General features: G+C 44.8%; 1 protein-coding gene across 1 annotated transcript; it reads left to right on the top strand.

Moving 5' to 3' along the window:
- The first annotated feature begins 12,777 nt into the window (after window positions 1-12,777).
- LOC137551760 (vomeronasal type-2 receptor 26-like) lies at window positions 12,778-61,275 on the top strand. Its single transcript, XM_068271364.1, has 7 exons — window positions 12,778-12,927; window positions 22,991-23,136; window positions 24,514-24,805; window positions 31,601-31,876; window positions 37,037-37,267; window positions 47,936-48,059; window positions 60,383-61,275. Exons 1-7 carry the CDS (start codon window positions 12,778-12,780, stop codon window positions 61,273-61,275), a joined length of 2,112 nt encoding a protein of 703 aa, XP_068127465.1.
- The last annotated feature ends 72,964 nt before the right edge of the window (window positions 61,276-134,239 follow it).

The following is a 134,239-nucleotide window of genomic DNA, read 5'->3' as shown; positions in this document are numbered from 1 at the left end:
CCCAGTGTCCGAGGGACCACCAGGGCAGGCTGCAGCCACCCTAGTCTGCACCAAGCACACTGATTTCCCCCCCCCCCTGCCCCAGATCGCCCACAGCACCCATCAGACCCCCCCCTACCCACCCCCCAGACCCCTGTTTGCACCCAATCACCCCCCTAATCACCCATCAATCACTCCCTGTCACTATCTGTCAACGCTATTTTTTTTTTATCCCCCACCCTGCTCCTGCCCCCTCCTGATCACCCCCCCACCCCTCAGATTCTCCCCAGACCCCCCCCCAGACCACCCCCCCTGTTTACTGTATGCATCTATCCCCCTGATCACCTGTCAATCACCTGTCAATCACCTGTCAATCACCCATCAATCACCCGTCAATCACCCCCTGTCACTGCCACCCATCAGCCAGCCCCTAACCTGCCCCTTGCGGGCAATCTGATCACCCCCCCACACCAATAGATCGCCCGCAGATCCGACATCAGATCACCTCCCAAATCCATTGTTTACATCTATTCTCTCCTCTAAACACCCACTAATTACCCATCAATCACCCATCAATCATCCCCTATCACCACCTGTCACTTTTACCTATCAGATCAGACCCTAATCTGCCCCTTGCGGGCACCCAATCACCCGCCCACACGCTCAGATTGCCCTCTGACCCCCCCTTATCAATTCACCAGTGCATTAATTACATCTGTTCTTCCCTGTAATAACCCACTGATCACCTGTCAATCACCTGCCAATCACCTATCACCCATCAATCACCCCCTGTCACCCCCTGTCACTGCCACCCATCAATCAGCCCCTAACCTGCCCCTTGCGGGCAATCTGATCACCCACCCACACCATTAGATCGCCCGCAAACCCGCCGTCAGATTACCTCCCAAATGTATTGTTTACATCTGTTATCTTCTCTAAACACCCACTAATTACCCATCAATCACCCCCTATCACCACCTGTCACTGTTACCTATCAGATCAGACCCTAATCTGCCCCTTGCGGGCACCCAATCACCCGCCCACACGCTCAGATTGCCCTCAGACCCCCCCCCCCTTATCAATTCGCCAGTGCATTAATTACATCTGTCCTTCCCTGTAATAACCCACTGATCACCTGTCAATCACCTGCCAATCACCTATCACCCATCAATCACCCCCTGTCACTGCCACCCAACAATCAGCCCCTAACCTGCCCCTTGCGGGCAATCTGATCACCCACCCACACCAATAGATCGCCCGCAGATCCGACATCAGATCACCACCCAAGCGCAGCGTTTACATCTATTCTCTCCTCTAAACACCCACTAATTACCCATCAATCACCCCCTATCACCACCTATCACCACCTGTCACTGTTACCCATCAGATCAGACCCTAATCTGCCCCTTGCGAGCACCCAATCGCCCGCCTACACGCTCAGATTGCCCTCAGACCCCCCCTTATCAATTCGCCAGTGCAATATTTACATCTGTTCTCCCCTGTAATAACCCACTGATTACCTGTCAATCACCTATCAATCACCCCCTGTCACTGCCACCCATCAATCACCCCCTGTCACTGCCACCCATCAATCACCCGCTGTCACTGCCACCCATCAATCAGCCCCTAACCTGCCCCTTGCGGGCAAACTGATCAACCACCCACACCAATAGATCGCCCGCAGATCCGACATCAGATCACCACCCAAGCGCAGTGTTTCCATCTATTCTCTACCCTAAACACCCACTAATTACCCATCAATCACCCCCTGTCACTGCTACCTATCAGATTAGACCCCTATCTGCCCCTAGGGCACTCAATCACCCGCCCACACCCTCAGAATGCCCTCAGACCCCAGCCCTGATCACCTCGCCAGTGCATTGCTTGCATCTATTCCCCCCTCTAATCACACCTTGAGACACCCATCAATCACCTCCTGTCACCCCCTAGCACACCTACCCATCAGATCAGGCCCCAATTTGCCCCGTGTGGGCTCCTGATCACTCGGCCAATCCCTCAGATCCCCCTCAGACCCCCTTCCGATCACCTCCCCAGTGCATTGATTGCATCTATTTTCCCCTCTAACCACCCCCTGAGACACCCATCAATCACCTCCTGTCACCCCCCTAGCACTCCTATCCATCAGATCAGGCCCAATACAACCTGTCATCTAAAAGGCCACCCTGCTTATGACCGGTTCCACAAAATTCGCCCCCTCATAGACCACCTGTCATCAAAATTTGCAGATGCTTATACCCCTGAACAGTCATTTTGAGACATTTGGTTTCCAGACTACTCACGGTTTTGGGCCTGTAAAATGCCAGGGCGGTATAGGAACCCCACAAGTGACCCCATTTTAGAAAAAAAGACACCCCAAGGTATTCTGTTAGGTGTATGACGAGTTCATAGAAGATTTTATTTTTTGTCAAAAGTTAGCGGAAATTAATTTTTATTGGTTTTTTTTCACAAAGTGTCATTTTTCACTAACTTGTGACAAAAAATAAAATCTTCTATGAACTCGCCATACACCTAACGGAATACCTTGGGGTGTCTTCTTTCTAAAATGGGGTCACTTGTGGGGTTCCTATACTGCCCTGGCATTTTAGGGGCCCTAAACCGCGAGGAGTAGTCTAGAAAACAAATGCTTCAAAATGACCTGTGAATAGGACGTTGGGCCCCTTAGCGCACCTAGGCTGCAAAAAATTGTCACACATGTGGTACCGCCGTACTCAGGAAAAGTAGTATAATGTGTTTTGGGGTGTATTTTTACACATACCCATGCTGGATGGGAGAAATTTCTATGTAAATGAACAATTGTGTGTAAAAAAATCAAACAATTGTCATTTACAGAGATATTTCTCCCACTTAGCATGGGTATGTGTAAAAATACACCCCAAAACGCATTATACTACTTCTCCTGAGTACGGCGGTACCACATGTGTGGCACTTTTTTACACCCTAAGTACGCTAAGGGGCCCAAAGTCCAATGAGTACCTTTAGGATTTCACAGGTCATTTTGCGACATTTAGTTTCAAGACTACTCCTCACGGTTTAGGGCCCCTAAAATGCCAGGGCAGTATAGGAACCCCACAAATGACCCCATTCTAGAAAGAAGACACCCAAAGGTATTCCGTACGGAGTATGGTGAGTTCATAGAAGATTTTATTTTTTGTCACAAGTTAGCGGAAAATGACACTTTGTGAAAAAAAAACTATTAAAATCAATTTCCGCTAACTTGTGACAAAAAAATAAAAACTTCTATGAACTCACCATACTCCTAACGGAATACCTTGGGGTGTCTTCTTTCTAAAATGGGGTCATTAGTGGGGTTCCTATACTGCCCTGGCATTTTAGGGGCCCTAAACTGTGAGGAGTAGTCTTGAAACAAAAATGACCTGTGAAATCCTAAAGGTACTCATTGGACTTTGGGCCCCTTAGTGCAGTTAGGGTGCAAAAAATGCCACACACGTGGTATCGCCGTACTCGGGAGAAGTAGTATAATGTGTTTTGGGGTGTATTTTTACACATACCCATGCTGGGTGGGAGAAATACCTCTGTAAATGACAATCTTTTGATTTTTTTACACACAATTGTCCATTTACAGAGGTATTTCTCCCACCCAGCATGGGTATGTGTAAAAATACACCCCAAAACACATTGTACTACTTCTCCCGAGTATGGCGATACCACATGTGTGGCACTTTTTTGCACCCTAACTGCGCTAAAGGGCCCAAAGTCCAATGAGTACCTTTAGAATTTTACAGGTCATTTTGAGAAATTTCGTTTCAAGACTACTCCTCACGGTTTAGGGCCCCTAAAATGCCAGGGCAGTATAGGAACCCCACAAATGACCCCATTTTAGAAAGAAGACACCCAAAGGTATTCCGTTAGGAGTATGGTGAGTTCATAGAAGATTTTATTTTTTTGTCAAAAGTTAGCGGAAATTGATTTTAATTGTGTTTTTTCACAAAGTGTCATTTTCCGCTAACTTTTGACAAAAAATAAAATCTTCTATGAACTCACCATACTCCTAACGGAATACCTTGGGGTGTCTTCTTTCTAAAATGGGGTCATTTGTGGGGTTCCTATACTGCCCTGGCATTTTAGGGGCCCTAAACCGTGAGGAGTAGTCTTGAAACGAAATTTCTCAAAATGACCTGTGAAATTCTAAAGGTACTCATTGGACTTTGGGCCCTTTAGCGCAGTTAGGGTGCAAAAAAGTGCCACACATGTGGTATCGCCGTACTCAGGAGAAGTAGTATAATGTGTTTTGTGGTGTATTTTTACACATACCCATGCTGAGTGGGAGAAAGATCTCTGTAAATGGACAATTGTGTGTAAAAAAAATTAACAAATTGTCATTTACAGAGATATTTCTCCCACCCAGCATGGGTATGTGTAAAAATACACCCCAAAACACATTATACTACTTCTCCTGAGTACGGCAATACCACATGTGTGGCACTTTTTTGCAGCCTAACTGCACTAAGGGGTCCAAAGTCCAATGAGCACCTTTAGGCTTTACAGGGGTGCTTACAATTTAGCACCCCCCAAAATGTCAGGACAGTAAACACACCCCACAAATGACCCCATTTTGGAAAGTAGACACTTCAAGGTATTCAGAGAGGGGCATGGTGAGTCCGTGGCAGATTTCATTTTTTTTTGTCGCAAGTTAGAAGAAATGGAAACTTTTTTTTTTTTTTTTTCACAAAGTGTCATTTTCCGCTTACTTGTGACAAAAAATAATATCTTCTATGAACTCACTATGCCTCTCAGTGAATACTTTGGGATGTCTTCTTTCCAAAATGGGGTCATTTGGGGGGTATTTATACTATCCTGGAATTCTAGCCCCTCATGAAACATGACAGAGGGTCAGAAAAGTCAGAGATGCTTGAAAATGGGAAAATTCACTTTTTGCACCATAGTTTGTAAACGCTATAACTTTTACCCAAACCAATAAATATACACTGAATGGGTTTTTTTAATCAAAAACATGTTTGTCCACATTTTTCGCGCTGCATGTATACAGAAATTTTACTTTATTTGAAAACTGTCAGCACAGAAAATTAAAAAAATCATTTTTTTGCCAAAATTCATGTCTTTTTTGCTGAATATAATAAAAAGTAAAAATCGCAGGAGCAATCAAATAGCACTAAAAGAAAGCTTTATTAGTGACAAGAAAAGGAGCCAAAATTCATTTAGGTGGTAGGTTGTATGAGCGATCAATAAACCGTGAAAGCTGCAGTGGTCTGAATGGAAAAAAAGTGGCCGGTCCTTAAAGGGAAGGTCCAAGCAAAAAAAAAAAATGAGTTTCACTTACCTGGGGCTTCTACCAGCCCCATGCAGCCATCCTGTGCCCTCGTAGTCACTCACTGCTGCTCCAGTCCCCCGCTGGGAGCTTTCTGACCTCGGAGGTCAGGGCCGAATTGCGTATATTTTTACACATTCCCGCTAGTGCAGGAACATTAACGCATACATTTTTACGTGTTAGTGGTGCAACACGTAAATTTTTGTTCCTGCACTAGCTGGAATGCGTAAAAATGTATGCAATGTGGCCCTGACCTCCGAGGTCAGAAAGCTGCCAGCAGGGGACTGGAGCAGCAGTGAGTGACTACAAGGGCACAGGATGGCTACATGAGGCTGGTAGAAGCCCCAGGTAAGTAAAACTCACTTTTTTTTTTTGCTTGAACCTTCCCTTTAAGGGGTAGAAAGCCCTAGGTCCTCAAGTGGTTAAAGAGAAGATGTAAATTATCTCCTATGAGAAAACTTAAAGGGAACCTTAACTGAGAGGGATATGGCTATTTCCTTATAAACAATATCAGTTGCCTGGCAGTCCTGCTGATCTCTTTGGGGCAATAGCGCTGAATCACACACCTGAAACAAGCATGCAGCTAATCCAGTCTGACTTCAGTCAGAGGCAGAGCACCTGATGTGCGTGCTTGTTGAGGGGCTGTGACTAAAAGTATTAGAGACACAGGATCAGCAGGAGAGTCAGGCAACCGGTACTATTTTAATTAAAAAGAAAAATCCATATCCTTCTCAGTTTAGGTTCCCTTTAAGGGGAAAAGTTAATTGAAAAAAGGCCAATGTGACTACTGACATCTACGTCTATTTAAAGAGGAGCTGCCAGCTATAAGAAACTCCTTCCATTTCTTAATGATCGCTTGAGCAGTGCTCCATGGGATGTTCAAGGCTTTGGAAATCTTTTTGTAGCCTAAGTCTGCTTTAAATTTCTCAATAACGTTATCCCTGATCTGTCTTGTGTGTTCTTTGGACTTCATGGTGTTGTTGCTCCCAATATTCTCTTAGACAACCTCTGAGGCCCTCACAGAGCATCTGTATTTGTACTGACATTAGATTACACACAGGTACACTCTATTTAGTCATTAGCACTCATCAGGCAATGTCTATGGGCAACTGACTGCACTCAGACCAAAGGGGGCTGATTAATTATGCACACACCACTTTGCAGTTATTGATTTGTAAAAAATGTTTGGAATCATGTATGATTTTGGTTCCACTTCTCACGTGTACACCACTTTGTATTGGTCTTTCATGTGAAATTCCAATAAAATTGATTCATGTTTGTGGAAGTGATATGACAAAATGTGGAAAACTTCAAGGGGGCTGAATACTTTTGCAAGCCACTGTAGATGTGTCTGCAACCGAGTTTATTTTCTTTTCTTCTTGTCAAATGTACCACATTTACAATGGTATTGTTGTTTTTAAGGACAGAAGCAGAACGTGAATAATATTTTTTTATGCCTAGGAGAGTTTAAATGCAGTTTATATACAACTGGCCCTGGTGGCCGTAGCATTTTTAAGCTTTGTTTTGGATGAACTGTTAAAAGGCAGTTACATCTATACAATCATGACAGCTTTTGATGAGATTGTACTATTGCATATTTTTGTTTACACATATTTTTGCATGTTTTTGCATATTTTTGCATTTTATTGCATATTTTTGCATATTTTTGTTTGTTTTTATTACAGTTACTCCTGTTGTATTTTTGCCTGAGGAAGCGGGCTTGAGACCTGTGAAATGTGTTGCATATTTTTGGAGTAAGAATTAAAACTTTTGATCATATAGAATCGTTGTGTTTGTCCTGGGGAAGTAAGTCCACCCTTACCCCCCATCTTATTTTGTTTTGAATTTATGATATTTTATCCTGTTGGCACCTCTGTTTCTTCTGTACAAAGCAGTGTATGCAGGATAGACAAGTAAATGCCAGTCTAGGTAGGGATGATGAGGAACCCAGGAGAGGAGAGACACTTTCAGACAGGGAGAGACAGTTCTCCCTGCTAACAGCACATGGGGTCACTCAGAGATTCAAGAAGGTGCTGGGGAAGGTGCATATAAACAAACACAAAACAAAGCAGCTACTACATATAAGGGGGCAGAGTTCTCTCCCGTTACTGAGGAGATTAATGAGCACAAACCTCTCTGTGCTGGGGTGTGTTGCTCACGTATGTCTCTTGCTGTGGCACTACCGTTTTTTCTTCAATGCTGTCTAACTTCGAAGTCCATGTTATACTGGGGGTGGAGAAAGGAAAGGCTGAGAGGGACAAAAGCTGGGCTGCTGTTGGATGGCTGAGCTCAGCTGAAGGGCAGAAATGGAGCCTCTCTACCTCTCGGTTAGCTCTGTTTCTCTGTCAGCTGTGTGGCTGGCGCCCCCCGCCGGGATATGTTTTTATGGTTGCCGCCCTGACCCTTACGGATTTCACAGCCAGGCAAAATTACTTTAATATATACAGCAACCTGTAAATTAATGAACGGTTGGCAACACTGCTAGCATTATGTATTGCATGCAGCTCTGTGTACTTTTTCTTCACACCCTCTGTCCACACCCCCCTGTCTCCTTCATATCCAATGAGGGTCATTGGTTGTCTCTGGCTTACAAGATATTTTGGTGGCTCCTGCCTTGAACATCCTTGCAGTAAATCCATCTTTTGTAATGTAGAACTGCTGTGTTCTCCCCATGTGAGGGTGGGTGCTGTAGTTTCCTACCACTATCCAAGTACATATTCATAAGTTAAATGGTTCTGCAGAAATGACCCCGAGCTGTAATGTTATTTGTGAAGCCCTATGAAAAATGTCTCAGTCATTGCTGTATAAAGGCAATATACTATTATTAATACTGATCTTGCTCTTTTTAAAATACATCTCTGGTTGACAGCCTAAATAATATTTGAAATTCATTTTTAAATGGCTGTTTAGTACCAGTCAATAAAGGTAACATGTAAAATTATTTTTACAGTGCTTCTATAGTCCTCTGTGAGTTGTGCTTTTCATGTCTTTCTGATTTTTCACAGCAAATGTATCTCCTTTGTCCTAATGCTATGAATGTCCCATTCTACATTATAAAATCCCCTCTGCAGACAGTCTCACCCGCACACATTGCTCATCCTCTGTGCAGTGAGGCATTGGGACAAAGATACAGATATGATTCCAGAACTTCAGGACTTCCCCAGCAATTTACCTTCCATATTATTCTGGCTGCTGATCCCGGGTCTCTCTCCATCCACCTCTAAGCTGCAGAGCTCTGCTGAGCAGTGTCATCTCACCATGAAGGATTACACATTTGAGTACAAATATTCCAAGGATGGTGATATCATTATAGGAGGAATTTTAACTGTAAACACTAATATCTTGCCATGGCTCAGCCCAGAATCTCTGTTCCCGAATCGCATGTGTGTTGAGTAAGTCATACTTGTTACAGAATGTTGTTTTTTATATTTCTAGGAAGTAGGGGAAAAATATTGTCAAAATCATTCTGAGTATTTTATTGCTTGCTGGTATCTTAAAGCGGACCTGAACTCAGAACTTCTTCACTGCTCTAAAAGATACACAACCTTTTTAATAACCTTTAAAGGGACCATGAGCAGTACAAATAAACAAAATTGGTACTTTCCTGGGGCTTTCTCCAGCCCACCGTAGGTTGGGAGGTCCCCCGGCATCCTCCTGGCTCCTCTCCCGGTCCCTCCGCCACATACCACACCGGCAACACCTGGGCCGGGTGTCGGGCTACCACTTCCTTATCGGTGACGCTCTTCGTCATCATGTTGGCCACTGCGCATCGTCACGGTGGCCGGCGTGACAGTACTGCGGATGTGCGGTTTAATTGTGCATGCGCAGTACTGTCGTGATGACGCACAGTGGCCGGCGTGATAACGAAGAGCTTCACCAATAAGGAAGTAGGAGCCCAACTCTCGGTTGCCGGTGCGGTATGCGGCGGAGGGACCGGGAGAGGAGCCAGGAGGATGCCGGGGGACCTCCCGACCTCCGGTGGGTTGGAGAAAGCCCCAGGTAAGTACCAATTTTGTATATTTTTACTGCTCGGGTCCCTTTAAAGAAAAACATTTCTTTGTTACAGCTGATACAAGTCCTGCATTAAATCTGCAGTGTGTCTACTTTCTGCTTTCTTGGAGGCAGACATATTGTTAACATCCTGTGCTTTCTAATTAGCCTCTCTGCCTGCTGAAACAGCTAAGGGGTCAAATTACAACTTGTGATTAGACACAAATAATGGGGAATTAGTAGAGTTGAGCCAAAATTTTCGTAATTTCGCATTACTATAATTACGCATGCGAAATTTGCGATTACGATGCGAAATTACGGTAGCGTAATTGCCATTAAAATCGTAATTGAAAATACTGTAAGCATAATTTTCAACGCGTAATTTCGCGTTTCGTTTATGCCTTAATTTCGCATTAAACGCTACCGTAATTTCGCGTTAAACCGGAACGCTCCGTATAATATAAAAAAGCCGCCGACTAAGGACCAATGGGGCTCCTTGGAGCCCAAATACAAAGATGCTAAGAGAGCTCTGAGCTATATAGCTCAGAGCTCTGTCGGGTCCGTGCGGCGGCTGAGCGGCGAGTGACGTCGGGTGCGGCGTAGTTACAATGTAACAAAGTTGTTACATTGTAATAACTTTGTTACATTGTAACTGATAGAACATTTCCGAGGCTATTGCGAGGGATCATTTATTTAAAGGGACAGGTAAGTATTATTGGTTAATTAAGAATATTAAAGGACTTTTTTCGTGGTTATGTTTTTTGCTCAATTAAAATACTTTTTCTAAGTGTTTGTGTGTTTATTTACTTTTAACTCTTAAAGGAAATGGGTAAGGGGTACAAGTACCTCTATACTCATTTCTCCTGGGAGGGGGGGTGGGCATCTGGGGGACTCCCAGATTCCACCATGAACCCCCCCCCCCAGGAAATCGCGGCCTCCACCTCCACCGCCCATCGGAGGTGGAGAAGAGCCCCTTGTCCTTGGATTGGACAAGGGCTTGGAGGGGGAGGGGAAAGCTTGGCTGCCCCTCCCCTTCCGAGACTCCCCAATCCATGGACCATGCGGGCTGGTATAGTCAGGGTGCGGAGCCCCACGCGGCCGGTGCTCCGCATTCTGGCTATCCCAGCCTGCATGGGGGACAAGGGGTTAAAGAGGTCTGGGAGGGGGGACCCCACGTCGTTTTTTTTTATATTTCCCACACTCAGAACGAAGTAAGTAAAACTCTTCCCACTTGGGGGAATCTATGAAAATAATACACTATTGTTACCTGTGCAAAAAAAACTGACATTTTCCGCATTTAAAAGACATTTTTGCCCTTGAAACTTAAAAATCGATTTTCTCAAAAACTATAAGGTCTTTTTGAAAAAAAAAATTTCCTCTTATTCCCACTGATCCCCTTAATATACCCTAGGAATTTGGTGTTCCTAAACTTTAAGCAGGCTTTGCTATTAACCATTAAAGTTGGCGGGTTTTTAAATGTATACATTTTTACTTTGAAACTTTAACATCGATTTTCTCAAAAACTATAAGTTCTTTTTGAAAAAAAAAAATTTCCTCTTATTCCTCCTGATCTCCTTAATATATTCTCCAAATTTGAGGCTCTTAGCATTTAAGGGGGCTTTGCTATTAACCCTTAAAGTCGGCGGCTACCTAACATTGATCTATGCGTCAACTTTTCCGCTTGGGAGCATGGCCATACGCATTAATTTCGTAATACCCACTGTAATGCGAAAATTACGCTTACGCGAAATTTCGCGAAATCCTTCTTCATTACGATTATGTACTTACGGCCATAATCGTAATTACACTAATTACGCGAAATTTCGCGAAATCTTAATTACGTCATTACGCTCATCTCTAGGAATTAGACGTGCTAAACTCTCCGAATACACACAGGGTTCATTTCTTTATGTTTTCCTTCTCTCCTGTGCAAGAGTTCAGGTCCACTTTAAGAGGTAAATTATTGATAAGATCGAAAAATATCACCTAGGAGAAAACTAAAGAGAAAATGTGTATTGGAGAGAGAGGGCCAATAGTGGTCAATTCACAAACCATGTAAGCAATTCTAACAGCTCTTCCTATTATGTCTGCCCTTTCTTACTCTGCACCACAAGAGTAGCATGAGAAAAGCTAGAAAAAAAGAAAAATATCTGGCATAAAATAAAAAGTCTTTGCCAGCAGAACTACTTGTACCCTAAAGCCTAGGTTCTCAATGTGGGGTATGCGTACCCCAGGGGGTACGTCTGATGGGTCCAGGGGTACTCGGGCTTGATATACTCAAAGGACACCCGAAGCGAAAATAAACTAATGAAATAAACTATTGTCTCTATCTTCCTTCCCTTAAAAATGACTTTTTGAAGATATTTCACAGTTTTATGTTATGTTTGAATCTACTTTTTAAAGTTTTAACTGTTTTATTGTTTTTGTGCAATAACACATTCATTGAAGTATGCCAGAGCTAAAATCTATGAACTATTAAACCTTTTATCTCTTTCCTGCTCTCAGAAGCCGTTTTCTGCTAGGAAAGTATTTTATAGTTGGAATTTCTTATCAGTGAGGGTCGCACTGTAGTCACTTCCTGTCTGAGTCAGGACTGAGTCAGCCACTTACATACCTGATATTTAACTCTTTTAGGCAAAGAAAGAAAAAAAGGAACACAGCATAGTTATTAGTGTGCTTGGCACTGCACATATCTATCTCATTATGTCACATGTCACCTCGGGTATCCTTTAACCAAGAATAACAAATGTAGACTTTTAGAAAAAGAATCTTATTTAAACAACAGCAAACTTCACGCAAAAATGGCTGAACGGATTTGAATGAAATTTGGCACACACATAGTACATTACCTGGAATAAAGTATAGGATACTTTTTATTCCCATAACCAAAAAGGGGGCGGAGACAAATACAAATTTCACTGGAAAATGTAAACTGCAGCCATTCTTACACTGTTAATGTTAGGGTTCTCAAACTTTGCACAGTTGGTCGCTGGGTGACTGGGATTATTATTCAGAAAAGTGGGTGGGGCCTATAAAAGCCAATCTAAATTCACCTATTTATTTTCAAAGGGAATATTTACATCACTGCCATTCTTGCCCTGTTAATGGCACAAGCCTCAAACCTGGTACAGTTGATCAATGGGTGATTGGGGTTCAATTTCAGAAAAGGGGTGGAGCCACAAACAGCCAATCAGATTTAATTCATTCTAATGCAAATTATTGATGCCAAACACCACAAAGCTCACAAACTTGGTAATTGAGTAATTGATTAATTGTGTGTTAGGGTTAGGAAAGTGGGCACAGCCAACACCAACAAAAAAAACCATTCAACATTACTTGCAACAAAAGACCATTCAAGTTCTCAATATGCATAACAACAATTTATTGGTATCAAAAATACACGCATACCCATTGACTCACCACTTTTTCTGTTCATGTGCAACACTGCATTTGAGGAAAGTTCCCTTTAAACTTTGTAATGCTGCACAGCAGCACTCACCATGTTGGAAGATTTTGAGATTCAGGAGGATGATTATCTTGTGGGCATAGATATCGAGTCCCTATACACCTCCATTCCCCACGAAGTGGGGATGGAGGCAGTGGAGTACTTTTTGAAACAGGATATGAGTACCTCCAATGGAAGAAACCAAGTAATTATGGACCTATTGGAGTTATCTCAGGAGTTATCGCAGATGGGCGTGGCAATGGGTTCGCGATTCGCACCACAGTATGCAAATCTCTTCATGGCCAAAATCGAAGAGGAATACCTCAATGCTTGTGGCATAAAACCCATGGCCTACTTCCGCTTCATTGATGATATTTTAATCATCTGGTCCGCAAGTGAGGATGATCTTCTCCAGTTCCACAGGAACTTCAATGCCTTCCATCCTACAATCAAATTGAAACTTACCTACTCTCACTCAGAGATTAACTTTCTGGACACCACCATATACATCAGGGGTAACAACATACAAACCTCTGTGTATCGCAAACCTACAGACCGTCCCACATACCTAAGATATGACAGTTTTCATCCTAAGCACATTAGGAACTCTATAATTTACAGCCAAGCTATAAGGTACAACCGGATTTGTTCTGACAGGATGGACAGAGACAAGCACCTGGATCGCCTTAAGAACACTTTCATTAAACAAGGTTACAGTCCTCCTATGGCTGAGGCCCAAATCAGGAAAGCTAGCAACATCCCCAGGACTGAACTTCTGAAATATAAGCAAAACCAGAAAGAGGAATGTGTCTCTTTGGTTGTCACCTACAACCCACACCTGGAAATCTTAAGGAGGATTGCTAAGGAACTACATCCCATATTACACAAGGATCACAGACTGAGAACGATATTCCCTAAACCTCCACTCTTGTCATATCGGCAACCACACAATCTAAAACAGATGATTGTCAGGAGTACTTTGAATAGGCCTCAACAAAACGGAACATCACCCTGCCGACAAAAAATATGTGGGACCTGCAGACACATTTACTCTACAGGTAACGATACCAGGTTCACAACAGGAGTACAGAGTACAAGGTACATTTTCCTGTGGTTCCACCAATCTGGTATATCTGATCATGCGTGCTAAATGCCCCAATGTTATGTATGTGGGAGAAACTGGACAAACTCTGTGCAAACGTATGAATGGACACAGGCACACTATTAATGATACCAAATCTGGACTCCCAGTTGCTACACACTTTCGGTCCAACGGACACAGCATGGATGATCTTCGTGTCACTGCCCTGTAGGGTGGCTTCAAAATGTCAAATGATCGATTAATAGAAGAAACAAAAATTATAAATTGGTTCAAAGCTGTGCAGAATGGTTTGAATAAGGGCAACAACTTTCTATATTGGTATGAGATTGATGATATTTGAACTTTCAACAGCCATTATAGCTGAACTTGTGAACTAAGAATTTACGATAACTCTGTGTCAGTCCAACTCCCAGGTCTGTGAGCAGGTGTTAAACAAGGATCCTTATCTTAGCTTACAACCTCTAACCCCAGGTCCATGGTCTGTGTGAATTTAGGCATCTTAATGACATGTATTTATATTTGAAAAAATATCTGTTTTCCCTTTTGATGTTGCATGTATATAAGCTGTCTGTACCATCAGTTTGCAAACTAACAGGATATAAGCCAGACGAAGGCTGCAAGGCCGAAAGCTTGCTTATTTTTATTCATTTTTAGTTAGTCAATAAATGGTATCATCCTGGTTTAAAACTTCTTGCTATTGGAGATAGTGTTGACGCACAATTGTTTTTTGGCAGATGGAGTGCTGTACAGACAGGCCAGGGGGACGTCAATGGGGGCCGTGTGCGCACCGGCGTATGCATGTCTACACCTAGGTGTCTGGGAGGGACAGGATGTGTACGTGAGGGCCGATTTTTGTGCGCACGCGGCCCTCTGGCTGAGATATGTGGATGACGTCCTCCTGGTGTGGAGAGGTACAGAATCTGCCTTGTTAGCCTTCCTGACAGATCTTAACCAGAATGCTCGAAATCTGAGAATAACTCACACTATAGACAAACAAAGTATAACCTTCTTGGATCTGCAGATCAAGAAAGGGGAGAAGGGAATTGAGACATGTGTATATAGGAAAAAGACAGCGGGAAACACCTACCTGCATGGGGACAGTTTTCATCCGACTGCCCAAAAATGGGGGATCCCATATGGGCAAATGGTCAGGGTAAGGCAAAATTGTTCGATAGAGGAAGAATTTCAGGTGGAAGTGAAAAAAACATGCAATAGATTTTAAAAGCGAGGCTATCCAGATGAGGTACTAGAAAAAGCAAAAAATAGAGCTATGATGCTTGATCGGGATGCCTCGTTAAAAAGGAAGAAAAAAGAAATCAAAGATGATAAAGTAAGATTAATAATGAGATATGGATCACATTGGTCCCAACTCAAAGGAATACTTAACAAACATTGGCAAAAATCAAAAAGACAGGAATGTCAGGCACTATAGTTTAATTGTGCGCATGTTGAAAAAGACATATACTTGACAATGCATAAGCAAAATGTTGCAAGTTGCAAAATAAGGTCCAAAGCTGTACACAGCTGGTGTGTGGGTGGGAGGCAGCGGTGGTGGGCGCCAGTGAGGTGCACGGCCTAACGACCGTTTCGCATAGGCTAACGCCAAGCCTCTTCCGAGGTTAGTGCACTAACCTCGGAAGAGGCTTGGCGTTAGCCTATGCGAAACGGTCGTTAGGCCGTGCACCTCACTGGCGCCCACCACCGCTGCCTCCCACCCACACCCAGGTACAGCTTTGGACCTTATTTTGCAACTTGCAACATTTTGCTTATGCATTGTCAAGTATATGTCTTTTTCAACATGCTCACCATTAAACTATAGTGCCTGACATTCCTGTCTTTTTGATTTTTGCCAAATATCTACCATTGTCATGAGCACATAGTTCTATGGGTGTGGTTTTTGCCTGATCTTCACAGCGTTTAACCGAGTGCCTGGCCTGCCAGCTCTCTCATTTCCATTAACAAACATTGGCATGTTTTGGGAAGGGACCCAGTACTGACTAAAATTGTGGGACCTTATCCAGCAATGATAGCAAGAAGGGCCCCAAACTTAAAGGATGCGTTGGTAAGAACTGAAGTATATTCTAGACCCAAAAATATAGGCGAGGGAGGTAGGGTTTTTTTAGGCCCGATCCCCGCTGGAATGTACCCGTGCGGGAGGTGTACCTACTGTAAAATGGTGGATAAAACCAAAACGTTTAAGGATGCAAAAGGAGACAAAAATTATGATATAAGGACATTTATGAATTGCAACACAGTAGGAGTAATTTATATGATCACATGTCCATGTGGCTTGAAATATGTTGGCATGACTGGCAGAATGTTGAAAAAGCGAATAGGTGAACATGTAGCAAACATTAAAGAAGGATAGTGCTCTAGGCACTCATTTTGCAGTGTTTCATAATAGTAACCCTAATCTGTTGAGGTTTAAGGGCATTATTAAGCCTAGACAAAGTTTAAGGGGAGAAGACTATGAGAAAGTCTTATATCTGGTTGAGAGTTGGTGGATATATACCCTAGGAACACTGTATCCGGGATTTCAACCTGGCAGTGTTTTTACCAGATTGAATAAAAACAAAATATTTGGATACTGATGTTTGTGCCAACATGTATTCAGGCCACAGGAGCATAGTAAAGAAAAAGATTGATAAACGATTAAATAGGACATCTTAGGTTGTAATGTGTAGGGTGGTGTCAGCCTGTCATTAATGGAGTGGGTGTGGGTAATGGATGAGGGGAGATTAGGTAACCGGTTCATATGCTTATACACCTACATATATATGTATGCACATGCGACTTTGGGAGAGATAAGTTAAATCGTATGTGTGGACCAAACCAATCAGATTGACTGTGGATGTGATTGGTGCAATATAACTGATATGTACCATAAATGTGTGGAGGAGAGGAGAGTTGATTGAAGTCACAGAGATGGTAAAAACAAATAAAATTTCTATGGAAAGGAGAAGAAAAGAGTTGAGAGACAATATGACAGTATCCAACTTGAAAATAAAAGATATTGGGCCTGATTCACAAAGCGGTGCTAACTCTTAGCATGGCCGTTTTCGCGTGAATTTTCGCATTGCGTGCGATCGCGAATTTTCACGCAAAACGATAACGTTTTCGCGCGCAAACGCATTTTTTTGCACAACAACTATATCGATTTCGTGTGAAAATTCGCGTTTGTGCGCGAAAATGTTATCGTTTCGCGCAAAAATTCGCGATCGCGCGCAATGCGAAAATTCACGCGAAGACGGCCGTGCTAAGAGTTAGCACCGCTTTGTGAATCAGGCCCATTGTGGCAGCGTAACATACTGTGTAGCTTAGAAGCAGCCCCATAGGCGGAGATTGTCAGGAGGATGGAGATAAAATGGACTAGATGAACGCCCCCTCGACATGACTAACAGCACTATGCACTGACGAAGCCCACGTGACCAAGTGGGCGTAACGCGTATGCAGTCGTGGTCACTCACCAAGCCGACAGAGAGAGAGCGCGGAGCCTCGCGTCACCTACCATGCCGACTGGAGTTTAGTCAGGCCGGCCAGAATAGACCATCTCCTAAGAACCCCGGGAGCCGCAGTGTAAAGGCAGCGTTAGCAGCGGGACGCCGCAGCCACAAGCCTGTGGAACTACTGACAACACAAAGGGGATAGAAGAGGTGGTGAGTGCTGCTGTGCAGCGTTACAAAGTTTAAAGGGAACTTTCCTCAAATGCAGTGTTGCACATGAACAGAAAAAGAAGAGTCTAACTGGTATGGGTAATCGTTGCTAGCACACCTACTGATGGGGTAGCGCCCCGGGAGGCTTTGGATGAGGCAACTTATCTATGGGACTGTTTAACTGAAGTCAGTGGAAGATTGCGAGTTTGTTGCAGCACACCAACTACATGTAGTTTACAGGAAGGCAAATCAGATTGAAGACGGAACTGTTCTATGTTTACAATTAAATGAGGATTTCCTCTACGCTAAACTAAAAAGCACTTTATCTGGCCAGATGCTGTGTGTATGCATGGAGTGTGTATGCGAGGAGTGCTCCAATCTCTAGGCAGGTTTTTTTATGGGGGGGAGTGGGGAGTCAATGGGTATACGTGTATTTTTGATACCAATAAATTGTTGTTATGCAGGTTGAGACTTGAATGGTCTTTATGTTGCAAGTAATCGTTAATTATTCAAAGTTCTCCTCCGCAAGGAGTTGGTGCAACTTTCTTAAACTAGTTCACCAGGAATGTAATTGTTTGTTTGCACAGCCAACACCAGCCAAATATGTAAGCGGGCAACGCCGGGTCATAAGTGGGCGGAGACAAATACAAATTTTACTGGGAAAATGTATACTGCAGCCATTCTTACACTGTTAATGGTAGGGTTCTCAAACTTTGCACAGTTGGTCGTTGGGTGACTAGGATTATTATACATAAAAGTAGATGGGGCCTATAAAAGCCAATCAAAATCACCAATTTATTTTCAAGGGGAATATTTACATTGCTGCCATTCTTGCACTGTTAATGGCACAAGCCTCAAACCTGGTACAGTTGATCATCGGGTGACTAGGGTTCAATTTCAGAAAGGGGGTGGGGCCACAAACAGCCAATCAAATTTGTTTCATTTCAATGCAAATTATTGATGCCAAACACTGCAAAGCTCACAAACTTGGTAATTGAATGGTTGATTAATTGTCTGTTGGGGTTAGGAAAAGTGGGCACAGCCAACACCAGCCAAATACATAATCAAGCAATGCAGGGTCATAAGTGGGCGGAGACAAATACACATTTTACTGGGAAAATGTAAACAATAGCCATTCTTACACTGTTAATGGTAGGGTTCTCAAACTTTGCACAGTTGGTTACTGGGTGACTGGGATTAATATTCAGAAAAGTGGGTGGAGCTTACAAAAGCCAATCAAAAATTACCTATTGATTTTTCAGGGGAATATTTCATTGCTGCCATTCTTGCACTGTTAATGGCACAAGCCTCAAACCTGGTACAGTTGATCATTGGGTGACTGGGGTTTACATTTATAAAAGTGGGTGGGGCCAAAAACAGCCAATCTTATTTGTTTCATTTTAACGCAGGTTATTGATGCCAAAGAACGCAAAGCTCACAAACTTGGTCATTGAGTAGTTGATTAATTGTGTGTTAGGGTTAGAAAAGTGGGCGCAGCCAGCACCTGCAAAATACATAATCGGGCAATGCCGGGTCATCAGTAGGTGGAGACAAATGCAAATTTCACTGAGAAAATGTAAACTGCAGCAATTCTTACACTGTTACTAGCAGGGTTCTCAAACTTTGCACAATTGGTCACTGGGTGACTGGGATTAATATTCAGAAAAGTGGGTGGAGCCTACAAAAGCCAATCAAAATTCACCTATTGATTTTCAAGGGGAATATTTACATTGCTGCCATTCTTGCACTGTTAATGGCGCAAGCTACTTGCACTGTTAATCACCTGTACCTGGTACAGTTGGCCATTGGGTGATTGGGGTTCAAATTCAGAAAAGGGGTGGAGCCACATCCAATCAGATTAATTTTATTTCAATACAAATTATTGATATTTCCAAAAACCGCAAAGCTCACAAACTTGGTCATTAAGTAATTGAGTAATTGTGTGTTAGAGTTAGGAAAAGTGGGCGGAGCCAACACTGGCTAAATACATACCCGGGCAATGCCGGGCATCCAGCTAGTCCTACTAATATAATAAATGGGAAAGTTTGGATGTTTGTTACTCGATCACGCAAAAATGGCTGAACGGATTTGAATGAAATTTGGCAAACACATAGTACATTACCTGGAATAAAGTATAGGATACTTTTTATTCCCATAATGAAAAACGGGGCGGAGACAAAAAGTGGGTTAGAAAGTGGGCGCAGCCAACATCTGCCACATACATAATCGGGCAATAATAATATAATAATAATACCTTTTTTTGTATAGCGCTTTTCTCCTGTCGGACTCAAAGCACTTGCGAGGCAGTCACTAGAGCGCACTCAGTAGGTAGTAGCAGTGTCGGGTCATCAGTAGGAGACAAATACAAATTTCATTGGAAAGATGTAAACTGCAGCCATTCTTACACTGTTAATGGTAGGGTTCTCAAACTTTACACAGTTGGTCATTGGGTGACTGGGATTAATATTCAGAAAGGTAGGTGGAGTGTACAAAAGCAAATCAAAATACACCTATTTATTTTCAAGGGGAATATTTAATTGCTGCCATTCTTGCACTGTTAATGGCACAAGCCTCAAACCTGGTACAGTTGGTCTTTGGGTGACTGGGGTTCAAATTCAGAAAAGGGGGTGGGGCCACAAATAGCCAATCAGATTTTTTTTTCATTTCAATGAAAATTATTGATGATAAAGACAGCAAAGCTTACAAATTTGATCTTTAAGTAATTGTGTGTTAGGGTTAGAAAAAGGGGCCGTAGCGAACACCAGCCAAATACATAACTGGGCAACGCTGGGTCATCAGTGGGCGGAGACAAACACAATTTTCACTGGGAAAATGTAAACTGCATCCATCTTACACTATTAATTGTAGGGTTCTAAAACTTTGCACAGTTGGTCACTGGGTGACTGGGATTAATATACAGAAAAGTGGGTGGAGCCTACAAAAACCAATCACAATTCACCTATTGATTTTCAAGGCAAATATTTAATTGCTGCCATTTTTGCCCTGTTAATGGCACAAGCCTCAAACCTGGTTCAGTTGGTCATTGGGTGACTGGGGCTAAAAATTTAGAAAAGGGGTGGAGCCACAAACAGCCAATCAGATTTGTTTCATTTCAATGCAAATTATTCATGCCAAAGACCACAAATCTCACAAACTTGGTCATTGAGTAATTGTGTGTGTGAAAAATGTAAACTGCAGCCATTCTTACACTGTTAATGGTAGGGTTCTCAAACTTTGCACAGTTTGTCACTGGGTGACTGGGATTAATATTCAGAAAAGAGGGTGGAGCCTCCAAAAGTCAAACAAAATTCACCTTTTGATTTTCAGGCCTCTTTCACAATAGGATATTGCATTTTGATGCGACGTTAAAGTTGCAACGTAAAATTACAACACAATGCCCCAAAAAAGTCGCAACGCAATATAATGCCCCGTTATCGTCGCATACAGTAGAGCATACAGGCAATAAAAAGTATGCTTCTAAGTCATTACTGAGCATGTGCAAACAGTCTAACACAGCTAATAACGTGTATAACGCACTACATGCAGTACATTCACTTCACGTGCAGCGTTAGACACCAACGCAACGTGTGCACTGTGAACAGGTCATTGATTTTTTTATTGCAGTGAGTTATTCTGCATTAAATGTTGTTTTAACGTGCAACTTTAATGTCGCACTGTGAAAGAGGCCTCAAGGGGAATATTTCATTGCTGCCATTCTTACACTGTTAATGGCACAAGCCTCAAATCTGGTACAGTTGGTCAGTGGGTGACTGAGGTTCAAATTCAGAAAAGGGGGTGGAGCCACAAACAGCCAATCAGATTTGTTTTATTTCAATCCAAATTATTCATGCCAAAGACCACAAAGCTCACAAACTTGGTCATTGAGTAATTGTGTGTTAGGGTTAGAAAAAGTGTATGCAGCCAACACCAGCAAAATACATACCCAGGAAACATCAGGACATCAGTGGGCAGAGAAAAATACAAATTTCACTGCCAGAATGTAAATTACAGCCATTCTTACACTGTCAATGGTAGAGTTCTCAATCTTTGCATAGTTGGTCACTGGGTGACTGGGATTAATATTCAGAAAAGTAGGTGGAGCCTACAAAAAATAATCAAAATTCACCTATTGATTTTCAAGGGGAAATATTTAATTGCTGCCATTCTTGCACTGTTAATGGCACAAGCCTCTTGCACTGTTAATCACCTGTACCTGGTACACTTGGCCATTGGGTGATTTGAGTTCAAATTCAGAAAAGGAAGTGGAGCCACAGCCAATTATATTTATTTCATTTCAATGCAAGTCATGCCAAAGATCACAGAACACACAACTTAGGTCATTGAATAATTGTGTGTTAGGTTTAGAAAAAGTGGGCAGAGACAACACTAGCCAAATACATACCCGGGCAACGCCGGGAGACCAGCTAGTATATAATAAATATCAAGTCATAGGCCTCTTGCACAATACATGTGTATTCCGATTTTTATACGATCCAATTTTTTTGGATCATATAAAAATCGGTGAGGGAGCCCACACCTCTCATGGTGCTGCAAGAAGCTCCAGGTAAGTAAAAATATACACTGGAAACCCATCTCAGGTTTCCTTTAAAGAAAAGCTGTAATGAGAAAAACCTCCCTGGGGGGTACTCACCTCGGGTGGGGGAAGCCTCCGGATCCTATTGAAGCTTCCCCCATCCTCCTGTGTCCCTCCGAACTGCGGGGATGTAAATATTTACCTCCCTGACTCCAGCACAGGCGCTGTATCGGCTCCTCGCTCAGAGATAGGCAGACATAGACGATCGCTGTTGGGCGCTTTCTGCACAGGCGCAAGTCTCCATGGCGCCTGCGCAGTTGAGCAGACCCGACAGAAATTGGCTATTTTTCCATGCTGAGAGCCACAACAGCGCCCCCGCTAGAGCCAGGGAAGGTAAATATATCACGCCTTGTCAGCTTGTTGAGTACTGGATTGTGGGACACTTCGGGGGAGCCAACACTGGATTGCCTGCAGCTACAAGCCTCATTGGGACCCTGAGGCTTCCCCCTACCGAGTAGAAGCACCCCCCTGGGGACTTTTTTTTGTTACAGGTTCTCTTTTTATACTGCATTATGTAAAAATCTCCATAAACTGTAATTACCCATTGTATTGTTTGTATTGCATTGTTATGCCTTGTCTTCTTCTGTAAAGCTCCATGGAAGATTGCTGGAACTATATCAATCAATCATCATTATGATCATAATAATAATTTTGCTCTTGGACGTGAGACACTGCCAATGATAAGAGACAATAAAACATTACATTTACTTTGTTGATGTATTTACATAAAACAAAACCATAACATATCTAAAAAAAATGTAAAAAAAGAAAAAAAAACATTTTTTAGGAATTGAAAGACAGAAGCCATTTGTTTATCTCATCGGTTTATTTTCAACTCGGGTTTTTCAGTAAAATCTGTCATTTCATCATATTCAGCTTTTCGGAGCATTTTTCTTTGTAATTTCAATACATTTTTCAGTTGTATAACATCGGGTATACATTTGAAATCGGAGATGAAGATTATAAGGAAAACAGGTATAGAAATGTCAGTAACAACATTTGTGACATTGAGGTGTATCACATAGAACAGAGAGATAATAACATAGTAATATATGTAGCCTGCAAGTAAGTAACAGTACATGGATATTAATCAAGCAAAGATCTATTACTTCTAGGTTGTTTATGTCTATCATAGTAATCTGGTTTGGTACTGCCCAACAGGATTGAATTGGGAGAAAGAAATAGCAGTACAATGGTATAATGCCTATTATAATGACAAGTATGATATTAGATCAAGTCTAATACAATGATTCTTTAGATTCATCTCTAAGAGGTGGAGCTTTCCTCTTAAAGTCCGAACTCCGAAGGACCTACATTTTTGTCTCTATTCATATCTACAGATGTAACCACTCTTTTGACAGATCCATCTGAAAATGGCTCCTGCGAATAATGGCGCAAATCAGTTTGTTGCTTTTCGCTATTTAACGTTAAAGCCTTATCATTATTTAGCGTTAAAGCCTTATAGTTATTTAGCGTTAACACACAGAACTCTCTCTGTACCTATCCCTAACCCCTAACCCCCCCCTGGTGGTGCCTAACCCTAAGACCCCCCTGGTTGTGCCTAACCCTAAGACCCCCCTGGTGGTGCCTAACCCTAACCACCCCCCTGGTGGTGCCTAACCCTAAGACCCCCCTGGTGGTGCCTAACCCTAAGACCCCCTGGTGGTGCCTTACCCTAACCACCCCCTTGGTGGTGCCTAACCCTAAGACCCCCCAGGTGGTGCCTAACTCTAAGACTCCCCTGGTGGTGCCTAACCCTAAGACCCCCTGGTGGTGCCTAACCCTAACTCCCCCCTGGAGGTGTCTAACGCTAAGCACCCCCCTGGTTGTGCCCAACCCTAAGACCCCCCTGGTGGTACCTAACCCTAACCACCCCCCTGGAAGTGCCTAACCCTAACCACCCCCTGGTGTTGCCTAACCCTAACCAACCCCCTAATAGTGCCTAACCCTAAGACCCCCTGGTGGTGCCTAACCCTAAAACCTCCCTGGTGGTGCCTAACCCTAAATCTCCCCTGGTGGTGCCTAACCCTAACCTTGACAGTGTTACATTAAATCCATTCACCATTTTGCAGTTAAATAATGTCTGCAGTTTGGCTTATGTAGGGCGCTATTGATAAATAACGTTACTGTGCGCAATAACATCTGCTGTTTGGCATATGAACGGTGCTATTGATAAATAACGTTACTGTGTGCCGTTTTTCTTCTTTTTTCCCTGTGCTCCATTATTATGCAGTACTAACGATAAATAGCGATAAGCATATATTTTTAATGTGGCGCCATTTTTATGCATAGGCGATTATTCACTGATCTGCCTTTGACAGGTGTTTACCCTTTATGGCACAACTTCTAGTTTTATTCATAAAATACACTCTTGTTCCTTTTTTCCTTTACACAGTATACTTTAAAATGATGCAACTAGTATGATAGTGTAATATTTTTCAGTGTTGACAACAAGCACTACAGACATCTTCTTACGTTTAAATTTGCCATTGATGAGATAAACAGAGACCCGGATATTCTGCCTAATATTACTCTGGGATATCATGTGTATGATTCCTGTGGAAGTGTGAACAAAGCTACAAAAGATGTTCTGCAGATCCTGTCTGGACACAAGATGTCGGCTCCTAATTACTCCTGCATGGAACATGGAATAGTGGCTGGATTTATTGGTGATCTCCAATCTGTTACAACTCTACAGATGGCACGGTTATTGAATATATATAGGTATGCACTGGTAAGTGTCACGCAGTGCACAACGAGAGAGATAGGCCTTGATTCATAAAGCATTACCTCATGCGGTAATGCGGAAAACAGCAGACTGTACCGACCACTTAGCAAAATGTCAATTCATAAAGGCTGTTAACGCATGAAAAGCTGACATTACCGACCAGGGAGATAAATTACCGACTTGGCTGCAGTTACCGACAACACATGTCAGTAAATTGTCAGCAAATGTCAATTCATAAAGCCTTCAACAAGCGGTAAGCCTGGCGGTAGTTACCAACACCTCTAGTGAGGCGTTAACAAGTTACCGACAGCTCTGACAGCTCTGATGAATGCAAAAGTGCAGAGAGCCGAAGTCTGTTTGAGTCATCAGTGGAGAGAGCCAGAGAGCCCTCTGTGTGAATCATTTGAGCAGGCAGGGAAAGACTGTGTGACTCACCTGTCTGAGTCATCAGTGGAAAGAGCCGTCTGTGTGAGTCATTTCTGCAGGCAGGGAAAGACTGTGTGACTCATCTGTCTGAGTCATCAGTGGGAGAGCCAGAGAGAGCCATCTGTGTGATTCATTTCTGCAGGGCAAAGAGAAAATCGAGACACTGCTCTACTCTACCGCTCAATGGGCTGCGGTAATTTACGACCTCCAAGGGCAGCTGGGGAAATCTTTATGAATTAGCACACAGACCGGGAAAATACTGAGTGCGGTATTTTCCCGACAAGATTTTTTTATCACACTGCTGTTTATGAATCGAGGCCATAGAAGTTTAATATTAGTGTAAATACTTCCACTAATTGGCCAGCACAGGCCTGGCTCACTTATCCTTGCACACCATCAGGATCTGCAGTTTTGATATTCGTGAGTGCCTGTCACACCTCATGTATGTAAAGAACTAATGGCTGTGATTGTGTCTTTGTCAAATCTAGCAAAGAAGTTGTAGTAACTAGTGTTGGGCGAACAGTGTTCGCCACTGTTCGGGTTCTGCAGAACATCACCCTGTTCGGGTGATGTTCGGGTTCGGCCAAACACCTGATGGTGTTCGGCCAAACTGTTCGGCCAAATGGCCGAACTAAGAGCGCATGGCCGAACGTTACCCGAACGTTCGGCTAGCGCTGTGATTGGCCGAACGGGTCACGTGTAGTGTTGGGCGAACATCTAGATGTTCGGGTTCGGGCCGAACATGGCCGCGATGTTCGGGTGTTCAAACCGAACTCCGAACATAATGGAAGTCAATGGGGGCCCGAACTTTCGTGCTTTGTAAAGCCTCCTTATATGCTACATACCCCAAATTTACAGGGTATATGCACCTTGGGAGTGGGTACAAGAGGAAAAAAAATTAGCAAAAAGAGCTTATAGTTTTTGAGAAAATAGATTTTAAAGTTTCAAAGGGAAAACTGTCTTTTAAATGCGGAAAATGTCTGTTTTCTTTGCACAGGTAACATGCTTTTTGTCGGCATGCAGTCATAAATGTAATACATATAAGAGGTTCCAGGAAAAGGGACCGGTAACGCTAACCCAGCAGCAGCACACGTGATGGAACAGGAGGAGGGTGACGCAGGAGGAGAAGGCCACGCTTTGAGACACAACAACCCAGGCCTTGCATGAGGACAAGAAGCGTGCGGATAGCAATTTGCGTTTTGTCGCCATGCAGTCATAAATGTAATACAGATGAGAGGTTCAATAAACAGGGACCGGAAACGCTAACCCATCACAGATGTTCATTGTTCATGTTACTTGGTTGGGGTCCGGGAGTGTTGCGTAGTCGTTTCCAATCCAGGATTGATTTATTTTAATTTGAGTCAGACTGTCTGCATTTTCTGTGGAGAGGCGGATACGCCGATCTGTGACAATGCCTCCGGCAGCACTGAAACAGCGTTCCGACATAACGCTGGCTGCCGGGCAAGCCAGCACCTCTATTGCGTACATTGCCAGTTTGTGCCAGGTGTCTAGCTTCGATACCCAATAGTTGAAGGGTGCAGATGGATTGTTCAACACAGCTATGCCATCTGACATGTAGTCCTTGACCATCTTCTCCAGGCGATCGGTGTTGGAGGTGGATCTGCACGCTTGCTGTTCTGTGTGCTGCTGCATGGGTGTCAGAAAATTTTCCCACTCCAAGGACACTGCCGATACCATTCCCTTTTGGGCACTAGCTGCGGCTTGTGTTGTTTGCTGCCCTCCTGGTCGTCCTGGGTTTGCGGAAGTCAGTCTGTCGGCGAACAACTGGCTAGAGGAGGGGGAGGATGTCAATCTCCTCTTTAAAGTCTCCACAAGGGCCTGCTGGTATTCTTCCATTTTGACCTGTCGGACTCTTTCTTCAAGCAGTTTTGGAACATTGTGTTTGTACCGTGGATCCAGAAGGGTATAAACCCAGTAATTGGTGTTGTCCAGAATGCGCACAATGCGTGGGTCGCGTTCAATGCAGTCCTAGGCCGAAGAGGTCATAGCCTAGGGTCACAAAAACCTGTTTATTTGGGCTATTTCAATGGTAGTGATGGTGACGTACATAAATCTCAGCCATGGCCATTAGCAACGTCTGAATTTCACGAAATGTCTCATGCAGGTAGAAGACATATTGTTAGACTTGGATTCCAAAGATGGGGTCCCTACATCTATGCAAACCAGAGTTACAGGGGTCCAAAATTGGTAAAATCCCCCTCAGACTTTCATTGCCTCCCTATTTCACTTTCCAAAATCTCACATCTTTTCAAAGGGCAATGGCTCAGCAGTACCAAATTTTCTAGCATTGTAGGGACCCTTAGGGGGAACATGACTGGTGAGTTTCGGGCCCCTAGGCCAAAGAGGTCATAGCCTAGGGTCACAAAAACCTGTTTATTTGGGCTATTTCAATGGTAGTGATGGTGACGTACATAAATCTCAGCTATGGCCGTTAGCAACGTCTGAATTTCACGAAATGTCTCATGCAGGTAGAAGACATATTGTTAGACTTGGATTCCAAAGATGGGGTCCCTACATCTCTGCAAACCAAAGTTACAGGGGTCCAAAATTGGTAAAACCCCCCATAGACTTTCATTGCCTCCCTATTTCACTTTCCAAAATCTCACATCTTTTCAAAGGGCAATGGCTCAGCAGTACCAAATTTTCTAGCATTGTAGGGACCCTTAGGGGGAACATGACTGGTGAGTTTCGGGCCCCTAGGCCAAAGAGGTCATAGCCTAGGGTCACAAAAACCTGTTTATTTGGGCTATTTCAATGGTAGTGATGGTGACGTACATAAATCTCAGCTATGGCCGTTAGCAACGTCTGAATTTCACGAAATGTCTCATGCAGGTAGAAGACATATTGTTAGACTTGGATTCCAAAGATGGGGTCCCTACATCTCTGCAAACCAGAGTTACAGGGGTCCAAAATTGGTAAAATCCCCCATAGACTTTCATTGCCTCCCTATTTCACTTTCCAAAATCTCACATCTTTTCAAAGGGCAATGGCTCAGCAGTACCAAATTTTCCAGCATTGTAGGGACCCTTAGGGGGAACATGACTGGTGAGTTTCGGGCCCCTAGGCCAAAGAGGTCATAGCCTAGGGTCACAAAAACCTGTTTATTTGGGCTATTTCAATGGTAGTGATGGTGACGTACATAAATCTCAGCTATGGCCGTTAGCAACGTCTGAATTTCACGAAATGTCTCATGCAGGTAGAAGACATATTGTTAGACTTGGATTCCAAAGATGGGGTCCCTACATCTCTGCAAACCAGAGTTACAGGGGTCCAAAATTGGTAAAATCCCCCATAGGCTTTCATTGGGCCTACTATTTAGCGTTCCAAAATCTCACACCATTTCAAAGGGCAATGGCTCAGCAGTGGCAAAACTCACCAGTCATGTTCCCCCTAAGGGTCCCTACAATGCTAGAAAATTTGGTACTGCTGAGCCATTGCCCTTTGAAAAGATGTGAGATTTTGGAAAGTGAAATAGGGAGGCAATGAAATCCTATGGGGGATTTTACCAATTTTGGACCCCTGTAACTCTGGTTTGCAGAGATGTAGGGACCCCATCTTTGGAATCCAAGTCTAACAATATGTCTTCTACCTGCATGAGACATTTCGTGAAATTCAGACGTTGCTAACGGCCATAGCTGAGATTTATGTACGTCACCATCACTACCATTGAAATAGCCCAAATAAACAGGTTTTTGTGACCCTAGGCTATGACCTCTTTGGCCTAGGGGCCCGAAACTCACCAGTCATGTTCCCCCTAAGGGTCCCTACAATGCTAGAAAATTTGGTACTGCTGAGCCATTGCCCTTTGAAAAGATGTGAGATTTTGGAAAGTGAAATAGGGAGGCAATGAAAGTCTATGGGGGATTTTACCAATTTTGGACCCCTGTAACTCTGGTTTGCAGAGATGTAGGGACCCCATCTTTGGAATCCAAGTCTAACAATATGTCTTCTACCTGCATGAGACATTTCGTGAAATTCAGACGTTGCTAATGGCCATAGCTGAGATTTATGTACGTCACCATCACTACCATTGAAATAGCCCAAATAAACAGGTTTTTGTGACCCTAGGCTATGACCTCTTCGGCCTAGGACTGCATTGAACGCGACCCAGGCATTGTGCGCATTCTGGACAACACCAATTACTGGGTTTATACCCTTCTGGATCCACGGTACAAACACAATGTTCCAAAACTGCTTGAAGAAAGAGTCCGACAGGTCAAAATGGAAGAATACCAGCAGGCCCTTGTGGAGACTTTAAAGAGGAGATTGACATCCTCCCCCTCCTCTAGCCAGTTGTACGCCGACAGACTGACTTCCGCAAACCCAGGACGACCAGGAGGGCAGCAAACAACACAAGCCGCAGCTAGTGCCCAAAAGGGAATGGTATCGGCAGTGTCCTTGGAGTGGGAACATTTTCTGACACCCATGCAGCAGCACACAGAACAGCAAGCGTGCAGATCCACCTCCAACACCGATCGCCTGGAGAAGATGGTCAAGGACTACATGTCAGATGGCATAGCTGTGTTGAACAATCCATCTGCACCCTTCAACTATTGGGTATCGAAGCTAGACACCTGGCACAAACTAGCAATGTACGCAATAGAGGTGCTGGCTTGCCCGGCAGCCAGCGTTATGTCGGAACGCTGTTTTAGTGCTGCCGGAGGCATCGTCACAGATCGGCGGCGTATCCGCCTCTCCACAGAAAATGCAGACCGTCTGACTCAAATTAAAATGCATCAATCCTGGATTGAAAACGACTGCGCAACACTCCCGGACCCCAACCAAGTAACATGAACAATGAACATCTGTGATGGGTTAGCGTTTCCGGTCCCTGTTTATTGAACCTCTCATCTGTATTAAATTTATGACTGCATGGCGACAAAACGCAAATTGCTATCCGCACGCTTCTTGTCCTCATGCAAGGCCTGGGTTGTTGTGTCTCAAAGCGTGGCCTTCTCCTCCTGCGCCACCCTCCTCCTGTTCCATCACGTGTGCTGCTGCTGGGTTAGCGTTACCGGTCCCTTTTCCTGGAACCTCTTATATGTATTACATTTATGACTGCATGCCGACAAAAAGCATGTTACCTGTGCAAAGAAAACAAACATTTCCCGCATTTAAAAGACAGTTTTCCCTTTGAAACTTTAAAATCGATTTTCTCAAAAACTATAAGCTCTTTTTGCTAAATTTTTTTTCCTCTTGTACCCACTCCCAAGGTGCACATACCCTGTAAATTTGGGGTATGTAGCATGTAAGGAGGCTCTACAAAGCACAAAAGTTCGGGTCCCCATTGACTTCCATTATGTTCGGAGTTCGGTTCGAACACCCGAACATCGCGGCCATGTTCGGCCTGTTCGGCCCGAACCCGAACATCTAGGTGTTCGCCCAACACTAGTAGTAACCAAAACTTGAACTCCATCCTAATCACTAGCTGATAACCCCTTTTACATGAGAAATCTATTCCTTTTTCACAAATCGATCATCAGGGGGCTCTGTATCGCTGGTATTGTGGGGAAACCCCTCCCACAGGGAAATGTAGGTTCCATGGTCCTGGCAGGTTCCTGTCTGCGAACCTTGTTGCATTGTGGGAAATAGCTGTTTACAGCTGTTTCCAACTGCCAAAAAAGCTAGCAGCAGCAAGCAGCAGCAAGCTATGGCTGAATGGTGTAATGGTTAAGGGCTCTGACACAGGAGACCAGGGTTCAAATCTTGGCTCTGCCTGTTCAGTAAGCCAGCACCTATTCAGTAGGAGACCTTAGGCAAGTCTCCCTAACACTGCTACTGCCTATAGAACGTGTCCTAGGGGCTGCAGCTCTGGCGCTTTGAGTCCGCCAGGAGAAAAGCGCAATATAAGTGTTATTTGTCTCACGTCACCTATCAGCAGTAAAAATGTCGCCATGGGACAAACCTAAGAATGTACAAACAAACAAACAAACACAGAACATTTATATCGCGCTTTTCTCCTGACGGACTCAAAGCGCCAGAGCTGCAGCCACTAGGACGCGCTCTATAGGCAGTAGCATTGTTAGGGAGTCTTGCACAAGGCCTCCTACTGAATAGGTTCTGGCTTACTGAACAGGCAGAGCCGAGATTCGAACCCAGGTCTCCTGTGTCAGAGGCAGAGCCCTTAACACTATCCAGGGAAATCAGGGAGAGGAAAGATTTTACAATGGGCAAACACTAACTAAATAATTTATACGTAATTATTGTAAAAATGAAGCACTTTGTTTATTACATTATTTTCACTGGAGTTCCTCTTTAACCAGTACACTATTTAGCTGCCCCTAGAAGTCGCATATAGCATTAAATTTTTAAAAAAGTTGATTGTTTATACTCTAAATAATGTTACCATTCCAGGTTAGTTATGGAGCCCGGGATACCTTGCTAAGTGACAGAAGACTTTATCCAAACTTTTTCCGAACAGTACTGGATAACCAGATTCAGTATGAGGCAATTGTGAAGCTGCTGAAAGTATTTAAGTGGAATTGGGTCGGGATTGTGACATCAGATGATGATTATGGACAGAGGGAACTCCAGGAACTGAGCAAGCATCTGGCCAATCACAGAATTTGTATAGAATTTAAGGTTCTTGTGTCCTATAAAAATTATAAAACAATACCTCCAGAATTTCAGGTTTCAACCACTGACATCATAATTATTTGTGGCAGCTTTAGTAAAACATTTTATAGATTTCTATTTAATTCTATCAGCTATCATAAAAGAAAAACATTGATTTTTGCTAATTCTCGGTCAGCAACCGAAGACCTTTATTTTTCCAGTAACTGCAGTTTGGCATTTTCACCTCCAAAATTATCTATAGTTGGCATGGAAGAGTTTTTCAGCAGCTATCTGTCAACAATCCAGAAGGATGACCCATTACAGGAAGATATCTTACTAACGTATCATTATTGTCCATCTGGAAATAGACTGAAGAACTTCCTGTACACAAGGCTAATGAACCGACCATTTCAAAACTGCAGCATAAGGAAGGGTGATTCAATAAGTATACACTTCCCTTCTGACCAAACCTCATCTAAAGTGTACATTGCAGTTCATATGATGGCCAAAGCCTTGCATTACATATATATTTCTCTACATGCCAACAGAGCAATTGGAGGCTTAAACATGTGTAAACTTAAATACAAGGTGAACGTCAAAGAGTAAATATACAATTTTGGTGGTAGAGTAAAAAATATTAGATCTTGTATTAGGTCTGTATCACTGACTCTGTTAGGTGACACCCAGAGTATTGTTTTGAAGTTACATTAGAAAATGTATTTCCATCCTTACATAACTACAACAGTGAACATTTACCTGCCTAGGATAGCTGCTGGCCTGGTTGTTTATTAAAATTAGCTTTCCAGGTTTCAGCTCTGTAAGAAAAAACTCAGATGTGTTTTGTATTTAACTGGTTGACATTACTGGTTATGATGCTTTCCTCGCTGATAACTGTCGCATTATAAAACCTTTAAGTTTATTTTTCTTGCCATTTTATAAGCAATATCTGTCTGAGATGGTTATCATTTGACCAAAGTCAAACAATATCCATGACGAAAACTCAAGTTGCGTCAGTTGGACACCATTTTCTGTACTAAGGAGTACAAAGATCTGTACATTGGGAGATTGAGCAAACTTGACTAACTACATGACCCGACTTAGGAAAGCTAATGCCATGGGTTTATAGGCTACATATTTCTTAAAGAGAAAGGCATGCCCTCTTGAGTATTGACAGGTGCTCATTTTAGCAGAAAAGAAAAGTAGTCATCCATGTAAGAAGTGTACACACAATTTTGATTGGCCAAATTTACCAATGAGGAAAAATCGTTTTAATTCAATGAACAGACTGTTTAGGTAAGCTTTCATACTACATGGATACTCAGAGAGCTCACGGTTATGCAAAAACATATGGAAGGTATTAAGGACATAATCCATTATCAGCCAGTTTATTTAGAGGTTTGCAAGTGTTCCAGGCCAATTTATTTTAGCATTTTTTTTCTTAATTATTACATTTCGTAGCTACTAATTAGCACTGTTGTAATGTGTATTTATGGCTACTTATAACGAGGGGGCGGTGTAAGACAATAACAGAGGACTACTGCTTTCAGTTTTCCTATCCTCTGCTAGCAGAGAGACATCAAAACATTCCATGAATTTACAGCACACCAAGTTCTTCTAGCTGAGGTCCACAGCATTTCCTGAACAGTATTAAAACTGCCAAAATAGTAAGATATCAGCCAGTCTCCCTACTCACTTGCACACTATTTTGTCAGTTAGACTGCAACTGCTGTTCAGGAAATGCTATTGAAAACAAAGAAAACCCTGAGAATCCCCATGAGGATATGGACTGGCCCAAAACCTGTCGGTTCTGTCAGATTTTAACTGCCTACTTTTTTCGCGATAGTGGTTCTTTAAAGCAGCTATGGGTTAATTTCGCAGTTATGGCCATACAGAATGATTATTTAGAAATTCAATTGGTTTTGTGTAATCCATTCACAGTTTTGCCTGATTTTTTCATAACTTTGTGCCAACTTTAGCGGGTTAATAGCAAATCCTTCATACATTCCAAAATTGCTATGTATGTTAAGGGGATAAATGGAAGCAAGACATTTTTTTCTTCAAAAAGACCTTGTAGTTTTTGAGAAAATTGATTTCAATAATGTGAAGGTAAAATGTTTTTTAAACTGTAATTTTTCTGAGTTTAAAAAAACATTTTTCCACTTTTGAATTTTTTTTAAATTATTTACACTATTCCCCATAACATATGTAGCAATTTTGATGATAGCATATAAGGCGGCTTTGCTATTTCACTGGAAAAATGTTAACTGCAGCCATTTTTACATTGTTAATGGTAGGGTTCTCAAACTTTGCTCAGCTGGTCACTGAGTGGCTGGGATTAATATTCAGAAAAGTGGGTGGTGCCTACAAAAGCCAATCAAAATTCACCTATTGATTTTCAGGGGGAATATGTAATTGCTGCCAATCTTGCACTGTTAATGGCACAAGTCTCACACCTGGTACAGTTGGTCATTAGGTGACTGTGGTTCAAATTCAAAAAGAGGGTGGAGCCACAGACAATCAGATTTGTTTCAATGCAATTTATTGATGCCAAAGACCACAAAGCTCACAAACTAGGTAATTAAGCAATTGAGTAATTGTGTGTTAGGGTTAGAAAAAATGAGTGGAGCCAACACCAGCCAAATACATACTACTATCTTATTAATATTATAAATGTGAACGTTTGGATGTTTTGATGCAACAATAGCTAAACAGATTCGAATTAAATTTTGCACACACATAATACATTACCTGGAATAACATATACATACTTTTTATCACAATAACCAAAAAGTGTTAGGAGACAAATATAAATTTCACTGGGAAAATGTAAACTGCAGCCATTCTTACACTGTTAATGGTAGGGTTCTCAAAATTTGCACAGTTTGTCACTGGGTGACTGGGATTGATATTAGGGAAAGTGGGTGGAGCCTACAAAAACCAATCAAAATTCACCTATTGATTTTCAAAGGGAATATTTCATTACTGCCATTCTTGCACTGTTAATGGCACAAGCCTCAAACCTGGTACAGTTGGTCTTTGGGTGACTGGGGTTTAAATTCAGAAAAGGGGGTGGAGCCACAAATAGCCAATCAGATTTTTTTTTTCATTTCAATGAAAATGATTGATGATAAAGACAGCAAAGCTTACAAATTTGATCTTTAAGTAATTGTGTGTTAGGGTTAGAAAAAGGGGCCGTAGCGAACACCAGCCAAATACATAACTGGGCAACGCCGGGTCATCAGTGGGCAGAGACAAACACAATTTTCACTGGGAAAATGTAAACTGCATTCATCTTACACTATTAATTGTAGGGTTCTAAAACTTTGCACAGTTGGTCACTGGGTGACTGGGATTAATATACAGAAAAGTGGGTGGAGTCTACAAAAAACAATCACAATTCACCTATTGATTTTCAAGGCAAATATTTAATTGCTGCCATTTTTGCACTGTAAATGGCACAAGCCTCAAACCTGGTTCAGTTGGTCATTGGGTGACTGGGGCTAAAAATTTAGAAAAGGGGTGGAGCCACAAACAGCCAATCAGATTTGTTTAATTTCAATGCAAATTATTGATGCCAAACACCGCAAAGCACACAAATTTGATCATTGTGTAATTGTGTGTTAGGGTTATAAAAAGTGGGCGCAGCCAACACGAGCCAAATACATACCCAGGCAAAACCGGGCCATCAGCTAGTATTATATATATATATATATTTTTTTTTTATTAAGAAGTCAGTGCAGATCAAATAGGAATAAATACAGTCAATAAAAGAGTAAGAGGGGCTTACCAGCTGCCAACAACCGACGTTATAAGGTTGTATGTCTCGCATTCAGTGGTAATCTTAACGAACCTCGAGCAGATATGGATCCAAACTTCCACCACTCCCTCACTCCGATTTATGGTATGGTATCCAGGAAAGCCAATATATAAACACAACACATAGGGCCTGATTCACAAAGCCGTGCTAACAGTTAGCACGCTGGTGAAAAGCCCTTTATCATGCCTAAACTCAGCTTAGTCATGATAAGTTTAGGTGTGATAAGTTTAGGTGTGATAAGTTTAGGCATGATAAGTTTAAGCACCAACTGGGTTAGCACCGCAGTGCACAGCTGATCAAAAGTTTTGCACTAGCAAAGTCTGGTGCACTTCGCATAGAGTTTAATGGCGCTGCTTTGCGTGCGGGACTTTGCGTGTGATCTAAATGTATCTAAACTTAGCATGCCTAAACGTATCATGCCTAAACGTATCACGCCTAAACTTATCACGCCTAAACTTATCACGCCTAAACTGACTTTTCACCAGCATGGTGCAATGGTTATCATGCCTAAAGTCTCTAACTGGGTTAGCACCGCTTTGTGAATCGAGCCCATAGTATTATATATATGTGATGTTCAGTCCTTCAGAAGTAGGGTTAGCCCTGCCTAGAAGAACTCATGGAGAAGCATGTGATCAGATTGGTCAGCTGATCTGTAAGGCTCTGATTTGCTGATGATAATCATGTCTTAAACCAGGAAGTCATCAGAGCAAATCAGAATCTTACAAATTCATTAGCTAATCAAACTGATCACATGCTTCTCCATAAGGTCTAAGCATTGCCATCCCTAATCAGAAGTGAACAATACATCACCTGATATCTGGTGGGTATGCCAAAGATGATAACCGCCTGCTGTATCATTACCTGTATCCTGGTCAAAAGGAGGATAGAGCGCTCCTATCTTCTAACAGGTGCCTTGGGTGCCGCCCACTTCTCATACACACGAACATCATTGCTAACAACATATGAGATAACACAGGCAGGGGCGTAACAATAGACCCTGCAAGGGATGCAGCTGCAGGGGGGCCCAGAAGCCACAGCGGGCTCTATCCTGAGAGACTGACAACTAAGGGAATGGAGAGAGAAAGTTTTCTGCTCTCTGCACAATTGTTCTAATGACTGCATCTGCTCAGCCACTGATAAGGAATCATGCAAAGTTTTGCAGACATAGATTTGTAGACAATCCCTATTCCTTTTTTAGCAGGGTCTTGTGTTCGGCTCTTTTCTACACCCAGCTTTTCTAACCCTCCCCAAGTGCTGATTCCTGTAGTGATGCTTGGGGAGTCTGGGCACTGAGTGAAAAAGCTTTCTTTTCTCTGCAGTTTTGAGGTTTGGCGGGAGGTGGGGCCCAGTGATTTCTAGTTACGCCCCTGAGCACATGAGATAAATATGTTTGCATCCTCTTATCATTTTTCTTTTAGGTTGCTGGGTACCTGAAAAGAGTGTCCTTTACAGATTTAAATGATAAGGAAATATTCTTTAATGAGAAGGGAGAATTACCCAGCTCTCTGTACATTGTAAATTGGGTATCATATGTACAACACCAAAGGAATTTTATACATATTCATGAAGTGGGTGAATATAATGGAACAGCGCCTGATGACCAGAAGCTGAATATTTCTCTGCAGCTAATTTCATGGAAAAACAACAAGGTGAGTTACCTTTCTGAAAGCTGGGGAGGTTTGCTGCAGGTTTTAGCTGAGATTATAGATGTGAGAATTGCACCTGGGATACAATCACATTTCCAAATCCTAATTCCATGAAATGGTGCCTAAGTGAAAATTATTGCAATCATCACTAGTTATTCATTTTAGTGTCTTATTGGTATGATACCGTAATGGGGCCATACAATGTAAAGGTAAAATCATAAAATCATAGGAGGAGAGGAGAGCGCTAATGAATTCTAGCATCCTATATTCACTTATCTGACTGTGTCTGTTGTTAACACATTTTAATACATATATTTAGTGATGGCTGAACATCCCGATTTCTCGTCCATGAACGTTACTGTGAATGCTTGCAAACCATTGGTTCGCAGCGAGCCCCATTGACATTTATGGAAGGATGAACTTCTGAAACCTTTAGGGCCTCTCAGCAGTCACAATTTCTTTACAAAAGGTATAAAAAACATTTACCCAAACCCGAACAGTGGCATGGTGGAGGGGATCAAGCTGAAGTGTTCAGCAAGAATTACAATTTTTATGAATGCCAAAAATTTGTAACACGAAATGGCATGCTGTGATATTGACTGCTTTGTGCTAGATGACTTTGCTTGTCTGTTATGTCCCTCTAGCTGCACTGTATGTCTGATAATAAACTAGACTCATAACCCATAGTTATGCGACCATTCAGCCACATGAAATCGGGCAATAACAGGTCAGTGATGCCCTTTATATATTTATTTTATTTATTGCATTTATTAAGAACCAATATATTGTGCAGCGCTGGACATTAATTTAGGTTACAGACAATATTTAGGGGTGACATACAGCAATAAGACAATACGGGAATACATGAAAACCAGATCATGCAGCACAGTATGAGTACAAGGTAATGCTTAGTCAGTCACTGGATGGAGCATGGAGATTGGGCAAGTTGAGTTCACTCAGATGCACAGCATGGGTGCACAGTAATGGAGGTGCATGATCGAGGAGGACACCAAAGGACAAGGACCCTGCCCGAAGGCTTACAATCTAGAGGGAGAGGTAGAGACCCGAAAGGTAGGGGACCAGAGTTCAGCTGCGGGTATAGAGCACTAGTGATGGGGGTAGGCCAGAGAGAAAAGGTGTGTTTTGAGGGCCTTCTTGAATATGATGAAAGAAGGGGGAATCACTAATAGATGTCCGGGCTGTAAGTGCGCCACACTGAATAGTCAGCGGAGCCTGAGAATACCCTTTGGTGACAGGTGCAGGTAATAATTTGGACTTATCTGAAAGAGTCTCTCTGACTCTGTCTCTCAGACTGTGCATAAATAAAGAGGAACTCTAACCAAGAATTGATTCATCCCAATTAGTAACTGATACCCCCTTTCCCATGATCTTTACATTTTCTAAATAGATAATCAGGAAGGAATGTATGGCTAACATTGTGGTGAAACCCCATCCACAGCACAATGGGACAGTTTCCCGTCTGTGATCCTTGTTACATTGCGGGAAATAACAGCTGTTTACAACTGCCAAGCAACCAATATCTACCTCTGTGCATATGTGTATCTATAAAGAAACAACCTTTTAGCCTATTGCAATATTAGTGGGTCTGGTTGTAAATAATGGCAATTGGTGCAGCCTAGTTTCTTCTTGTCTGCCAGTAGTAAAGATTATGATGTGCAGGCTCATTGTGGATCAAACATCATGAACAAATTATATGTCAGAAATCAATCATTTCATGATGTTACTTATATATTTTTTTACTTCTTGCAATTTATTTTTTCCCTTTTTGTTTAAAGAGACTCTGTTACATCAGAAACATCCCCTGGGGGGTACTTACCTCGGGTGGGGGAAGCCTCCAGATGCTAATGAGGCTTCCCACGCCGTCCTCTGTCCCACGGGGGTCTCGCTGCAGCCCTCCGAACAGCCGGCGACAGACCCGACTGTAAACGGTGACGGTGATCGGGTATTTCCGCCTACTTCGGAGCTGACAGCCGTCAGAGCGCCTGCGCAGGAGCCGGGAAGGTAAATAATGACGCCATTTTGCACGGAGGGCTGCAGCGAGACCCCTGAGGGATGGAGGACGGCGTGGGAAGCCTCATTAGGATCCGGAGGCTTCCCCCACCCGAGGTAAGTACCCCCCAGGGGACGTTTTGATGTTACAGTTCCTCTTTAAGTTCATCTTTAAACAGTGCTTCTGTCTATTTTTGTTTTTGTTTTTGTTGATATTTTTTTTTTTGCTTGTTCTTAACTCCCCCATGCTAACTAGTTATGCAATAGTTCAGCCACGTGAGATTGATCACTAATAGATTTGTGATGCTCTTGGCCAGTATGGTAGTGGTAAATTTACTTTTTAAGGAGCATCAAAGACATTTTGGGCCATATTCTATTGCTGAATTCGCCACCGCTAAGCACTGACGAGTTCTTAACTTAGGTGATGGGGTATCGCCTAATCTTATTAAACTTTAGACACCCCCAGGCGGAAAATAATTATTTAAAACAAGAAAGAAAGGCGAGCATGCATAATTAGGCAATTAATATTGCTTATCGCATATATTTTTAGGCAGGGGTCTAGTCCTGGGAAAATAAGTTTGTGGACTCACCTAGAAAACCCATGCGCCGCGCGTAGTGCCGCAGGCCAAAAATGGGCGTGGTCAAGCATACTGTGGGCGTGGTCACGGGTGGGGCCAAATATACATGACCTTAGCAGTGATGTAAAAGGAAAAGGTCTGCCCGGGAAGTTTGAGCTCTACCGTAGTGTATCCCCCAAAAATAGATGTAATCTGACAGCATTTCACCAAAAAGACACATGGGGCCTGATTCACAAAGCGGTGCTAACAGTTAGCACCCTGGTGAAAAGCCCTTTATCATGCCTAAACTCAGTTTAGGCATGATAAGTTTAGGTGTGATAAGTTTAGGTGTGATAAGTTTAGGCATGATAAGTTTAGGTGTGATAAGTTTAGGTGTGATAAGTTTAAGCGCCAACTGCGTTAGCACCGCAGTGCACAGCTGATCAAAAGTTTTACGCTAGCAAAGACTGGTGCACTTCGTATAAAGTTTAATGGCGCTGCTTTGCGTGCGGGACTTTGCAAGCGATCTAAACTTATCTAAACTTAGCATGCCTAAACTTATCACACCTAAACTTATCATGCCTAAACTTATCACACCTAAACTGGCTTTTCACCAGAGTGGTGCAAAGGTTATCATGCCTAAAGTCTTTTAGGTGTGATAACTGAGTTATCACCGCTTTGTGAATCAGGCCCATAGGGCTCGATTCACAAAGCGGTGCTAACCCAGTTAGAGACTTTAGGCATGATAACCACTGCACCACACTGGTGAAAAGCCAGTTTAGGCGTGATAAGTTTAGGCGTGATAAGTTTAGGCGTGATAAGTTTAGGCATGATAAGTTTAGATAAGTTTAGATCGCGCGCAAAGTCCTGCACGCAAAGCAGCGCCATTATACTCTATGCAAAGTGCACCAGACTTTGCTAGCGCAAAACTTTTGATCAGCTGTGCACTGCGGTGCTAATCCAGTCGGTGCCTAAACGTATCACACCTAAACTTATCACACCTAAACCTATCATGCCTAAACTGAGTTTAGGCGTGATAAATGGCTTTTCACCAGCGTGCTAACTGTTAGCACCGCTTTGTGAATCAGGCCCATAGTGCTAAGAGGTAGTATAATGGTAGTGTAATGGTGAATACATTGGTAGCCCAGACTAAAAGAGCTGATTAAGACAAGGAAGTAAAACATATAAACAGTGGCAAGTGTAATGAGGTAGGCTGGTTGAGGCAAAGTGCAAGGGCAAGAATGAGGAATAAGAAGTAGCGAGGCTCACCTAAGTAATGTAGTGAATAAGGCCTGGGGACGCCCCCAGGCGGAAAAGAACTCACTTGGGCAATATAATCGCCCAGCGAGTTCTTAACACGGTGTCCAATAACCCTGTTCATGCCTCCGGGAAGCAATGCTTCATGGCAGACATGAGCCTTAGCTTAGACCTGCAAAAAGCAGATTCAAAGATGTTTTGCCCGGGCTCCTATGTGGACAGTAATTACAGTGTTAGATACACTGTAATTATGCAAAAGGTGTTGGGTGATCAGCGGCGGTATGTATGTTTACAGGTACGTGGGGGGGGGGGGGGCTTCTAAAGTGTGCCGCGACCCGACGGGGAGCTTTGGGGGTCTCCTTATTAAAATGGTGGCGATGTTCCGCGGGCGAGTGCGCATGTATGGAGAGTGAGGCCGTGGTGCTGATGGACAGCGTAAACCTTCCTCCCCATCGCTTGTAAAAGGGAGCATCGCTCAGGCTTTCGCCTGAGTAATGCTCCCTAACGATCATCCATGGCGCGAAGGATATGGGCAATAGGATTTGACGGTAATCCTCACGCGATGGCAAGGCGATAAGTAGCTCGCATCTGCAAGCTACTTACTACCTTGAATAGGATATGGCCCTTAGTACTTAATGAAGGCTCCCCCCATTGCCAGGTACTTTAGTCATTTCACATTGAAATTTTCACTGGACTCCATAATTTAGCAAAGATATAATGGATTTTCCTTAGATACTCATTTTCGCCAAAAAATTAGAACTTCATTTTCACAAAAATTTGTTTTTTTTTTCCACAAAAATGTGTTTTCTCATGTCCTTACATTTTCATGCAATTTGTGGCTTCTTATCCCAATAGACATTAAAACATTTGGCAAAAACATGTTCTCTTATGCCCCCATATTTTTTTCAAGTATTGTCATTAGTGCAAAAACGTGTTCTTTCATGCCCATATATACAGTATTTTGTGACTGTCCCCATCCGACTACCATTTATGCTCAATCCAAGAGAAAAATTAGACAAGACAAATAACATTTATATCACACTTTTCTCCTGGCAGACTCAAAGCGCCAGAGCTGCAGCCACTAGGGCACGCTCTATAGGCAGTAGCAGAAAGACTCGCCTAAAGTCTCCTACTGAATAGGTGCTGGCTTACCGAACAGACAGAGCCGAGATTTGAACTCTGGTTTCCTTAAGGCAGAGCCCTTAAGCATTACCTCATCCAGCCACTGCTTAGTGGGAAGGTTCAGGGACGCTGTGAAAAAAATACAAATCCAAATCCACTTACCTGGGGTAGTTTTGAGCCTGAGCAGTACAGCCCGGAGGACGTCCGATGACGTCAGCGCGCACCAGTGAGACGCACATTGGAGCACAGAAGAGCCCGACCTGGCAGCCGGCCTGGCCAGGTCGGTTGCGCCACCGGAGGAGACCGGGAGCCTGCGGAGCTGCGCCGAGGGCACCTCCTGCCTGAAACGGGCTGGAGGAAGCCCCAGGTAAGTGAATTTGGATTTTTATTTTATTTTCTTCACAGCGTCCCTGAACCTTCCCTTTAAGGATTTGTAGCCAGGCATGGCCTTGCCTTTTGTGTTCAACAGTTGTCAAGAGAAAAATTAGACAAGACAAATAACATTTATATCGTGCTTTTCTCCTGGCAGACTCAAAGCACCAGAGCTACAGCCACTAGGGCACGCTCTATAGGCAGTAGCAGGAAGACTTGCCTAAGGTCTCCTACTGAAGAGGTGCTGGCTTACTGAACAGACAGAGCCAAAACTCAAACCCTGGTCTCCTGTGTCAGAGGCAGAGCCCTTAACCATTACACCTTCCAGCCACTGCTTAAGGATTTGTTGCCAGGCATGGCCTTGCCTTTTGTGTTCAACAGTTGTCCAAAGAGAACGCCAGATAGCCAGGTAGTTTCATCTCTCTCTCTCTCTTTCTCTGTCTCTCTCTCTCTCTCTCTAGTAGGGATGGTCACCGCTTTCCGCGGAATTGTATTTTTGAGCATAAATGGATTGAGCATAAATGGTACATGCTAGGCTGGCTTCAGCATGTAGTGTTGGATGGTACAGTGCCATGGTATGTAAGCTGGCTTTTGAAATACTGTAATTCCCTGGCAGATGAGACCCTCCACCCTCTGGTAGGAGGGAGGAGGGAATAGATAGAAGGGTAGGGGGGTAAGCCTACAAGAGGCTAATTAAACTCTCCCTAGCAGAGTGTGTGTAACAGCTGCCCCTAACTAATTAGTGTAAGCAGATGAGTGAGTCAAATGGCACAAGGACCTTGCCTTTTATAAGGGGGGGTGGGGCTCTAGCAGTGAGTGCAGTCTGATTGGCAACAATGTGCCTGCTGACTGTGATGTAGAGGGTCAAAGTTCTGCTCAATAGAACATTATGGGGCAAATCGAACTTCCGGGAAAGTTCGCCTTTGGCAGGCGAACGCGAACCACCGAAGTTCGCCAGCGAACCGTTCGGGACATCTCTATTACCAAGTGTGATAAAACGCGGAAAAGCCGCCGCGTGTACTGCGGCTGATTCCGCGTCCAGCGCAGCGGTTTGCACGCAGCAGCTTGCGTCTGGTGTGGCTGGGCCTGTTAGTTCACACAGGCTGAGGAATACACGCGCGCGCGCTGAGAGGCAGAACCTTTATGACAAACAAGGAGGGATCAGCTGACCAGGTTGGTCAGCTGACCTCAAAGCAAGTGGCTATTGGTTGATCGCTGATGGATGGCGCCGGAGAGCGCCGCGCTATATATAGTCACTGCTGGTCAGTCTCAAGTTGTCTGCCGTTGCGAACACTACGTGGAAGCACTCAGACCTACAGTGTGTTAGAGCCAGGAGGACCTGGGAATTCACACTGAGCCAGACTACTTCTGTGTATTATTGTGTTATACTTCAGACTAGTTCCAGGGTGTTGAGACTACGGACCTCACACCCAAGATTAAGGACTCTGTGTTATAATTCTGTTATACTTCAGACTAGTTCCAGGGTGTCGAAACCACGGACCTCACACCCAAGATTAGGAACTTTGTGTTATCATTGTGTTATACTTCAGACTAGTTCCAGGGTGTCGAGACCACGGACCTCAGATCCAAGATTAGGGACTTTGTGTTATCATTCTGGTATACTTCAGACTAGTTACAGGGTGTCGAGACCACGGACCTCACACCCAAGACTAGGGATACTGTGTACCATCATATTATACTCCAGACTAGTTCCAGGGTGTAGAGACTACGGACCTCACACCCAAGACTAGGCATTGTTTGATATCTGTTATGACCTCTTGCTTTTCTGACTATCCTTCTGCTTTCTGATTTGGTACCTATCCATATCTGATTATCTGTTGCCAACCCTGCCTGCCTTTGGATACCGAATCAGCCTTCTGTCTCTGTACCTTGTCTGTCCGTGTGTTGCCGACCTGGCTTGCCCGACCTTGAGAGCTATCTCTCTCCTTAAGAGATAGTCTCCAGACCTGCTAGTGACATCCACCTTTCAGGTGTCACTCACTTACTGGTCCTTCCTACTTTCAGCCTGGGACTTTACCCCTTTGGAGGTCTCAGGCTGCTGGAAGGTTTTTGCACTTCTCAGAAGGCAGTATCGCCCATACTGCCAAAGACCACCTGCTCCTCGGGTGGTCTCACTCAAAGTTATTACTGTTGCACCAAACACTCACACTATATAGGTGTCCAGAGGTTAGTTATGCTTGGATTATCAGTGATTCTGCAGATCATCAATGATCGGATATGTATCTGTATTCTTGGTGATACTGCAGATCACCAATAGTCAGATTCTTTCTGTGTGCTGACACCGATCCTACACCAAGTACTTAATCATTTTCACATTGAAATTAGAATGTTCCCCAGGCTCTATATTTTACCAAAGATATAATGGATTTTCTTAGCTACTCATCCTTACAAAAATTTATTGAAAATGTGTTTTTTTTTATTTCCTTTTATTTTCAGTGCAAAAATGTGTTAGAAAAATATGCCTATTTGAAAATGGCCATATTCACTTCTCACTGACAGTTAAGGAGATATCGTATTTCAAAAGAATAATACATATAGGGCTCGATTCAGTAAACGATGCTAACCCAGTTAGCATGCCTAAAGGCTTTGGGCGTGCTAACTAGGGTGCTAAGTAGTTAGCACATACAAACTACTTAGCACCGTAGTTAGCACATGAAAACTTAGCACCGTAGTTAGCACATGAAAACTACTTAGCACCGTAGTTAGGACATGCAAACTACTACTTAGCACCGTGCTAACTAGGGTGCTAAGCTCCATGGTTAGATACCCCTGGTCTTGTTAATTATGATCTTGTAAAAGTTAGAATATTTGGAAATTTAAATTCAATCTGAGCTCTATATATTATGTGACCATTATTATATTATTGTTAACCATACCTCTCATCTTCCACAGTGATAATTGATGCTGAAGCTACTGTTGGAAAAGTTAGGAGGCGCACTGCTACACTGCATATTCTGTCACATGTTCCTTTTCTTTGTTGAATAAACACTGATTTTTTTTTAAACTATGGTGCTAAGTTGTTTACATGTGCTAACTACGGTGCTAAGTAGTTTGCATGTGCTAACTACTTAGCACGTGCAAAGCATGTTAGCACATGCAAAGTGGCTTTTCACTGGCGTGCTAACACTTAGCACCCTTTTCTGAATCAAGCCTATAGTCTAATAACTGCAAGCATCAGATAACCCGCTTGAAGCACATGAAATAGCATATCAATTTGCAAAATTTGGTATAACTGTTACTTCAATCACCAAGATTGTATTAAATACACATTATTTTTCATTATAAGCCATTTATCCCAAAGTGAAAAGAAAGAGGATATATGTACAAAATGTGTCATACTAAACGTATCAAAAAATAAATTAGTTCAACTATCAATTAGTGCTGCTCAGATACCTGTTTTCAAAATCCGAATAAAATTCAGATCTGGATACCCAAATATCCGGATCTGAATCGGATATCCAAATCAAAACTTTTTGGTATCCGAGTAGAATCGAATATCCGAACCCAATATCCAGTTGGATTCGGATATCCGGATAGAAAACCGGCAGTGGCCTTTAAATCACCTTCGAAACCTCTCTCTCTCTCTCTCTCTCTCTCTCTCTCTCTCTCTCTCTCTCTCTCTCTCTCTCTCTCTCTCTCTCTCTCCTGAATTCTGATCTGAACACTTTCTGCTCGGATATCAGAACTAAGTATCCGACCGGATATCCGGATTTCAGCTAGATATCCGAGTTAACTCGGATAATGCTATTCGGATTTTAACAAGATCCTCCAGCACCCAAGGCTGAGACCCCAAAGTGTGCCCCCCCATCCCTGCCACCCCAGCCATCACACACTGATTGCTATTAGACTAAGAGGGCCACAGGGCCCAAAACCTCCCCAACACCTTAATATCTAGTTATCTGGCTTGCAGTCACTGCCATGTATCCCCTTTTCTTATTTCTTTCTGCTTCATACATGATTAGGAATGACAGCTGAATGAATTGTGCGCCCCCTCCTACACTGCGCCCTGAGGCTGGAGCCTCTCCAGCCTATGCCTCGGCCCGGCCCTGGGGATACCCAAATATTGGATGAGCACCACTGCTATCAATCAATCAATGAATCAAATAAATAAATAAGGAAAGCGGATATAGTTAGTAGCAAGCAGATTAGTATCCAAACACAATATAACTATAATAGTTAATATTATTAAAACTAACATTGCATGTATCCTCTTCTGATTAAAGAAAAAAAAATATAATGACTTTCCCTGTCACCTTACAGATGAGCACTGTGGTGTTTTAGTGACTTTTTATAGGGTAGAGAGAGTGCCATGGCCACGGGGGCGAGGAGATGCTGCAGAAGACTGCAGCCACGGGGCTCAGGGTTGAGTTAGTAAAAGAAGATCAGGAAAGTCGCTATTTTTTTTATCAGAAGACGATGCATGCAATGTTAGTTTTATTCTGAATAGCCTCTTTAAGCATAAAGAAAACAAGGGCATATATTGAGAAACCAATACAACAGTTCTAGGCTATACAGATATGACGCAAGAGGTAAGTTGTTGCTATAACCGACCGGAACTCGATATCGATTTTCCCATACATTTCATATGGGCCAATTAAAATGCACTTTGGCTAGTTCCAATTACACAACACAAGTAAAGCCTGAAACACACATCAAATTTTTATTGACCATTCACTAGCCAGTTTTACTATCTTGATGTAGCATGAGGGCAAACAGATTTGAATACTACGGAGAGGTTTTTTGTCAGCTCTCACACTAAATGAAAGTGGTAAAAGTGTCCAAAAATTGGATGTGCACCATAAGTAATGCTGGGAATACACGGTTCATTTCTGCCACTCGATTCTGCGCTCAATTGTTTTTGCCCCTCGATTCTGCAGCCAATTCTCTTATCTTCCGCTCACATTTTTAAAAATCTTTTTCTGTTAACCTCTATGATAAATCGAGCGGTGAACCGATCGAACGGGAGATTGGACATGTCGGAAATTATCTATCGAACCATCTAAATGGCTCAAAAACGAACCGTGTATTCCCAGCATAAAGGAAGTATAATGTGTTAGGTTAGTATATTAGCATTACAATGACTCACAGTTCCCCATGCAGTAAGATAATTCAGACAAGATTATCTCATGTGGACTTTGCAGTCCAAGCAGTGCACGAGTGCTCATTATGCTTTCCAGTGATGTGGTCACCCAGATGAAGTGTATGCACCAGTGGACGAAACTTGTAAGGGGTGGAGCTATCACTAGCCACGCTATCTAGTTGCATCATTAGAAAGTGCCCTTTTATATATCTTTAAACAACTTGCACTAAACCTCACTATATATTGTCTTAGGTACCTCAAGGTCGGTGTTCAGAACTTTGTCCCCCAGGGACCAGGAGAACTATAAAAGAAGGATATCACAGTTGTTGCTATGACTGTGTTACATGTTCAGATGGAGAGATTTCAGCCATTTGGGGTAAATGTCTGTTTTTTAACATTTATTTTATGGTGTAATGATAACTATTTCTGCTATGCATGCACTTTGTTATAACTAGGGCTGTCTTTGGTTGTCCTACTTCCACACTTCCTGTTTCAGGAAAGACTGTCCCATGCATAGCCTCAGAATAAATATCTCACGGTGAGATAATGGTCCTGTATTCTCATGATAAATATTCAGTAAGAAATGGTCACATGCAATAACCCATCCAATGCTATGCCCACAGGAGGGTCTTGGATTTGGTGAACACCAAGGTAAGCTTTTTTTTTCCTTTCAACTTTTGCTATGCCTACATTTCTTGGAAACAAATATTACCCAAAGAAAGCCAATGCTATCTTGAAACAAATCAATACATGTATTACTTTGATGTCATAAGTTTAGTAAAAACTGTTGTTGTATCAATAGCAATACAGCTGAAATGCAAAAATTGCCAGGAATCTTAAAGGGTAAAACCCCAAGAACCTGAAGCGGTTAAAGCATGGCAAAATGCATGAAACGAAAACTGACACAATCCAATATTGTACAGGGTTTAAAATGCACTTTTTGTAACAAAAATATTAAACATTGTTATCTCAAAAACTACAAGGTATTTTTCTGAGCCTAAGCCCTGATATACATAGCAAATATGGTGACAATAGCATGTATGAGGACTTCCCAATGAGCTAAAATCCACCTCAGTATGACACTTCACTGGCTTAAAAATACAGTATTATGAATGGGAGAATGGAAATTAACTGTGAAATTTGATAGACTTCAATGCAAAATAATTAAGAATAGTTAAGAATGTTGTGAAAAATGTGTAAAACTGGTTTGTCCATCTTTACTACTAGCATTTATTGCAATGCCAACCACATTTCATAAAACCACAAAGTAAACATCTCCAAAGAGCCTTTGGGCATGTATATATACTAATCTGTTCCGCCAGCAGCATGTGGAGTGGCTGACTACTGTGGCCAATATTCAAAGAAGCAGTGTTTAATAGTGGTGCTTGGATACCTCTTTTTGATATCCGGGTTGGTCCGGATCCGGATAGCAAAAAAATCCGGATAAATCTGAATATTCAAATTCGAACCGTTCAGAAATCTGAGTCAATCCGGATATCCGAACCCATTATCCGTAAATCCGGTATCCGAACTGAAATCGGAACTGGCCTTTAAATTGCTTCCAAAATGACATTTATAGTAAACGATGCATGAAGCATCATGTTTTTTTTAAAGAAAAACATCAATTGTTTATGTGGGGAAGTATAATAAAAAAAAGTAAAAAAATGATCCGCATGATTCAGCCCATGTTCCACTTTGGCCTTTACAAATTGGTGCAGTGCTGGGATGCCTGTCGGCTGGGGATTGGCCATCTGACATTGCACACTGCAGGAGTGCACGCATGTCGCTCCCCTCCTGCACAAACGAGTACGGGAAAGCTGGGAGGTAGGCATGATCGGAAAGAGCAAATTCCGTTCCGCCGGAAATCACGGATTCTGTCAGTGTTAAATTCCTTCGCTATGAAAATTCCGCCGGATTTGTACGAAATTTCGCAGAATTCCGGGTTCCGTCTGAAGAATCGAAAAAATCACTAAAGTATCCTTGTTTATCTTATATGGTGGCCCATAGTCCCTATTAACTATTTCCTCCCTCCTCCCAGAGGGAGGAGAGTCTCATCTTCCAGGGAATTGTAGTATTTCAAAAGCCAGCTTACATACCGTGGCTGGGAATTGAACCCAGGCTGGGCTGGGAATTGAACCCAGGTTGCAGTGTGTGGTAGGTAACTCACTTAACCACTATACCACCACCTACACTACATACTGAAGCCAGCCTAGCATGTACCATTATGATCAATCCAAGAGGAAAAATAGCTTGCTTAAGGATTTGTAGAATGTCAAAAGCCAACTCCAAGCTAATTTTTCTCTTGGATTGATCATAATGGTACTTGCTAGGCTGGCGTCAGCATGTAGTGTTGGGGGTATAGTGGTTAAGTGAGTTACCTACCACACACTGAGACCTGGGTTCAATTCCCGGTCCAGCCTGGGTTCAGTTCCCAGCCATGGTATGTAAGCTGGCTTTTGAAATACTTCAATTCCCTGGAAGATGAGAACCTCCTCCCTCCGGGAGGAGGGAGGAATGAGAAAATAGATAGGTGAGGAAATACATTTAAATTCCGCAGAATTCCACTTTAGAGCTATAGCAATTCCATTCCGACTGCCAGAATCGGAATTGGCCCAATTCCGGCCAGAATCGCACTGCAATAACTATCTATAGTAAATGAAGCTAACACAGTAGTAGTACTCTCTCTAACAACTAACTACACAATAAGATTAGTAGTAGTACAGTAATCTAATCCCTAATAACCTACAAGCTATACTGTAGCTAAGGCTGGCAACAGGCCTAGCCTGTGCACACGGGCCCTAATCTAGCCTAGCAGCTGCAGCACTGAGTCTGACTGTCACACTGACTAAAATCAAAATACATGCTAGATAACTAAAAAAAACAATAAAATACTGCTGTAGTACAGGTGTTTAGGAGCAAAAACGCTAGGTTTAACACAGTAATACAGCACTTGCTTAGCCAACACCACTGGAGATGACTCTCAGTGAGCAGTCACAAGCAAGGAAGAGATTCTCATCATGACACCCTCCTTATATACAGGAGGGGCTGGCCAGGGTTACCCTCTGTGATTGGTTGCTAGGACTTTGGCTGGGAGCCCTTTGATTGGCTCAATGACGTCATGGACGTCATCTCTGTGGTTACGCTATCCGGATTGGGTACTCGAACTAGGTATCCGGTCAGATTTCCGGATACCTAATACATATCCGAGTTCACCCGGAAAGTGCATTCCGGATTTATCCAGCTATCTGGAATCCGTGTCCAAGGTCTGATATCAGAAAAACGTTTGGATATCCAGGTAGTTTGAGTATCCGGAATCTGGATGAGCATCCCTGGTGTTTAACTCACTTTTTTGGACGCCTAATATGCTATATACCTTATGGCCAATCATGAAAAATTGTCAACAAAATAAAAAAGGCTTTTAAGTTTTTGAGAAAATAAATTGTAACATTCTGCATAAATATGTGTTTTAAACCTGAACCATCATCAGATTGTTTTGGGCTTATTTTTCTGTTTGATCAAAAAAAGGCTTTGATTCTTTCCTTGTTCCAAATGAATTACTTTTTGTTAAATATATTTAACCAAAAGTTATAGATATTAACAGTGCAATCAGTACAACTTTGGTTGGTCAAGGCGGAAAGTTTCTATTGATCATACAAATATCTGTGTTTTTGAGACTTTTCAAATGATTTTTGATTTAAAAAAATAAGAATTAAATGCTAATTGAGCTTAAATTGACGAGCTTAACAATCCTCGAGCTACTGCTATCTGACATTTCTCCAGGTTAGTGATGATTGTGATGTACTCATTTCATTTTTTCAGAATTGAAATGAAAATTAGGGATACACAAAATTATAATGATAAATTTCACATAACATGGAAAATTACGAACACGGTCACTGTAAAATATTTTTTTTTTTGTGTACATTGTGAAACCAGTTGTAAAAAGTAATTTTTTAAATAGACCTTGTAGTTTTAAAAAAAATTAATTTAAAAAGAAAAACTCAAAGAAAAAAGGGTTTTTAAAATAGGGCAAAATGACATTTTTGCCATGGTATACTTTACTAGCTATACAAACCTGCTTGGGTAACAATGGGATAAAGAGATTTGGAAGAGGGGACCCCACACTGTTCGTCTTCTTAAAATTTATGTAGAGAACTCAAAATTTGGTATATATTAACATGTGCTTGTAATAAGCTTACCATCCAGCGGCAGGTCCCACGGCGTCTCCGGCGTGGTCTTTTGCTCTGGAATCCTCTGGCAACGTCCCCGGCTTCCCTCCGGCACTGTCTTCTGACTCGCGGGTGCGCGGTGCGAACTTTTAGGTCACTTTTAGGTCACGCGTAAGTTCAGATAAGCCTTATAGGCTTAAGAGGAGGGTTTAGGGATGTCAGCAGGTGACATCACCAGGTGGGAGTGGTTGCTGATAGGGAGTTCATGTATTTAAGGCCAGAGCATTGATTGCTCGGTGACCTTGATACTAATCAGTTCGCTGGTTCTAGGTCTAGCTAGCTACTTTAACCTCCTGGGGGATACAATTATATCGCCCAGGAGGTGGCGCAGCACTATTGTTTTTTAAATTTAAATTCGCTACATGATAGCCGCTGTGCAGCGGCATCCCCCCACCCCCTTGATCGCCTCCGGCATACAAAGCAAACAGGAAATCCCGTTCAGAACGGGATTTCCTGTTTGGCTTCCCCCGTCGCCATGGCATTCCCCCATCGCCATGCCTCTGACGTCACGACGTCGTTGACGCGTCATCGACGTCAACGACGTTGTGACGTCAGAGGCAGTCTCGATCCACCCCTCAGCGCTGCCTGGCACTGATTGGCCAGGCTGCGCATGGGGTCTTGGGGGGGGGGCGGCGCGGCACGGCAGGTAGCGGCGAATCAGCGCGGAGCGGCGGCGATCGGTATATACACGCAGCTAGCAAAGTGCTAGCTGCGTGCAAAAAAAAAAATTATGCAAAACGGCCCACCAGGGCCTGAGAAATCCTTTGTGGCGGCTTACCCCGAGCTCAGCTCGGGATTATCCCCCAGAGGGTTAAGCTTCATTGATATATTGTGTAGACGCACAATATATATGTACTCCAGTTAGTCAGTCTTTATTATTCTTGTATATATTCTTGTAATATTATTATTGTAACATCTTATTGTATATTATCTGTGTACCGACCTCTTGCTTGCCTCTTTGACCTCGCTCCCGTCTAGTCCCTCTGTACCTCTGCCATCTGATATACAATACTGACGACTTACTGACGATTATTGACTATGATTTAGCTTAGTTACTCTGTACCTTGATATCTCTGAGTTGTGTACGACTTCAGCCTGATCTAGACTACACCTTTGTACTATTGTTTTATATATATCTGTACGCTACCTCATCACGGACCAGCGTGATAGTGCTGTCGAAAATTTTTATTTTACTTAGTAAAAAAAGAAACAATTTTGCTGCAATTGTTTTTATGTTTTTATCATTAGACCAGTGGTAGGTCTTCCCCAAGAGGACCCGTTAGGGGAAGTCTAGTAGGGAGTAATTTGTGCACATATTATTTATACTGAAGCTAACGTCCTCCTTTGCTGTACCTGTTTTGAATGCAAGTTGTGTATTTTAGTCCATTTTGTGGAGCTCTGCACATCTATTGCAGGTAGTCAATTCGGGTGCAGCCTCTGTTTGGAAGCGCTGCCAATGTCTCATGCTGTACAAAACTCATGTAAGTATACCTATGGCTAGCTGCATCCATGTGCTTCAGTTTGCATTCAAATTATAGATAAGGATTAGTACATGATTTGCATCTGATTTGCATTCAAGGCATGTATTTAGTCCCTGTGGAGCTCTGCATGCCTCTGTTGGTCTACAATTCAGTTGCAGCCAATGAGCGCTGTCATTTGTTTTATGTATGTTTGAAGAAATGTGTATATCATTTTATGACTAGCAGCACTAGGAAAAAAATCATGTTTTTATCGTTAGACTAGTTGTAGGTCTTCTATGAGAAGACCCGTCTTCGCCGTGGGGAAGTCTAGTAGGGAATAATTTGTGCGCCTATTATTTCTACTGAAGCTAACGTCCTCCTTTGCTGTATCTGTTTGTGTTGAATGCAAGTTGTGTATTTTAGTCCACTTTGTGGAGCTCTGCACATCTATTGCAGGTAGTTAATGCGGGTGCAGCCTCTGTTTGGAAGCACTGCCAATGTCTCCTGCTGTACAAAACTCATGTAAATATTTTTTTTTAATCATTTTACTCAAAAACTGCAAGGTCTATTTAATTTTTTTTATGTGTTCACAAAAATAAAGTTTTGCATTTCTGCAGTTTTGCATAGTTATAGTTACACACAAAATCAATTATACATTTTTGCATTATGATTTTTCATTGTAATTTTGAATTTTTATGCTAATTTTGGTTATGTAAAATTCAAGCTCAACACTACTCCAGGTTTAAATATAAACTTTACTCCCAAAATTGTAAAATTACAGTGGAATCTTGGTTTGGGAGTATAATTAGTTCCGGAAACATGCTTGTAAACCAAAGCATTTGTATATCAAAGCAAATTTTCCCACAAGAGTTAATGGAATCTCAGATGATTCATTCCATAATCAAAACCATTTATAGAAAAAGCATTGAAAATAATTGTTGCTGGTGTTAATAAGAGGGTGAGAGTTATTGTGTAGGAATTCTTTATAACTAATAGCTGATTGCCCGGCGTTGCCCGGGTATGTATTTGGCTGGTGTTGGCTCCGCCCACTGTTTCTAACCCTAACACACAATTACTCAATGACCAAGTTTGTGAGCTTTGGGGTCTTTGGCATCAATAATCCGCATTGAAATGAAACAAATCTGATTGGCTGTTTGTGGCTCCACCCCATTTCTGAATTTGAACCCCAGTGACCCAATAACCAACTGTACCAGGTTTGAGGCCCGTGCCCTTAACAGTGTAACAATGGTAGCAATTAAATATTCCCATTGAAAAGCATTAGGTGAAGTTTGATTCACTTTTGTAGGCTCCACCCACTTAATAAGCGGCAAACGGATTAGCGGCAACACCATGCGTCATTATTCTCAGGCGCCATTTTCAGATGGATCCGCAGTTTCAATATTCCCCTTGAAAATCAATGGGTGAATTTTGATTGGCTCTTGTAGGCTCCACCTACTTTTCCGAATATTAATCCTAGTCACCCAGTGACCAACTGTGTGAAGTTTGAGAACCCTGCCATTAACAGTGTAAGAAAAGCTGCAGTTTACGTTTTCCCATGTAAAAAGTTAGTTGTTTTTGGCTCCGCCCACTATTTCTAATCTTGACATACAGTCACTTAATGACCAACTTTATGAGCTTTGGGGTCCTTGGCATCAATAAGTTACATTTTACCATTGAAATTAAACAAATCTGATTTTCTGTTTTTGGCCCGCTCCCTTCAGAATTTAAACCCCAGTCTCCCAGTGACTGACTGTAGCAGATTTTAGGCCTCTGCCATTAATGCATGAATGGCAGCAATGTAAATATTCCCCTTGAAAATCAAAAGGTGAATTTTGATTGGCTGCTTTAGGCTCCACCCACTTTTCTGAATATTAGTGCCAGTCACCCAGTGGCCAACTGTGTCACGTTTGACAACCCTGCCAATAACAGAATGGCTGAAATCAGTCTAACAAATCTGATTGGCTGTTTGTGGCTCCACCCCTTTGTCCCCGCGCGCGGATCGATTACCGCTCGTCCCCGCCGGCGCTTCCTTATCACCGCTCGATTCCCTGCCATTGTCCGCCGGCGGGGATCGAGCGGCATGATCGGGCCAGCGAATATTATCAGCTACGCCGGATCAGCTGGTCGATACACGGTACAGAAACGTACCGTGTATCCCCAGCATAACAGAATCATTGCTATCTGTTGGCTCTCCCCAATCTTTTTCTATGTTCGCTATTAAAGGGAATCTAAAGTGAAAATACACTTATAATATAATGATTTGTATGTGTAGTACAGCTAAGAAATAGAACATTATTAGCACAGATATGAGCCTCATCTTGTTTCCAGTACAGGAAGAGTTAAAGTGTATCCAAGGTGAAATTTTACACATTGCATAATTGTGTTCCTTTCCTATTGTTTAGTTTCAATAATTTTTATTAAGAATTTTTCAAAAAATAACAGTCAAACAGTAATATTTTGACATAGCAGTATACAGTAAGTCATAAAGTCATATATTGTGAGTTCAAGAAATAGACTAGCAGTAGAATGACAATAATATTAGTGATAAAAATAGCATCAATGACCTTGATAGTTTTATTGAACATACTCGTAAGCTTAAGATAATAGTAATATTAATATCAGTATTAACAGTATTAAGCAAAATGGATTCATATTGCCAATCTATTATAACAGTTAAACTTGATATGGTCTTTTCCAGTACCACCATATCATTATTTCTAGGAATTATTTCCTTTCTTTGACACATAGTGGTAAGAATCAGTTAACTCTTTGTCCTCTCTACCTGAGAAATGGGGGTATAGAGCCGCCCTACTGAGATCTCAGGGAGTGGAACTTACTGGGATATAGTACTATACAATACCACCATGTAAGTTCTAACTGAGGTGGGACTTTAGTTATGTATCTTTAATAAGGGTTACCCTTAAGGGTAATATATGAACAATATGATATAGGAACCAGGACAGTAATAAGATCATCTTATCCTATGTTGTTGATTTTTAAGTTACAATCAACTGACTAGATTTGACTCAACTAAACTAAATTAAACTAAATTAAATTGAACTAAACATTATACCTAGTATGTATGTCCCCAGAAGGTAAGTATTATGATGCTTTACTTCCTCTTATTCATGGATACTCACTTGTGAGTAATCACTTAAGAAAATCACTTGTGAAATGGACTGTGATTGGTGAGGTGCACCAAGCTTGTGAATGAATGTCAAGAGGATCATTCCGTATATCAAAATTCCGACAGCTTAGACTCTCTGTATACTGTAGGCCATAGACTTGCCCTTTTCAGGAAGGACTTCAAATTACCACATTTAATCGCCCATGCTTTTTCAGCTAGAAAGTTTGATTCAACCATTCTTAGTATATCTTTAATAGTTGGTATAATAGAAGATTTCCAGTTAGAAGCTATTAGATTTCGTGTTATTATTAAGATGTGGTTTGTTATTAGTCTCTCCTGTGGGGGCAAGTCCATGGTATTTATATGCAGTAATGCCATACCAGGTGGTATGGATTCTAAAAACATAGGTAATTGTTTTAGAAAATTTTCTATATCTTTCCAGAGGCCTCTCAGTTTAGGACAGTTCCAGAAGATATGTGGAATGGAACCCGTCTGGCCGCAATTTCTCCAGCATAAAGGGGAAGCTTTGCAATCAAATTTAGAGATTTTTTCCGGTGACATATACCACTGCCAGATAACCTTTAGAAGGCCTTCTTGATGACTAATGCAATGGGATGATTTTTTGAGAGATCTAATCGTCATTTCCCAATCTTCTGTACCCAATTCTACCTCTAGAAAATCTTGCCATTTTTGAAGTTGCCACTTAGGGGCCTGATCTTTTAGTTCTAGTAATGATCTATAAAATGATGAAGTTCCTTTGATATTAGATCCTTCTGGTTTGGTTAGTTTTTTGATTAAAGGTGTTATAGTTATTGATTCTGTTGGGTATTTGTTGAGGAATTTTTGAATTTTAAAGTATATAGGTTTATCCAATGTAGATATATCATAAAGAGTAGTTAATTCTTCAAACGATTTAATCTTAGCATCGGTCATTATGTCTTCTATAAATAATATGCCTTTAGTGGTCCACGGTTCTAAGTCAATATTTTTAATGACTGCATTAAGATTAATCAGAGGGGTGGAAGTTTTTATAGCTAGAGGATTCCCTTTGCACAAATTAATCATTTCTTTCCATATCCTTGTGGTATTTGCTGTCACTGGGTTGCTAATAGTTTGTTTAACCTTCCATGTCAATCTGGATTCTAAAAATGTTTTGTAAGATTTGCATGATAATTGCTCTTCTTCGATTGAGAGCCATTGTTTATTGTTGTCATTAATCCATATTGACCTGGATTGGTCCAGAATTGTGGCTTTATAATATAATTCTAAGTTGAGAACACCTAGGCCTAAGTTGGAGGTGTGTGCTGTTAAAATTTTGCTTGAAAATCTAGCCTTCTTGTTCATGATTATATATTTGTTTAATAATTTTTGTAATGTGTCAAAAAATTTCTGTGGGATCCTTATGGGTAAATTTCTGAATAGGTAGAGTAATTGGGGTAGAATCATAATTTTAAACGCTGCAGAGCGTCCAAGCCATGAGAATTCTAATTTAGCTAAAGAATCTAATTTGTCTTTGAATTTGGAGAGCCAGGGAAGATAGTTCTCTCTATAGATTTGAGCGATAGTGGGGGTAAGTTGTACGCCTAAATATTTTAAGGATTTCAAACTCCAAGTATATTGGCATGTTAATTTAAGGGATTCTAGCATTTTATTGGGTACAAAACATGGGAGGACAACTGTTTTGTTTTGGTTTAACTTATAGAAGGAGACCTTAGAGAAATCATCCAATTCTTGTTTTACATTAGGCAGTGAGATCTTTGGTTTTTGAAGATATAACAGTATATCATCAGCATACATGCCAAGCTTAAACGTCGATTGTCTTTGTTTAATACCATAAATTAAAGGGTTTTCTCTAATTCTCTGAGCAAGCGGTTCTAGCGTAAGATTGAAAATTAAAGGGGACAGTGGGCATCTCTGACGGGTTCCATTTTTGATCTCAAAAGAAGATGACAGTGAGCCTGAAGTTAAAACTCTAGCCGAGGGGTGTGTATACAGAGAGAGAATAGCTTTATGTAGAAATACAGGTATCCCGAATTTCATAAGTACTTCTGACATATATGACCAATTTACTCTGTCGAACGCCTTTTCGGCATCTAGAGAAACCAGGATGGTAGGCGTTCGACAGAGTTTAAGTCCATGAATCAATGCCAGTGCTTTCCTTGTTCCGTCACTAGTGGTTCTCCCTTTGGTAAATCCCACTTGATCAGGGTGTATAAGTTGGGGCATTAAAGGGGTCAGCCTATTAGCGATAACCCTTGCGTAGATCTTAATATCGGTATTAAGCAAGGATATAGGCCTATAGTTCCCAGGGTCAGAAGCATCCTTCCCTTCCTTTGGAATTGTAGTTATTAAAGCGGCTAGAGACTCTCTAGGGAAAATACCCTTAATAGCAATTTCGTTATTTCCTATTGTTTTTAAAGGCATTCCTCAAGCCAAATACTTTTTTGTTTTTGTTTTAATACTCTAATTCCCTATAAACTAAATAAACCACGCCCACAGGTTTTCAGAGAGCCTTGGCAGTAGCATGGCTCATGGGAGCTCAGTCTGGGCAGGAGGAGGGGATGTGTTACTAGCCATTGATTTCAGAGGCAGAGGGGAGGAGGGAGGAGGAGAGGGGATTAGGCTGATGGCTCAAGATACAGATAAGCCTGCCTCTGTGTAATGTTTACAAACAACATGGCTGCTGTCATTGTATCACAGGAATAAATAATCATATTCTATTAAAACTGTTTGCAGCTAGATTTGCTGTGTAAACCATCTAAACTTTAGATAAGATAAATAGACAAGTTACTTGTTATAGTAAGATTTTCATCTCGGATCCACTTTAAGAAACATCAGTTGTTGTCTATGCAAATGAGCTTCTCTGAGCTCTCCGACCCACTTGGTCAGCTACAGTTCTGTTTTCTGAAGCACTTATCTAAACCTGTTTCTTATTTGTTTAAGGTTTTTCCTGCAATAAAATTCAAAGGGTCATTAGTTCTGCTGTTTCATAGTATTTAAATACAGAGTGTAGTCTGTAAACTGCAAATACTGAGATGCAATGTTATTAAAAAAAGCTATATAACTGAAAATAAAACTATGAGACGCTTTTCTTTGCTACTAATGTTCTATGAAATATCCGTCCTAAACATACAATTCATGAGATCATAAGTTTTCTTTCGCTTCAGTGTCACATTAGCAAGGAACTTTTCCAGTGACAGTTAGTTTTGCCTCCTTTTGTGAATATTACAGAAATATGACATTGCTCAGTCACTACACGCAGATTAAGTACAATCCCACAGTGTGGTTCAGTTGTGATGACGTGGTGCGTGTATATATACTGTGCTTGCATATCAAGATGTTGCCTGTAAATCAAGTCGAATTTTACAAAAAATATTCCCTTGTCTTATAAAAGCGATTTTAAAGGTGGCCATACATGTTATAATTTTTCATTTTTTTTCGATTAGATAATTTAGTTTGATTATTCCGTTAGATCGAATATAAAGATTTTTCCAGCATGTCCGATCTGATGTTTCTCGAAAAAACGGGATAATCATACAAATTTCTTGATCGGAAAAAAAATATATTCAACTTTCATTCGATTCGATCGTTTAGATCGAATAAATGGGATAATCGAACGTTTTTATTGTACCATGTATGGCCATCATAAGCTAAGTCACTTGCTGAGTCACTCGCATTCAATGTCATTACTGTATTTTTTTTCTTCAGAGACTGCAAGGACAGTAATAACAAACTTGCTAAAGAGGCACCATAACAGCATATAATAGAATGCAATAAATTATTCTGGATACTCAGCTATGTTAACTAAGTAAATCAAAGCAGGTATAAAATCACAACATAATTTTTTAGGGTTGTGCCTAATATGTCTTCTCTTCCATTCCAGATACTCAGAATTGCCAGAAATGTCGTGATGATGAGTGGACAAATGAAGCAAAAACTAAATGTGTTCCCAGACTTCAGGAGTTTCTATCTTATCAGGACAATGTAGCTATATTTTTTATTGTAGGTTCCCTAATATTTTCAGTGGTATCTGTCATAATAACTGGGCTATTTGTTATGTTTCGGGACACTCCCATAGTCACTGCTAACAATCGGAACCTCAGTTTTGTTATTCTCCTGTGCCTTGGGCTGAGTATGTCAAGCATATTCCTATTCCTTGGTTGTCCAGTTGATATAACCTGCTTGCTACGCCAATTTTTCTTTGGGATCTCCTTCACTATTGTTCTATCATCAGTCTTGGCCAAGACTATAATGGTTTGCATTGCTTTCAAAGCCACCAAACCTGGTTCATTGTGGAGGAAGTATTTAGGAGTCAAATTGCCCATTATAGTGGTCTTAGTCTGTTCATCTGTTCAGGCGGTCACTGGAATTACTTGGTTGTCAGTTTCTCCTCCATTTGTAGAGTACGACATGCACTCTTTTCCTGGGAAGACCATCGTTCAGTGTAATGAGGGCTCTGTTCTGGCTTTTTATATTATGTTGGGTTACATGGGACTTCTGGCCGCTGTGAGCTTTGTTCTGGCCTTCATGGTGAGGACATTACCTGACATATTTAATGAGGCCAAATACATCACCTTCAGCATGCTGGTGTTCTGCAGTGTTTGGATTGCTGCCATCCCGGCCTACCTGAGCAGTAAGGGGAAACAAATGGTCATTGTGGAGATATTCGCTATACTGGCCTCAAGTATCGGAATACTGGGCTGTATATTCTTCCCGAAATGCTACAATATATTGCTGAGGCCTGAAATAAATGATAAAAGACATTTACTACATTAACACTTGTCATGGGCATAGCATTAACCCCCTGCAACCCCTGCCATCGCAGGGGGCCCAGAGGCTTTAGGAGGCCTTCCACTTCCCTTTTCCCAACCGCAAGTGCAGTCAATTAGCAAAGAAACCTCCCCATTCACTCGCAAAAACCATGTGCAGGAGCTATGCAATAATTTCCTGCTTCCAGAGACACTTTCTGCTGCCATTCGCCGGCTCCCATTCCCATGAGGTTTGGGGACTTAAGAGGCCCCTTTCTATCATTTTTGTAGGGGGGCCCTATTAAGTCTCGTTATGTCCCTGACACTAGTTGTAGGTTAAGTATTTTTGCTTTTTTTACAATGAAGGTTGAATACTGAATGTGTTATTCTTTTTATCTGCACTGAGAAAAAAAATAGCATTATTGGGTGCTACACCCTCAGATCATCTGAATGTATAGGAATACTGGACTGTATATTCTTTCCTAAATGCTTTAACATTTGCTAAGGTCTGAAATGAATGAGTCATTTATTAAATAAGCATTCCTTGCAGGTTAGGACATTGGCTCTTTATTGGATCATTTTAATTAGCACTGGAGTGGTACACATTAGGTTTGACTACCGTATATAGAGGAAATCACTCAATGGCGCATACGCAATTCACTTTTTCTCCTAAGTTTTCTCCTAAGTGATATTTCCATACCTTGTCAATAAGATGCTTTTAAACCACCAGCAAGCAAGAGAAGACTCGAAAATTATTTTGATTGTACTTTTTCAACTATTTTTTAGTACTTTTTTAATTGCAAAGTTCTTAAAAGTTATTTTAAAGAGAAGATGAAAAATTATCTCCAAGGGGAAAACTCAAGAGAAAAGCTAATTGCATATGGACCAATGGGCTCATTCCAATTCCCAAACTCACCAAGCGTGGACGAGTTGTAAAAAGATTCTTCTTAATTCTGTAGCTAGTTTAATGTGTTAGGAAATGGTTGTTCCTATCAAAAATGAGGTCAGATGAGCAAGAAACGTATTGCCTGCTTTATGCAGGTGATAAATCATGTTGCTCCCCTCCAAATTTCTCCTCCTCCAAATTTAAAATTGCATACAAATAAAAATTCATACCACCAAAAAATTATATATATATATCCTACTAATATAATAAATGGGAAAGTTCGGATGTTTTGATGTTTGGAATTGGATGTTTGGATGTTTGTTACTCGATCACGCAAAAATGGCTGAATGGATTTGAATGAAATTCGGCACACACATAGTACATTACCTGCAATAAAGTATAGGATACTTTTTATTCCCATAACCAAAAAGGGGGCGGAGACAAATACAAATTTTACTGGAAAATGTAAACTGCAGCCATTCTTACACTGTTAATGGTAGGGTTCTCAAACTTTGCACAGTTGGTCGCTGGGTGACTGGGATTGATATTCAGAAAGGTGGGTGGAGTCTATAAAAGCCAATCAAAATTAACCTATTGATTTTCAAGGGGAATATTTACATTGCTGCCATTCTTGCACTGTTAATGGCACAAGCCTCAAACCTGGTACAGTTGATCATTGGGTGACTAGAGTTCAATTTCAGAACGGGGGTGGAGCCACAAACAGCCAATTAGATCTGTTTCATTTCAATGCAAATTATTGATGCCAAAGACCGCAAAGATCTTGGTAATTGATTAATTGTGTGTTAGGGTTAGAAAAGTAGGCACAGCCAACACCAGCCAAATACATAAGCGGGCAACGCCGGGTCATAAGTGGGCGGAGACAAATACAAATTTTACTGGGAAAATGTAAACAGCAGCCATTCTTACACGGTTAATGGTAGGGTTCTCAAACTTTGCACAGTTGGTTACTGGGTGACTGGGGTTAATATTCAGAAAAGTGGGTGGAGCCTACAAAAGCCAATCAAAAATTACCTATTGATTTTTCAAGGGAATATTTCATTGCTGCCATTCTTGCACTGTTAATGGCACAAGCCTCAAACCTGGTACAGTTGATCATTGCGTGACTGGGGTTTACATTCATAAAACAGGGTGGAGCAACACACAGCCAATAAGATTTGTTTCATTTTAATGCAGGTTATTGATGCCAACGACCGCAAAGCTCACAAACTTGGTTATTGAGTAATTGATTAATTGTGTGTTAGGGTTCGGAAAAGTGGGCGCAGCCAGCACCTGCAAAATACATAATCGCAATGCCGGGTCATCAGAAGGCAGAGACAAATGCAAATTTCACTGAGAAAATGTAAACTGCAGCAATTCTTACACTTTTAATGGTAGGGTTCTCAAACTTTGCAGAATTGGTCACTGGGTGACTGGGATAAATATTCAGAATAGTGGGTGGAGCCTATAAAAGCCAATCAAAATCCACCTATTGATTTTTAAGGGGAATATTTAATTGCTGCCATTCTTGCACTGTTAATCACCTGTACCTGGCACAGTTGGCCATTGGGTGATTGGAGTTCAAATTCAGAAAAGGGGTGGAGCCACATCCAATCAGATTAATTTTATTTCATTGCAAATTATTGATGCCAAAGACCGCAAAGCTCACATACTTGTTCATTAAGTAATTGTGTGTTAGGGTTAGGAAAAGTGGGCAGAGCCAACACTAGCCAAATATATACCTGGGCAACGCCGGGCATCCAGCTAGTATATATATATATATACAGTATCCTACTAATATAATAAATGGGAAAGTTCGGATGTTTGGATGTTTGCTACTCGATCACGCAAAAATGGCTGAATGGATTTGAATGAAATTTGGCACACACATAGTACATTACCTGGAATAAAGTATAGGATACTTTTTATTCCCATAACCAAAAAGGGGGCGGAGACAAATACACATTTCACTGGGAAAATGTAAACTGCAGCCATTCTTACACTGTTAATGGTAGGGTTCTCAAACTTTGCACAGTTGGTCGCTAGGTGACTAGGATTAATATTCAGAAAGGTGGGAGGAGCTTACAAAAGCCAATCATAATTCACCTATTGATTTTCAAGGGGAATATTTACATTGCTGCCATTCTTACACTGTTAATGGCACAAGCCTCAAACCTGGTACAGTTGATCATTGGGTGACTGGGGTTCAATTTCAGAAAGGGGGTGGAGTCACAAACAGCCAATTAGATTTGTTTCATTCCAATGCAAATTATTGATGCCAAACACCGCAAAGATCACAAACTTGGTAATTGAGTAATTGATTAATTGTGTGTGAGGGTTAGAAAAGTGAGCACAGCCAACACCACCAGCAACACGGGGTCATAAGTGGGCGGAGACAAATACAAATTTTACTGGGAAAATGTAAACTGCAGCCATTCTTACACTGTTAATTGTAGGGTTCTCAAACTTTGCACAATTGGTCACTGGGTGACTGGGATTAATATTCAGAAAAGTGTGTGGAGCCTACAAAAGCTAATCAAAATTCACCTATTGATTTTCAAGGGGAATATGTAATTGCTGCCATTCTTGCACTGTTAATGGCACAAGCCTTAAACCTGGTACAGTTGGTCATTGGGTGAGTGGGGTTCAAATTTAGACAAAGGGGTGGAGCCACAAACAGCCAATCAGATTTGTTTAATCTCAATGCAAATTATTGATGCCAAAGACCACAAAGTGCACAAACTTGGTCATTGAGTAATTGTGTGTTAGGGTTAGAAAAAGTAGGCGGAGCCAACACCAGCCAAATACATACGTGAACAATGTCAGGAAATCAGTGGGTGAAGAAAAATACAAATTTCATTGGGAAAATGTAAACTGCAGCCATTTTTACACTGTTAATGGTAGGGTTCTCAAACTTTTTTGGTCACTGGGTGACTGGGATTAATATTCAGAAAAGGTGAGTGGAACCTACAAAAGCCAATTCAAATCCAACTATTGATTTTTAAGGGGAATATGTAATTGCTGCCAATCTTGCACTGTTAATGGCACAAACCTCTTGCACTGTTAATCCCCTGTACCTGGTACACTTGGCCATTGGGTGATTGGGGTTCAGAAAAGTGGTGAAGCCACAGCCAATCAGATTTATTTTATTTCAATGCAAATTATTGATGCCAAAGACCACAAAGCTCACAAACGTGGTCATTAAGTAATTGAGTAATTGTGTGTTAGGGTTCGGAAAAGTGGGCGGAGCCAGCACCGGCCAAATACATACCCAGGCAATGCCGGGCCACCAGCTAGTTAAGAATAAAAAAACACTTATTTTGTGGTTGTGGCTTTTTTCATTTAACTCTTTGTGGAAATGTGTAAGGGGTACTATGTACTCATTTCTACAGGGAGGGGGCGAGCACCTCCCAGATATCACCATGAACCCCCCCAAGGATGTCATCAACCCCCACCTCCTCCTGGGGCACTGGAGGTGGGGAAGATCCCCTTGCCCATGGATTGGACAATTTGAGAAATTCTTGGGCCAGAATCGCAGCCAATCACGGATGGAGGTTCCAAATTTGAAATCAGTCTCATACTCAAAAGCCAGAACAAGGGTACCAGGGAAATGATGTTGTTTGGCCAAGGAGAGAGCCCCTACCGGCCAATCAGAGGAGGGAAGCCTCTGCCCTCCCCTCCTCTATAAAAAGTGGTGGTGTCCTGTGACTGGTACTGAGAACATCTCCAGTGCTATTTTTGTCTCAAAGCAAGTGGATTTGCTGTTCAAAACAAAGCACTTTAACTGTTTTCTACATTACCTATATAGCTATTGTATTGCTGTTGTGTTAGCTATTGACTGAGTGATAGTTGTTGGTCAATGTAGTGTAGTGTACTGTGTATAATGTGCATAGCTTAGGACAGGAGTTCAGTTAGATTGGCTTAATCTGTACTGTAGTGTAGTTAAAGTCAGTGTTAGACTACTATAGCCAGCCGCAGCAGCAGAAGGCCAGCACTGTGTCTCTGCTCTCTCTAGTCGCTGTCTAGCAAGGCCGGGCTGAGGCAGAGGCAAGAGAGGCTCCAGCCTCAGGGCGCAGTGTAGGAGGATGAGCGCAAGTCACTCAGCTATCATACCCCTGTTGTGTTTGAAGCAGAGAGAAATAAGGAAAGGGGATGCATCGCAGTGACTGCAAGAAAGCTAACTAGAGATTAAGGTGTTGAGGGCCCTGGGGTGCCTCTTAGTCTAATAGCAATCAGTGTGTGACAGCTGGGGTGGGAGGGATGGAGGGGCGCACCTTGCTGTTTCAGCCTCGGGTGCTGGAGGACCTTGTTCCAGTTCTGCTGTCTAGTGTCTAATTTTACCAGAGTTAGTTAGTTGACTTGTTGTTCTCTCACTGATTGTGTACTTATAGTGAAGTGAACTATCTGTATTTTCAGTTAATGCATTAATTATATAGAGTACAGTAGTGTTCCTTATACTTAGCAATGTACCCAATTAGATTTTTAGGTTAATTCAGAAAAAAAAATAACATTACATCTTTTTCTGTATCTGTAGTAATGTAGAAATCTATATTTTTCGATTTTATATATATATAAAAATATAAAAAAATAAATAAATAAATACCCCCTGTTTTCTTTAGCTGCACGGACATAAGTCTCACGCCCGCGGCTGCTGCATCTACAGCCGCGGGGACGTGAGATTCACGTCCGTGCAGTTTGGATGGTTGTGTGCGTGATTGTGTGGGTGGAAGCCAGAGATCACAATGGTCCCGGAGAAGTCTCCTGAACTAATCCGTGCTTGTCCGGCAAGAATTATTGCTGATTTTTTTTAAAGGCACTCCGAGGAGTAATTAAAAACAAAATCGGAACTTACCTGGGTTTTTTTTCCAGCTCACCGTAGGTAGGGAAGTCATTCGGCATCCTCCTGGCTCCTCTCCTGGTCCCTCTACAGAAATCAAAACCGGCGACACCAGGGCCGAGCGTCGAGTTGACACTTCCTGAATGATGATGCATGTCATTATCACGCCGGCCGCTATGCGTCATCACGGTGGCTGGTGTGTCAGTACTGTGCATGCACGGTTTACAGTTAGGAAAACGTGCATGCGCAGTAATGTCACGTCGGCCGGCGTGATGACGGGTAGTGGCCGGCGTGAGGACGATGAGCATCATCGTTCAGGAAGTGTCAGCCCGACACTCTGCCCCGGTGCCACCGGTCATGAGGAGGGACCAGGAGAGGAGCTAGGAGGATGCCTGGGGACCTCCCAACCTATAGTGGGCTGGAGAAAGCCCCAGGTAAGTTCCGATTTTGTTTTTAATTACTCCTCGGAGTCCCTTTAAAAGCTGTGATCATTTTCCTGCTGGCCTGATTTCCCTGCTATATAAATGTATCATTGCCCCTGCCAACCCCCCTAAACCATCATATATCATGAAATGGGAACCTGAGTTTAATACTTCCCTTGAATTCGAAGATGTATCTTCTATTTGGACACTCACTCTCAAATTCTCAATCAGTGCTGCCATCGTTGAAACCCAATATAAGGTGCTCCTTTGCTGGTACTTGACTCCTAACAGACTCACAAAATTTTACCCTAAATCCAATGGCTTATGTTTCAGGGGATGTAGCCAACTGGGGACTATGTTGCATATATGGTTATTTTTACCCTAAGGTCCGTAGATTCTGGATCAGAATATATCAAATAATTTATACTACTATCAAAACGCAGATTCCCGAACTCCCAGAAGTTGTTTTGCTGGGTCTTAGACCCCCAGGCATTTCAATTTTTCAATAGAAACTCTTGAAGCATACTGTATATGCTTGGCAGGCAAGCGTGCGATTGCTAGCTCTTGGAAGTCACCCTCCCTATCAACTGTCTATTTCAAGTACAACCTAAGTAGTGCATTGTGTTTTGATGAAATGAAAGCCATACTGTATGACTCCCTCCCTAACTTCGAGAAGGTATGGCTACCTTACATCTACATCTCTTAATACCTATGCTGCCCCTCTAACTTGGTTACAGAAGTATAGTGGACAAAGGAGTGGCCTTGGCTGAAAGGATTGCCACAATGTGGTCTAGAACGATATGTTAGAAGGCATGGTGGAGATGTCCTATCCTTATCCATGGAGTGTAGCTTGGGAACTTCTTTCCTTTTCTCTTTTTTCTTACTCTTTTACTCTCTTCTCCGTCTCTTCCTGCCTGCTTTCACTTCTGTTACCTTCTTCTTTTTCCATCTCCCTCTCTTATTAAGGCTTTTGGCATCCTGCCCTTATGCCTGGTAAGTCCTGGTACTCATGGTCTCCCCTCATATGGTCCATTCCCCCAGCTCACCGGACACTGCTTACACCGAATACAATTCTTTAAACATATCGGTAGACCACACTACCCTTTGGGGTGTTGGTATATGTTGCCACAGGCTGCCAATACTCATGTGTTTCATTCTTAAAATTTGCCTCTTTCAAGGGGCACTATGCATTCCTGGGACCGTGTTTTATACATTTCTATGTGTTGTTCTTGTGTTTATACAAAATGTTTGTACTTTCGAAAACATTTTCACAATAAAAACTTTTTTGTGATATAAACTGTGATCATTTCCAAGTGGTGCTGCCACGCTCCTTCCCACCGCTCCCATGTATGTATGCTAAGAGGGTATATTATTATTAAATTATGGGCTTGTGATTAGTGATGGATGTAAAACTGAAAAAAAATGCACCTTTATTTCCAAATAAAATATTGTCACCATACATTTTACTAGGGATAACATTTAAATGTTGCAATGACTGGATAAAATGGGCAAATAAAGTGTGTAGCTTTCATCCACAGTTTTACGTTTTATTTTAAAACTATTATGGCCAAAAACTGAGACATAATGATTTTTTTTAAATTTATTTATTATTCCCATTAAGCTGCATTTGGAATAAAATAATTCTCAGCATAATGTACTACCCAAAGAAATCCTAATTGGTGGCAAAACAAACAAGGTATAAATCATTTTGTTGTGATAAGTAGCAATAAAGTTATTGGGAAATGAAAGGGAAAAGCACTGAAATGTGAAAATTCCCCTTGTCCACAAGGTGAAAACAATCCACAGGTACAGTAAAAATACCACACATTTCCCCTTTTCCATCCAATTTATTGTTAATAAAGTGTAATTTGAAGTGTGTGTAGTATCTTTGCCCCTAAGGGGCCGAGGTAGGAGGGGCAGCGCCATCACAGCCGCTGGGTCTGTGTCTTGTCCGCCGCCAGGCAGCGGTCACTCAGCTGTGGCCCCCAGGGTTGTTGGGCCATTCAGGAGAGGCAAAGGAAGTTGTTGAGTTGATGGCAAAGCAGCAGGCCACCAGTTCCTCCCAGACCTCTGCTGTGACCAGTACTCCTCCCAATAGCAGCAGCAGATGACCCTCCCATGTGGTCTCATTGACCCCAGCAGCCAACCAGTGGATGAAAGCCCAATGCCATTCAGTCCAGCCTCTAGGACTGTGTTAAGGGCCACTTTCAATGAGATCATGGGGCCTGGTAGCCAGGATGTGGAAGCAGTGAAGGATGTTGTGCTTGGCCAAGTACAACTAGATTTCGAGGCTGAGGCAGGGTATGTTGGGGCAGAAGAGGTGGTGGGGGGTCAGATGACATGTTTGAGGAGGAGGTGGATGAAGATTGGCAGGACTGTCCATACGTGCTTGAGTTCTCCAAAGGCAGCTCGGAGGAGGAGGCACTGGTAGAGAAGCGGAGGCGTGAGAGGGTGGGGCATAGCATAGCAGCCAGGGTCAGGATCAGCAGTGGGCATGGAACATAGCAGCCACAATCCACTGCTTCAGCCACCGCCAGCACCAACACCACCAGCCAACCCCCAACCAGAGGGAGACACCCACCCTTTCAAGCCGTAGGGGGTGTTCACGTCACCAATATGAAATTATTTCCATGTGTCGACCCTTGGTGAGAGATTTTCAAATTGAAACTTTTCAAAAGAAAAATAGGGGTCGCAATCTCACCAAGCTTGGGACTGCAGGCCTCCAGACCCACTTGAAGAGCTACCCCCACAGGAAGCATAGAGTATTTGAGAGGCTGAAGGAGGCTGGTGGTCAGAGCACTAGAACCACTGTGTAGCCTTCAGCAGCAGCATCCTGCCCTCCTGCTCATCCAGAAACATCGGCAGCAGGAGCGTGGAGACACACTGCTCCCTCCAGTGTGTCCCTCAGATTTCCTCCATAAATTGAGGCTGGTTAGGGCAGCCAGCCCTCAGTGGCCCCTTTAGTTCCCTTCTCATCTCCCTCCTCAGCTAAATGTGCAGGGAAGACCCTGCTTAGCAGCACCTTTCCTAGTGTGACCAAGGCTCTGCCTCTCAGCAACAGGTGCATCCAGGGTTGCTTGCCTAGGCCACTCTGCCACGGCCTCAGTAACCCTGGCTCACCTGCAGCAGAACGAGAGCCTTCCAACGCACTGGCTCATCATTGATGTGCCAACTCGCTGGAACTCCACCCTGGCAATGTTGGAGTGGCTGTGCTAGCACAGGAGGGATGTCACCCACTACGTTGTTGATGAGCATGTTTCCAGTGGCACAACTCTCTAGGTGATTTCTGGTGCGGATTGCAGCAGCTGTGCCTAGTGTTAGTTCACTTCCTGCAGGGAACCAACATGGTTAGCCAGGAGCGGGCATCCATCTGTAAGTGGGTGCCTATGGTTTGCCTGCTGGACAGGGCTGTATTTTATCTGCTGGAACACGGAGAGGCAGCTCTGACCCAGCTGGATGAGCAGGAAGCTGTACAGTCCTCCTCTCAGGAGGATGAGGAGGAGGACTTGCAGGTGTTGGAAGAGGAGTTGGAGGTTCTTGACCATGCCACAGAGGGGGAACGGCTGAGCACCACTGCAGTAGTGCATGGTTGGGGAAGGCAGGACAACACGCAGACTCTGCAAGCAGATGAGGACAGGTGTGTGTTCTTGAGGTGGATGACACAGATGTGGCTGATGTGGCGCATCTCATCATGGCAGTGCACATACTGCATTGTCTGCGCAGGGATTCCCGGGTGATCAAGACACGTGAGAGAGAGGACTTCTGGATCAGCATGATCCTCGACCCATGGCTGAAGAGGGAGCCAGGGGAGTTCATGCAGCATACATACATACAGAGCATCAAACAAAGGAGATACAGGCGGCCCTTGTTTATAAACTGGAGGAAGCCTTCTCTCAGTCTTCCAACCATGCTGTCCCTGTCCAGCCAACCCAACAGCAGGTGCCTGCAGCTAGCAACAGCAGGTGCCCAGGAGAACTGCTGATTATCACTAGAGATGTAGCGAACGGTTCGCTGGCGAACGGTTCCAGGCGAACTTAGGGGGTTCGCGTTTGCCTGCACCAGGCAAACTTTTGCGGAAGTTCGATTCGCCCCATAATGCACTATGAGGGTCAACTTTGACCCTCTGCATCACAGTCAGCAGGCACATTGTAGCCATTCAGGCTACACTAAGCCCTGGAGCCCCACTCCCCCTTATATAAGGCAGCCTCCGGCGGCCATTACAGTCACTCGTCTGCCTGCTATTAGACAGACTAGGGAGAGCTGCTGCAGACTTGTTCTTCTAGGGACAGATTAGTTAGGTTCTTGGCTGCTTAGCTTGCTCCTGGCTGATTGTTATTGCTTTTATAGCACCCCTCAATAGCTCTTTTCAGAGCTCATCCTGTACTTTTTTTTTTCTCTGTGTGTCAAACTGACACTTTTGTTGCATGCACAGCCTTGCTAATTGATAGTGTGTGTGCCACTGCCAGCAGCCCAGCACATTCAGTGACTACCTGTGTGTGTGACAGGGAGCTGCACATTGTACTACCCAGTACTGCATATACCCAGTACCTGTTGTGTTTACATAACCCACCTCATCACTGCATATACCTAGCTTTGTGTTGAGTGAACCCAGCTCACTGCATCTAACTACCTGTTGTGTTGAGTGAACCCACCTGGCCACCTCACTGCATCTAACTACCTGTTGTGTTGAGTGAGAACCCACCTCACTGCATCTTAAGTACCTTTACTGTTCAGTGAACCCAGCTCACTGCATCTAACTACCCAGTACCTGTTGTGTTTACTTAACCCACCTCATCACTGCATATACCTAGCGTTGTGTTGAGTGAACCCAGCTCACTGCATCTAACTACCTGTTGTGTTGAGTGAGAACCCACCTGGCCACCTCACTGCATCTAACTACCGGTTGTATGGGGGCATTGGGAAGCCTCCCCGTGGCGCTCCTGGATAGTGCTATTTAGCATGAACTAATTCCCGCAGGGCAACCGCTTTGCGGTTTTGGTTTTTGACCCTGCAAAGTTTGGCATGCGAAAACAAATGCATTTTTGCATGAGCAATGCCTCATGATAAGCCGATTTAGCCAGATTTGCACAGCCAGACTTGTAAGGGTTAGGCTTGGTGTTGAGCACGCATACATTTTCTTGTAGTAAGCATTTTGCAATCTCTATCCTTTGGAGGCAGGTGGTGGATGGCTTGCTCTAGGTGGTATGAGCCCTGGAGTGGACTGTCTGTGCCTGTTCCCCCCCCCCTTCTGGAGTGATGTGTGCGAGCCAGCCCTGAGCCCTCAGCTTGGGGTGACCCATCTTTCATTCCTTTCCCATGCAGTGCCCCCAAGTTTATGCACAGTAGCAGAACACAATGGACGTTAAGGTAAGTGCCTGTTTTTAATTTTTGGGAGATGGGTGCGGATCCCCCCCCCCCCCCCCCCGGCGCTGGCCACGCTTGGGGGGGTCTTCCGCGCCACCCAGCCTCCCCCTCCGGGGTAACACTGTGGTCCCTAGGCAGTGAGAGAGCCTGGGGCTCCGCAGTCCCCCCGGTTGTATGGGGGCATTGGGAAGCCTCCCCGTGGCGCTCCTGGATAGTGCTATTTAGCATGAACTAATTCCCGCAGGGCAACCGCTTTGCGGTTTTGATTTTTGACCCTGCAAAGTTTGGCATGCGAAAGCAAATGCATTTTTGCATGAGCAATGCCTCATGATAAGCCGATTTAGCCAGATTTGCACAGCCAGATTTGTAAGGGTTAAGCTTGGTGTTGAGCACGCATACATTTTCTTGTAGTAAGCGTGTTGAGTGAGAACCCACCTCACTGCATCTTAAGTACCTTTACTGTTCAGTGAACCCAGCTCACTGCATCTAACTACCCGGGAGCCTGTTGTGTTTACTTAACCCACCTCATCACTGCATATACCTAGCGTTGTGTTGAGTGAACCCAGCTCACTGCATCTAACTACTTGTTGTGTTGAGTGAGAACCCACCTCACTGCATCTTAAGTACCTTTACTGTTCAGTGAACCCAGCTCACTGCATCTTACAACCTGTTGTGTTGAGTGAACCCAGCTCACTGCATCTAACTACCTGTTGTGTTGAGTGAGAACCCACCTCACTGCATCTTAAGTACCTTTACTGTTCAGTGAACCCAGCTCACTGCATCTTACAACCTGTTGTGTTCAATGAACCCAGCTCCTGCATATAACTACCTGTTGTGTTGAGTGAGAACCCATCTCACTGCATCTTAAGTACCTTTACTGTTCAGTGAACCCAGCTCACTGCATCTTACAACCTGTTGTGTTCAGTGAACCCAGCTCACTGCATCTAACTACCTGTTGTGTTGAGTGAGAACCCACCTCACTGCATCTTAAGTACCTTTACTGTTCAGTGAACCCAGCTCACTGCATCTTACAACCTGTTGTGTGCAGTGAACCCAGCTCACTGCATCTAACTACCTGTTGTGTTGAGTGAGAACCCACCTGGCCACCTCACTGCATCTAACTACCTGTTGTGTTGATTGAGGAGAACCCACCTCACTGCATCTTAAGTACCTTTACTGTTCAGCGAACCCAGCTCACTGCATCTTACAACCTGTTGTGTTCAGTGAACCCAGCTCACTGCATCTAACTACCTGTTGTGTTGAGTGAGAACCCACCTCACTGCATATAGCTAGCATCCCCCCGAGATGGACAAAATGGACAAACCAGGTAGAGGAAGAGGTAGAGGCAGACCCAGAGGAAGGCCACCAGGCACCGGCAGGTCTTTGCGAGGTGGTGTTGCTGTAATTTCGTGCGGACCTGCCCCAAAATACAGTGCTCAGAAGAAGGCACGTGCCATCACTTCCCAAAATCGTGAGGAGGTGCTTGAGTATTTAACACAGAACACCTCATCTCCCGCAGCCACCAGCGCTACAACAAGCACCACATCCGCTCCATTTGACACTTCGCAGGAGTTTTTTGGTGGTGGTGGTGAAATCACTGATTCCCAGCCACTACTGCAACAACAACAAGAAGGCGCAGGTACACCACCTCATACGTCTGAGTTAGGTGGCGATAGTATGGACGTAACGTGTGTGGATGGGGATGATGGTGGACCACCTGAAGTTGGTGCACTTGAGGAGGTGTCTGAGGAAAGCGCAGCTGGCCAGGAGGATTATGATGACGATTATACGGATACCACATATGTTCCCGGTAGAGGAGATGACCAGGGGGACAGTTCAGAGGAGGAGTCAGATAGGAGTAGGAGGAGACGACTCCATGATAGAAGCAGAGAGAGCTCGTCCTCAGAAACAACTGGGGGCAGTGTCCGGCGCCATGTATCGCCAGCTATGGCCAGCCAGCCAACATGCCCTTCAACGTCAGCTGCTGATGCCACCGTAGCGCCATCACCCCAGGGGGGCTCAGCGGTTTGGAAATTTTTTCACGTGTGTGTCTCAGATCGGAGCAAAGCCATCTGTTGTCTCTGCCAGCAAAAATTGAGCCGTGGAAAGGCCAACTCTCACGTAGGGACAAGTGCCTTACGAAGGCACCTGGAGAGAAGGCACAAACAGCTATGGCAAGAACACTTGAGGAAAAGCAGCACCCCTCAAAAGACAAGCCACCCTCCTTCTCCTCTTCCTCCTTCAGGTGCATCGTCTTCATCCACTTTCTCCCTTGCACCTTCACAGCCACCCTCTTCCACACCACCTCTTCCCTTCAGCGGTTCCTTCTCCTCTGCCCACAGCAGTACCCAGCTGTCTGTGAAGGAAGTATTTGAGCGTAAGAAGCAAATGTCTGCCAGTCACTCTCTTGCCCGGCATCTGACAGCTGGTGTGGCTGAACTATTAGCTTGCCAGCTATTACCATACAAGCTGGTGGAGTCGGAGGCTTTCCGTAAGTTTGTGGCCATTGGTACACCGCAGTGGAAGATACCAGGCCCGCAATTATTTTTATGAAAAGGCTATGCCCAAACTGTACCGTGCAGTTGAGAGGCAAGTGGTACACAGCGTTGGGTCAAGGGTCCACCTGACCACAGATGCCTGGTCTGCCAAGCACGGGCAGGGCCACTACATTACATACACAGCCCATTGGGTCAACCTGGTGACCGATGGCAGCAAGCAGGGAGTACGTGGCTGCGCAGCGGACCGACTTGTCACACCTCCACGACTGCCACCTCCTCTCCACCTGCTACCACCGCTTTGCTGTCATCATCCTCCTCCTCCTCCTCCTTGGCTGGTGCCACGATCTCCTCTCCAGCTACACAGCCCCAGCACCCCAGGGCCTATGCTGCATGCCAGGTACGACGGTGTCACGCAGTGTTAGACATGTCTTGCCTGAAAGCGGAGAGTCACACTGGAGCAGCTCTCCTGGCTGCTCTTAACAAACAGGTGGAGCAATAGCTGACCCCGCACCAGCTTGAGATCGGCAACGTGGTGTGTGACAACGGCAGCAATCTCATTGCTGCGTTGAATTTGGGAAAGCTGACACACATACCCTGCAGGGGAAATGTGCTGAATCTGGTCGTGCAAAGATTTGTGTCCAAGTACCCAGGCTTAGAGGACGTCCTGAAGCAGGCCAGGAAGTTGTGTGGGCATTTCAGGCGCTCTTACAAGGCCATGGCACGCTTTGCGGACATTCAGCGTAGAAACAACTTGCCGGTGAGACGCCTGATTTGCGATAGCCCGACTCGCTGGAATTTCACCCTGCTGATGTTCTCTCACCTGCTAGACCAGGAGAAAGCCATCACCCAGTACCTGTATCATTACAGTACAAGGATACAATCTGGGAAGATGGGGATGTTGTGGCCCAACAACTGGACACTGATGCGAAATGCATGCAGGGTCATGGAGCCCTTTGAGGAGGTGACCAAACTGGTGAGTCGCGATGAGGGCACCATCAGCGACTTGATCCCCTACGCCTACTTCCTGGAGCGTGCCGTGCATAGAGTGGTGGATACAGCTGTGGAGGAGCGTGAACGAGAAGAGTTACGGCAGCAGGAGTAGTGGGAGCCATTTACACACGAACCCGATGTTCCCACAACACCCACGGCAGCACAGAGGGGGGAGGAGGAGGAGGAAGAAGAGGAGTCGTGTGGGGAAGGAGAGGAGTCAGACTCTGATGATGGTGATGATGAGGAAGGTGTTTCTGTGGAGGAGGAAGAGGCGACGGAAGAAGAACAACCGCCGCAGCCGTCACAGGGGGCTTCTGCTGCTCCACGTTCCCGTGGTATTGTTCGTGGCTGGGGGGAGGAAGAGGAGTTGCATCCCGTCACTGAGGAAGAGCAAGAGGAGATGGAGAGATGGAGAGTACGTCTGCATCCAGCTTTGTGCAGATGTCCTCTTTTATGTTGTCCAGCCTGTTGAGGGACCCCCGTATCAAAAAACTCAAGACGAATGACCTGTACTGGGTGGCCACGCTACTAGATCCTCGGTACAGGCACAAAGTGGCGGACCTGTTACCAACTCAACACAAGGCAGAAAGGATGCAGCACTTGCAGAACAAGCTGTCGATGATGCTTTACAATGCGTTTAAGGGTGATGTGGCTGCACAACGCAATCAAGGTACCACTGGCAGTAACCCTCCTCCTCCCAAGTCCACGCAGGCAAGGACAGGATGCTCCAGCGATCTCAGGGTGATTTCAGACATGCGGATGTTCTTTAGTCCAACTCCTCGCCATAGTCCTTCCGGATCCACCCTCCACCAACGCCTGGACCGGCAGGTAGCCGACTACCTGGCCTTGAGTGTGGATGTAGACTCTGCGAAAAGCGACTATGAACCCTTGGACTACTGGTTGCGCAGGCTTGATCTGTGGCCAGGCTATTCATGGTACGAGGCGACCCGCAGGACGAGCTAAAGGCGCAGAGGCAGACAATGGGCTCGATTCACCAAGCGGTGCAAAGTGTTAGCACCATGGTGAAAAGGCCCTCTTCACGCCTAAAGTCATTTTAGGCATGATAAAGGAGGCCTCGCGCGCAAAGTTTGGGCGTACCGGCGTGCGCGCGAACCGCAACTCGCTCCGCGCGCAAACGCGGCGCTTCACGCGAAGCAGCTGTTTCCGCGTGAACATGCCTCCGATCGCGCGTACTGCGTCCACATCACGCGAAGTGAACTTAGAAATAAAATCACATCTGTTTCAGCGTTGACTTCGCGCGTTCGGCGGTGCGCGCGCGCGCGCCATTGCTCCTACGCGCGATGGGCAGTAGGCGCCGCGCATGCCCAATCAATTAATGATGTTAATACAATTATGTAGTTAACATCTAACAGGTGTTTTTGGCCTTTATAAGTTTGGCTTATGAGGAGAGGATTCAGTGAGGAATCATTTTGTGATTGAGCAAGTAAGTGCTGTTTGATGTTGTGCCTTCCATTTTTTTTCAAGGTGGTCAATGTGAATGAATGTGTCTTTTTATGCTGATTTGCAGTGAGTTGACTCTAAGTTATACAGGTTCTGGGGCTATTTGCACAGAATCATTGCCTTAACTGCATCTACCTAGCCCCAAAACCTGTATAATTCATATGTGTCAGTAATTAAAGGGATGAGTTGGCAACACTGGAATGAATGTGTCTTTTTATGCTGATTTGCAGTGTGTTGACTCTAAGTTATACAGGTTCTGGGGCTATTTGCACAGAATCATTGCCTTAACTGCATCTACCTAGCCCCAAAACCTGTATAATTCATATGTGTCAGTAATTAAAGGGATGAGTTGGCAACACTGGAATGAATGTGTCTTTTTATGCTGATTTGCAGTGTGTTGACTCTAAGTTATACAGGTTCTGGGGCTATTTGCACAGAATCATTGCCTTAACTGCATCTACCTAGCCCCAAAACCTGTATAATTCATATGTGTCAGTAATTAAAGGGATGAGTTGGCAACACTGGAATGAATGTGTCTTTTTATGCTGATTTGCAGTGAGTTGACTATGATGTCCTGAGGGGTCCCTCTGCTCATGGGCCCCTGCTAGTGTGAATGCCTTGAGCCTTGGTAGGTCAAAAATGTCCTGTATGTGCAGTGTTACTTAGTACAAAGTTGTTGTTGTTATTTCCTTTCCAATTTCATTTGCAGATGGAGCCTTATGCTAGTTGGTTGAGCGGGGCTCAGGCTGTTCACCGCATGAGCCGCTATAATCTGCGCAGGAGACGGATTCCACGTCTCATCCCGGAACGCATTGATGTTGCGTTGCTTTCAGACAGAGAACTGCTGAGGCTGACAAGGCTGAACAGGGCAGCCTTTGATGAGCTGTATGCTCGTTTGGAGACCTATCTCAGGCCATTAACATCTCGAAGTCATGCTGTGAGTGGGCAAACTAAGTTGTTTGCCTGCCTGCAGTTCCTGGCCAATGGGAGCTTTCAACGGCTGGGTGGCTTTGCCTGTGGGGTGTCCCAGTCCACCATGAGCAGGATTATATCCCAGTTCCTGATAGGCATGCGGCGGATAAGCAGAGAGTTTATCCACTTTCCTCGGTCCCGTGCCCAATGGGATGCAGTCAAAGTGGCATTTTACCATCTTGCCCAAATGCCCAATGTCATCGGGGCCATTGACTGCACCCATGTTGCACTTGTTCCTCCAAGTGCTGATGAATACATGTATCGGAACCGGAAGCTTGGCCATTCGTTGAATGTCCAAGTAGTGTGTGGCCCTGACATGGAAATATTCTCTGTTGTCGCTAAATTCCCTGGTTCGTGTCATGATGCCCATATTTTGCGTGAATCTGCCCTTTTTAATTTTTTTCATGCGTTTTATCGTGAAGGCGGCTGGTTGCTTGGTAAGTTGATCCTTATTTTTTTTTTTTTTGTTTGGGGAGTTTTGCATTTGTCAGATATATATCGGTATGTGTAATGTTGCCCTACTAATTTGTTTGCTTTGTATTATATTCAAGGTGATGCAGGATATCCTTGCCTGCCCTGGCTTCTGACACCTCTTGGCCATCCAAGCAATAATGCGGAAGAGGCCTATAACAGAGCACATGTGCGTACCCGTTCTGTTATAGAGCGTTGTTTTGGGCACTTAAAAACGCGTTTCCGCTGCATTGACAACAGTGGAGGTGCGTTGTTATACAAACCACAGAAGGTCATTGACATTATAGTGGCCTGCTGTGTGTTACATAACATTTGCATTAAGCAAAACCTCCCTGGCTACAGGCTTCCACACACACCCTTATCAGTGCAATCCGATGACTTTGAGGACGAGGAGCCAGATGAGGAGGAGGAGCCAGATGAGGCTGGCAATGTAGTGCGTGGAAGAGTCATTGTAGAGTTTTTTGAGTGATTTTTTTTTTTACATTTTTTTTTATTTGTTGGCTCCCTTTGTTGCAGCGTAGAGTAAATCTTTGGCCTATCAATAGTACGCTGGACATAGGCTTGCAATGCTGTTGTCCATGTATATTGTGGCCTACACGTGTATTTGGCACAAATTACTGCATAATGTATGTCATTTGCACACTGCATGCCATTGCATGTGTCCATTGGGCAGTCTCAGGTGATGTCTACCTGTATTGGAATGACCGCCACTAGCGTTGCGCTCCCTGGCCGCAGCCGATCCACATACAAATCACGCACGGCGCAATAGACGCCCACAAAATCATTTCTGTCGCCAAATGGATTGCCAGGTGCCTTTTGCACAAACTATTACCACCAGAAAAAATCACACTGATCGCACAGTTGGACACTGTCCAACTGTGTGCTCACTGGGATTGAATCTGCTCACAATAGTTATCGGCAAAGGCAGCTGCCAATGCATTTTGCGGCCGGAAAAATGCCGTTGCAGGCAGCACTTTTACTACAACGTGCAGACTTACATGTAATGCAACGTGGCCAGTGTGAACAGGCCACGTGTTACATTGTTGTGCCTTACTTACAGGTTGCCCTAACGTGTGCCAGTAACGTCCCTGGGTGCAAGCAGCCTAAATGGGCCCTAAGTAGCTAATTATTAGCTCTGTATGTTTAACTTTAAAGTGAACCTTCGGACAAAAAATCTACTCCTCAGCACTGAAAAGGGCTGGTGTGTCCTTACCAGTTTCACACCATCAGAACATTGTTTCTCTTATCCAAGCCTCATTTTTAGCTGCACAGAAGAAAACTGCCCGTGCTATTTTCCCCTAATGCTGCGCAAAGCATGATGGGATTTCAGATGTGGTTTATCTGGTTTTTTTTTTTTTTTTTTTACATTTCAAATTTGACATTTGCAGCCTAGCGTGTGCAGCTGGGAGGGGTAATCAGGACACAGGACAGTTGGAACTGTGTCTCCTGCTCCTTGTCACCTCCTTTCAACCAAAAAGATGGGTGCCCCCATGACAAAGATGCCAGCCCCCATGAATCACAAACATTTGCCTGTTCTTTTAAAACAGGGTGGCTAAAAAATTATATTACCCATCTATTCTAATTAACTTAACTAATGTAACTGAATGACAGTATGTTTGTTTAGGCTGAAGTTCCCCTTTAAATTTTACTTCAGCCTCTCCTGTGTTGTGTGCAATATGCGCGTATAGCGCAGAGTCCTATGCGCGTATAGCGCAAAGGGGTATGCGCGCACGCCGCGGGGCACCGTGTGCGCGCGGCGCTAAATGACATGTGCATAGCGCGCTACGTGGTACGCGCGCGTTGGCGCCCTTAGGAAACAGGAAGTGACAGGAAGTGACTCATCTGGTGAGAGGGAAGCAGACTGAAGAGGCAACATGGTGCAGCACTTCACCAGGCGTGAGCGCGTTTATTTGGCCACCGTAAGTATCTGAGTTTGTGCCTGTGTATTACATGTATCTGTTGTCTTGCCTGTATGTATATATGTCTGTATGTAGTTGTTTGTTGTTTTGTTTCTTCATTACTGTATATCAGGGTGTGGTTCCAACCTGGCTCTATCACAGACTGTTGTTTTTGTAAATGTTGACATGTCTGTAGATCTGAGTTCTGATATTGACTGTCTACATTATACATTTTGATCAGTGTCAATTTCAGCCGCATGTTTTTTTGGACAGTATTATAAATGTGTTGGGTTATTAAGTTGTCATGTGGTAATGCTGGAAAATGTCTGGTGCTGTTATGTGGCATTGTGGAAGCAGAAGCTTATTTTAATTATTTGTAGTACTTAAAGGGCCAGTGCACAGTATATTTTTGGGATGGAAAAGTGTTGTATTGTAAGGCTAATTATGTGGCAGTGGTTAATGGTTTGTCCTTTGTGAAATGGTTTGTTCCCATGAGTGATGTTACCCCTTGAGCAACAGAGCATTTTTCACCTTTCTGTGCTACTTCCATTCAATTGTTTAGAACGTTAGCTTTACTTTTCACAATTAAATGAACTCAATCTTTTTTTGCCACACACAAAAGCATGTTTTTGGAGGTGTGACATTATGGCAATTGTTGTTTGCTTATTTTCATATCTTGTAATGTGGAATTTGCCCAAAATGTGTGTTCCAATAGTTTTGGCCTGATTAGGCCAAATATAGTAGTTAAAACAAGCGTGGTACTGTATTTAAAGGGACTGTGAGCAGTGCATAACCTCTGGAAAGATGAATATCATGTAAAGCTCTTTCTCCTCATTCAAATTATATATACACCGCCGCCCTATGCCTTTTCAGTTTTGCTATGTTCATGATTGTAATTGCCGCGGCAACAATTTGGCTTGCAAATATCGAGACAAATAAAAGGCGTATAATGACAAATTAGGTGTTGTATGAAAGCGCCGAAAGATAGCTTTCCAATCATGCCCATCTTGCCATAGTGATCTTGGATTACACAGGGCGACATTTTCTGAAAGTCAACAGCTCCATTCAGCCACAAATGTCGCCGTGTGTAATCCTATTGAAGTATGGAAAGATGGGTTGAATTGTAAAGTAATTGTTTGACTCTTTTTGCCGACAGCTCAATCCACATTCTACGCCTTTTTTTTTTCGCACTCTTTGCAAACAAAATGTGGCCCGCGCACATTACAATAGCAAAACTACTCAACAATAAAAGGTGTAGGGCGCTGGTTTATATATAATTGCAAAGAGGAGAAAGAGAGCTTTCAAATTAGCTGCATCTTTCCATAGGCTATGCCCTGTTTGGAGTCCCTTTAAAGACCGTGAAATTTAGGTGCACATTTGTCCCGGCTACAAAACAATGATATTTGGGTCTTGATCTCATTTTTTGATCCCAATATTGCATGTGCTAATTAAGGAGAATGTTTTCCCATTTGGCCTCCATCCATAATTCCAAGTGCATAGTTTGGAAAGTAACAGTGTTATCCCCTCTTGACAGACCAGTTTGCCACATTTAATCCCTAAGGTATTTTAGATATTTTATTGTTGTCTTTGCTCATCTGAAATCCTAACATTTGCGGAACTGTGGCCGGGAATTATGGAATGTTTGTGTGGGCCCAAAAAAATAGTGGTATGTGAAAAATGCTTTAGGGTGTGGTTGGACTATTTGCCCACAAGATGTCCACAGTAACTTTTGGTTGATGCGCCCTGCAAGCGTTCTTAAGTACGCTTGCAGGAAGTAGTACGATGCTGAGCCCAAATTTGTAAGGTCACAATAATTGCACTGCTTCTCATAGAAGCAGCGCATCATTGCAAGGGTTATATCAACGACCGTTAATAGTTTTGCCCGTTCATTGATCTCCATTTCACCAGGCAGTGTGCATGTGAGCGTTCCCATGACCACCTGGGACTGGGGGAATGAGGGATTTGGCCATCCCTGTTAGTGAAAGCATAGAAAAATGGGCAGATAAATACCTACACCGGGGGGGGGGGGGAAGTGGTTAATTAGCTGCTGACCTTGTTGATGCACGAAGGCAATGTAGCTGGGTATTTGGCACACACTGTAAGGCTGTGTCACCAACTTGGTGAAACATTTGTCAATGCCACAGACAACACAATTTCAACACCATGGTATGTGGAGTTGCTGAACGCAAGGGTTTCTAACCCATTCCATTAATACTCATGCCCCTGTAGCGACCTTTAGAGGAATGTTTGGTTGTGTGAGAATGGCTTGAGGTCACTTAGGCTATTAAGTCACTGAGGGCACCCCCACCACAAACCTATTCTCCCTTGGGGTTCTGTGTTGTAAATGATGTTTGTGCCTAGTAGGCTGATCGTAGTAATACTGTGGCGACAGATGACTCTACCCTCCTTGTACTGCTGACTTGGGTGGGATTTGTGAAGTGTTCTTTAGGCAGTAATAGTTTGTATGTAATGGGTGTGTCCGCTGGTAATGGCACGCTAGCAGCAGCCAACAGAACTCCTTATCTTGGTTACTGTATCACTGGCAAGCTGACACTGAGAAAAGGTCCTCAATCAAATATGAGGAATTGGTTGTGTGTGGGTAATGTTTGTGTAACTTAACCAAACTTTCACTCTTTTCTCAAACAGACGGTATGACATTGTAGGAAATGTATGTATTAACTTCACCAATTAACATTATTTGCAATAGCCAACATAAAGGTCCCCAAAGTCTCATGTCAAACATGTGTAATGTACAGTGTGTAGCATACACACAACAATGCTGTGTTTGTTGTCATTCTGTGCTTGAAACATTTGTTGTTTGTTAAGTGGCTCACTCATTTCAGACTCAGACAGCAAGTGAGAGTTGCCTCACTGCAACAAGCAAAGTTATATTAACTACTTACTATCCAGATAATGAGTTTGAATAAAATACATTACATTAGAGTTAACAACAATCCAATCAGTGTCACTACAGACTCAGGAGTGAGTCACCCACTTAAAATACCACATATGTCACTCTTTCAGACACAGAAAGTGAAAAGGAACACAGCATAGTTGGTTATTTGTGTGCTACCCACTGTACATACACATGTCTATCTCAGCTATACTTTCATTTGAAAAGATAATTTATTCCCAATCTTGTTTCTCTTACAGACACTCCTCCGTACAAACTATGACGGGCTGGCGGACATGTACGCCAAAAGGCGTGTGATGGAGGAGCTGCAGAGTGAGCTCCGCCAGCACTTCCAGGGCCACCACAGCATTACCCAGATCCAGCGGAGGTGGTCCGACATGAAGCGTCGTGAGCGGAGCTTCGTCCGAGAGGTCCGCCGGGAGCATGTTCCTGGTAAGTAATGTATACGAACGATCAGCATTATGATGGCTGGCCGCTGGTAAGCTAAATATGTAATTTACAGGTCCCTATGTAATTGTGTGTGCCATGCTTTCTGTGTTTATGTGGCCCAAATTGGGGACTGAAGGAGCCTCAATGCATATTGCAGGGGTAGCTTAAGTAGGTTTTATGTGGGATCATTACCTAGAGCACAGGAACGAGCATGCATCTCTATTACCATTACAGTGATATAGAAACCTATGTTTGGTACACTGTTGTGTAAGAAATTGTGAATATTCGTTATAGGCCAAGCAGATCCCTTCATGCCTTGGACACACCATTGCATTTAACCATGAAATAGCACTACAGATATAGCAGCGAGTGTTTGTGTGATTGCCCATACACCAGTACTACAGGTGTGTTCTCTGCACCATCATTGTCAAACCATAACTTGGTTCGTGGGAATGTACAAATTATTTCACACACATCCATGTGCATTTATAAAGCAAAGTAATAGTGACAAACGTTATAGGCGAGGTTGGATTGATGCCTTATTATTGGAATGGGCCCCACTGATGATGAAATCTGTTTCTGTCACTCAAACTATTTCAAATGAAGATAAGGGAAATGGCTACGTAATTCATTGAATCAACTTGCGTTATACAACATCAATTGTGCACAATGTCATAGTACATTTGGTAAGCATTGTGTAATCTTACATCTAGTTAGCAATATACTTCTTTACACAATACAGAGGTATACGAATTGTGTTGTGTGAAACAGTGCTGATCACCCTTAAGTGGCTGAACCACTTAAGTACCATCCGTCACAGCCCCCTTAATGATCCAAGAAGGTACCTACAGGCTGATGGAATCCTTACTAATAGATGTACATATCTGCCACATGTCTGCTTTCAGAGCCACTATTAGGGAGGGAGCATTCTGAATGGCTGTATTGCTGACTCTCTACTATATAATGGCAGGTAACCATTAGGCCCCAAAAAAATGACCACCTTTCATGTAGCATGGGCCTTAAATACCTATGTTTTTCTTTTGCTCTCTATAGATGCACCAATGCCACCCCGCCGACACCGCGGGGACCCGGCACATGAGGACTCGGACGAGGCTCCGGACCAGCCCCCTCCGTTGGATGTGGGTGAAGAAGGTGGGCCATCCCAGGACCCACCTGATGTTGGGCCCCCAGCTCTGGAGGCCGAAGCCCTGGGAGGCCCACCGGATCTTGTGGCCCCGGAAGGCCCCCCAGCCCCACCTGCAGCCCAACAACCTGGCCGAAGACGCCAGAGTAAGTGTAACCATTCTTATTACTTCAAGAAAGTTTCCATGCATCTTGTTTTTAACCTAACTTTTGTTTTGTTGTGTTTTTTTTTTACAGGACGTTCCCAATTGGCAGCCATAGCCAGACAAATGGCCCAAATGGCTGCTGCTTTGCAGGGGGCCCTCTCCGACTCGGAGTAATGTACATATTTTTATGTGTTTAATTGGTTTTATGTGTAGCTGATGTATATAGTTTGAGATTGTGTGTAGATAGTTTTGTATTGTGTGTGTATATATATTTGTATATATTTTTATGTAGATATTTGTATATATTTTGATATCGTGTGTGTATATATTTGTAGATTATGTAGATAGTTGTATATATTTTGATATTGTGTGTGTATATATTTGTATATTGTGTACATAGTTGTGTATATTTTGATATTGTGTGTATATTTGTATATTGTCTATTGCGTGTATATATTGTGTATATAGTTTGATGTTGCTCGATCATTTTCAAATATATGTTTCAAATGGTACACTTGTGGTTAGCATTGTGTTGTTGGTCTATAGTTGCTACAACTTAGGCTTCCTTCACTACACATGTTTTGGAGATTCTGGTTACATTACTGGCCTAATTATCTTTCTCCAAACACCTAATGCTGGATACACACGGTGCGTTTTAGCGCTTGACTTTCCTCCTTGGAAATGTTTGCCTAAAAAAATTTGACGGGAAAATTGAGCGCGCAAAAGCAACGTGTGTATCCAGCATAATGCACAGTTCCAACTCCATCGCCACACGGCCCACCAACAGTGCATGTATTCTCACGCAACATACATGGGCAATATGCATGAAAGTGAGACAGATTTTAAATTACATCCATTTCACTGTTTGTGGGCCTTCAGGCCAATGCTTTCTGCAGTGTGTGGTCAACTTGTTATACATAACCTATTGGCATGGTCACAGTCCCAAGCGCCCAACTACAATGATGGCTGAGAACTTCACACTCAGACAGCATTATAATATTGCAATAGTCAATGTGTAACTAAGGACATAGTGAATATTTTTTAAAAATTTAGGGGAAACAAGTGGCCCTACACAATGTGAACTAATCTTTTGGTGGCCATACCTCAGTCTGAATTGTTTTGTTTGAACAATAAAGTACTCTTCAAAGGACACTAATGTAGGAACCTAATCAGATGCATGTTTTTTAAAGATTAACACTCGTAATAAGGTATACCCCCAAAAGAAAAAAAATGGAACTGCAATGTGTGGCCCCAAAAATTATTTATTCAAAATTTGGAGCAGCAAATCATTCTGCCTTTCAGCTATTTCATTGTGTCTTTCAATGGCTTCAGCCATTCTGGCTTGAGTGATGTTTTGTAGCTCTTGACCATTAGCCAACCGCCCCAAGATCTGATTTTGGTTTTCGCCAACCCGAGCCATCCGGCTCAGAATCAAGTTCTGGCGATGAAGATCCTCGGCCAAACGCACGTGGCTCGCCTCAAGGCCCACTCCGGCATTGGCCAGTCTCTGCACATTTCCACCCATGTCTGTAGAAGTCCGATTCAAGGTGACAAAGTCCTGGTGGAAGCGGGCCATGTGTTCCTCCATTAGTCTACGATAGTCCTCTTGGGCTTGAAGAAAGTGCTGGGAATGCCACCGGTCGTTATTATAGTCGGCCCTGGTGTAATTTGTGGAATGGGAGGAGGTGCCGGAGCTGGCCTGGTCAGAAGTGGGTGACATAATAGGTATCGTGGTGTTGCTTTCTGCAGAGACATGAAGGTTGAGGGTTGGCCCTGGCAATTCAACCATCACATCGGAACCACTATGCAGTGACATTTCCTCACCTAGGAAGAGAAGAGTAAATGGTTTATAAGTAGAAGTTTGCAACAACCCATACAACCTTTCACACAAAACTAGACATTACAAATTCAAGAAACCAAAAAAAATAGGGTCAGCATGCACAGGCTCCAACACAATGACAACATCATGATTAGAGTCAGTGTGAGCTATAGTTTAAAATGAACTGAAAACAAATGCAAACCATCACTTTTGCATTTACATACTGTCACAATGGCCCGCAATGTTTAATACAAACAAATAAGTTTCCTGACCCGAAAGTTCATGTACTGCATTAAATTGCAAAGCGTGTGATGTGGCTTTAAATGAAAACCAGATTGAGAGGGATATGGACTAATATGGATGCTTCCTTGTAAACAATAACAGTTGCTTAACAGTGCTGATGATGTATTTGCCTGTCTTCATGGTCAAATGTGAGGTCTCAAATCCTTGATAACTTTGACCACAGCACATGATCTACATGCTTCTTCAGGGGCAGTTGCACTAAATATTAGGGTCACACAAACAGCAAAGTCATGCAACTGTTATTTAGTTCCAAAGGAAATGCTATTGACTTTTGAAGGCCACAAATCACAAAACTAGAGTGCCGGTTATATACAGCTGCATCCCTGAGTGTGATGGAATATGGTGTGAAATCAGTGCCCAAACACTGCCTACACCATTGTTGTAGTCAAATCTTTACTTTCAATCAATCCATACATCAAATTTCAAAAATTGACGGGGCCTTTGGGAGTGGCTCTATAGTGGCACTCAAATGGATGACAGTAGCAGCAAAACATTCCCGGCTACTGACAGCACAAGTCACCCTGTGTCCCCCCCCCCCCCCCCAGCTTTTTGGGCAGCACTTGACTGCAGCTTCATATAACTTCCTGGCACCGCTCAAACTTGACACACTACACCACCCTCTGTTTAAAAGTAAAGCAGCAATAAGTGCAGATGGAGGCCAGCGCAGAGAAGAAGCAACAGGGACAGAGAGGGACTACCGCTCAGCAGAGCTGGTAATGTATGAGTGGTGTCTGTGGAAACCACAAGGCATTGGCAGCATCTCCACAGATATTGTTCATTTTCATACTGAAATACAATCACATTCTGTTGCCAGTGAAGCCAGCCATACAATCCCTGTATCATCAAATGTTTGGCCTGAGTGATCTGTTGGTTGGATGTGCTCTTAAAAATACCAGTATATGCCAGCTGTTCCTTTTGCCACCCTTTAATGTAAGGTTTGCAGACTCAGGTACATGGTACTATTTTCTTCACAATTGCCTTGATTTCACTGTAACCACCATGGAGGCTGGCCATGGACTTTACAGTGAGAAGCACATACAGACAAAATACACAAATCTAATTTGTATGTGCTTCTCACTGTAAAGTACATGGACAGCCTCCATGGTGGTTACATTGAACCAGTCTTGGCAAAACATTACCGTGGGGGGACCACCTGTGGTGTATGAAGGCTTTGGATCCTATTGACCGTTTCCCCCCTCCTCCGTCCCATGGTGGTGGACACTATCCTCCTCAACCAACTGCTATTGACCTCGGAACCTAGCACACGCAACCACATGCACAGTACGGGTCCTCTTGACAGAAATTGACTACAATAGGCATTCGCCATGCAGCAACTATAATGCTCAGACACAAGTGGCCAGCATACTATAGTGTGAAGCACGGAAAATGCCTATTCACAACAATCACAATTATAATCCTCATTAAAGTGCCCCCACTGGAGGGCCAAAAGGGTAACATTGCCCAAATAAAAAAAATGGTCAGCTCTGGGTTCCCTACCCTGCACCACCAACGACAGAGGAAAAGGTGTGAAGCCTCTGAAGGCTGATGAGGCTTCACACACCCAAGGTCAGTACCAATGCATTGCTGAAACTTAATAGTGAATGTTGTGTGTTTATTTCACCATACCAACAACATATCTTACACAAAAACAAACGCCATGTAGAGGATCAATGTTTTGATTCACAGATTCCTTCTTTCAATGTGAATTACAACATCTAACCTCCAATGGCAGCATTCCTATTGGTCAAAATTGCTAGTCCCTGCAAAATGCCATGCCATGTAGGTGTGGTTGGACATGGAGCATTGTAGATCATACAAGAAAAATAATGGAGTCAGGCACTAGCAAATCCTTAACAAAGGCGTATATGCTCATGTGCACTCACTACCTCACCAACCCATGTGTCACTTGCCATTCAAGAGCCATTGAAAGGTCCTTTGTGGCAGATTAGCTGCATGCTTTGAGATGTATAGACTCGGAACATTACCCACACACCTCTCCACCGGCCACATGCTACACTGTCACAGTGTTTTCACAAGGAAGATATGTTAGCCAGCAAATCCCTCTTCATATCCTTTGGCCTCAAGGACATATACTAACACATAAAACTCACCAGCACTTGCTGCTCCATGGGAAGCCTCCTCATGTTGCCATGAGTCAGACTGCAGGCCCTCATCCAGACTGGACCCAGAAATCACATGAGCTACACAAAAAGGAGCACACATAGAAAGGTTAGGACACTAGGCAACACAGCCAGCTCCTCGGCTGCCTTGTTCAACAGCAGTTTCTACATACACAGGAAACTCACCAGCACTTGATCCTGCCGGAGATAAGTCCACAGATTGGAGGGTCATCAAAAACACTGCAGCATCACTCCCCGAAGCAGCAGCAGAGCCAACAACAGCTACACCAAAGGAAGAGGAACCCAAAGGTTAGGACACTAGGCAACACAGCCAGCTCCTCCACTGCCTTGTTCAACAGCAGTTTGTACATACACTGCAAACTCACCAGCACTTAGTCCTGAGGGAGCTAAGTCCACAGAAGACAGTCCTGCATCAGTCCGTGCGGCAGCAGCAGAGCCAACAACAGCTACACCAAAGGAAGAGGAACACAAAGGTTAGGACACTAGGCAACACAGCCAGCTCCTCCACTGCCTTGTTCAACAGCAGTTTGTACATACACTGGAAACTCACCAGCACTTAGTCCTGAGGGAGCTAAGTCCACAGAAGACAGTCCTGCATCAGTCCATGCGGCAGCAGCAGAGCCAACAACAGCTACACCAAAGGAAGAGGAACACAAAGGTTAGGACACTAGGCAACACAGCCAGCTCCTCCACTGCCTTGTTCAACAGCAGTTTGTACATACACTGCAAACTCACCAGCACTTAGTCCTGAGGGAGCTAAGTCCACAGAAGACAGTCCTGCATCAGTCCGTGCGGCAGCAGCAGAGCCAACAACAGCTACACCAAAGGAAGAGGAACACAAAGGTTAGGACACTAGGCAACACAGCCAGCTCCTCCACTGCCTTGTTCAACAGCAGTTTGTACATACACTGGAAACTCACCAGCACTTAGTCCTGAGGGAGCTAAGTCCACAGAAGACAGTCCTGCATCAGTCCATGCGGCAGCAGCAGAGCCAACAACAGCTACACCAAAGGAAGAGGAACACAAAGGTTAGGACACTAGGCAACACAGCCAGCTCCTCCACTGCCTTGTTCAACAGCAGTTTGTACATACACTGCAAACTCACCAGCACTTAGTCCTGAGGGAGCTAAGTCCACAGAAGACAGTCCTGCATCAGTCCGTGCGGCAGCAGCAGAGCCAACAACAGCTACACCAAAGGAAGAGGAACACAAAGGTTAGGACACTAGGCAACACAGCCAGCTCCTCCACTGCCTTGTTCAACAGCAGTTTGTACATACACTGGAAACTCACCAGCACTTAGTCCTGAGGGAGCTAAGTCCACAGAAGACAGTCCTGCATCAGTCCATGCGGCAGCAGCAGAGCCAACAACAGCTACACCAAAGGAAGAGGAACACAAAGGTTAGGACACTAGGCAACACAGCCAGCTCCTCCACTGCCTTGTTCAACAGCAGTTTGTACATACACTGCAAACTCACCAGCACTTAGTCCTGAGGGAGCTAAGTCCACAGAAGACAGTCCTGCATCAGTCCGTGCGGCAGCAGCAGAGCCAACAACAGCTACACCAAAGGAAGAGGAACACAAAGGTTAGGACACTAGGCAACACAGCCAGCTCCTCCACTGCCTTGTTCAACAGCAGTTTGTACATACACTGGAAACTCACCAGCACTTAGTCCTGAGGGAGCTAAGTCCACAGAAGACAGTCCTGCATCAGTCCGTGCGGCAGCAGCAGAGCCAACAACAGCTACACCAAAGGAAGAGGAACACAAAGGTTAGGACACTAGGCAACACAGCCAGCTCCTCCACTGCCTTGTTCAACAGCAGTTTGTACATACACTGCAAACTCACCAGCACTTAGTCCTGAGGGAGCTAAGTCCACAGAAGACAGTCCTGCATCAGTCCGTGCGGCAGCAGCAGAGCCAACAACAGCTACACCAAAGGAAGAGGAACACAAAGGTTAGGACACTAGGCAACACAGCCAGCTCCTCCACTGCCTTGTTCAACAGCAGTTTGTACATACACTGGAAACTCACCAGCACTTAGTCCTGAGGGAGCTAAGTCCACAGAAGACAGTCCTGCATCAGTCCGTGCGGCAGCAGCAGAGCCAACAACAGCTACACCAAAGGAAGAGGAACACAAAGGTTAGGACACTAGGCAACACAGCCAGCTCCTCCACTGCCTTGTTCAACAGCAGTTTGTACATACACTGCAAACTCACCAGCACTTAGTCCTGAGGGAGCTAAGTCCACAGAAGACAGTCCTGCATCAGTCCGTGCGGCAGCAGCAGAGCCAACAACAGCTACACCAAAGGAAGAGGAACACAAAGGTTAGGACACTAGGCAACACAGCCAGCTCCTCCACTGCCTTGTTCAACAGCAGTTTGTACATACACTGCAAACTCACCAGCACTTAGTCCTGAGGGAGCTAAGTCCACAGAAGACAGTCCTGCATCAGTCCGTGCGGCAGCAGCAGAGCCAACAACAGCTACACCAAAGGAAGAGGAACACAAAGGTTAGGACACTAGGCAACACAGCCAGCTCCTCCACTGCCTTGTTCAACAGCAGTTTGTACATACACTGGAAACTCACCAGCACTTAGTCCTGAGGGAGCTAAGTCCACAGAAGACAGTCCTGCATCAGTCCGTGCGGCAGCAGCAGAGCCAACAACAGCTACACCAAAGGAAGAGGAACACAAAGGTTAGGACACTAGGCAACACAGCCAGCTCCTCCACTGCCTTGTTCAACAGCAGTTTGTACATACACTGCAAACTCACCAGCACTTAGTCCTGAGGGAGCTAAGTCCACAGAAGACAGTCCTGCATCAGTCCGTGCGGCAGCAGCAGAGCCAACAACAGCTACACCAAAGGAAGAGGAACACAAAGGTTAGGACACTAGGCAACACAGCCAGCTCCTCCACTGCCTTGTTCAACAGCAGTTTCTACATACACTGGAAACTCACCAGCATTTTGGGCAGAACGTGATGGGCCCTCTGATTGTGGGATGCTAGGTGCCACTCCAGCAGGAGCCTGAAGGCCAGACCCACCTTCACCTACAATTTTGACATAGAGAAACAAAGCATTATAAATGTCATAAGCATACTCAAACACGTGTTCACTTTCCAAGAAAACAGCATCATGAATTACCCTCATCCGAAGTTGGCGCGTCGGCATCGTACCCACCCTGGATGCCATGCAGGGCCACGGTCATCAAATGCGGCTCTACCACCTGCTCATAATCGAGCAACGCCAGTGATGCGGGGGGACCACCACCGGTACCAAGGCTATGTTGAACAAACAAAAAAAAAACATATAATTAGACCACTACAACTAACCAGTCTGCACTATCCTGATAATCCTGTCTGTGTGACTGTGATCCAGTGGCAAACATTCAACATACACTTCACATGCTAGTATTTAAAGCCGACACATACTGCATGCACCTTTGTAATGTCGAATTCACACACTACTGCAGCCTTTAATGTGTGTACACACGTCAGTTCAAAGTGTGGGCCACATGAAAGCTCACAGACCAATATTACCCCCTTCCATGTAGTATGAGAGACATACCTTGACAGTCTATTGTATGGAGCTGAACTCCCCATCAGACCAAAATCTTTGCAAGATGCTGCACACACTCAAGCGATCAGTAGCTGGCAAAGATCTGCTCCTGCAAAATATCCATTCCTGCAAATTGCAAAAATAGTCAATGAGATATGCAGAACACCGTACACACATGATTTCACTGACATTCATCTGCAGATCAGATCCACCAGGATGGATTTTCAGATCTGCGGAAGATTGCTTGATCTGCAGATGAATGACAGCTAAATCGTGTGTATGCTGATCTGGCAATCTCATCGACGAGCATTGCAATTTGCAGGAATGCATTTTTGCAAGAACACCTCTTTTGCAGATACTGATCTTTTGGGTGTGTACAGCATCTGTGTGTGCAGCATCTTTCAACGTTTTTTATCTGATGTGGAGTTCTGCTCCATAGAAAAGAGTGTGTAGAGTATGGCTGTCATACTACATGAAGGGTGGTAAGATTGGTCTGTGATCTTTCATTTCCCAAACACTATAGTCTGATGTGTGTATGAGCCTTAAGACTGTTCAGAAAAACACTACACGCTAGGTGAAGCGCTACACAAAACATAAACAAAAACTATTAAAGGGAACCAGAGTCCATAGCCAAAGATTGTATACATAACTTCCAGCCCCATAGACACGGATCACTCCCACAACGCCGTCCTTTGTTGGTTGGATCCGCCGGGTCCCCCAAAAGTGACTGGAGCCGGTAACGACCATCCAGGAAGTGGATGATGGCGGCGTGGGAGCCAGTGTTGGCAACTCATCCCTTTAATTAATGACACATGAATTATGCTGGTTTTGGGGCTAGGTGGATGCAGTTAAGGCACTGATTATGTCCAAATAGCCCCTGAACCGGTATAACAGCACCAGATGACTCACATTCACTTATTGCGATCCAAGCAATAGAGGTCCCGTCATCCGGAGCCCATCTGTATCCTCTAGAGTGCTGCCGCTCTGTTACTACTACTATTACTACTTCCTACTTCCTGTTTGATCTGAGAATCAGGAGGTTTAGAGCAAGCGGCTGCACTGTAGAAGAGACAGATGGGTTTCAGATGACGGGATCTCTATCGCTTGGAACATGGATAGGTGAGTGAGCGTTTGCCATCTGCTGCTATCATTCTTGCTGCAGCTGTGGTTCTCTGTGGGAAGGGAGGGCGGAGTGGGCAGCGGCAGAGCGCACAGTAGCATGAAGGGGACCTAGGAGGAGAGCCCGGCTCTGAAGACAATCAGCAGCACACGGCATCATTTGACAAGACAAGACAAATAACATTTATATCGCGCTTTTCTCCTGGCGGACTCAAAGCGCCAGAGCTGCAGCCACTAGGACGCACCCTATAGGCAGTAGCAGTGTTAGAGAGACTTGCCTAAGGTCTCCTACTGAATAGGTGCTGGCTTACTGAACAGGCAGAGCCGAGATTCGAACCTTGGTCTCCTGTGTCAGACGCAGAGTCCTTAAACGGACTCCGAGCAGTGCCTGTGGGTATGCCTTTAAGCATACCCACAACTAATTAATTACATCCTCACACCTACCAGCATGATGTTTGTAATTATATCCCCCTGGGTTCCTTATATTTCATTGCATTGTGCTGAATCGAGCTGCCAACTTTGGAGAAAAGTCGTCCTGTGGCTGCGATTTCAATCGCAAATATAGCGAAAACTAAAAGGCATAGGGCGGCCGTTTATATATCGTTGGAAAGAGGAGAAAGAGAGCTTTAAAATGATATGCAACTTTCCATAGTTACTGCACAGCTCAGAGTCCCTTTAACCATTATACCATCCAGCCACCACTGACAGGATGGCGAGGGCTGGTTTATGTGCTGATGGGGCCCCTTTGACTCTGAATGGGGCCCCAAGCAACTGCTTTTGTTGCCTGGTCGGTAATCCGGCCCTGGCTGACCCGCATGGTGGTTGACAACATGGGGTCCTTCAGTGGCCTTGACACCGTAAGCCACGAGAACACCATGGAGTTCTGGGTCAAGAGGATAGACATCTGAAGGGAGCTTGCCAAGTATGCCCTGGAAGTCCTCTCTTTCCCCCCTTACAGCATGCTCTCAGAGAGATGTTTCAGTGTGGCTGGTGGTGTAGTCATGGAGAAGCGCTCTCAACTGTCCACCGAGTCACAGACTGTGGACAGACTCACCTTCCTCAAGATGAACCATGCTTGGGTTAAAGGCAATTTCCTGGCCCCTGTTATTGGCGAGAGGGGGATATGAAGTTGCTGTGATTGCTTGGCCTGACCAACCTCCTGCTGCTGTGCTTGATTCTTTTTTTTTCCCTTGTTACCACCACCAGGTGCCATGACCTACACTGCTGATGCCTATTGCTACTGCTGTTGCTATTGTGGCAAAAAATTTCTTGAGGTGTGTGGGATGAAAACTGTGCAGTCTGAGTTGTGTGGAAGCCCCAACTGCGGCAGCATGACCTCTTCATAGAACTTCCAGTGTTATTGTTTTGATTTATACATGCTGAGGCCTACATTGCTGCCACATGCATGCTGCCTCCTGCTGCTGTATAATTGAAACAATTGTTTCTGCTGTGGTACCACCGCCAGGGTCCATGGCCTACTATGCTGCAACAAATTCCTAATCCTTCTGCTATTCTAATTTCTGGTACATATTGTTGTGTTCCGACCGGCAGGGTCCACAATCCATAGTCCTAGGGCTCTATCTAATTCTATCTATGTTCTGTAAAATACCTAATTCGGTATTTTACACTTTTTTTTGCCAAATTCACTAAAGATAGCAAAGAAATGAACAGCGCTACTTAAAAACAGATGAGTGCTTACCTGCAAAAGAGTGCAAGCCCCACTTATGGGATAAAATACACACTGAGCATACACATGACCTGTCTACCACTTGGAGGATGTTAGTTTCCTATAACAGCTTGCATGCAACTTGTTAAGTACTTGTCCCTCCCACTGTCGAAGAAGTCTTTTCTCCATGGGAGGGGACCTAACACTAACTAAATCCTACCTATGCATATGCATAGCCTGGGCGCGCTACCAAGTAAAATTGAAAATTGCGCAAAAAAGTGGGATCAGCGCATCACCAGGCCGCCTCTGAATGGCCTCTGCTCAGAGATGCGCTGAGCCCCCCCAGAAACTACAAACGCACCTTGAACCCAAACAGAGGCTCTGCATATACACCAAAGGCAAAACTGTTAAGTGGGAGCAGCTGACCAGAAATAAATTAAAACATAGCAAAGAAATTAACAGCGCTACTTAAAAACAGATGAGTGCTTAACTAAACTAAAGAGTTTGTGCATGAGGCAGAAGTTTGGTAATTTACCAAACAAGCATGTCTCAATTCACTAAGCCTTGCTCAGTAAGCGTGAAGCAGGTCAGCTGAGAGGCAGGAAGCTGCATGTATCACTCTGAGGCAGTCATCCCTTTAGATGTGCTGCTGCCACCAGGGGCAGCTCTCTTGTATGCTAAATACAGATATGCACGTCCAAAGGGATGCCAAAAAGCCCTCATAATTGTCACTTTCATTTGCTCTGGTACAGTGAAAGTCCTGCACGATACCGCTTTGCTTCAAGTCAGAGTTAGAAGCAAGGCTGTGTGGAAGAAGAAGAAAACAAAGAAGAAGAAGTATCAGAAGAAAAAGAAGAAGGAGAAGAAGAAGGAGGAGAAGAAGAAGAAAAAGAAGAATTTGTGTTCAAAAAATAAGTTTGCCTATGCCAACTGACATGCCACCAAAGAGAAGAAGAAGAGGAAGAAGAAGAAGAAGAGGAGGAAGAAGAAGAGGAAAAATAGTGTTCAAGAAATTAGTTTGTTCATGCCAAATGTCATGCCTCCAAAGAGAAGAAGAAGAGAAAGAGGAAGTGTTTAACAAACGAGTGCACTCATGCCAACTTACATGGTGCCAAAGAGAAGAAGAAGAGAGAGAAAAGGAAAAAAAACAGTCATGTTCAAGAAACGAGTGTGCTTATGCCAACTTCAATGCCAAAGTGAGATAATGAAGAATAAAAAGAAGAGGGAGAAGAGGAAGAAAAAGAAGAAGAAGAAGAAGAATTTGTATTTAAGAAACTAGTGCACTAATGCCAATTTACATGCCACGAAATAGAAGAACAAGAGGAAGAAGAAGAAGTTGTGTTCAAGAAATGAGTGCGCTTATGCCAACAAAGAAAAATCAAGAAGAAAAATAATTCAAAAAATGAGTGCTCTTATGCCAATCTTGCATGCCAAAGAGAAGACGAAGAACAAAAAGAAGAAGAAGAGGAAAAAGAAGGAAGGAGGAGGAGAACTTTTCCTGCTGCTGCTGTCATAATTTTTGGTTATTATTATTTGATGTGGTACCACCACCACTTTCCACACCCTACTCTGAAGAAGAAGAAGTGTTGAAGAGAGAGTGCACTCATACTGAAAAGAATAAGAAGGGGAAGAAGAAGATAAGAAATAAAAATAATTTGTGTAATAAGTTTTAATTATAGACTATCACATATATATAGGTAATTATTATATTTTTAACATATATGTATTTTATTTCTAGCATGTATGCATATAAAATAAGGGTGTAGAAGTAAAATAAAAACCAGTCATAATCACGACTCGCTATTGTGGATGTAATGCGCAATTCTGATTCGTAACAGATTCAATCGGATCCGATTTAATCCGTTATTAAGGTTATGGTCAAATCGGAATCTGAAATTTTGATGTACACTACATAGATTGATCAGTACGTCAATGTCCTAAGCTACTCAGGTGTTGGGGTCGGGACTATCTTTCAGTTTTAGGCTGATGGGTTTGGAAGATGACAGCAAATGTTTTACCGTACGGGAACACATGAAGAATTTCAACTGTCATTGTCTAGTGGCCTTTGCCTTATTTTGGGATGCCCTTGTAGAGTTGCCCATGGTTTCCTCAACTCTGTTTGAGTTGGGTATGTTCAGGGCTGCTATCATACTCATCTCTTTTGGGGCAGCCCTTCCCTGAGCACATCTGTAGTAATTGAGATATTGCTAATGTGCTGTGTAACGGTTGGTGTCAGCACACAGAGAGTATCTGATTTTTGATGATCTGCAGTATCACCAATAATACAGATGTACACCTGATTATAAGTGATTTGCAGAATCACCAATAATACAAGTATGGCTAACCTCTGGACACCTAATAAAAGTGTAAGTGTTTGGGTGCAACCGTAACTTTAATAGTTTGAAGAAACCTCACCAGAGGGGCTGGTGAGGTACTATCAGTACACGAAGCGTGCACTAGCGTACAAGCTCCAGCAAGCTGGAGAAACAATACTGAAGAGGCTGAATCTCCTGAGGGGGGGGGGGGGGGTGATTCAGAATGTACTGCAGGCAACTGAACACCCGAAGGGCGGGTGAGTCAAACTATACAGCAGCCTACGAGATACAGTAATACTAAAATAACAGATACCTAACGAGCAGGTAATTAAGGCTGAACTATAGCCTAGCAGAACTGCTTTCACCAGCGGAGCTTGCAAAGTAACACCTCACCAGTGGCGAGGGCCCACTGGTGAGTAGAATGGTCAGGCAGGCAAGGTTCGGTAACAGAGAGGTAAGTGTCAGTACAGAATCGTGAGACAAGAGAGTAAACAGTAATCAGGCAGAGGTTCAGCAACAGGAAGGTACGTATCGGTACAGAATCGTGAGACAAGAGAGTAATCGGTAATCAGGCGGAGGTTCAGCAACAGGTAGGCAGATAGGCGAAAGTACAGGAACGGAGGGCAGAATCAGAGTCAGAGTAATAGCTTAAGAGTCATACACAGGAGATCAAACAGTAAACAATATTCTAGCCTAGGTGTGAAATCCGTAGCATCAACACCAGGGAACTAGTCTAAACAGATAACAATACAAGGAAGCAATATCCTAAGCTTGGTGTGAAATCCTTAGCATCAACACCAGGGAACTAGCCTAAGGTATGAGCGCTAACACGCTAGTATTCACGACAACAGACAAAGTAGCAATGCAGCCCGGAGGCTTATGAAGCAGAGGAGACCTCACTGGCACGCCCCCCTCTCATCAGCCAATCCTGGGCGCCGTGGGTCTCCTCTGACGTCAGCCGACCAGCAGGTCAGCTGACGGGCTTCCTCTCCACATAAAGGTCCCGTCTGTGCGCGCGCCCGTGCGCTATGGCAGCCCTCTGCACGGGAGAATGTTCTGTCCTCGGCGTCCTGGACGCCGGCCGGACGGATGGCCGCATGGAGGCAGCTGCGGCGGCGGTGCTGTTCGCCGCAGCTGCCTCGTTTCTTACATGCAGTCTGTGTTGAATTTGTAAGTCCTCCCCATGTGTGAGTGGGTTTCTTTTGGGTACTGTCGTTTTCTTCCACAGCCTGAAAACAGAAAAACACATTCATAGATTAAAGTAAACCTGTGATGTTTGTGAAGCACAAAGATACTTACTTCGGGAGGGAGAAACCTCTGCTCCTCCTCCTCTGGATCATTCCAGTGCTGAGACTCAAGGGAGCGTGGCAGTACTTGTGCAGTAGCACAGGCCCACTTAGGCTTTAGTGCATACATGTCAAACTCCGGCCCAAGGGCCAAATCTGGCCCTCAGAGCCATTAAATTTGGCCCTCAAAATGTTTCCCCATTTTGCAATAAGTTTGGCCCACTCTAGACCCCCAGAGAAGCTATATTGGAGGTAAAGCCCTAGAACACCAGGGAAGCCATCTGGAGGAGGGAGGGGAAAGCTTTAGACACTAGGGATTGTATAGGGGAGGGAGGACCACTAGACACCTGGGAACTGTACAATGGAGTAAGATGGTCACTAGACATTGAGGTTGGCCCACAACTTGGTCACAGTGTACAATTTTGTCCCACTTTGAATTTGAGCTTGACACCTCTGCTTTAGTGTAAAAAGCCGAGGCCGATCGGGTCTGAACTACAGCACAGGTAGCTTACACTTGCACAATAGTATATACCTGATCGGGATCGGGTTTTCCCGTCAAGGCCTGAGTGGATTAGTGCTACTGCACATACATGAGCTGCTGACAAGCCCTAGTTGACGGTTTTGGGTGGGGACGGTGCTAGAACAGCCCGAGGGGATTGGGCTTCCCTCTCCCAACTAAGGTGAGTACACATTTCGGCACTTGTTTTCTCATAGGTTTCCTTTAATTGGCTCTTCAGACATTCACCCTGGACTTTGGTGAGCTCATTAGATTGCAAGCTTCTGAGGGACAATTTGTTTAAGATGGAGCACTATAAAAATGTTTCTGTGCTCTATAAAAGCATAAAAATATCACTGATATTGATCTATGTATTTTTAAAATACAACTATGCTTGAAAGCTAAGTTAACATTTTAAGTTAATCTTTTAATGTTTAGTGATACTGAGTGAACTCGAATTTCCTCTGATTTTATCAACGGTCCTCTGTGAGTTGTTTTATGTGTGTTTCTTGTATTTTACAGTAAATTTATCTCCTTTGTCTTCATGCTATGAGTGTCCTATTCTACATGATATAATCCCCTCTGCAGACAGGCAGAGGCTGTCACTGGCACTCCTGTCAGCAGACGGCAGCACACATTGCTCATCCTCTGTGCAGTGTTAGCAATGAGGCATCAGGACAACGATACTGATATGGCTCAGGACTTTCACAGCAAATTCCTTTCTACGTTATTCTGGCTGCTGATCCTGTGTGTCTCTCCGGCCTCAGCTAAGCTGCAGAGCTCTGCTGAGCGGTGTCATCTCACCATGCACAATTTCCATTTTCAATATAAATATTTCCAGGATGGCGATATCATTATAGGGGGGATTTTCACTGTAAACACGGATGTTAAATATTGGTTAGTAAAAGAACCTGTTGGATGTATATACCACATTCAAGTGTGTGTGAGGTAAGAAGTCATACTGGTTACAAACATCTTTTATTTTTACAGGAAGTAAAAGACATAGAAATCAGCAAATAAAGAATGTGAGAAATCACAAGTCTTCTATTAAACAGTTCAGAGTTGTTAAACCCGACCCCTCTTCACCTTCATTTATCCACCTTTCCTTTCCTCGCTCTTCTCAAAAATATCATACCATTTATCCCCGTGGATAAGTCAATTCAAGGATAAAACTACCCCCACTCTTGACCTACAACATTGGTCAGATGCCACAACCCACCGATAAGATGACCGCCTAATGTGCCCCAATGCAAAAGGTCCCTTGGAAGCATGATGGTGAATGCATAGCTACCTGTCCTCTCTCTAGCTTGTATCATTGTCTCCTGGCAGTTCCTTCAAGAGACTCAGAGCTCTTGTGGCAGGAAGTTTGTTTTTTACTTACCCGGGGCTTCCTGCAGCCCCATACACACAGAGGCGTCTCTCGCCGTCCTCCCGCTGTCCCCCACTTAATGGTAATCAGCCTGGGTTTCTGGCTCAGTGACGTCAGCCGGGGTTCTCTGTGCATGTGCAGACCTCCTGCACATGCGAAGAAGACCCCGGCTGACGTGACTTAACCAGACTCTAGCCGACTGAGCCAGTTACCGGGGCTGATTGCTGATGAACGGAGGACAATGGGAGAATGGCGAGGGACGCATCCATGCTTATGTTGCTGGAGGAAGCCCAGGGTAACTAAAAACTTCACCCACAAGATCTGTGGTTATCTTTAACTGGCCATTAAGCAGTCCTGTGACACAGTGAGCCTGGATCTTTAGTGGCCATTTCAAAAGCTGCTGGAAAGACATGAGGATGCAGCATGGAACAAAGAGGAGAGCTAGCTATGCTTCCCCTGCTCACCTGCACATACAGGTAACATTTGAAAAATTAGAATATCGTGCAATAGTTAGTTTATTTCAGTAACTCAACTTAAAAGGTGAAACTAATATATGAAATAGACTCATAACATGCAAAGCGAGATATTTCAAGCCTTTCTTTGTTATAATGTTGATGATTCTGGCTTACAGCTTATCAGAACCCCAAAATCACAATCTCCGACCATTTAAATATTGTGAAAATCAGTGGCGTAGCTAAGGAGATGTGGGCCCCGATGCAAGTTTTACAATGGGGCCCCCCATGCACTCTATACATAACAATTGATACGGCGCACCAAAACCTGCCAATGGCATCTACAGTGTCAGAGGTGCAAGAAGGGGATGGGGAACAGTGTGTTAATGATTACCACTATTCAAAGTATCTATGGAAGTTATTAATATGAGGATAGGACCAATAGAAAGCTAATACTGTAGTTGAAGGAGGGCCCTTCTGGGCCCCTTTGGCCCAAGGGCCCTGATGTGGTTTTAACCTCTGCAACCCCTATTGCTACGCTCCTGGTGAAAATGTTCAATATTCTAGACTCATGGGCCCTGATTCACAAAGCGGTGATAACTCAGTTATCACGCCTAAAAGACTTTAGGCGTGATAAGCCGTGCAAAGCTGAGTTATCACCGATTTGTGCTGCTCTTCGCGCGAAGCTCCCGCGCGCAAAGTTTTGCGCGCGTAGCGCACCGCGCTGCGCACGCAAAGTCCCATAGGGCTCAATGGACGCTGCGCGCGAAGCATGGTACATTATGCGCGCAGCGCGGTGCGTTACGCGCGCAAAACTTTGCGCGCGGGAGATCGCGCGAGTTTCTTTTTATCACGCCTAAACTGAGTTTAGGCGTGATAAAGGGCTTTTCACAGGCGTGCAAACACTTTGCACCGCTTTGTGAATCAAGCCCATGGTGTCAGACTCTAATCGGCTAATTCATCCAAAACACCTGCAAAGGATTCCTCTGCGATATATTAGTTTTACCCTTTAAGTTGAATTACTGAAATCAATGGACTTTTGCATGATATTCTAATTTTTCGACTTGCACCTGTAAAAAGGCCTTTATTGCAAGTGAGGATGAAGGCAGTGGATCCACTCGCTGGGGTTGATTCGCAAAAGAGTGCTAACTGATAGCACGGGTGTGCTATGCAGTTAGCATGCAAAGGGCCGCATGCACACTTTTACATGTGTAAAGTTTTGCGCCCGCACAATAACTAACGTTTGCGCGCGATACCGCAGACTTTTGTGCACGATCGCGTGCCTGATCAAGTCAAAACATTTCCTTTTTCAAAAAGATCTTGTATCGATTTTAAAAATCAAAGGAGAAATATTTTTTAAACTTGGTAACATGACATTTTATTGCGACACAGTGGCGTACCTACCACAGGGCTGCAGGTGCTCACAGCACTTGGGTGTAGCCATGGCAAGGCATTACATTGTAGTGCTCAGCCACTGTGTTCTTCCACCTTTTTTTTCATAGTTCAGTTCAGTCAACATTCGGGAAAATAGCAGCAAACAGTGCATGGGATTTTTGTACTACTTCCTGCATTAGATGCAGCACTCTTTCCCCTTCCTGTCCCGTGGGCAATGTGTTTCCTTGCTCCCAGCACCCAGCCTGCAGTGAGTGAAGAGCAGCAGGGCGAGTAGAGAGAATGATTGCTGTGCTGCAGCTGGGACATTAGCAGGAAGAGGTGGCAGGATGTGTTTAGTGCTTAAAGGGAACTTAAACTGAGAAGGATATGGATTTTTCCTTTTAAAATAATACCAGTTGCCTGACTCTCCTGCTGATCCTGTGTCTCTAATGTTTTCAGCCACAGCCCCTGAACAAGCATGCAGATCAGGTGCTCTGACTGAAGTCAGACTGGATTAGTTGCAAGCTTGTTTCAGGTCTGTGATTCAGCCACTACTGCAACCAAACGGATCAGCAGGACTGTCAGGCAACTGGTATTGTTTAAAAGGAAACATCCATATCCCTCTTAGCTTATGTTCCCTTTAAGAAGTTGCCTATTATTACTAGCTATATGCACTGGCTTATGTAAAGCCAGAGTGCCCTGCACTATTGATTATCTACCCTGATCAGAGTAATTAATAATGCAGCGCAGTCTGCTGTTGCAGAAGCCAGTGATAAAGGTGCTGACAGACGACTTTTGCAGTGAGAAGAGAAGCAAGCTCCAGGAAATGTAGCTTGATTGCAGGTAATATTATCTCTTTTCCTAGCTCCCCCTTCCACCCTATTGTCTTCCCCTTCCCCCATGATCCTTTCCTCTTTTCAGATATCAGTGGCTCCTTTTAACAGCATGTCCCTGCCAAAAAGCACTGGTGATGTCTGCAGTCCTAATGAGAGTCCTTTCTGCCATTTCTCCTCTCCCACCAGGCTCTCTGTCTTGTGCCTCTACCTCTTTACCCTCACCCCCACTCCTACGCATCCCCCTCTTTCATGTGCCCCCATTTCTGACTGTCCTCAGAGGAGCTCACAATCTAACTGTACCATAATCATAGTCTAATGTTCTACCTATTATTATTGTGCATTTATATAGCACTAACATCTTCTGCAGCACTGTATAGACTACAGAGTTTCATAACGGTTAGCTCGGTCCACATCCTGCCGACTCCTTTTCTTCCAAAGCCTCATAAAATTTGCAGCAACATGCTCAACATAAAAAAAACACCTTTTTTTTTTTGGGGGGGGGGGGGGGGGGGGGCTGGGGGTTGTCTGTAACTAATTAGCACCAGGTGTCAAATTCCCTAAGTATGCCGCTGCTGCAACATTAAATCAACTCTAGGGAGCTGATGGCGCACAGTTGTAGTAGAGGTGGGTGCAGCAGGAGAGGTGCAACCAGGGGATTGAGAGACACCCATGGTAGAGGAAGTGGTATATTGGGTCCCCATATCAGAGGAGGATTGTGCGGCAAGGTTCCTAGCAGCAGGGATGCTCATCCAATATTCGGGTATCCGAACTACCCAGATAATTCAAACTTTTTCCACTATCCGAACTTTGATTCGGATTCTGGATATCTGTGTAAATCCGAATAGCACTATCCGAGCAAACTCGGATATGTATCTGCAATCCGGAATCCTGGTTGGATAGTTAGTTCGGATACCCGAATAGATGCTTTCAATGCCAAAAATCCAGAGAGAGAGAGAGAGACTTTTGGAAGCAATATTAGCTATTTGAAGACCACTTCCGGTTTTCTATCCAGATATCCGAATCAATCCGGATTTCCCGGAAAATGGGTTCGGATATCCGATTTTATTCGGATTCGGATATCCAATTCTGATCCGGATATCTGGGTATCTGGATCCGAATCAATTCGGATTTTAAAAAGGGGTATCCGAGCATCCCTGCCTAGCAGGAGCGATAGAAGATGGGGTGTGCAGTCTCTAAGCCAGTCAATTACGTCTTCGACATTTTGTTAACCACTTGCCGACCGCACGCTTATACCGTGCGTCGGCAAAGTGGCAGCTGCAGGACCAGCGACGCAGTACTGCGTCGCCAGCTGCAGGCTGATTAATTAGGAAGCAGCCGCTCACGCGAGCGGCTGCTTCCTGTCAAATCACGGCGGGGGGCTCCGTGAATAGCCTGTGGGCCGCCGATGGCGGCTCGCAGGCTAAATGTAAACACAAGCGGAAATAATCCGCTTTGTTTACATTGAACGGCGCTGCTGCGCAGCAGCGCTGTAAGGCAGATCGGCGATAGCCGGCCAATCAGCGGCCGGGGATCGCCGCCATGTGACAGAGGACGTCCTGTCACTGGCTGCACAGGACGGATAGCGTCCTGCGCAGCCCGGATCACTGGGGGGACAGGTAGGAGAGGGAGGGAGTGGGAATGTCGCCGCGGAGGGGGGCTTTGAGGTGCCCCCACCTGCAACATGCCACCAGCAGGAGCGATCAGACCCCCCCTGCACATCATCCCCATAGGGGGGGAAAAAGGGGGGCGATCTGATCGCTCTGCGTGCCCTCTGATCTGTGCTGGGGGCCCACCCAGCACAGATCCCATCAAACAGCGCTGGTCCTTAAGGGGGGGTAAAGGGTGGGTCCTCAAGTGGTTAAAGGAATACTATTGATTCACATATTTTTTTCAATTGACACAGGAATTGTTTGGGAAGTGCTGCTAAGTACTGGTGTATACATTTTAGTAGCAAACTCTTTGTTTACTGTTATCAAAGTACTTTCAAACTTTACTGATGCCAAAACTGACGGCTAGAGGTGGGCCGAACGGTTCGCCGGCGAACGGTTCCAGGCGAACCTCGGGTGGTTCGCCTTTGCCTGCGAAGGCGAACTTTCCCGGAAGTTCGATTCGCCCCATAATGCTCTATGAGCTTCAACTTTGACCCTCTGCATCACAGTCAGCAGGCGCATTGTAGCCAATCCGGCTATACTAAGCCCTGGAGCCCCACCCCCCCTTATATAAGGCAGGCTCCAGCGGCCATTAGCCTCACTCGTGTGCCTGCATATATAACTACCTTTGGGTTGAGTGAACTCACCTCACTGCATATAGCTACCTTTTGTGTTCAGTGAACTCACCTCACTGCATATATAACTACCTTTGGCTTGAGTGAACTCACCTCACTGCATATATAACTACCTTTGGGTTGAGTGAACTCACCTCACTGCATATCTACCTTTTGTGTTCAGTGAACTCACCTCACTGCATATATAACTACCTTTGGGTTGAGTGAACTCACCTCACTGCATATACAGTAGCTACCTTTTGTGTTCAGTGAACTCACCTCATTGCATATATAACTACCTTTGTGTTGAGTGAACTCAGCTGACTGCATCTAACTACCTTTTGTGTTCAGTGAACTCACCTCATTGCATATATAACTACCTTTGTGTTGAGTGAACTCAGCTGACTGCATATAGCTACCTTTTGTGTTCAGTGAACTCACCTCTCTGCATATAACTACCTTTTTTTGTGTTGAGTGAACTCACCTCTCTGCATATAACTACCTTTTGCGTTTAGTGAACTCACCTCACTGCATATATAACTACCTTTGTGTTGAGTGAACTCAGCTGACTGCATATAGCTACCTTTTGTGTTCAGTGAACTCACCTCTCTGCATATAACTACCTTTTTTTGTGTTGAGTGAACTCACCTCTCTGCATATAACTACCTTTTGCGTTTAGTGAACTCACCTCACTGCATATATAACTACCTTTGTGTTGAGTGAACTCAGCTGACTGCATATAGCTACCTTTTGTGTTCAGTGAACTCACCTCTCTGCATATAACTACCTTTTTTTGTGTTGAGTGAACTCACCTCTCTGCATATAACTACCTTTTGCGTTTAGTGAACTCACCTCACTGCATATATAACTACCTTTTGTGTTCAGTGAACTCACCTCACTGCATATATAACTACCTTTTGTGTTCAGTGAACTCATCTCACTGCATATATAACTACCTGTGTGTTGAGTGAACTCACCTCACTGCATATACCTAGCTTCCCCCCGAGATGGACAAAATGGACAAACCAGGTAGAGGAAGAGGTAGAGGCAGAGGAAGGCCACCTGACACTGGCAGGTCTGTGCGAGGTGGTGTTGCTGTGATTTCGTGCGGACCTGGCCCAAAGTACAGTGCTCAGAAGAAGGCACGTGCGATCACTTCCCAAAATTGTGAGGACTTGCTTGAGTATTTAACACAGAACACCTCATCTCCCACAGCCACCAGCGCTACAAAAAGCACCACATCCGCTGCATTTGACACTTCACAGGAGTTATTTGGTGGTGGTGGTGAAATCCCTGTTTCACAGCCACTACTGCAACAACAAGAAGAAGGCGCAGGTACACCACCTCATACATCTGAGTTAGGTGGCGATAGTATGGACTTAACGTGTGAGGAGGGGCATGATGAACCACCTGAAGTTGGTGCAGTTGTGGAGTTGTCTGAGGAAAGCGAAGCTGGGCAGGAGGATTATGATGACGATTATACGGCTGCCACGTATGTTCCCAATAGAGGAGATGACGAGGGGGACAGTTCAGAGGGGGAGCCAGAGAGGAGTAGGAGGAGATGACTCCATGATAGAAGCAGAGCGAGCTCGTCCTCAGAAAAAGCTGGGGGCAGTGTCCGGCGCCATGTATCGCCAGCTATGGCCAGCCAGCCAACATGCCCTTCAAGGTCAGCTGTTGATGCCACCGTAGTGCCATCACCCCAGGGGGGCTCAGAAGTTCGTAAATATTTTAACGCGTGTGCCTTAGATAGGAGCAAAGCCATATGTTCTCTCTGCCTCCAAAAATTGAGCCGTGGAAAGGCCAACACTCACGTAGGGACAAGTGCCTTACGAAGGCACCTGGAGAAAAGGCACAAACAGCTATGGGAAGAACACCTGAGGAAAAGCAGCACCCCTCAAAATACAAGCCACCCTCCTTCTCCTCTTCCTCCTTCAGGTGCATCGTCTTCATCCGCTTTCTCCCTTGAACATTCACAGCCACCCTCCTTCACAGCTCCTCTGCCCACAGCAGGAGCCAGGTGTCCGTGAAGGAAGTCTTTGAGCGGAAGAAGCCAATTTCGGCCAGTCACCCTCTTGCCCGGCGTCTGACAGCTGGTGTGGCGGAACTATTAGCTCGCCAGCTATTACCATACAAGCTGGTGGAGTCAGAGGCTTTCCGTAATTTGTGGCCATTGGGACCCCGCAGTGGAAGATACCAGGCCGCACTTATTTTTCACGAAAGGCCATACCTAAACTGTACTGTGCAGTGCAGACTCAGTGATGCTCGGATACCCCTTTTTATTATTCGAGTTAGGTCGAATTCGAATAGTAAATTATTCGAGTTCGGTCGAATATTCGAGTCGAATATTTTTTACTATTCGATTCGACCTCGAAATTCGAGCTCACTATTCGAGTCGGTATTCGAGCTCATTATTCGAGCTGACTATTCGAATTGGCCTTAAATAGCTTCCAACACTTGCAAAACAGACAAATGATAAGCGCTCAAGGATGCACCTGAATTGTAAGCCATCAGCGGCAATGCAGAGCCCCCTAGGGCTGAATACATGCCTCTAATGCAAAACAGATGCAAAATTATGTGCTAAACTCTAATCTAAAAATTTGAGAGTGAATTTAAAACAGTGAAGGCAGCTAGCCACTAGTATACTTACATTTAATTTTGCACAGTGGGAGATATGGCAGCGCTTTCAAACAGACCTCATACCTGAATGGTTTAACTGCAATGGTGAGCAGAGCTCCAGAAACTGGACTATATTACACACCCAGCATACACTGCAGGCAAAGAGAGGGAGGGGGAATTAGTGATTAAGCTGCATCAGTGGGCAGAGCTCCAGAACCTGGACTATATTACACACCCTGCATCACTATAGACCAAGGGGGGGTGTTAGCTTCAGTGATAATTAGTGCACAAATTATGACCTAATAGACTTCCCCACGGCGGTGACGTACCCCCTTGGGGAAGACCTACCTCTAACCTAGCGATAAAAACATAATTCCTCGTGCTGCTATTCATAAATGGTATACACATTTCATAAGACAAGCAAAACAGACAAATGATAAGCGCTCAAGGATGCACCTGAATTGTAAGCCATCAGCGGTAATGCAGAGCCCCCTAGGGCTGAATACATGCCTCTAATGCAAAACAGATGCAAAATTATGTGCTAAACTCTAATCTAAAAATTTGAGAGTGAATTTAAAACAGTGAAGGCAGCTAGCCACTAGTATACTTACATTTAATTTTGCACAGTGGGAGACATGGCAGCGCTTTCAAACAGACCTCATACCTGAATGGTTTAACTGCAATGGTGAGCAGAGCTCCAGAAACTGGACTATATTACACACCCAGCATACACTGTTTTGCATTAGAGGCATCTGTTTTGCATTAGAGGCATGTATTCAGCCCTAGGGGGCTCTGCATTGCCGCTGATGGCTTACAATTCAGGTGCATCCTTGAGCGCTTATCATTTGTCTGTTTTGCTTGTCTTATGAAATGTGTATACCATTTATGAATAGCAGCACGAGGAATTATGTTTTTATCGCTAGGTTAGAGGTAGGTCTTCCCCAAGGGGGTACGTCACCGCCGTGGGGAAGTCTATTAGGTCATAATCTTCTTCTTCTTCATCTTTTTCTTCTTCATCTTCTTCTTCTATATCTTCTTTTTCTATATCTTCTTTTTCTATATCTTCTTATTAATATTATTTTTCTATTTCTTCTTCTTCTTTTTCTATATCTTCTTCTTCTTATTTTTCTATTTCTTCTTCTTCTTTTTCTATATCTTCTTCTTATTACTATTTTTCTATTTCTTCTTCTTCTTTTTCTATATCTCCTTCTTCTTCTTCTTCTTTTTCTATATCTTCTTCTTCTTCTATATTGTCTTCTTCTTCTTCACTTATTTCTCTTCTATTTTTTTTTAAAAGAAATGCAGCTATTTTTGAGCGTAATAAATAGCTGGTGGCGCATGGTGGAAGCGCCATTGTATGTGCTCCCTGGCAGTGGAAACACACAGACAGCAGGAGGTAAATTCAGCAGCAGCAACAGGAGGAGGATGATTGTGTGGCAGCAGGCAGTCAATGAGGCAGGCAGCGAGACATAATAGGCTGTGGTACCTAGCGGTGGTACCAGGCCGTAAATACACAGCATGAGGTTCCAGACAGCGGTCATGAAGCCCACATCGTGTCCAATACACAACTGGGACAACACAGTTTTCAACCCGGACACCTCAGAAAAATTAAACCTTTTTTTTTTTAATGGTTTATTTTTGTTTTGTTTTTTTTTACAGCAAATTACACATATAGCTATTGTTGGATGTAATAGCTGGTGGCAGAGTGGCAGCAGAAGGTAAATCTGTGTACCCTGGCAGTGGGAAACACAGACAGACAGACAGACAGCAGCAGCAGCAGGAGGAATGGAGGAGTAGTGTGAGTGTGGCAGCAGGTAGGTAGGCAGCGTGACATAATAGCCCTGGTACCTAGCGGTGATACCAGGGCTGTAAATAAACACAACAGGAGGTCCCAGACAGCGGTCGTGCAGCCCACATCGTGTCCAATACACAACTGGGACAACACAGTTTTCAACCCGGGCACCTCAGCAAAATTAAACCTTTTTTTTTTTAATGGTTTATTTTTTTTTTTTTTTACAGCAAATTACACATATAGGTATTGTTGGACGTAATAGCTGGTGGCAGAGTGGCAGCAGAAGGTAAATCTGTGTACCCTGGCAGTGGGAAACACAGACAGACAGACAGCAGCAGCAGCAGGAGGAATGGAGGAGTAGTGTGAGTGTGGCAGCAGGTAGGTAGGCAGCGTGACATAATAGCCCTGGTACCTAGCAGTGATACCAGGGCTGTAAATAAACACAACAGGAGGTCCCAGACAGCGGTCGTGCAGCCCACGTCGTGTCCAATACACAACTGGGACAACACAGTTTTCAACCTGGGCACCTCAGCAAAATTAAACCTTTTTTTTTTTTTATGGTTTATTTTTTTTTTTTTTTACAGCAAATTACACATATAGCTATTGTTGGACGTAATAGCTGGTGGCAGAGTGGCAGCAGAAGGTAAATCTGTGTACCCTGGCAGTGGGAAACACAGACAGACAGCAGCAGCAGCAGCAGGAGGAATGGAGGAGTAGTGTGAGTGTGGCAGCAGGTAGGTAGGCAGCGTGACATAATAGCCCTGGTACCTAGCGGTGATACCAGGGCTGTAAATAAACACAACAGGAGGTCCCAGACAGAGGTTGTGCAGCCCACATCGTGTCCAATACACAACTCGGACAACACAGTTTTCAACCCGGGCACCTCAGAAAAATTAAACCTTTTTTTTTTTTTTTTAATGGTTTATTTTTTTTTTTTTTTACAGCAAATTACACATATAGCTATTGTTTGACGTAATAGCTGGTGGCAGAGTGGCAGCAGAAGGTAAATCTGTGTACCCTGGCAGTGGGAAACACAAACAGACAGCAGAAGGGCAGTACACAGCAGCCCACTGTAGGTGTAAAATGTGTGGCTACAGGCGACGTAATAGTCAAACTGAACCAGGCTGGCTTAGTAGTGAGCAGGAGCCAGGAGGTGGTAAAGGGTGGTAAGGCACATTAACGATGGTTCTTCCGGCAGCCAGTTCATGTCCCCCTCTCGCCGACAACAGGGGCCAGGAACTCGCCTTCCACCCACGCCTGGTTCATCTTGAGAAACGTCAGTCTGTCCACAGACTTGTGAGACAGAGGTGAGCGTTTCTCGGTGACCACGCCACCAGCTGCACTAAAGCAGCGCTCGGACAGCACGCTGGAAGGGAGACAGGACAGCACTTCCAGGGCGTACTGCGCCAGCTCGCTCCAGATCTCCAGGCGCTTGACCCAATACTCCATGGGATCAACAGGGGCATCGCTGTCAAGCCCGCTGTAGGACCCCATGTAGTCAGCCACCATGCGGGTCAGGCGCTGGCTGTGACCGGAGGAGGATGCTGCTCGTTGTAGAGCTCGTTGCTGAGAGACAGCAGGTCTGTGGTGCACTTGCTGCTGGATGCAGGCACCTGCTGCTGCCTCTGTGCTGGCTGGACAGTGGGGGTGGAAGGCTGGGGGAAGGCTTCCTCCAAGCGCTCAACAAGGGCCTGCTGCAAGCTCCTTATTTGTTGCGCTGGGTCTCCTCCTGCAGGAGGCAGGAACTGGCTCAACTTCCCCTTAAAGCGCGGGTCCAACATCATGCTGATCCAGATGTCCTCCCTCTGCTTCATCTGGATCACCCTGGGGTCCTTGCGCAGGCACGTCAGCATGTGCGCTGCCATTGGGAAGAGGCGGGCCACGTGTGCTGGCACATCGACGGCAGTGCTGTCCTAATCCTCCTCCTCTGCCGCCTCATCCTCTCTCCACCCCCGCACCAACTCAGCTGCACTGTGCTGATCCCCCTCATCAGCAGCAAGGTCAGGGACCTCCACCAAGTCCTCCTCCTCCTCCCCCTCAGAGGTGGAATGTGCAGCTGCATGCCGCTCCTGCTGGGCCAAGGCTGCCGCTCCCTGTTCCAGCAAAGCATCGGGGGCCCTGTTCAGCAGACAAACCAGGGGCACCCACTCGCACACCATAGCATGGTCCCTGCTCACCATGTTGGCGGCCTGCAGAAAGGGAGCCAGCACTAAGCACACCTGCTGCATGTGCCCCCAGTCGTCATGGACGATGGACTTGTCCCTTTTCTGAGCGGCGGACATAGTGGCCAGGGCAAGGTACTGGTTGAAAGCGTGCTTCTGTTCAACCAGACGCTCCAACATCGCCAGGGTGGAGTTCCAGCGAGTTGGAACGTCAAGGATCAGCCGATGGCATGGCAGCTCCAGCTCCTTTTGCACGTCTTCCAGGCTCGCAGAGGCTGCAGCCGAGCGCCGGAAGTGACGCACAACATTCCTTGCCGTTTTCCAGCAGTTCGCCCATCCCCTGGTAGGTGCAAGAATTTCTGCACCACCAGGTTCAGCACGTGGGCAAGACAGGGGATGTGGGTCAGGTTTTCCCTGTCGATTGCGGCAACCAGATTGGCCCCATTGTCGGCCACCACCTCTCCGACTCTGAGGCCTCTGGGGGTCAGCCAAATCCTCTCCTGCTCCTGGAGTTTGGCCAACACATGGGTTGCCGTCAGTTTGGTCTTCCCAAGGCTGATCAACTGCAGCAGCGCTTGGCAGTGGCGTGGCTTCACGCTGCTGCTGAGGCGAGGGGTTTGGTCAGGTGTGCCGGAGGATGGCAGAGGATCGGAGGAACCTGCTGCAGTTCCCCTGACCCTGCGGGGTGGCACCACCCACTGTGTTGCTGCTGCTGCTGTGCCCGCTGCTGCTCTCCCATCCTCACCCCCTTCCACCAAGCTGACCCAGTGGACAGTGAAGGACAGGTAGCGGCCTGTCCCGAAGCGGCTGCTCCAGGAGTCCATGGTGACGTGGAACCTTTCACCAACCGCGTGCTCCAGCCCTCGCTCCACATTGGCCATGACAAAGCGGTGCAGTGCAGGCATGACCTGGCGGGTGAAGAAGTGTCTGCTGGGGAGCTGCCAGTCTGGGGCTGCAAAAGCAAGCAGCGCACGCATTTCGCTCCCCTCCTGCATGAGCTTGTACGGCAGGAGTTGGGAGCACATGGCCCGTGCCAGCAAGCCGTTCAGCTGCCGCACACGACGGCTGTTGGGAGGCAGAGCCCTAACCACCCCCTGGAAGGACTCGCTCAAAAGGCTCTGGCGTTGCCTTTTGCTAGCACGTTAATCAGCGGAGACAGCAGAGGAGGCCACTGAGGACTGGCTGCCAGAACAGGCCTCAGTGTCAGCGGCAGGAGTTGCAGAGGGGGGAGGAGCAGTGCGTTTCCGCACTCCTGCTGGTGGTGCTGGAGGAGCAGGAGGGCGGGTGGCTGCTGTTGCTGCTGCTGCTGCTGAAGGCTGTGCAGTGATGGGTGTGGTGCCACTGCCAGCACCAGATGCCTTCAGCCTCTGGAACTCCTCATGCTGATCAGAGAGCTGGTGCTGAACTTTAAGGGGTCTGCACCTCTGCTCAACTTCCGCTGACAGTGGTTGCAAGTGGCGTACTTGCTGTAAACTGTGGGCATGGTGAAAAATTGCCAGATTGGTGACAAGAAAACCCACCTACGGCCTGGAGCCACTGCTGCCTGTGGTGGTTGGGGGGGGGGGCTTGGGTGCGGCTGGTGGTGGTACTGGCAGATGCTGCTGCTGCTGCTGCTGAGCCTGAGACACCAGCAGGCTGTGGAACCTGCCTACTGCTGCCAATGCTTGCAATGATGCGCCTCCTTGCAAGGCCCACAAGCGCATCCTCCTCCTCTTCCTCAGAGCTGCTGATGATGACATCCCCAGCTGCTGGTGGTGGCGGCACCCAGTCTTTGTCTGTCACCCCGTCATCATCATCATCATCATCATCATCATCCTCCCCCTCCTGAAACATGTCCTGCTGGGATGATGACCCCCCAAACTCCTCTCCTGATGCATGGATGGGCTGCTTGACTGTCACCACAGTCTTGCTGTCCAATCCCTCCTCCCCCAAAGTGCCCATTAGCATCTCCTCCTCAAAATCGCCAACAACAGCAGACAATTTACTCATGATGCCTGGGGTCAAAAGACTGCTGAATGACAGATCGCCAACTGACGGTGAACTGGCCTCCTCCCCAGGCCCTGCTGGGCAGCTGCTGCGAACAGGGGTGGTGGTGGTAGTGAGGGTGGAGGCCTCGGATGCAGAGCTGATGGCGGGCTGCTCATCCTCCGTCATCAGTTGCACCACAGTGGCTGCATCCTTTTCCTCAATGGGACGTTTCCGACCCGGCTGGAGGAAAATAGGAGCAGGTACCACACGCTGCTGCTGCTGCTGTGTCTCTGCAGCGTGAGTTGCAGATGCTCCTGCTGGGCGGCGCCCAAGGCGTCCATGGCCAGTGGCTATAGGCGGAATGTTAGCCACTGACGCAGCTGCTGCGGAACTGTGCATGGTGGCGCGGCCGCGGCTTGCCACAATGCTGCTCCCTCTCCTCCTGATTCCCTTGCTGCCCTTCCCCTTGCCCAAACCACGCTGGCTGCCACTTCCAGACATCTTAGATGTTTTGGGCGTAAACAAAAAAGTTTTTTAAAAGGGCGGGTGAAAAAGTGGGGTACTTTAATGGAGTGGGTTGGTGGGTGAGGTGACACTAATCACTAAGTGATTAGATCGCTAAGTGATAGTACAGTACAAATACAAAATGCAATAATCAGTAATCAGTAAGTGTGAACAGTGAACAGTGAGTGTGTCCCCTAGTAGACTAACTAGAAAATACAATAATCAGTAGTAATCAGATTCAGTAGAAGGAAATAGAGTGTGTGTACACTACAGACAGTGCACGCACACACACACGCAGGAGCTAGCCTATGAACAGTGACTGGGTGTCCCTAGTACAGTAAGTACAACTAGAAAATACAATAATCAGATTCAGTAGTAATCAGATGATTCAGTAGAAGGGAATACTGTGTACTGTGTGTACACTACAGACAGTGCACGCACACACACACGCAGGAGCTATGAACAGTAACAGTGAGTGTCCCTAGTACAGTAGTATAACTACAAAATACAATAATCAATCAGTAAGTAAAGGACAAGACAGGGTAGAATACACAGCAGAAACACTGACTGGTATAGATGAGAAATAAACTAACAGAGGACAGGAGGACAGCTGCCCACACAGGCAAGGCCCTGAGGCCTAAAGCTGTGTAAGCTTGCCTGCAGCATCAGCTGTCTCTATGTAACACACAAGCTACTAACTAAAATACAATCTCTATCTAGCTAACAACAATAAAGGTGTATATAGCAGGTGTATGTGAGCAAAAACGCTAGGTAATTGACCACTATAGAGCACTTGCTAAGCCAAAGCACAAAGGAGCAGATCTCTCTCTGTACAAGTCTCAGGCAAGGACGGAAAAACCGAACATGGCGGCCGCTATTTATAGGGTAGGGGCTGGCCAGGGTCCCCCTCTGTGATTGGCTGCCGTCAGAGGGCCTAGGAGCCCTCTGATTGGCTCTAAGGACATCAATCTGGGCTATGACGCTATTCGAGCTCGAATAGCGCTGTTTGCTCGAATAGCTCGAATAGTGAGTGGGCTATTCGAGTTCACTCGAATAGCCCATTCGAATAGCTGCAGCTATTCGAGCTCGGTATTCGACCTCGAATAGCTGAAAAAGAGCTCGAATATTCGAGCTACTCGAATATTCGAGCTCTGCTGAGCATCCCTGGTGCAGAGGCAAGTGGTGTCATCTATTGCGAAGAGCGTTGGGTCAAGGGTCCACCTGACCATGGATGCCTGGTCTGCCAAGCATGGGCAGGGCCGCTACATTACGTACACAGCCCATTGGGTCAACCTGGTGACCGATGGCAGCAAGCAGGGAGCACGTGGCTGCGCAGCCAACCGACTTGTGACACCTCCATGGCTTGCAGGCAGGCATCCTGCCATCTCCTCTCCTTCTCCTCCAGCTACATTCTCTTCGCTGTCAACCTCCTTCTCCTCCTTGGCTGAGTGGCAGTTGAACTCTAGCGGTGCTGCCATCTCCTCTTCCTCTCCAGCTACACAGCCCCGTCTCCCCAGAGCCTACGCTGCATGCCAGGTACGACGGTGTCACGCAATTTTAGACATGTCTTGCCTCAAAGCAGAGAGTCACACTGGAGCAGCTCTCCTGGCTGCTCTTAACAAACAGGTGGAGCAATGGCTGACACCGTACCAGCTGGAGATCGGCAACGTGGTGTGTGACAACGGCAGCAATCTCCTTTCCGCTTTGAATTTGGGAAAGCTGACACATGTACCCTGCATGGCACATGTGCTGAATCTGGTCGTGCAAAGATTTGTCTCAAAGTACCCAGGCTTAGAGGACGTCCTGAAGCAGACCAAGAAGTTGTGTGGGCATTTCAGGCGGTCTTATACGGCCATGGCACGCTTTGCGGACATTCAGCGAAAAAACAACTTGCCGGTGAGACGCTTGATATGCGATAGCCCATTTCGCTGGAATTCCACCCTGCTCATGTTCTCTCACCTGCTAGACCAGGAGAAAGCCGTCACCCAATACCTGTACAACTACAGTAGAAGGACACAATCTGGGAAGATGGGGATGTTGTGGCCCAACAGCTGGACACTGATGCGAAATGCATGCAGGACCATGCGGCCGTTTGAGGAGGTGACCAACCTGGTGAGTCGCGCTGAAGGCACCATCAGCAACTTGATCCCCTACGCTTACTTCCTGGAGTGTGCCGTGCGTAGAGTGGTGGATGAAGCTGTGGAGGAGCGGGAACAGGAACAGCTATGGCAGGAGGATTCGTGGGAGCGATTTACATCCGAACCACATGTTTCCTCGACACCTGCGGCACCACAGAGGGGGGAGGAGGAGGAAGAAGAGGAGTCGTGTGGGGAAGGAGAGGAATCAGACTCGGATGACAATTATGAGGAAGGTGTTTCTGTGGAGAAGAAAGAGGCGGCGGCGGCGGCGGCAGAAGAACAACCGCAGCAGCCATCACAGGGGGCTTCTGCTGCTCCACGTTCCCATGGTATTGTTCATGGCTGGGGGGAGGAAGAGGAGTTGCGTGACGTCACTGTGGAAGAGCAAGAGGAGATGGAGAGTACGTCTGGATCCGACTTTGTGCAGATGGCCTCTTTCATGTTGTCCAGCCTGTTGAGGGACCCCTGTATCAAAAAACTCAAGGGGAATGACCTGTACTGGGTGGCCACGCTACTAGACCCTCGGTACAGGCACAAAGTGGCAGACCTGTTACCAACTCAACACAAGGCGGAAAGGATGCAGCACTTGCAGAACAAGCTGTCAATGATGCTTTACAATGCATTTAAGGGTGATGTGACAGTACAACGCAATAAAGGTACCACTGGCAGTAATACTCCTCCTCCTCCCCAGTCCACGCAGGCAAGGACAGGACGCTCCAGCGATCTCGGGGTGATGTCGGACATGTGAACATTCTTTAGTCCAACGCCTCGCAGTAGCCCTTCAGGATCCACCCTCCACCAATGCCTGGACCGGCAGGTAGCCGACTACCTGGCCTTAAGTGTGGATGTACACACTGCGACTGCGAGCAGCGACGATGAACCCTTGCTCTACTGGTTGCGCATGCTTGACCTGTGGCCAGAGCTGTCCCAATTTGCCATACAACTTCTCTCTTGCCCTGCCGCAAGCGTCCTGTCAGAAAGGACCTTCAGTGCAGCTGGAGGCATTGTCACTGAGAAGAGAAGTCGCCTAAGTCATGACAGTGTTCAGTGTTCAGTACCTGACCTTTATCAAAATGAATGAGGCATGGATCCCTGAGGGCTATTGCACGACCGAAGACTAAGTCAGTCCCCACACACAGCATCTCTGCCTGCAGGCCGCTTGACTGCCTTCTCCGCCACCACCACCAAAGTCCAGGACTCTAGGCGGATTCCAGAATTTTTAAGGCCGCTGCTAGCAGCGGCGGCTATACTAATTTTTCTGGGGCGTGCACATGCCTGCCTAATTTTTCTGGCTGAACTGCAGGCGGCTGCAACAAAAAAAACAAAAGGCATGTACATGTGCCCATCCCCCTTCGTGATCATTACCTTGCCGCGGTGAAGGGGCGTATCACAATGAAGCAATGACCGCCGGCTATATGAGTGTCTCGGGTGGGGGTGGCACACCAAAGATAATAAGGTCATTGTTTCATTGTGGTCAGACCAAATTTGATCAGCTGGACAGTCACTGTTCTGTCATTCAGCTACATCAGCCGGGCGACCATATGGGCTGAAAAGCCACCATCACCTGCACTCTCGTCATGGTGCGCACCAGTCCAGCACGGCCGTCACTACACAAACGGCTGTTTGCACTCACTGCATACCTTTCACTGCATCTGTGACTGCACATTGTATTATACCTGGCAGTCAGTGCAGAACTTGCACTTGAATGGATGGCAGACTTGCCCTCCATAACGGATTCCCGTTAAAGGATTTAAAGTTGATTCATTACAATTAGGGCCTCAAAAGTCCTCCTGAGTCCTGTATTGTTATTTTTGGTCACTACCTCGGGGCGGGCATGCATGCCTGCCTGCTGCCCTCCTTGCCTGGATGTGTGGTGGTAGCCGTTTCTTAGGCTTCAACTCTGGAACGCAATACAACCATCTACAGTTTCAAACAATTGAAAAATACAACCATCTACAGTTTCAAACAATTGAAAAATACAACCATCTACAGTTTCAAACAATTGAAAAATACAACCATCTACAGTTTCAAACAATTGAAAAAAATGGCAAAAAACTTGCCCTCAGTAAAACATTCTTGGCAAATGCTTTCGACTTGGTTTGTCTTCCGCTGGGTCAAGGGTCCATCTGACCACAGATGCCTGGTCTGCAAAGCACGGTCAGGGCAGCTACAGCATGGGTCTCAGCAGGCTCCCACTTCGAGCCGGAATCCAACCTTCATTCACCGCCCATTACCCGTGGTGACAATGGCAGACCTGCCCTCCATAACGGATTCCCGTTAAAGGGTTTAAAGTTGATTCATTACAATTAGGGCCTCGAAAGTCCTCCTGAGTCCTGTATTGTTATTTTTGGTCACTACCTTGGGGCGGGCGTGCATGCCTGCCTGCTGCCCTCCTTGCCTGTGTAGTGGTAGCCGTTGCTCAGGCTCCACACCGGATTCCATCCCTCATTCCCCGGCCATTACCCGGGGTCACAAATGGCAGACTTGCCCGCCTCCATATGATTCTCGTGAAAGGAATGTGGTGTCATCTTTGCCCACCATAACTGGTTCTCGTTAAAGGATTTAAAGTACATTCATTTCAAATACAGCAAGCCCTCGATAGTCTTCCTCCTGTATTGTTATTTTTGGTCACTACCTCGGGACGGCCATGCCTGCCTGCTACCCTCCTTGGATGTGTAGTGCAGTGGCGTAGGGCCCGCGGTCGCAACGGTCGCACCCGCGACTGGGCCCTTGTGCTCCAGGGGCCCGTGTGTGACAGGACTGCTTTACTGTCCTGACTGCAGAGTTCCGCTCCTGACTCCCAAACATACCGCGCGTGAGTTACTATACACTGTTCCGTGCGGCAGGCATCACCTGACCTCTATGCCAGGCACTCAGCACCGCCCCTTCAGTTAGCCCTGCAGCCAGTAACAGTCTTTAGCTGGCCGGACCCGGCTCCTCCTCCCCACTTCCTCGAGTAAAGAATCAGCGTGTGTCTGGTGAGTGAGGCTTCCTCTCCCTCTCCTCTACTTGCTCCCAAAGGCTCTGTCCACTGACTTACATTCTTTTGTAATTTGCACCTCTGGCCCGGGCAAATCACAGTCCTGCCTGCTTGATATGTGCCATCTGACAGTGCAGCGTCTGTGGTGTGCCATATACCTGTCATCCCTCTCCTCTCTTCCAGCAACGTCTGCTCAAACGAGGGGGAGGGTGAGATGCTGAGCAGACACGGGGGTTACCAGCAGGAAAAAAAGCACCCAGGGGACAAGTATATGGCACATCGCAGGGGCTACACTTAGGGTTGCCACCCAGCCGGTATCTCCCCGGCCCAGCCGTAAAATCAATTAAAAAGCCGCTGCCGGAAAAATGTTATTACCGGCAATGTATCTGCCCGGTAATTTGGACAGACTGTTCCAACTTCCACAAGTGCAGAGGGGGAGACGCTGAAGATGCGGTAGAATCCTCTTCCACACAAATGTCACATTTTCCCTGTCACGGAGCAGAGACTAGACCCGCCCTCCTCTCCTCACAGATCAGGAGTTTGGCCAATAGCAGCAGCAGCTTAGGACTAGCCAATGCTGTTGTGGCTCCAAATGTCCAATAAGAAGTGGAGGGAGGGGCAGCATTTCAAAGAAGCCCGTGCAGTTCTGCACTACAGAAATCATGTGCACTGCAGAGAAGTCAGCTGGGATCACCTCTGCCCTGCACTGCTTGCAGTTCTCTCACATGAGGACAGAGTGAGCTGTGCGAGTGAGTGCAGATTCAGGAGGGCCCTCCCCTCTCCCCTCCTTCATGCCCGGGCAGCGACTTCTGAATGGAGACTTCACAGTCCCTGCTGTGATCTGGCCTGGCTCAATGTGCTGCTGTCACTCTGGAGTAGAGAGAGCCTGGAAGTAGGTAAAGTCCTTCTGGTGCTTTCATTAACAGCAGCTGATAAGCTTTGCCGGTTTTTTTTTTTATAGCTTTTCAGGGTGAGATTAGGGGCTCGATTCACAAAGCGGTGCTAACCCAGTTAGCACGCCTAAAAGACTTTAGGCATGATAACCATTGCACCATGCTGGTGAAAAGCCAGTTTAGGCGTGATAAGTTTAGGCGTGATAAGTTTAGGTGTGATAAGTTTAGGCATGCTAAGTTTAGATAAGTTTAGATCGCACACAAAGTCCCGCACGCAAAGCAGCGCCATTAAACTTTATACAAAGTGCACCAGTCTTTGCTAGCGTAAAGCTTTTGATCAGCTGTGCACTGCGGTGCTAACGCAGTTGCCGCTTAAACTTATCATGCCTAAACTTATCACACCTAAACTTATCATGCCTAAACTTATCACACCTAAACTTATAACACCTAAACTTATCATGCCTAAACTGAGTTTAGGCATGATAAAGGGCTTTTCACCAGCGTGCTAACTGTTAGCACCGCTTTGTGAATCAAGCCCCATGTGTTGTTGCATGGAGAGGAGAGTGCTTGTTATCAGCATTGTGGTCCTGTTGTAAAGGGAACCCCTGCAGTGAGCTAATTTGAGAATGGGATACACATTAATCAAGTGTTCCAATGTCTCTGGCACAAATTTGTTTTATCACTAAGAAAAAGGAAGACCTGATTTATAGTATTCCACCCCACTTGCTGTTTAAAGGGAACCTTAACTGCCGCGGAAAAATAAATTCACTTACCTGGGGGCTTTCCCAAGCCTCCTGCAGCCGTCCTGTGCCCGCGCCGGTCCTTCGGTGCCCTCCGGTCTCCCTCCGCCGCTTAGTTTCGTTTTCGGACGACTGCCAGTCGTCCTCGGGCCTCTTCCGCATTCCTCGTCGTAAACTGCAGTAAAGCGCGTCCGCATGACGCCAAACGTGTCATGTGCATGACGCCAAACGCGTCATGCGGACGCGCTTTACTGCAGTTTACGACGAGGAATGCGGAAGAGGCCTGAGGACGACTGGCAGTCATCCGAAAACGAAACTAAGCGGCGGAGGGAGACCGGAGGGCACCGAAGGACCGGCGCGGGCACAGGACGGCTGCAGGAGGCTTGGGAAAGCCCCCAGGTAAGTGAATTTATTTTTCCACGGCAGTTAAGGTTCCCTTTAACTGGTCACTGCTGTTCACTTAGAAGAAAAGCACTCCTTAAGCTGGCCATACACTGGCCCGATTTGCCGCCGTTTCGACAGCAGATTCGATCACTTGGATCGAATCTGCTGCCAATTGTTCGCGCTACACGCCGAATTTTGATCCATTTCGTCCGATCGCTCCGTGCAGAAAATTACCGTCGATCGCCCGCGGGTAGGGAACACGTCGCTAGCGGCGTTCGAGTGCCCGACGACCGACACAATAGAGCGGCATACATTACCTGCTCCGCCGGCGCGACTCCAGTCCCCCGGTCACCGCTGCTAGTATGCACTTTTGGCCCTTTTTCCCTGTCCTGTTGGGAGGTATGCTTTAAAAATGGTGCAGGTGCCAGTTGCCATAGCACCAGCGCTGCTCTCTTATGGCGCCTCCCCCCATCCCCCGCGTAGTGTGGCTCTCAATCCCCACTGCCTCTCTTTATACTTCAGGCGACCAGATAGAGGCAGAGCAGGGCGCACACTATGTGCAGGACGTGGACACTTCAAATGTGGAAGTGACGTAATTGGTCACTTTCTGCATGTGAAGTGCACTAGGTCCAGGTGGGTAGTGTGCACCCTACTCTGCATCTCTCTGGTCGCTGCTGATCTGAGGTATGAATCTGATGGTTACATGCGCACACCGCAGGTAACCATATCCCACGACAGTGAATCCAGCACCTGCATAGCCTTGTCATGGACGGTCCTCAGAAGAGCTCACAACCTATTCCCTACCATTGTCATAGTCTGATGTCCTACCAAATTATGTATTTATATAGCACTGACATCTGCTCAAAATCCGTATGTGAGCTCCAAATCGGGAGGTGGTAGGGGGCTGAGCATGTGGGCCTCAGGCTTAAACTTATCTGGTGGACCCTTAGTGTCCCAGTCCGACCCTGGGCAGGAGGGGTGGGGGAAGCGGCCGGAGTGAAGCTTCAACTCACCTTCCTCAATCCCCCGCACAGCAACCTCTATCTTCATCCTGTCCCGGCATCTTTTGCGATGGTAACAGTGCCCCCTGTGATGACGTAACAGCATGTCATCACAGGGGGAGCTCTTACCAATGCAACAGATGCCGGGACAGGATGAAGATAGAGGCTGTGTGTGGGGAATGAGGAAGGTGAGTTGAAACTTTGCTCTTCCCGCTTCCCCCGCCCCTGTGTAAATAAACATTTTTTTTTTTTTATGTGTAACAGCCTACCGCCCACGATCGCAAGCAGGCAGGCTAATCTCGGAACTCCACTCCATCATTCAGCGTCCTCCCCCAGGACTTGATGCTTGAAATGTTATTATTGGGTGTATTTATACTTACCTGGGGGCTTTTTCCAGCCCCATGAGGTGTGTGGGCTTGCTTGCAGCCTCTCTGTTCACTTGATATTCTCGCCTCCCCCGGTAATCTGGACAATCACGGCCAGCCATGTGCTTCTGCATATACACGACCCAGCCGCTACTGCACAGGAGCAGAATGCTCTCCGCTGCGGGAGCACTACAGGGGTAGACGCATGACACAGAAGAGCGAGGCCAGCCAGATATTACTGGGGGAGCATATCAAGTGAATGAAGCAGCTGGCTAGGGAACCCAGGCACCTCATGGGGCTGGAGGAAGCTCCCCAGGTAAATATAAATACACCCATTAAAGGGAACCTAAACTGAGATGTATATGGATGTTTCCTTTTAAACAATACCAGTTGCCTGGCAACCCTGCTGATCTCTTTTCCTGCAGTAGTGGCTGAATCACACGCCTGAAACAAGCATGCAGCTAATCCAGTCTGACTTCAGTCAGAGCACCTGATCTGCATGCTTGTTCAGGGGCTGTGGCTAGAAGTATTAGAGACACAGGATCAGCAGGAGAGTCAGGCAACTGGTATTATTTTAAAAGGAAAAAGCCATATCCTTCTTAGTGTAGGTACCCTTTAATGCTGCCTCTAAGAGACCCAGATCTAGCCTAATGCTAGGTACATACTATACCATTTTCTGACTGATTTACTGTCAGACTGACTATTTTTTTTTCCATAGAAATGAACAGAAAATCAATCAGAAAATCGATCGGACCTGTTGGAAATAGTCAGAAAATTGTAGTGTGTACCTAGCATTAAAGGTCAACTGATCTGAGAGAGGGATAAGGAGGCTGGCATATTGATTTCCTTTTAAACAAAGCCAGTTGCCTGGCTCTCCAGCTAAGCTTTCTGGCATTGGTATGTCTGCATCAAACACCCGAAACAAGCATGCAGCTAATCTTGTCAGACTTTTAGTCAGAAAAATCTGATCTGCATGCTTGTTCAGGGGCTATAGCTAGAGGCAGAGGATCAGCAGGACAGCCAGGAAATGTGCATTTGTAAATAAATTATGGCAGCCTCCATATCCCTCTCAGGTCAGTTGTCCTTTAAAAAGTCAGCGACAAACCACTCCCACTTTTAGACCACACCCCTCAGGCCACACCCACAGGCCGGTATTTTTTTACCCTAAAGGTGGCAACCCTAGCTACACTGTCAGATGTCACTGCACAAAGGGGCCCAGGCACATATCAATCAGGCAGGACTGTGCTTTGTCCAGGCATGTGTGATGCATCAGGTTAGAAGAGAAAATGTATCTGGCTGTATAGTCCTAGTCTAATGTCCTGCCATATTATTATGTATTTATATAGCACTGACCTCTCCTGCAGCACATTACAGAGTACATAGCCATGTCACTGACTGTCCTTAGAGGAGCTCACAATCTAATCCCTACCACAGTCATAGTCTAATGTCCTACCATAGTATTATGTATTTATATAGCACTGACATCTTCTGCAGCATTTTACAGAGTACATAGTCATGTCACTGACTGTCCGCAGAGGAGATCACACTCTAATCCCTACCATACTTATAGTCTAACGTCGTACCATATTATGTATTTATATAGCACTGACATCTCCTGCAGCACTTTACAGAGTACATAGTCATGTCACTGACTGTCTTTAGAGGAGCTCACAATCTAATCCTATCATAGTCATAGTGTAATGTCCTACCATATTATTATTATGTATTTATATAGCACTGACATCTCCTGCAGCACTTTACAGAGTACATAGTCATGTCACTGACTGTCTTTAGAGGAGCTAACAATCTAATCCTATCATAGTCATAGTGTAATGTCCTACCATATTATTCTTATTAAGTATTTATATAGCACTGACATCTCCTGCAGCACTTTACAGAGTACATAGTCATGTCACTGACTGTCTTTAGAGGAACTCACACTCTAATTCTACCATAGCCATAGTCTAATGTCCTACCATATTATTATTATTAAGTATTTATATAGCACTGACATCTTCTGCAGCACTTTACAGAGTACATAGCCATGTCTTAAGCTGTGAATTATTCATAATTATTACACTGTATGTCTTTAAGGATAATTTTGCTTGTGTGGAGTTCAGCAAAATAGGTTGCAAGCAAAGTGGCCTAAATGGGGGCGGGGGGGGGGGGGGGGCAGTTTCAAACTCCGCATCAGGGCCCAGAAGACTCTAGCTACGCCACTGGTGTAGTGGTAGCCGTTGCTCAGGCTCTACACCGGATTCAAACCCTCATTCCCCGGCCATTACCCGGGGTCACAAATGGCAGACTTGCCCGCCTCCATATGATTCTCGTGAAAGTAATGTGGTGTCATCTTTGCCCGCCATAACTGGTTCTAGTTAAAGGATTTAAAGTACATTCATTTCAAATACAGCAAGCCCTCGATAGTCCTCCTGTATTGTTATTGTTGGTCACTACCTCGGGGCGGCCATGCCTGCCTGCTGCCCTCCTTGGATGTGTAGTGATAGCCGTTGCTCAGGCTCCACACCGGATTCAAACCCTCATTTCCCGGCCATTACCCGGGGTCACAAATGGCAGACTTGCCCGCCTCCATATGATTCTCATGAAAGGAATGTGGTGTCATCTTTGCCCACCATAACTGGTTCTCGTTAAAGGATTTAAAGTACATTCATTTCAAATACAGCAAGCCCTCGATAGTCCTCCTCCTGTATTGTTATTTTTGGTCACTACCTCGGGGCGGCCATGCCTGCCTGCTGCCCTCCTTGGATGTGTAGTGGTAGCCGTTGCTCAGGCTCTACACCGGATTCAAACCCTCATTCCCCGGCCATTACCCGGGGTCACAAATGGCAGACTTGCCCGCCTCCATATGATTCTCGTGAAAGTAATGTGGTGTCATCTTTGCCCGCCATAACTGGTTCTAGTTAAAGGATTTAAAGTACATTCATTTCAAATACAGCAAGCCCTCGATAGTCCTCCTCCTGTATTGTTATTTTTGGTCACTACCTCGGGACGGCCATGCCTGCCTGCTGCCCTCCTTGGATGTGTAGTGATAGCCGTTGCTCAGGCTCCACACCGGATTCAAACCCTCATTTCCCGGCCATTACCCGGGGTCACAAATGGCAGACTTGCCCGCCTCCATATGATTCTCATGAAAGGAATGTGGTGTCATCTTTGCCCACCATAACTGGTTCTCGTTAAAGGATTTAAAGTACATTCATTTCAAATACAGCAAGCCCTCGATAGTCCTCCTCCTGTATTGTTATTTTTGGTCACTACCTCGGGGCGGCCATGCCTGCCTGCTGCCCTCCTTGGATGTGTAGTGGTAGCCGTTGCTCAGGCTCTACACCGGATTCAAACCCTCATTCCCCGGCCATTACCCCGGGTCACAAATGGCAGACTTGCCCGCCTCCATATGATTCTCGTGAAAGGAATGTGGTGTCATCTTTGCCCGCCATAACTGGTTCTAGTTAAAGGATTTAAAGTACATTCATTTCAAATACAGCAAGCCCTCGATAGTCCTCCTGTATTGTTATTTTTGGTCACTACCTCGGGGCGGCCATGCCTGCCTGCTGCCCTCCTTGGATGTGTAGTGATAGCCGTTGCTCAGGCTCCACACCGGATTCAAACCCTCATTTCCCGGCCATTACCCGGGGTCACAAATGGCAGACTTGCCCGCCTCCATATGATTCTCGTGAAAGGAATGTGGTGTCATCTTTGCCCACCATAACTGGTTCTCGTTAAAGGATTTAAAGTACATTCATTTCAAATACAGCAAGCCCTCGATAGTCCTCCTCCTGTATTGTTATTTTTGGTCACTACCTCGAGACGGCCATGCCTGCCTGCTGCCCTCCTTGGATGTGTAGTGGTAGCCGTTGCTCAGGCTCTACACCGGATTCAAACCCTCATTCCCCGGCCATTACCCGGGGTCACAAATGGCAGACTTGCCCGCCTCCATATGATTCTCGTGAAAGGAATGTGGTGTCATCTTTGCCCGCCATAACTGGTTCTAGTTAAAGGATTTAAAGTACATTCATTTCAAATACAGCAAGCCCTCGATAGTCCTCCTGTATTGTTATTTTTGGTCACTACCTCGGGGCGGCCATGCCTGCCTGCTGCCCTCCTTGGATGTGTAGTGATAGCCGTTGCTCAGGCTCCACACCGGATTCAAACCCTCATTCCCCGGCCATTACCCGGGGTCACAATGCCAGACTTGCCCGCCTCCATAGTATTCTCATTGTAGCGGTACTGGACAAGTACACAGCAAGTAGAAAATGTAATTTAAAAACAAAACGTAAGCTTTTTAACAATGCCATGGAAAGTTGATAAGGCAGTCACACATTACCTGACATCACTAAGTGAGGAAGAGCAATCTCGCCATGTTGATCAGTAATCAAGCATGGCCGTCACTACACAAACAGCTGGTAACTTGCGGTGCGTTACACAGTTAGTTTGGTGCGTCAGTGTGAAGCAGTACTCTAATTACACTACCTGATTGATGTATACACATGCAAGATGTTTTAAAGCACGTTAGGCCTGCAATTTAGCATTCAATGTGATTTCTGCCCTTAAAACGCTGTTTTGCGTCACATCCAGATTTTTTCCCGGGACTTTTGGCATGTATCCCACTCCGCCATGCCCCCCTCCAGGTGTTAGACCCCTTGAAACATCTTTTCCATCACTTTGTGGCCAGCATAATTTTTTCTATTTGTCAAAGTTCGCCTCCCCATTGAAGTCTATTGCGGTTCGCGAACCTAAAGTCGGAGGTTCGGCCCATCACTACTGACGGCTGACTGAGCCATGAGGAGAGGGGAAATTCCCCTCACACTTGGGGCTTGATTCACAAAGCGGTGCTAACAGTTAGCACGCTGGTGAAAAGTCCTTTATCATGCCTAAACTCAGTTTAGGCATGATAAGTTTAGGTGTGATAAGTTTAGGCATGATAAGTTTAGGTGTGATAAGTTCAGGCATGATAAGTTTAAGCGCCAACTGCGTTAGCACCGCAGTGCACAGCTGATCAAAAGTTTTACGCTAGCAAAGTCTGGTGCACTTCGTATAAAGTTTAATGGCGCTGCTTTGCGTGCAGGACTTTGCAAGCGATCTAAACTTATCTAAACTTAGCATGCCTAAACTTATCACACCTAAACTTATCACACCTAAACTTATCACGCCTAAACTGACTTTTCACCAGCATGGTGCAATGGTTTTCACGCCTAAGGGGCCTGATTCACAAAGCGGTGCTAACAGTTAGCACCCTGGTGAAAAGCCCTTTATCACGCCTAAACTCAGTTTAGGCATGAGGGGCCTGATTCACAAAGCGGTGCTAACAGTTAGCACCCTGGTGAAAAGCCCTTTATCATGCCTAAACTCAGTTTAGGCATGATAAGTTTAGGGGCTCGATTCACAAAGCGGTGCTAACCCAGTTAGCATGCCTAAAAGACTTTAGGCATGATAACCATTGCACCATGCTGGTGAAAAGCCAGTTTAGGGGCTTGATTCACAAAGCGGTGCTAACAGTTAGCACCCTGGTGAAAAGCCCTTTATCATGCCTAAACTCAGTTTAGGCATGATAAGTTTAGGTGTGATAAGTTTAGGTTTGATAAGTTTAGGCATGATAAGTTTAGGTGTGATAAGTTTAGGCATGCTAAGTTTAAGCGCCAACTGCGTTAGCACCGCAGTGCACAGCTGATCAAAAGTTTTACGCTAGCAAAGACTGGTGCACTTTGTATAAAGTTTAATGGCGCTGCTTTGCGTGTGGGACTTTGCAAGCGATCTAAACTTATCTAAACTTAGCATGCCTAAACTTATCACACCTAAACTTATCACACCTAAACTTATCACGCCTAAACTAGCTTTTCACCAGCATGGTGCAATGGTTATCATGCCTAAAGTCTTTTAGGCATGCTAACTGGGTTAGCACCGCTTTGTGAATCGAGCCCTAGGTGTGATAAGTTTAGGCATGATAAGTTTAGGTGTGATAAGTTCAGGCATGCTAAGTTTAAGCGCCAACTGCGTTAGCACCGCAGTGCACAGCTGATCAAAAGTTTTACGCTAGCAAAGACTGGTGCACTTTGTATAAAGTTTAATGGCGCTGCTTTGCGTGTGGGACTTTGCAAGCGATCTAAACTTATCTAAACTTAGCATGCCTAAACTTATCACACCTAAACTTATCACACCTAAACTTATCACGCCTAAACTAGCTTTTCACCAGCATGGTGCAATGGTTATCATGCCTAAAGTCTTTTAGGCATGCTAACTGGGTTAGCACCGCTTTGTGAATCGAGCCCTAGGTGTGATAAGTTTAGGCATGATAAGTTTAGGTGTGATAAGTTCAGGCATGATAAGTTTAAGCGCCAACTGCGTTAGCACCGCAGTGCACAGCTGATCAAAAGTTTTACGCTAGCAAAGACTGGTGCACTTTGTATAAAGTTTAATGGCGCTGCTTTGCGTGCGGGACTTTGCAAGCGATCTAAACTTATTTAAACTTATCATGCCTAAACTTATCACACCTAAACTTATCACGCCTAAACTGGCTTTTCACCAGCATGGTGCAATGGTTATCATGCCTAAAGTCTTTTAGGCATGCTAACTGGGTTAGCACTGCTTTGTGAATCGAGCCCCTAAACTTATCACGCCTAAACTGGCTTTTCACCAGCATGGTGCAATGGTTATCATGCCTAAAGTCTTTTAGGCATGCTAACTGGGTTAGCACCGCTTTGTGAATCGAGCCCAAGGGGCTCGATTCACAAAGCGGTGCAAAGTGTTAGCACCATGGTGAAAAGGCCCTTATCACGCCTAAAGTCACTTTAGGCATGATAAGAAGAAACTCGCGCGAAGTTGCCGCGCGCAAAGTTTTGCGCGCGCAACCGCGCGCGTGCGCGCGCAGCGTCCCCGCTTCGCGCGAAGCTCCCATTAAGCCCTATGGGACTTTGCGCGCGCTCTCACGCGCGAACGCGCGAACGCGCGTTCGCGCGGTAACTTCGCGCGAAGAGCAGGAAAAAGCGGTGATAACTCAGTGGTGAAAAGGTCATCACGCCTAAAGTCTTTTAGGCGTGATAACTGGGTTATCACCGCTTGGTGAATCGAGCCCCAGGTGTGATAAGTTTAGGGGCCTGATTCACAAAGCGGTGCTAACAGTTAGCACGCTGGTGAAAAGCCCTTTATCATGCCTAAACTCAGTTTAGGCATGATAAGTTTAGGTGTGATAAGTTTAGGTGTGATAAGTTTAGGCATGATAAGTTTAGGTGTGATAAGTTTAGGCATGATAAGTTTAAGCGCCAACTACGTTAGCACCGCAGTGCACAGCTGATCAAAAGTTTTGCGCTAGCAAAGTCTGGTGCACTTCGTATAAAGTTTAATGGCGCTGCTTTGCGTGCTGGACTTTGCAAGCGATCTAAACTTATCTAAACTTATCATGCCTAAACTTATCACACCTAAACTTATCACACCTAAACTTATCACACCTAAACTGGCTTTTCACCAGCATGGTGCAATGGTTATCATGCCTAAAGTTTTTTAGGCATGCTAACTGGGTTAGCACCGCTTTGTGAATCGAGCCCTAGGTGTGATAAGTTTAGGCATGATGGGCTCGATTCACAAAGCGGTGCTAACCCAGTTAGCATGCCTAAAAGACTTTAGGCATGATAACCATTGCACCATGCTGGTGAAAAGCCAGTTTAGGCGTGATAAGTTTAGGTGTGATAAGTTTAGGTGTGATAAGTTTAGGCATGCTAAGTTTAGATAAGTGTAGATAGCGTGCAAAGTCCCGCACGCAAAGCAGCGCCATTAAACTCTATGCGAAGTGTACCAGACTTTGCTAGCGCAAAACTTTTGATCAGCTGTGCACTACGGTGCTAACGCAGTTGGTGCTTAAACTTATCATGCCTAAACTTATCACACCTAAACTTATCATGCCTAAACTTATCACACCTAAACTTATCACACCTATAGGGGCTCGATTCACAAAGCGGTGCTAACCCAGTTAGAGACTTTAGGCATGATAACCATTGCACCACGCTGGTGAAAAGCCAGTTTAGGCGTGATAAGTTTAGGTGTGATAAGTTTAGGTGTGATAAGTTTAGGCATGATAAGTTTAGATAAGTTTAGATCGCTGGCAAAGTCCCGCACGCAAAGCAGCGCCATTAAACTTTATGCAAAGTGCACCAGACTTTGCTAGCGCAAAACTTTTGATCAGCTGTGCACTGCGGTGCTAACCCAGTTGGCGCTTAAACTTATCACTCCTAAACTTATCACGCCTAAAGTTATCATGCCTAAACTTATCACACCTAAACTTATCACACCTAAACTTATCATGCCTAAACTGAGTTTAGGCATGATAAAGGGCTTTTCACCAGCGTGCTAACTGTTAGCACCGCTTTGTGAATCAGGCCCGATAAGTTTAGGTGTGATAAGTTTAGGTGTGATAAGTGTAAGCGCCAACTGCGTTAGCACCGCAGTGCACAGCTGATCAAAAGTTTTACGCTAGCAAAGACTGGTGCACTTCGTATAAAGTTTAATGGCGCTGCTTTGCGTGCGGGACTTTGCAAGTGATCTAAACTTATCTAAACTTAGCATGCCTAAACTTATCACACCTAAACTTATCATGCCTAAACTTATCACACCTTGGGCTCGATTCACAAAGCGGTGCTAACCCAGTTAGCATGCCTAAAAGACTTTAGGCATGATAACCATTGCACCATGCTGGTGAAAAGCCAGTTTAGGCGTGATAAGTTTAGGTGTGATAAGTTTAGGCATGCTAAGTTTAGATAAGTTTAGATCGCTTGCAAAGTCCCGCACGCAAAGCAGCGCCATTAAACTTTATACAAAGTGCACCAGTCTTTGCTAACGTAAAACTTTTGATCAGCTGTGCACTGCGGTGCTAACACAGTTGGCGCTTAAACTTATCATGCCTAAACTTATCACACCTAAACTTATCATGCCTAAACTTATCACACCTAGGGCCTGATTTACAAAGCGGTGCTAACAGTTAGCACGCTGGTGAAAAGCCCTTTATCATGCCTAAACTCAGTTTAGGCATGATAAGTTTAGGGGCCTGATTCACAAAGCGGTGCTAACAGTTAGCACCCTGGTGAAAAGCCCTTTATCATGCCTAAACTCAGTTTAGGCATGATAAGTTTAGGTGTGATAAGTTTAGGTGTGATAAGTTTAGGCATGATAAGTTTAGGTGTGATAAGTTTAGGTGTGATAAGTTTAAGCGCCAACTGCGTTAGCACCGCAGTGCACAGCTGATCAAAAGTTTTACGCTAGCAAAGACTGGTGCACTTCGTATAAAGTTTAATGGCGCTGCTTTGCGTGCGGGACTTTGCAAGTGATCTAAACTTATCTAAACTTAGCATGCCTAAACTTATCACACCTAAACTTATCATGCCTAAACTTATCACACCTGGGGCTTGATTCACAAAGCGGTGCTAACAGTTAGCACACTGGTGAAAAGCCCTTTATCATGCCTAAACTCAGTTTAGGCATGATAAGTTTAGGTGTGATATGTTTAGGTGTGATAAGTTTAGGCATGATAAGTTTAGGTGTGATAAGTTTAGGCATGCTAAGTTTAAGCGCCAACTGCGTTAGCACCGCAGTGCACAGCTGATCAAAAGTTTTACGCTAGCAAAGACTGGTGCACTTTGTATAAAGTTTAATGGCGCTGCTTTGCGTGCGGGACTTTGCAAGCGATCTAAACTTATCTAAACTTAGCATGCCTAAACTTATCACACCTAAACTTATCACACCTAAACTTATCACGCCTAAACTGGCTTTTCACCAGCATGGTGCAATGGTTATCATGCCTAAAGTCTTTTAGGCATGCTAACTGGGTTAGCACCGCTTTGTGAATCGAGCCCCTAAACTGGCTTTTCACCAGAGTGGTGCAATGGTTATCATGCCTAAAGTCTCTAACTGGGTTAGCACCGCTTTGTGAATCGAGCCCTAGGTGTGATAAGTTTAGGTGTGATAAGTTTAGGCATGATAAGTTTAGGTGTGATAAGTTTAGGCATGATAAGTTTAAGCGCCAACTGG

This window comes from Hyperolius riggenbachi, chromosome 1 (assembly GCF_040937935.1).
Source record: "Hyperolius riggenbachi isolate aHypRig1 chromosome 1, aHypRig1.pri, whole genome shotgun sequence".
NCBI classification, from domain to species: domain Eukaryota; kingdom Metazoa; phylum Chordata; class Amphibia; order Anura; family Hyperoliidae; genus Hyperolius; species Hyperolius riggenbachi.
Note: the sequence above shows the minus strand (reverse complement) of the source record. Positions and strands in the feature narration are given on the sequence as shown.

Bases quoted from the DNA above. Each gene is read 5' to 3' on its own strand.
- LOC137551760 (XM_068271364.1), top strand. From the start codon at position 12,778: ATGTTGGAAGATTTTGAGATTCAGGAGGATGATTATCTTGTGGGCATA. The intron at 24,806-31,600 runs GTAAGTGTCACG...TTACCATTCCAG, and splicing joins ATATATATAGGTATGCACTG to GTTAGTTATGGAGCCCGGGA. The intron at 37,268-47,935 runs GTGAGTTACCTT...ATATTGTCTTAG, and splicing joins TTTCATGGAAAAACAACAAG to GTACCTCAAGGTCGGTGTTC.